The 144,179-nt window shown below is 40.5% G+C and overlaps 1 protein-coding gene across 3 annotated transcripts; it reads right to left on the bottom strand.

Moving 5' to 3' along the window:
• Positions 1–67,596: 67,596 nt before the first annotated feature.
• On the bottom strand, positions 67,597–141,185 carry SIM1 (SIM bHLH transcription factor 1). 3 transcript variants are annotated; one of them, XM_036317918.1, is made up of 12 exons: positions 140,934–141,185; positions 139,670–140,301; positions 130,397–130,479; positions 126,794–126,883; positions 125,957–126,065; positions 125,749–125,834; positions 124,851–125,050; positions 124,536–124,642; positions 123,680–123,827; positions 99,856–100,024; positions 75,569–75,971; positions 67,597–73,305 (listed from the first exon to the last, which is right to left on the bottom strand). In XM_036317918.1, the coding sequence occupies exons 2-12, from the start codon at positions 139,842–139,844 to the stop codon at positions 72,575–72,577; spliced, it is 2,301 nt and encodes a 766-aa protein (XP_036173811.1). In that variant the 5' UTR covers positions 139,845–140,301; positions 140,934–141,185; the 3' UTR covers positions 67,597–72,574. The 3 variants fall into 3 exon arrangements, with proteins under 3 accessions (XP_036173811.1, XP_036173812.1, XP_036173813.1); XM_036317919.1 differs by lacking the exon at positions 140,934–141,185 and adding an exon at positions 140,657–140,853; XM_036317920.1 differs by lacking the exon at positions 140,934–141,185 and adding an exon at positions 140,724–140,853.
• Between the last annotated feature and the right edge of the window lie 2,994 nt (positions 141,186–144,179).

The following is a 144,179-nucleotide window of genomic DNA, read 5'->3' as shown; positions in this document are numbered from 1 at the left end:
TAAGTAATCAAAACTGCCAATCTTTCCTTTTATGATTTCTGGGTCTTATTTCTTGCTGAGAAAGATCCTCCCCACTCTAAAATTTTAAATATTCTACTCTGATTTTTTTGGTAATAGTGTCAAAGGGTATTTTTTAACCTTTTGATCTTAATGGGCTTGCTAAGAATTTTACTAGGTGTCTGAATATGTGATCTCATTAATTGTGCATAATATGAAGCTTATTGTTGTAAATAAATATATTTTTGCAAAAAATCTCACCAGCTCCATATCACATAGTAGTTAAAGCAAATGAGTAATGAGAGTAAAAATTTATAAATGGTCAAACACACACACACAGGATTCCCACATCATGCTGAATCCAATTCTTTAGACATTTATATTACCAAAGTGTAACTACTCTTTAGGCAGCGGTAGTAGAAAACCAGTTCTGATGTACTATTTTATTGAGAAGTCTGTTGGCACCAACTTAATGGAATAATTCTCACATAAAGAATGATATTTACACTCAATTTCCTTTGTTTTTGCAATAATATTGTAACACAAAATGCTTAAAGCAAGGCCAGTGGATGAATCCTGTAGTATTTATTGTTTTTTCATTAAATAAACATGTGTATATGCCTCACATATGTAAAGCTTTGGCATAAGTACTCAAGGCACACAGAGATGAAGACAGCCCAACTCTTTTCTTCAAAGGCACTTACTCTCTAGTGAGGCAAACATACATGCATAATGCCTCAGGAAAGAGGTGATATTTTATGTGCATAGTTGTATGAAGAATAAAGTAGCCAGCTCAGGTTCCAAAATGTAACTGTGTGAAGATGTGATCTTCTTTAAATCTCATATCAATGTCAGAGAGCTAAATGGGAAGCTTCCCAGGGGGCTAGGAACTATAGTTGTGGTTGGTTTTTCATGCCTGGTGTTTTTGAGAAATTCGATTTAGCTACCAACGTTCTAAAATTCAGAGATTTTACACTAAAATATATTACAAATTTAGGCTTTCCAGATAAAATGAGATGATCTGCCATTATAACTTGGCCATAGACAAGATGGTGCTGACTGTTGGCTTTCCCTTCTAGACTGGCACGTACCCTCCAGTTTACCACAGTCTGCACCACTCCCTATTGTTTTACCTGCTCCTCACATTTTTGTTAGCTGCCAGCTCTCTGGGGTCATGTCTGGGGACTTCCAGCAACTGTGACCCCGTCCATGGCAAAGTCAGAGTGAATTCCTTGCTCTGAAGGAAAGCCATATTCATGAAGGATACACCACACATCCTCTCAATTTAAAGACAGATTGTATTCTGATCACCTATTAACCAGAAATGAAGAGGCCGGTGAACTAATAGACTATTAGGAGTGATTGTACGTGGCTTCATGTTTCAAATATCTGAATGAGTTCTTTGTAATTTACTCCTCTAACAAAAGAAGAAACATTAAAATAAACGGGACCCAAATAATACATTTGCTGTTACCATATTCTAAATCTACATGGAGAAACACCTTCATGGAAATAAGATTGGATCTTTGAGTAATGCAAAAGCCAGATGGCGGAGGAGTTGGAGGGCATGGGCAGGTGTCTTCATAGCTGTACAGCTAAAATCTGTAAGTTCCGTGTTGTCTGACAGAGGCAGAAACATACTACATCTTGGGCCAAATTCTTCATGGAGCTTTAACCTTGTTTTTCAGATTTGTGACTGTGTAGGTGGAAGGAAACATATTCTCATGTTCTTGTCCTTGGTGCATCACCCAAATTATAAAATATTTTATTTTCTTGTTTTTTCTCCTTCTTTCCCCACCTCTCCCAAGACCCGTGCTGTTCGAATGTGAATATCTTGATTGGCATGAAAAAATGGAAACCACTTGAGGAATGTTCTTTCTCCCATCTCAGATAAATAAACAACTTTTCTCAGGTTTTATGTGTCATCATTCTTTAAAATTGTCAAAACGTCTTAGAATTCACATCTGCATCCCAAGTGAATAGCTATCAGCATTCATAATAAAGCTTGCCCTTTAATGGAAATATTTTCTTCATGAAACAAAATCTATTTATCTTAGCAATTTCAATGTAAGGCTTAATATTATCTTTTGTAATCTGCTTAGTCACTCCATATATTCCTAGACATTTCACATTTTAAGGAGGAATTTGTGAATACAATGAATGTTAAATAGTTTTCAAGCTCTCTTATCTACTTTATAAATACAAGAAAACATTGTTTTGTGTTCTTATCATATTCTAATACCATTGTTGTTATATTTCAAGACTAAATAATTTTATTTTATTTGATAGTTTTTCTTTCTCTACTTCCTTCCTCTCTCTCTCTCTCTCTCTCCTCCTCTCCCTCTCCCCCTCCCTCTCCCTCTCTCCATCCCTCCCTCACACACACATATCAGATACACTCCATTCTACCTCTATAACAATCCACTGTTATTTTTACTTTAATTCTTTACTCTCTTGAACTAACTTTGAATCCTCAAAACTATTCTCATTAAGTAGCTTTTCATCTCTGGAGAGCCACTATTTCTTCTGAACTCCATAACCAGACCGAACACCCAGGATCTCACACTTTTCCTGGTGAGATCATTACCAACACTGTTTCCAAACTAGAAGAATCAGCTAGCGCTGGTGACGAATCACCAACACTGCAGTGTGGTAAAAGCAAGGGACTTCCATTGTGTTTTGGCATTTGGTCACCGGAGTGTGAAATGTGTGATTTGCGACAGGGGAGTCACAGTTCTCTTCCACGCAGGTGTCCCCTGAGTGTTTTCCAGCTTCTCCTTCTTGAATTTCAAGTAGCCAGTCCCAGGAAGAGGACCCGTGTCCTTTTTCTTGATTTCTAGATTTCTTTTAGTGCACATCAAGTTCCTCTCTTTCTCTGGGAATGACTCTTTCAGTTAAGCTCCAGATTTATAGGTTTTCAAAAGTCTCTGAATCATTAAAACAGGAGCAGAGCAAGATTTCCCCCACCTTTCTGGGGTCACTGATATATAGAAATAATTTATAAAAATTAATTTATATATCTTTTTCTTAAAAATAAAACATTCAGCTTCTCTGCTTTTTAAATTAAGGACAGGGAAACTAAAGATTTATTCAACAAATAAAACAAACATTTTAAAAAGATCTTCCAGACTCATTTTATGTCCAGTTTGGGGCAAAGAGTGAAGAGAGATGTGATAGTAAAGAAAAAGGCTTAAGGCGAAAGAAGCTGCATAAAGAGAAATGTGAAATGCAGGTGGAGTAAGAAAGACAAAGGGAAAAGAAGGGACAAAAAGCAAAAAAGTCTCTAGGAGAGAGAGAAGGTAGAAGGTAGAAGGTAGAAGGTCTCAGTAGGTTGTGAAGTATAAATTACAAGCTGCAATTCACTAGGCCCAAGATTCCAGAATGTTATCATCAAGCATTCAGTCATCAGCCACTGAACACATACCATGTACTAGGTAGGCTCTCTTCCCGACATATGGTATACTGTATTGAACAAAATTAAATATCTCTCTTTTGAAACTTACAGATAATAATCAAGGTAATATCTGTTAGATATTCATCTGAGATAAAAACAAAATGTTTAGTGACTGAACAAGCCATTTTAGATTGTGTGATCAGGAAAGTCTCTGAGGAGATGAAATTTAAGCTAAGATCTAAATGGCAAAAGGGATCAACTAAGTCAGGGGTCCTCAAACTTTTTAAACAGGGGGCCAGTTCACTGTCCCTCAGACCGTTGGAGGGCCGGACTATAGTTTTATAAAAAACTATGAACAAATTCCTATGCACACTGCACATATCTTATTTTGAAGTAAAAAGACAAAATGGGAACAAATACAATATTTGTATTTGCATGTGGCCCGCGGGCAGTAGTTTGAGGACCCCTGAACTAAGTGTTGATAGGACAATCATTTTGGGCCCAAGAAACAGTGGTACAAGTCTTTAAGGCAAGAAGGAACTTGAAGAACAACCAAGGTGAGTGTGGCAGGGGCATAAGGAACACATAAAAGGTAAGGAGGAGCACTGACTGATTTGGCTCAGTGAAAAGAGTGTTGGCCTGCAGACTGAAGGGTCCCAGGTTCAATTCTAGTCAAGGGCATGTACCTTGGTTGCGGGCACATCCCCAGTGGGGGGTGTGCAGGAGGCAGCTGATTGATGTTTCTCCCTTATCGATGTTTCTGTCTATCCCTCTCCCCTCCTCTCTGTAAAAAATCAATAAAATATGTTTTAAAAAAAAATAAGGAGGAGTCACAGGATGTGAGGTCAGCGGGGTAGGCAAAAGCTGAGTCACGAAATAGTGCAGAAAAGAGTCAACTTACGAATGGATATGAATGATGCGAGAAAGAGAGAAATCAGAGGTATTTACTGGGGTTTGGGATTGAGTATTAAGTGGTTGAAGATGTCAATTATTAAACTGAGGAAGCATAGAGAGAAGTATAAGTTTTCAGTTTTTAACGAATGTCAAAATGTCTGTTGCTTGTGGCATTGCGTGGGTGGAGAATCGAAGGCCTCTTTTGGACATGTTAAGTCTGCAATGCCAAGTAGACATCCAAGGAGTGGTGTTGTGTGCTTAAATAGACATAAAACTCTAGCATTGTTATCAAAATTCTTCTTACTCGAATTGTTTTTTCTGCCGATTTTCTACTACTCAGATACTTAAACCTGAGGAAAATAAACAGGAAAATTGGTGGAACAGATTCTCTGCAATATCATATCGGTAATCAAAATAATACTAGCCATGAGATCTGAATGAAATCAAATTTTCATTTAAACCAATCACTGAATTCCGAGGTCCTTGTCCCAGCAGAGAGAAAACACATTTTCCACTTGGAAAGTTGAGACATTGGGACCCTGGTAATGCCCCTGACATCTTGTTTGTAAATACAAAGATAGCCAAGTAAAGAAAAAGTAGGGACAAGGTTTACCTTAATTTGAATAAATTAATTTGGTGGGGAAAAAACTTCTCAGGGGTAAGTATTTTCTGTGTAGCCTCAGGATTTGGGACATTGTAAGTACAAAATGTGTAGATGTCATGCACATTTGTCATTTTGCTTATGTTGATATATATATATATAAACCTAGTGTATGTTTCTGGTGAACTCTTTATTAATATAAAATATTAAAATTGTGTGTGTGTGGGGGGGGGATTCAAAGCCACAACATTTCATTGTGAAAAGTTACCAATATCTCATTTGTAGATTATTTCACATCAGTAGCATCTGACTTCTTCAAGGTCAAATATCTGTGTGATTCATAAATAATAGCTAGTGCCCAATGTTCAGTGTCCAACTTAAGATAGAATATTCTTTTATTAGTCATGTTGTCATGGCAATTAAAATAAAATACAGTAAACAAATATTAACATGGTGGCAGCGGGTAAAACAGGTTTCTTATTTCTATCGTGGAAACATGGCTCCATGAGATTCTTTTTAAAATATTTTTTTGATACTTTTAAATAAATTTAAAAAATTTCTTCCTAACACTCTACTTCATTGAGAAGCTCCACAATTAGAAATTGAATCTCTGGCAACCTCAGTGTATTGTTTTAAATCCAAATGAAAAGAAAACAGGCAATTTTTGGCAACCTACATGTATATAGTAAAAAATAATGCAGGGGAAATCGGTTTCAAAGATACTTGAAATGAGGTTAACTTTTTTAATTGCGTTTCAAATAACTAAGTCCAGACATTTATTTTATTGCATATGTCTCTTCCATTGGAGAGTCCTGAGTTGCATTCTTTATAATAAACCAGTAAATGTAAGTAAAGTCTTTTTCTGTGTCCTGTGAGTTGTTCTAGGGAACTATCTAAAGAGGGGGTTGTGGAACCCCCCTACATTTGTAGTCAGCTGGGCAGTAAAGAGTAACTTGGGCAGCCCCATTTGTCACTGGTGCCTGTCATATGGGACAGTCATATGGACTGAGACCTTGACCTGGAGTCTGGGGTAACTTCAGAATTGAACTGAATTGCTGGACACTCAGTTGGTGTCAGAGAATTGGTTGTTGTTTGCAGAAAAAACAGCGTTCATTTTGTGTCAGAAAATATCACACACCATTCCTCCTCTAGCTTTCTAATGCTGCTGCATATTCTTTCATTTAATTATACATTCATTCAGATTCTATTTCATAATTTTTATGTGTACTATCATTTATATGGACTCAGTGTAGATAGAGAAGATTATAGTATGTGTTCTTAACACAACTTAAATCCACGATTGGTTTTTCCTCAAATACTTGGATTTAATTTTAATTCTTTTTTAAAAAATATATTTGTAAATGAATGATTGAACAAATCAATGTATTTCAACACTTTTTATTGCAGCATTGGTTTGTAAAGCCAAATTGGAAATCAACCATACATATATTACCAAAATAAATAAATGTCGTTCCTAACATCTGCAATTAGAATCTAAAGGTAAAAGCAGAAATTTGCCTTTGCCTTCATCCAGCCCCCATTCTCCTCTCTTCAGATAACTACTATTATATTACTATGATATCTGTCATTCCAGACTTTTCCCCTAAATGCTTACATGCTTTTGATCGACTTACTGATCAATTAGATAGATGGTTAAATAAAGATAGAATCTAGAACCATAGAGCATTGTTTTGTGTAAATGTGAATGAGTTCATACTGTGTAGATTATTGCACAACTATCTTTAACAATATGTCTTGAGCATACCATTTTAACTGCTCAGCAGTCTTCATAATACTGTTATGCCATATTTGTCCAGCTGCTTCCCATGAATGGAAATTTAGATTATGACCAAATAGTTCAGTGTAATGCACAATTAACATTTAAGCATCCTTTGAAAGATACTTAAAATATCTCTTTGGATACATGTCTAAGTAATTTTACAATCTAAAAATCTGGAGATAAAATAAAATTGTTAGGTTGAAATATATATTTATTTTTAATTCACATAGATAAATTATAAAAATGTTTTCTAAAACTAACTGACCCCAGTTTACATACCCAACAAAGTTTATGAAAAGTACTGAGTATTATGTCTTAAAATTTTTGCCAAATTGCAATTCCCTAGTTACTCATGATTCAGCATATTTTATTCGTTCATTAGTAATTTTCATTTTTCTTCTATGAATTGCTTATTCCTAACTTTTGCCCATTTTCCTACTCAGTTATTTGTCTTTTTTGTGTAGAAATTCTTCATATATTCTGGAAATTAAATTTTTGTTTTATTCATGTCTATATTTTCTTTCTAACTTGTTTTGCTTTTTAATTTTGGCATCTTTACTTCTTATATCAAAGTGTTTTTTAATTTTGATATTAAAATTTTTTTAAGAAAAGGATTTTATTACTTCACTACTATTCCAAGAATGCCTTCAGTGTATTAAATCAGCAGTCAATAAAATACTGACATAAATTTGCTCATGCTTTAAGAGAACTAAACCATATATATTCTGAAAGTTATAAAGACATTTAAATTTTTTAAATTTCAATAATAACAATAGTTGAATTTATATGTTACTTCAAAATTGTTTCAAGATAAAGAGGCACCATAAATCAGTTGGAAAACAGGGACAGTTACACATCATTTGGAAAAAATTCTAATTAAATTCTCACCTCACACCATATATAAACATAAATTCAGACAAATTAACAACTTAAAAGTTTAAAAAAAGTATCAAACCATAAAATTACGAGACAAATGAATATCTGATCTTAGAATAGGGTAGGATTTTTTAGGATTAAAAATAATGGAATAAATTACAAAAAATAAAAGACTGATAAATTTGTTTAATGAATATTCTTCAAATGTTAAACTAAAAATTTAAATAAATACAATAGGCCAAAGCCTAACATTTTGGATGACAAGCAAATCCATGTAAACTGATAAGAAAATATAAAGGCATTCAAGGATAATTAGATAATGAACTTACACTGTTCACAAAGGAAGAAACACAAAAAGATATTAATCTAAAATATTCAATTGAACTGCACAGTCCCAATTTTTTCTGGATTTAGTTTAAAATGAGCTATCCCCGGTTGGAGTGAGAATTGTAGTTCAGGTTAAGATTAGAAAACACAATCCTTCACAGATTATATAATTGGTACAACCTTTCAGAAAAGTCAATTGGCAGGTGTTAAGAATGTAAAAATGTTCAAGCCCTTTGACTAGGAATTTTAATTTTAATAATTGATTCCAATGTAGATAAAATTTTTAGCAAAAAGATTTTTCCAACTATGGGGAGAAATGCATAGATAGCAGACCCACTTCGAAAGAAAACAACAGGGTTAAGAATAATTGCCCCTAAGACAGGGTGGTGGGAGTTTTTTTTCTTTTTTTCCAAATTGTATTTTGTTCTTTTCAAATTATCTGTGGAGAGAGAACCTATTATTTTAATAAGCCAGAAATGCTTAAAACTAGAGATAACAAATTATATGTCCATTGAGTATTGCATTCAGCAAAGAAAAAAAAAGAAAAGAAAATCAGCTTAAAGCTACTTATCTCAGCATTCCTTCAAGTAGACTACATTTTTCACTACCTTGTCCTGGTATAGCAGAGGTCCTCAAACTTTTTAAACAGGGGACCAGTTCACTGTCCCTCAGACCGTTGGAGGGCTGGACTATAGTTTAAAAAAAAAACTATGAACAAATTCCTATGCACACTGCACATATCTTATTTTGAAGTAAAACACCAAAACGGGAACAAATACAATATTTGTATTTGCATGTGGCCCGTGGGCCGTAGTTTGAGGACCCCTGTGGTGGAGCATTAGACCCCTGTGGTAGAGCATTTTACTATTTCTAATGCACGCCTTTTTATTTTGTTGTCTTATTGATATATTTTACTAACGTCAGACTCACAGAGGTTCTGGAACAAGATATTTAAGCAGATTTGACACTACTGTGTCCCATCTCACTCCCACCCATTCTTCCCCCACCAGCTAGATGTAATATGCTGAAATACAAGCGAATTTGAGTGCCAGCTTTGCTCAGATGATGGAAGATCTTGACAGCAACTCCATCTACTTGTAAAAACTCTCAGTCAGCATGAAACCTACTTAGTATAATAAACACCACAGCATGAACTATTTTTGCAGGTGAGTTGTCCTGCGAGCAGCCCACCCATAAATTAAGAGGACAGGCTAGAACAAGAAAAGTGGCTCCAACAAGAAGAGGGGGAAATGGAGTTTGGCCCCAAACCCCCTACCGACTGAAGGTCACAGGCCTATTGAGACTGACAATTCATTATAATTTATTAGTGAGAGCATTTTTCCTTAAACCAGCAGGAGAATTAGAACCTGACATATTATTTTTAAAAACTCAATAGAAACTAAAAAGGTTTTCAAAGGACATGAAATATTTGGAGAACCAGAAAGGCAGAACAGGTTTATGGCCTGTCAACCAAACTTGGATTTTCTCAAAAGCAAAAAGGATTTTCAAAGTGGCATTAGTGGATGCTATCAGAGTGAAATTATAAGCCACCAGGAGCCTTCCTCTAACTTATGGTTGACAGAGTTTCTAGCATTATTTATAAAATATTTAGCAAAGATTAATAGCTTATGTCATTATTCATGTGAATGGCTTCTAATCCTATTTTCAACTCCTAATTTGAATTAACTTCACTATAATTTGATTTTAATCTTGCAATTATCCAACAAGTCTTCAAAAGAGCATTTCAAAAAGGTATCCAGTGTAATACTAATAATATCCGACTAGCATTCTGTGGGGGAAATAAAAGGTTTCTCCGGACAAAAAAAGTTTGGGGAACCACTGAGCAGTCTACCTCCTCCCTACCCTTCTCTCCCACATTCTGAACCCACATTGGCATCTGAAAGAGTTTGAGAAATCTGGAAGCAAAGAAAACTGTTTTTCTGTTTAAACCAGGACTAACTTCTGGATGTTTTTGTACAAGGTATCTTTTAACTCTAATGCCCCAGAGACATTTGAAAAAAGCTTCCTTAGAACACTTTGCCTGTCTATCAGAATCACAGTGGAGAACCCTGGCCAGGTGGCACAGTGAGTTAGAATGGCATTCCCATGTGCTAAGGTTTCGGTTTTGATCCCAGTCAGGGCACATACAGGAAGCAACCAATGACTACAATGAATGCAAAAATAAGCGGAACAATAAATCAATGTTTCTTACTCTCTCTCTCTCTCTTTCTCTCTCTCTCTCTCAATCAATACAATTTTTAAAAAAAGGATTACAGTGAATAAAATTTTTTTTCCAAGCTATGAATAGTCCAAATATTAGGTGCTCATAAAAAATCTGAGCGTACCTGCATTATTATTTGGTGGTACTTATTTCCCTTCCAGATTCTAACGTCTTATTTGTTCTAAGCATGATTGGGATCTCAATATAAGATGAAGAATTGAGTGGCTCATCCAGCAGCCCTCATCTCCCCCCTCTTTCTCGCGCTTCTTCCTGTCTTTAATAAGTCACATGATGTAAATGGGCACACAGCGGATGCCATGATACTCAGTGTTTCCTTGACTAGGGTATACCTGGCATATAATCAATGAAGCTGGCAACCAAGTCATTACTTTGTTTCTGAATTCCAGAGTTCCTACAAAATGCAAAGCCCAATGAGAACGTAGTAAAATATTAAATATTTTTGTTCCACTGGCTGATTTCAACTTGATTTGGCCCACATGACATTTGAATTTTTACCAGGATTGCCTAATGCTTCTTTGTTCTTTCTGAATTGAAATGGAAATGCAGTTACAATGATACAAAGCAGAAGCAGTGATTTAATCCAAGAACCAGCATCATCCATATATGAGAATAGTCAGCTCGTGAGTCAAGTCAGATGTACTTTTCCTAGTTCCACCCTAAATGATTTAGATGAAATGTTCATAATATGTGGATCTAGCACGCTGCCTATTAGTTTACAGTAAACAGAATGAAAGAAAAATACATGAAAGTATTCAAATGTACTGTTATTATTCCAATTGCTAAAGCTGCTTAGAATAATCGTTAGTTTTCTAGAATTCACTGTTTATTGTTCTTTCTCAGTTTAACATGTCATCACAATTCCTAAAATGTTTCCCTTCTTAAAGCTCAAAATAGACCCCAGGGCTTCCTCTCACTTAAAGTGGGTGTGCTAAACCATATGTAATAGATTAGGGAAAATTATATCTACAACTTGTTTTAAATGTAATATACTTTCCCTGATGACAACGGAAGAAGAAAATTATTTTCTGAATAGCAAAGCATTTGACAAAGACTCATTCAGTGAGGGGGATTAAGAATAGAGGGCTCCACATCAGCCCCAGATTGAAGGGTCATGGCTTCAATTCTGTTAAGGGCAAATAGCTTGGTTGCAGGTTCAATCCCTGCCCTGTCAGGGAGTGAGCAGGAGGCAACCAATTGATGTGGCTCTCTTCTCTCTCTCTCTCTCTCTCCCTCTCTCTCTCTCTCTCTCTCTCTCTCTCTCTCTCTCTCTCTTCCTCCCTCCCTTCCACTCTCTAAAAACCAATGGAAAATATATCCTCACTCCTCAAGTGAGGATTAAAAATATTAAAAACATTAAAAAAATGGAGGGCTCAAGGGCAGCTGACTAATGGCCAATGCTTGGCTCTCTCCTTCTCAACACTGTTCATCCACAACCTGACTGAGTGTGTCATCAATGTGACCAGACTCCAGGAGGAGGACCTCAAGCCAGACAAATAACAGTGACCATGGATGATGGAGAAGAGCTGGGAAAAAGTGACGAAGATCCTGTTATGTGTTAATCACTGGCAGAGGGGGATATTTAGACCCAAAGGGTGGTGGTGGGAGAAAATAAGAGATAAGGTAAGAGAAGTGGTTAACAGCATGGGCTCTGATGGCCTGAGTTCAAATCCATCCTCTTACTAGATGTGAGCCCTGGCAAGTTACCTAATCATTTGAAGATTGAATTAATGAATTAATAGAATTATCTAACAAGATCATAGTGATTAGATGTGGCTATTCATGTAAGCAAAAAATAGAACCTGGCATGTGGTTGGATTTTATTTGCTATTCCTTATTATTATTATTTTTTAATATATATCTTTATTGATTTCAGAAAGGAAGAAAGAGGGAGAGAGAAACATCAATGATGAGAATTATTGATCGGCTGCCTCCTGCATGCCCCCTACTGGGGATTGAGCCCCAACCCAGGCATGTGCCCTGACTGGTAATCAAACAGTGACCTTCTGGTTCTTAGGTCGAAACTCAACCATGAAGCCATGCTAGCCAGCTGGGCAATATTCCTTATTATTAAAAGAACACTTTCTTCACGTATTCTGTGAAAGCGGGGAGCCAGGGAGGAGATGTAATAGATTGTGCTATGTTGCTAAAAAGGACAAAGCTAATAAAGAGGGTTACAAAGAGACATAGATAAATTCAATAGAAGAAAGAAATCAATAAAATATGAAAGTAAAATTGTGACTGAAGAGTAGGATGTGTCTCTTCTGTTTCCAGCTTTAACTGATGATGTCTACCTCTGGAATGCAGTGTCTCCCCAACAGTGCCTCCCCCTCTGTGAGTGTCTCCCCAGCAGAAGATGGCACTTACATTAATAATTATAAAAGAATTTTCTCCATTAATTAGTAGATCAGGTCTGTGTTCTGCTTCAAAATTTTATGACCAAGCAACATCTCTGCATAACTATTCCACACACACACACAACTTCTAAAAATCAATACATATGATTCTTCATAAGGGAAAGAAAGCACAAAAGTCTATGAACCTGAATGTTTTATGTGACTTCCTTAACAAAGGTAACACACACACACACACACACTCGAACCTAAACAAGATAGAGATGTTTCACATATCAGTGCAAGTGTGAGCACCTAGGGCTGCTTTGCTTGCTCCTTGTCTCCTGTTGCTCCAACATCCACAAACATAGATTGTCACGAGCGCTCCTGCACAGCTTTGAACAAAACTTGTAGGAAGGTAGAGTAAAGCATCTTTTAATAATGTGAAAACATGGTGCATTCTGCAGAGACATCCCCCTAAAAGAGCATCCTGTACCTTTTCACTATATTGACATTTTTATTCATTTTTTGAGGATTGAGAGGTAGAGGCAGAATGACCAAGACTGATAATTAAAGGAAAAAATGAAGTTCAGAAGAGGATGAATAATTAGTCCACAAAACACAGTGCTTGTGGTCAGGATTGGAATCTGAAGCTTCAGAACGGCTCTGCGGTCAAAGGGGTCCTTTCAAAGCCCAAAGCTGCTTGGGCTCTCTCATCAGTGTTATTGTGGAGACACCTACCACCCATGATCTACGTTTCAAGAAGCATCAGCCTTAACCAAAGGACTCTAATGGATGAAACTGTCTCCAGGCAGCTGTAACCAGCTGCTTACTAGACATAAAATAAGACATGTGGCAGCTGGGAAGACTAAGTAGCCAAAATAATGCATTTGACTTTCATTGCAAGAGGTACCTCTCCATCAAGAGGGATTATGCAATAGGGGCCCACATTGTACCCAGAGCCAAGGCAAAGCCTAATATGGAAGGCCTATTGGTCTATAAACTTCTGTGTAGGTTTCCCAGGTTCTTCTCAGAACACCCAGGGTGTCATGCAAATGCGATTCTTCAGTAATCTGTATTGACTGTCCTTGAAATCCCAGCTTGAAATGTTACACACATTCTGGCAAAGGATGCAAAGGAAAGCAGGTGTGTTCTTAGCTCAAAAGCAGGCCAGTGGCTGGGATGGCTATAACCCTGGATTAAGCTTAACTACATTACCTCTTTTTATTCCGATACACTTAAATATTTACTATCTTGTATTGATTCAACCAGACTATACTGCTATCTCCAACCCATATTTCTAAATGCCCAAGAAAATAACAAAGACACTCTCAAATTGCTTGAAATCCATTCCTGAAATTGAATCATTAATTCCATATGAGATTCTCTAGATCTTCCTAGGAGCGGATTTTAGATGTGATGCCAATATGTCACTTCATTTTACACAGATATGTAATGAAAGACCAACGCCAATACATAATTAGAATAATTTCATTTCAATTTAATCCAAGAGACACCAGTGTTCATTGGTCAATACAACTTGAATTTTCTTTTATTCTGTAAGCAAACAACAGAAATAAATACCAGGTAATTTATTGTCAATTACTGAAAAATTACATGGGAAAAAAATTAAGCCATGTTTTTTTCAGTTTTCCATTGAGACTATGATTGACATCTCTAAAAAGTTGCCCTAATATCTCATAGGGAAAAGGGTTGAGAATTTCTTAATAACTAGGCATTTCAGGAAGAATACATAAAATTCCAGATAATTTTTACGAGCACATTTTTTCTTTATGTAAGGAGAGATTTTTAATGTATAAAATGAGACCCCTTGAAATTGGATTTGCAAAAATATTTAAAGTCGCTAATACCAGCCTAAAAGTAAAATCTTTTAAACAGTTGGAACAGAGGCTGCTGCTCATCAGCAACATCGATGACTTTTATTGACGTCTAACATTTCCAAACGATGTTTCTCATGGTGTTGCCTCTAGTCAGTCTCTTTACCCTACATTGTTACAAAGCATTTTCTTTTAGCCAAGAGAAATAGATCAAGTTAGCTACCTAGGGACTGGAAACACTCACAATTTGAAGAATGTCGTTTGAAATACAAAATGAGCATGCAACTTTAAAAATACTTGAAATACTAAGTCAGTGCTTTGCAAGATGTCACACAGTTGTACTTTGGGACTGAGTTTGCAAGTCAATTCCCAAATAAAAAGTGTTCTGGCCCTAACCGGTTTGGCTCAGTGGATAGACTAAAGCGTCGGCCTGCGGACTGAAGGGTCCCAGGTTCGATTCCGGTCAAGGGCATGTACCTTGGTTGCGGGCACATCCCCAGTAGGAGGTGTGCAGGAGGCAGCTGATCGATGTTTCTCTCTCATCAATGTTTCTAATTCTCTATCTCTCTCCCTTCCTCTCTGTAAAAAAATAATAAAATATATATTTTTTAAAAGTGTTCTGATTTGTACAGTTGCCATATTCAGGAAGATCTCTTGCAATGTCCTCTAAGTTTCAAGATGGGAAGTGGGAACTATGGCGTTGTTTCTACATAAACATAGCAATGCAGTGGGATGAAGGTAAGTGCATGAAACTTATTCTCTTAGAATTATTAAAAGTTAAATGTGGAAGGCAAGTTTTTCAAACTTTTAGGAAAAAAACAAAGGAGAATACATTTATGAGCTGGCAAAAGCAAAGATTTCTTAAGACTCAAAATGAAATGTGCAAATTATAAAGGAAGACTGATGGATTTGGTAGAGTAAAAATTAACAACTTCTTTGCATCAAAAGACTGCACAAATAGAGTGAAAAAAACATAACAAACTGGGAGATGATTTTGTAACACATACAGTCAAGCAGAAGAGAGAAATATATATCCCAAAGTTAAAAGAACACCAATACAAATTAGTAAGAAATAGATAACTTAATAGAAAATAACCACATGTCATGAACAGATATTTCACAGGTAAGAAAACATACATGACTAATAAATATATTTAAAAATATAAATATATTACAACTTCACTAGAATTAAAGTCAGTAGGAGAATTTTTCTCACTCTAGTCTGCTGAGTCAGAGTCTTACACAGCTAAACATATTTATAGCATTGCCATCCCATCTTCTTTGCCATTGGTTAGAGGCAAATAAGTGCCCTCCACATTCAGTGGGAGGGAACCATATAAGGGCATCACTCACTGGAGATCCCCTTACACAGTGTCTGCTATAATTACCTCATTCCACCTGAGGCCCAAATTTCCAAGATGAATATACAAACTCCTCTGATGAAGAAATGTTCTCATGGCTATTGATAATTACTCATTATAGTGACTTTAAATTCCAGTCCTTAAATGCTCAAGTTGTTATCAGAATCTTCAGCTAATTCTAGCATATCTTTACATCTTCTGAAATAAGAAAACATCTAGGAAAGGGGAGAAATTATAAAAACAATTTGGTAAATTGACTAGGAGCAGCTATCATGACAGATGGATAATGTCAATCTTTAACAAAGTAATGAGGATTACAGCCTGCTATAGTCTAGAAGTAATTTACCTTTAATAATTTTTTTTAATTTTCAGATTATTCCTAACCTCTGTTTTAAAATTTCTTGGGTTATGATTCCTATCTATAAAGCTTCTTCTACAACTATTTTCTCTGAAGTCAAATAAAGGGAAAGCCAATTATCATCTTCTCTTTCCATGGAATTTATCCAAATAAAAAAAAAGATGTTATTTTGCTTCCATGAAATAAAGAGAGGTTAGTCAGTGGACTCGGAATGTAGGAAACAAACAAGCAGTCAAAAATCCCACTCCATTACTAGACCACTACCACCAGCTTCTTTAATTTACTTTATCTCTTTCTAATGCCAAAAAAGCTTTTACAAATGTCTCATTGTTTAGATATTATTTTGACATAATCTTGCCCCATTATGTTGTCCATTCTTCCCTTTGGGCACTGGACAGGGAGGGTGAGAGAAGGCATATCAGATATAACAAAAAATAGGAAAGGGAGACTAGTTCATCCAACATCTTGGACTTGCTTCCAGCTCTTTTAAACTTGTTGAAATATAGAATATTGTTTTCATATACTCTTCTCTTAATTTAGAATCAAGATCTATCTTCTTGGAAATGAATTCCATATGTTTCTATTCACTTATTAAATACACTTTAAAGATTATTTAAGGTCAAGTGTTATTTGAGTCCTTTTATATCTGTTCAACTTTTAGGCCATGGGTTAAAAAAAGAAGTGGCACCCGGCCAGTGTGGCTCAGTGGTTGAGCATCAATCCATGAACCAGGAGGTCACAGTTCAATTCCCGGCCAGGGCACATGCCCAGGTTGTCAGTTTGATCCCCAGTAGGGGGCATGCAGGAGGCAGCCTATTGATGATTTTCATCATTGATGTTTTTATCTCTCTCTCCCCCTCCCTTCCTCTCTGAAATCAATTAAAAAATATGTATTTTTTAAAAGTGGAAAATAGCTCTTCCTTGACTGTGACCACTGCTATCCATCTACTCTGAACAAAAATGATTTAGTCTTCACAACACTAAACAAGTTTGTTTGCCAGCCAGAATAATCATCAAAACAAAAAGTATTTCAATAAAACTGATTGATTTAATTCAATGTGACAATTTTTAAAGTATAGGTTAGAATTAGGTATACTTTTTGTGTGTCTTCTCAATAAAGCCAGAGTAAGAAGCACATTGTTTCAATATGGTGTTTCCATGAAAGAGCTTCATGCTTAGCCAGAATCTTCAAAGAGCACACTTTCCCTGCTCTCACTCCTCTTTTACCTCACAGTTCTGAAGCAGATTGAGAGAAATCTGGTGATTTATCAGGCTCATGCTTGATTCTGATAATGCATGCCTGGGACTTCCACTCCTAAAGAAGCACATTGGTATCTGATCACCCTACAGTGGGGGGAACTTTGGTCTGTATGTCCATGAGACACTCCTTCTTTGCCTCCATTTTAAATGAGTGATCTGGAAATGTGGCCGACAGGAGGAACCATACGGGAGAGAGGAGATGGCAAGCCAGCTACTGTTGTTACCCACACCTTTTTGGAGAACTCTTTTCCTAGGTTCCTGAAGGTTTGACTGTCATCCAAGACTTCAGAATGGGATAGATCTGTGCCAATCTCAGCAAGATAAATCTCCCAGAAGCAAACATTCTGAAAGCAAAAGGAAGGCGATCACTATAGAGGATAATCTACCATAAATGAGCTCAGCTCTGCTCCTGGTAATTAGTACTATATAGCTTTATAATTTCTCAAGCCGAAATATGCTCCATGTCGAAAGAGATCCTATGGAACATTTGAACCCCACATTTTTTTCAGGTATCTACCATGGGTTTAATAAAGATAACTGTAGGAAACAAGGTATCCTTTCCGATTTTAAGTTTAATTTCAGATCGTGGGAACTATCACTTCTTATTGCTTATTTACTTATATACCCCTCTTGGGCTTGAAAAGTATTTGAGGTAAGTTTACAAAAGTACAGGATAAAATATCAAATAAATTCAGCAAATTTGACTTTTCATCTTTATAAAAATCTAGTAAAAAAGGCAGACACGATTAGTTATAAGATGCATAATAGTTATCCTTAAGTAAAATAAAACTACTGTGATTGTCAATAGGAATACAGATCTTCAAGACTTCAGCACACTCAGCTGTAAAGGTGGCTTTTCACAAACAAATTTAAAGGGGGAGAGTTCAGCAAATTTTATTCTAGATTTTAGTCAGAGAGATATTTAAGGCTTAATTTGGTTTATTCATTCATTCAACAAATATTTTTGTGCCAGTTTTTGCCTTGCATTGTGCTAGACACTGACAAATCAACGGTGGGCGGCATGGTTTCATTCTCTGTCCTCACGGAGCTTGTAATTGGCCAGGGAGACAAAAAGTAAGTAAATATTAGTGGGAAATTAATTAACAAGACTTGTTGCATGAAAACAAAGTACTGCGGGCTACATATGAAAGAGGCACTAACCTGTTTGTTAGGTCAAAGAAGGCTTACCTAAGCAAGTGACATTCATCCTGAGTCATTAAGATAAATATACAGCAACCAACTTGTAGAGGAAGGAAGAAGAGGGTACAAGAAGACCTCAGGGGTCTTTAAAACTATTTTAAGGACACACACACAATAAGTTGTCCCTATAGGGGAACATTCCAGAAAGAAAAGATACTATTGCTATGAACATCTTTTATTTTTTGCTTTGCCCAGCATCATCTTTTGGTAACAGGTCCTACTTTTCCTTCAAGGTTGAGTCCATGTATTTTGGATGGGCTAACTGTACTATAGCCTCTTTCCCTGGGCCCATATCTGGCCCATCAGAGTGCTCCTCCCTCTGGAAGTGTTCAGAGATAGGCTAGTGGCTCAAACAGGTGAATCCTAAAGTCACCCAAGAAATTGCCAGGGTTGCAGAGCTCTCTTGTTGGGTTAGTCTGGAGGTTCTAGGGACCACCTTTTCACCTTCTGAACAGAGCCTGTCTTTTAAAAAGTCATACAAAGACAAGAAGGGGGATGGAGAGAGACCAAGTCATCTGAACCACTAAATCTAGATACACCAAACTTTAGTTAAGTGAATCAATAAATTATTCTTTCCCTCACATTTTTCTTCTTTAAGTCAATTTTAATTATCACTGGCAACTAAAATAATTATTATATTGAAACTATACAAAGAAAGCAGTTAATTTTCTGTTACAGGATTCCACATGTAAAAGAACCATTGGTGTATCCACCACTGCTCTTTTCCCTTCCTAGTTTGGTATTATTTGTTCTAAGATGTCTATATTCAGTATAACTTTTCTCATCTCCATTAAGTCCCAGAATAATAAAAATTTACTTGGCTCTGACAATTAACAATCAATCCCTGCTTTATATGGACACTTAAGGCTCCTGTTCTCCGGGTGGGGTGGCCATCGCAATGAGAAGAGCTCAAGGAGGCCATGTGATGCACGCCCTTGGACACGAAGTGGGACACTGCCTGAAACCGGCAAGGCACCTCTATGAAGGGTCTTGTAGAAGAAAAGCACCACTAACGGGTTCCCGATACTTTTGAACTGTTTTCTCTAATCACTTCCTTCTCTCTTTAGCCCATCCTCTGCTGCCTAGTGCATGGGTCCTAGTATTGAGGGATCAGACTGGGAATAAGTCCTTCTTACCATAGAATACTTTATCTTCCATTTGGCCCCCTTCAAAAGATGAGAAAATTTGGATACCCTTCCTGTACACACCTTATTTGAAGCCACATGACTTAGTCACTTGAAACAATTCACAAATCCCTCCTCACAAAATTAGTCATTAGGGAGTAGTACCAACTATCCATAGCATTTCCAAGTTTTAAAAATGTGGTTAAAGACACGCTAAAAAATAAATAAGTGAAAGAGGAAGATACATTTAGTGAAGAATAAGAGAAGAAATTCAAACTTGCTAGATGCTTCCTAATAATTTTAATTTAGCCATACCACTTTAAACAATGACTAAGTCCCTGATAGGTTTACTATAAAAGTGTTTTTATGAATATAGATTGTGTAAGTGAAGTTTATAAATAGAAGGTTATTTGCCAAATTAGATATACTAGTATTCATATATATTATAATTTTACCTCAAAATACTATCTATAAGGATAATAACTAAAATGTTAAGTACAATGTAAGGGCTAAAATAATGTAGTGCTAAGCTAAAAACCATCTGTGAAGACAGATGCCTAGTTATGTGAGGAAAGTGGGTGGAGTTTCCACAGTCAGAAGGTGAATAGAGCTATGAGGAGGGTGGGGAGGGAACAACTTTTTAGAGAAGGTTTTGGATTTTGTCCCTAAGTAATTTGTCCCTTATGTGTTAAGAAAGAAAATGTTAGAACTTTAACTAGGATTTTGGACATTTCATTCATATGCATTATACAAGTGTGCTCCAAAAGTGTGACAAAGATGTTCTGGTAGCACAAGAAGAAATGATCAGACCTGGAATCTAGAAGAGTGAGAATGAACACATAAGCAATCCTTTGTCTATCCTCGTAGCTAAAGTTCAGATTTCTTTTCTTGAGAAGAGAGATACCAAGAGATAAAGATAAATTCTGAGAGTTTAAGTGAAATAGCTTTCCACCAAACCACAGAGTTTAAATTCTAGCCAAGCAGCCAAATGAGAAATGGATCTCTTCACTTGGAAAATGGATGAATAGATCATGTCCAGATTGTCCAATTGGGGCATATAATTGTTTTTGTTTTATTTTATTTTCACACAAGAAATCATAGATCAATTGGTTTGTAATCAAGCCAATTGCCACTGTAGAGATATGAGATTCCACTTGTAACACAGCTGGCTGGACTGAGGAAAGACAGATATAGGGCAATATAAAACCGGCAGGAGAGATACAGCTATTATTCTGTGATCCCGTGGTATCTGCCTGGAATAAACAACCTTTTTCAGGATTGCAGGCCCCATCATTCTGTGTTGCTTTATACTCTCAGTGACAAGGCTGAACTGTTCAGTTTGGCAAACTTCCTGGCAAGTTCAATTGTCAAATACCGAGCCCTGTACAGCACAGTGCCTTCACCATTGCTCCAGGCTGGGAAGTCACTTTATGTGTGGAATAGAGCACATTTGGGAGTCCTGTATTCATACTAGTGAAGTTGTTCACGTCTCCTCTTGTCCAGCTTCTCTCTCCTCTGGCAGCATCAGCAGCTGCTGGATGGGATGCTTTCACAACATCGAAATGTGTCATGGAGATCCCAACTGAGCAACTGATCCCAACTGATCCCAAAACATCAAATTAGAGAGTGAAATGTGACATGAATTTTTATTTGCAGTCCTTTCCTCCTTGCCATCTGCTCCAGCTCAGCCCTGACCACTTATCAGACGGAGCATATGCAATAACCATCGCATCTTTAACACCTTCGTCTTAATTCCAAGCACTCCTTATTCCAAAGCCTTCTCTCTGCCAAAAAACAAAAAGAAAGAAAAGGATAAAAGACTGCTCACAATTTTTCTCAGCAGAGATCACACGCTGCTGTACTGAGCTTCCAGGGTCTGTATCCCATCTGCTACCTGGCAGGGAAAAACCTTCAAAATGTGTGACATCATCTGGGGCGGAGGCCCACTATTATCCTGGACAAATTTAATGCAATTGTGGATATATGTTTAACTTCCAGTCTTCCCAGTTCTGTTAATGTTCAGGTCCATTCACCTTCATCTCCACTTTATTTCTCCTGTACAAACTTGTCTTATTCCTTATCATTAACCACAACATATTAGCCTTAGAACTCCCTGTTTTCTCATACACTTGCTTTAGACCATACTGAAATCTTCAGTTCCTTGCACCCCCATTTCATTTCAGTCTACCTTTCTATTCCAGCCTTTGTGTCCTTTGATATTCAACTTTGTTTACCCTTGTCCTTTGGCCATACTACCAATAAAACTCTAGCCATGGATCACTCAAAACATCTACTTTCCCCCTCCTAAACTCTAGGTTTGATGAGCAAAAATCACACACACACACACATGCACACACACACACACACACACACACATGTGCACACACAAATATAGAATGGTTCTATTATAAATTCATAATTTAGTTTCTTAGCAAGCACTGTAGCGGTATTAAGTAATGTTGAAGATACACACGCCTTAAACCCTGGAAATCCTACCAATACCCTTGAAGAACTCTTGAACATGTGGACAAAGAGACATGTAGAATTCAGTAGAGCCTTGTTTGTAATGGCAGAAAAGTAGAAGCAACTAATTATAATTCAGCTGCATGGATCAATACTCTCTGGTTCGTACAATGTAATACTATACAGCAGCTAAAATAAATAATCTAGATGCATCAACATGATATGATAGATCTAAAAAAATAAAATATTGTGTTTAAAAGTTGTGACATGATACATGAATTATAATATTTAGGAGAAATTCAAACACAATAACAACAGTATATGGTGTTTAAAAATAGACATATTATAATAAAAGTTTTAAATCTAATATGGCAAAGATGTACAAAATTTTTAGGAAAATGGAGAGGAAAGGACAGGAGGAGGATTGTGGGAGCAGAAGATGGTTAATATTTCAGTAAAATTTTATCTCTTAGAAAAAGAAATCTTAGACAAATATGAAAAAATGTTAACAACTTATATCTACTTTAGAGGCCTGATGCATGAAATTTGTGCAAGGAGCTCGGCCTCTCAGCAGCCCCAGCTACCTCACAGCCCCGCCCACTGGTTGTTCCAGAAGGTCATCCTGGAAGGTGGTCCCAGAAGGTCGTTCCAGAAGGTCGTTCCGCCATCTGGTCTAATTAGCATAGTAGCTCTTTATTATATAGGATGGTCCATATTTGGGCTTCTAGAAGTGTGTGTCATATTTATATATTTCCATATATTTTCAAAATATTATGATTAAAAATAAAAATTAAATTAAGTGAATTCATGGTTTCAACCCTAAATATCTCTTAAGATATCAGGTGGTCCTAATTGCCAGGGTCAGCCCCTTCTAATTCTAACATCCTCTATCAGTCTCACTTCCTTTTTTTCAAAGAAAATAAAATAATAACTCCCTCAATGTCCTGCCCCTATTCATACACTTACAAACTATGTGCACCTTTAACCCACATCATTTACATTTTCCTGCCTCAGTTGAAGGGTCTCCTCCTTCAGTTCTCTGCATTTTTCCCTCTCAAACTCCCTGATATCCCCTTTCTCAACCTTATCCTTGTCAGCACCATTTGAGTATTTCATTCAACAGATAAACCCTGAGTATGTCACAGCCCTCTTGTCGGTGCTAAGGACTCAGCTGAGCACAAGCACTATCTCTTGTTCTCTGATGGCACTTTCCTTTCAACCTATAAAAATACTCAAGTCTTTCCCTTTCTCTCTGCTTTTTCCTTATAACCAAACTTCTCAAAATATGTCTGCATTCAGTGTTTTCACTTGCTCCCTTCTTTAAACTACTGTCCTCTGGCTTCTAAAATCTCTCTTGCCAAAATAATACATAGATTTCCCATTTAATCCATTGGACATATTTTATTTCCTATTTTGACTTTTCTGGAATGGCTGACAATTCACACTTTCTTGAAACTCCTTCTTTATTGTCGGTGACATTATAGTTTACTGTATTTCCTCCAATGTTGATTGGCCATTCCTCTTGCCCTACTCACCCTCAAAACGTGGTATTTGGCAAGATTACCTCTAGAGGGTTTTGTGGCTTAGTTGCATATTCCATATTTTCCTTGGGATATTCATTCACTTCCATAATCTCTAGGAACCCCTATATTATGTAAACTCCTACTCTATGGCTCCAATATAAATCTCAGTCCCGAATAACTTCCTTATACATCATACTGCCTACTGGACATCCACCTAGGCAGATGCCTCAAACTAACATATCCAGGATAGGACATTAACTCTCCCAATGATAATAATTATAACAACTAATGAAATACCAAAAATACCATTGCTATAAAATATATAAAAGCAACAAAGGCAGCCAGAATTTAAGGTGACAAGATCCTGAAGAGCTGGGAAGCACATTGGGATGAACCCTATGTTCACAGCAGCTTCCCCCCTCAAATCACGGGGAGAGATAAAAAAAACCAAGCAGAATCATCAGTCTACAGGGAATTCAATGCCACAAAAACAGCCAGAACCTGAGGCATCAAGATCCTAGAGGAAGAAAAGTACAGAGAAGCACCACCAATAATCTGCACAAAATCAGAATGTGCATGCAGAGGTGAATCTCTGAGAAACCAAGCAGAAAGCATTTAATAAGAGGCTTAAAAGTGTGACAGAGATTGGTGGCCTCTTATGGTGTTAGAAAGACAAAAATTGGCGTTCAGGGCTCACCAAAGAAGAAGAGTTCTGGTCTTTTTTGAGAGCTCCAAAAGGACTACACCATAGAAATAAAGGAAAACTGGAAATAGTTCTGTCTCAACTAGATTAAAGTGGTCTTCTCTTACTGCCAGAAGAAATCTAAATCTTCCATGAAGGAAGATAACATCAGTCAAAGCCTCTACAGTTTATCATACACAATGCACATTATTCAATACAACTTTCCAAGTATGAAATAAAACAGAACACAATGAGTGGAAACCAAGAAAAAAAAGCAAGCAATAAAAATGCATTGAGAAGCACTGAAAATATTGGAGTTATATAAAACAGACATTAAAATTATTATGATTAGCATTTTATTTAAAAATATCAAGAGATGGCCAAGGCCGGTTTGGCTCAGTGGATGGAGCGTCGGCCTGTGGACTGGAGGGTCCCGGGTTCGATTTCAGTCAAGGGCATGTGCCTGGGTTGCGGGCATGTCCCCAGTGGGGGATGTGCAGGAGGCAGCTGATCGATGTTTCTCTCTCATCGATGTTTCTAATTCTCTATCTCTCTCCCTTCCTCTCTGTGAAAAATCGGTGGAGTATATTTAAGAAAAAAAAAAATATCAAGAGATGAACTGTTTCATCAGAGTACTGGAATCTATATGGAAAGAATCAACTGGAACTTGTAGAACTGAAAAATACCTTTTAAAAATATAAGAATTCAGTCAATGATTCTGTAAGCTAGTAGGTACAGCAAAAGAGAAAAGTAGTACAAGATCAAGATTGCTACTCAGAAAGAAAAAAAGAATAAAAATACAGGAAAAAAATATATATGACACCAATAACATATATGTAATTGGAGTCCCAAAAGGAGAAGGAATTCAGAAGGGTGCAAAAGTACTACTAGTAGAAATAATTGAGTAAAAATTTACCCACAGATTCAAGAAACTCCATGAACCCATGCAGGATAAATGCAAACAGTACCACATTTAGGCAACCAGAGACAAAGAGAAAAATCTTAAAAGTGACCAAAGAAAAAAGACATGCTTTCCAAGAAGCCACCAATCAGACTCAAAGCTGGGTTTTTAACAGAATCAATGGAAGCCAATGCTGAAAGGAAGATGACTGCCAAACTAGAATTCTATGACTGATGAAAATAAGCTCCTAAAGGGAAGACAAAAGAAATATTTTTTTCAGACAAGCAAAACTCAAGATAATTCATAGTCAGCAATTCTGAACTAAAAGGAATACCAAAGTAAGTTCTTCAAGAATAAAAATGATATCAGGTGGAAGTATGGCAATGCAAGAAGGGATGAGGGCCACTGGAGAGCGGTGTGCATGCGGCTAATTCTAAATGGATGTTGATTGTTTAAAGCAGTACTACTGATGTATTGTGAGGTTTATAACATGTATAGAGGTAAAATATATGACAACAATATCACAATAGACAGGAGTGTGGTAAGTAAAATGAAAGTATCTAAGGTCCTCACATTTAGAGCCTAGTTAGAACTTAATTTAAGGAAGACTCTCAGAAGATAGGAATGCATGTTATAGTAGGCTAGAGTAACTACTAAGCAATGTATTATAGTCTAAAACAGAGAGAACATGAAGTGGTAATATTAATTAATAATCTAAATAAATGCAGAAAGAAAAAAGAGAAAGGAGCAGAGGAGACAAATGGAAAATGTATATAAAATAGAAGATTTAAACCAAAATATGCTTAGCAATTACATTAGATGTAAATCAAATAACCCAATTAAAAGAGGGTCAAATATATGATGACAGAAGATAATTTAACTTTGGGTGGTGGAAAAACGATGCAATATACAACTTCTATGTATCATAGAAATGAACACTTGAAAATTTCAGCTATTGGTGGGAGTATGGAGAACCTGGATCTATTGATCAGTATTGATAGGACTGTAAACTGATACAACCACTTTGGAAACTATTTTATATATCTACTAATGCTGCATATGCTTACAACCCATGGGCTAGCATTTCATATATATATATATATGTATAATTTCCCCAAAAAAGTACACAAATATTTATGCACCTTTGATTAAATTAACACAAAAATAAAGACAACCTAAAGGTCAATCAATAATAGTCTAAATAGTGAAATATTCCCACAAGGGAATACAATTATTGCACTGAATAAAGAACAACTTACTGCTACATGTAATTATATAATTATTGAGTAAAAGACACCAGATTGAAAAATTGTATGATTTCATATAAAATTCAAAATTAACCTATAGTAACAGAAATCAGAATAGTCATTACCTTTGGGAGACACCTAACTGATCATTTAGTCATCTCCTAAGTAGCTTTTAAACCTATACCCTCTTCTCCATTTCCATTTTGGTTGCTATAATTCAAGTTCTAATTATATTTCACCTGGATTATTACAATCATGTAACCATCTTCTAACTCCAGTTTTGCCTTACTGCATTAAAACTTTCATTGTGTGACTAAAGCAATCTTTCTAAAACACAAATATAATTATGTTTTCTCCCCTGCTTAGAATCTTTAAATGATTTTCCATGACCTTCAAGATAAAAGTTTAGGTTCCTGGAATAGTATATACAAGGCAGTTTATCTTCTTGCCTTGTATCTACTCTGACTATTTCTCCACTTGCATTTCCTATACTTTTTATCCCATGCTTTAGCCATGAAGTTTCCAAATCACATCCTGCTATTCACCTCTGTATTCTTCAATGCTGTGTTCCTCCTGCCTGGAAAGCCCTCCACTCCACCTCCTCTCCTCCTGGGAAACTTGTACACATCCTTCGAAATGTGCGCAGCTCAAGGTTCACCCCCTCCAGAAAGCCTTCTAAGGGAGGTAGGCGATCCTTTTCTGTGAACCTAGATTTGCCTCTGATCTAATCCTGCTCCTACTGCATCTAATTATCTATTTACTCAAAGGATTCCCCAACCAAACTGTAAGGTATTGAGAGCAGAAGTTATGCCTTTATTTCTGGATATCAGTAAGTCACACAAAGGCAGCAATAAACAAAAAAATAACATTTGCTCAGTCATGCCCATTTAGTTACCTGCAACTTCTTTCTTGAATATAAAGTGACCACATACTTTATTTTTCTGTAAATTTAAAGCCTAACTATAGATAGAAAAATGCTTAACTAAAATCATTTTTTAGAATTTATATTATTTCGCTCATAAAATTGTTACTACATAAAATGGAAACTCAAACTCTCAAACAGATTTGAATCCTATATCTATGGAAGCTAAGGCCTGGGCTCCGGTGCAGATGGCTGGGTTCCAAACTGCAGCACCATCGTTAGCTAATTGTGAAACAGTGCCAAGTTACGTAACTTCCTGCACTGCCATTCCTTCATCTGTAAAATGAGATGTGTCACTGTCTCATATAGTTGCTGTAAGGATTCAATGTGATAATACAGATAATGCATTAAGCATAGTGCTTGGGAAAATTTAACTGTTTGATATTATCTACTAGTAATAATAATAGTAATAGCAGTAGTTATAATTTAGACAAATATCTGTTTACATAATGGAAATATTCCTAAAATTTTTATGACAAATTTGTGGCTATAGGCAAGGGGAAAAAATCATTTTGTTGATGCATTACTGCCTGAAAATCTCTAACCAGTCAATGCTTTATTTTAAAGTATAACTTAGAAAAATATTTGTGTAAGAAGTGTTGAATCACTATTTAATAATTATGCAAAGCAAACTACTGTCTCAAAAATACTAACTTATACTTAAAAATATGAAGGTAAGTTTTTGATGATCATGTTTTCGAACACTTAAGTGAGTAAGTTTCTTTCTCAATAGTATAATATCAAAGTCTTGAAATATATAAAACCCATTATTGATTTAAAATTGAGGCAACACTGAAATACTGCTTCAAGATTTTGACTCTTTTTTAGAAATAAAAACCGTTATTATACTTTAAAAATTAATTCACATAGTGCTTGATTAAAATTATCTATAAATAAAATAATATTCTAAATCCTTAATCATTCACCCTGCCCCTGCACTTAATACTAACCTTGGTGTTTCTGTGTCTAATAAAATTTTTCAGAAACCGATCATTGTATTACATTCTCAGCAATTGAAGAACTAGACTTCATTTAGGATTATGAATGCATAATAGTAAAAAAATATCTTGGTGATATAGTGTCTTCTTAATGGTAAATGGCCATTTTTTGCATTTGGGGATAAGATTTTTGAATAGCTGTTATAATACTATCTGTTGGATGTATAAAGAACACAGTGACATATGGTTCTGAAGGAAGCAGAAAGACTTCATATAATTTTCAACAAAAACACATAGCCAAAAGAACCTGAACTTAAATTTGAGCTGCTTATTATTTCCCACATGGCTTTTTATGACAACACAAAAAGCTGAGTGTAAGATACATATTTAATCTTGGAAGTCTGCAGGATGTCTATAAATATAAAAACAAAACTTCTGGCTTAAAATCCACATTACAACTTTATCATACCCTCATCGGCTATATTGTGTGAAATTCTTCCACCAAATATTTTCTGCATTTTAATTGAAACAGAAATAAACTTAATAATTATTTATTTATTTACTACATTTAATTTAGAAGCATGCCTTATTATTCATTTGTTTTATTATTGCTTCGATGTGATACCAAAACACTCCTTAAAAATTAAAATATTCAACTGGCCAATGTTTTGCCTAAAAATTTTCTGACAGTTGTTTCAAATGATTTTGTTAATAAGCATGTTGCTCTGGCACCTTTTAGACACAAGCTAGAACTACATAATTCTGTCCTCTTTTGCCAGAGCAGAATATATCTTGGAAGTAACTGAGTTACTATCTCACATGTATATAGTTCTGGTTATAGGAGTTGATGAGTATTACCTTTGTAAGTTGACACTGCTTTTAATTTTTTTTTTAAATCCCATTTCAATGTTTGGTGAAATTAAACAATATTCCTTCCAGATGCTAAAAGTGAAACTGTCAAATGGAGAAAACAAAAAATAGTAATAAACATTATTTAATAACATGCAAATAGACTCAGAACGGAAAAACAATTGCCTTCTGCAGACCTATCATATTGCATGCAAAGTCAGACCAGAATGCTCTTCCAACCGAACATAAAATTCCAAATGAAACAAGGATGAGAGAGGAAACCCTATCTTGTTAAAGAATGCCGATGCAGGCAACTCCTACAGACTCGTACGTGGCACTTTCGTCCTGCAGTGAGCCCGGGGCGTGGCAGCTCGGCAGTGTCACAGAAAGATATCAGTATACATTCTTTCCTACAGAAAGTCAACAGAAAAGCAACCAACTCTAAGTCGAGCAAAGCTTTGATCATCAAAATAAGTAGCAAAAAAGAAAACGCAAAATTAATTTAAATGATATTTTTGACAGTGTTTCATACTCTTCAGCCTGTTCCTAAAGCCAAGGAACAAGGCTGCTTACTTTCAAGCTTTATAAAAATGTGTTTAAGTCTTTTATTTTAAAAAGATAAAATTTTAACACAGAATGTAAAGAAAAAAGAAATAGCACATAATTCCATTTAGCACATTTATTTTAATCATTGCATTTTAAAAATAGGAGGAGAATACGCATAGTTAGAAAATTCTAATGGTTCAAAGTGCATAAATGATAAGTAAAAACTTTCTCTTCCACATACCCCCACCTACCCCAGTATCAATCTATAAGTGTTTAAAACTTTTAAACACATCCACCCACAAATGCATGTTTATATTTGTATCCACATTTATATGTACTCACCTACCATTGTACAAACATTTTTTATCATGTTCTTCCATTTCCAAACACAAAGGGAAAAACTCACTCCAACCATTAGAATATTAATGGATAGTATGAGAATGCTTTATGATTACACTACTAGATTGTAAGAAGCATAATTTTGAAAAAAAATTCATCAGTTGTGTGTGGTTTGTTTCATGTTGCCTCAAGTCTCTGCAACTAATTCTAATGACTCATAATATGTAACACACCCAAATCTCCACTTAAAATGATAAAAAATAATTATTAACACAATTCTGCATAGGCCCAAGGGAAAATGGAACAAAACAAAAATCTTCAAATAAAATTTTTATTATTTTTTATTTGTTGACAATATTGCAGATTCCCCCCATTTCACCTCCTTTGCCCTCCTCCATCCAACCTCACCCTGGTTTTCCCCACACTATTGTCTGTGTCCATGGGTTATGCACATATGCTTATATATTCTTTGGTTAATCTCTTCCCATCAGCCCTGCCCTCCCACCGTAAAAGAGAAACAGGTCAAAAAGAAAACCTAATCTGATTGTATGATTTAAAAGTTCTTTTATAAACTACTATGTAAAACAATTATAACAAAAAAAACAAAAAACAAAACTAACTTCATCTACCACTGCAGTTCTCAACCTGTGGGTTGCGAACAATGAAAATACATCCTGCATACCAGATATTTACATTACGATTCATAACAGTAGCAAAATTAAAGTTATGAAGTAGCAACAAAAATAATTTTATGGTTGGAGGTCACCACAACATGAGGAACTGTATTAAAGGGTCGCGGCATTAGGAAAGTTGATTAGATGAAAGATGTAAATATTTAAAAATTTATATTCTAACATTCACATCTATTTATATCATAAATAAATTTTTAAAAAAGTAACTTTCTTTCCAAATGGTTTTATTTAAGTTTTTTAAAAGCAACTGCAATTAGAAAAATGTCTCAGTATTATAACTTGTTTTGCAATTTCATCGAATTGAAACTTTAACATCTTCCCACTATATCTGAACATATTTTGAATATTTTACTTAAAATAATTCAATCTGTTACTTGGTTTTAAGTCCTTAAAAAAATCCCAATTCTGTTCATTTATGTGAATACAAAACTATTCCTTTACTTCCACATATTCTTACCTGAAATAACATTTTTATCTATCAAGCAATTCATTTTTAATTAGAGATGTAAATAATAAAATATCCATTTTTAATTCTTCTTTAACACAATTTATCTCACATGAGACAAAATGCTCTCCAAGTAAATCTGTAATTTTTTAAAATTCAGAATTATTGATCAAGGTATCTCATAAGCCTTTCACAAATCTTGTCAATATCAGTAACACGGCTCACCGTAGAGCGAAAAATCAAACCTCTCCATGGGCACTCATGTTAAGAAACCTTTGGGGAGGAAGTTATCATTCAAATTGATCACGGAATGTATGAGCCTTCTGCCAGAGGAGGATTCAACTCTTCAGCTGGACGAGATCCTCTGAAATTGATAATAAACAGACAATTAAAAATAAAAGCACTGCATGGCGGAGTATTCTTAGAAAGCAGATTATGTGCATTTGGTCTGCGTAGTTCGGGGAGAGATTTTGAAATCTCTTTCATGGTTAGTGGCTTGCCTTCTGTCAAAATGCCCTTGTTGTTTGAACACAGTGCGTTCGAAAGCAGAACCCTTGCTTCTAAAAGTGCTAACTTTTTCTCTCCCTGCTCTGTCTCTGGTAGCCAGATCCGCAGCCCCCTCCCCTCGCTCCAACTGCAGCCTGGGGGCCCACGATGAGGGAGGGAACTACAACTGGCAAATTATTCCACCAACTTGCCCACTCTAGGCATACTCACCATTATGAGCCCTGACAACCCCTTATGATCAATATTGTCATTTGTAGTCAGAAACCGATTCTTTTGCCACCTTCAAAGCTCCACAGAAAAGACCCAGGGATGTAGGGGCAATGGAGGTGATTTGTCTTTTATGATTAACAGAAATGAAAAAAATTTAGCAGGAGAAAGGCAATATTTTACAGTAAGTTAGGGGGCTTCTGTCCTAGGACAAATTGAATCGCAGGGTTTACAAGTCCACACTAATTGTGCCTCATTACATGACAAAAATGTTTCCCATTTTGACCGGATCTCATACAGAGTCCCCGCTGCACCTTACCTGGTCACATTCCTGAGCAACTTAGAGACTATTTGCTCAGTATTTGCCATGAACTATATGTTGTAGGTAATTTGTCATCATAGTTTAGAGCCTCAATGTCCTTGGCATCTCTCCAGTAGAATTGTGAGCTGAGAGAAAATCTCTAACACCGTAAACCAACATTGTTTACTGATAATCCGAACCTCTTTGTCAATTAAAATAATAACAGTAAAGCACAGTGAGGAAAAAGAACACCTTTTCCCGCTTTCACATTTACTTCCCCCCTCACCTGTTTCTTCTTTGGGACATAAAGATCTCTCAGGTTTAAAGTTGTTCTCAAAAATCAGCCTTTAGCTTCTTTCCTTTGCCTTTTCTCCTTTTTTTCTCCTGAGTGAAAAATTCCTCTGCAAAATGACATTTTCTGTCTGAATTGATAGCCCAACCTTTTAATTCTAACATTTCAGTACGTGGACTGAGGGAGGTTATATATGTGTCTTGTGTTTCATGGACTTAGGCCTGTGATAATTTAGGTCTAGCTTGCTGATAATATCGGGGCATATACAATATATAGTCTGACAGTGGCCATAAAACGGGCATTTGTTACTGCACTATGCTTCATGTTGCTTAATGGTGTCCACAAATATTTGCAAAACATAAAAAATACTGATATTTTAATGATGCAGTAGGATTACATCAAATAAAAAGCACTTTAGCCATAGCTGTGTGACAATAAAATTTACTGCACAAAAATGGCAGCAGAATTTAAATGAAAAGTTCTATGGAAAAAAAAATCGCCTGCTTTTTCAAGGTTTATACGTGTATGTGTGTTTTATTGGTGTACTAAATTGATTCTATACAGTAAATGGCATCATTGCCTTTACATAGCATTTTGATAATTTCCAGATGGTCTGTGTTTTCATTTTATGAAATTATGAACATAGAATCATCTTCCAAAGTTTTCAAATGTGACATGGTTGCAAATATCAAACCTAGGTAAATGCCCTGTGTGAAAACACTCTTTCCATATAAATGCAACATTAGCAGATATATTCTATATTAACTGTACAAAAGCACGTTGTGCCTAAAACTAATAATATTGCTGGTGATGACCAGACTGAAGACAGTCATTGGTAGGCAAACTATTTCATACCCCATCAGTTGGCTAATATTCCTTTAGTCAAAGCTAAAACTTAAAAAAGAAAATAATTTATTATTCTCTTCCCCTTCCTCACAGCAGGACTCTTGGCCTGAAAGGATTTTGCCATTGCATCTGACTTCCCAGAAGTCCACCTCAACAGCTTATCACTTGATATTAAATCGCAGTGTTTCTTCTGCCCACCCTGCTCATGGCGATCCGTTTCAGCTCAGTGCACAGCCTGCATTGCCGTCCATTCTCCACACGGGTCCTCCCCAAAGATGTTGTGCTGCGGACAGCCTGGTCACACACAGGGGAGGCAGCCTGGCCGAGGTCCAGGAGCACGTGCTGGGAGATCCTCCCTGGCATTTCATGTTGAGCACGGCTGATGGATGATGCTGAGGGAAGGGCTCAGGAAGCCATATGTGGCATCTAGCGAGGGTGGACACTGCCCTCGTGCCAGAGAATTTCCATTTGGCACGGAGCTGGACGCTGTGTTGGTTTCTCGCAGCCCTCCATTTCACAAAGCACTGGAGGCTGGCACTCTTGATGTGATTCTCTTTGCTGAGGAAACGGAATTAATCCAGGTAGTAAAATTCAGACCATCTCTAATATGCTAAGTAGTATCATTTGTCCCATTTTAAGTCACAAAAAGCATATGCTTCCAACAAACCAACACACTCATTCAACTAATATTTACGGAACTCCTGCTTTCTGTGGGGACCTGTGCTAGGCATGAGAAGTAGAGTAGAGAATAAGATGGCCTGCAGAGCTTACCACATCTCACTGGACTGTGTCTGTATTTGTTTCCTTCTTCAATGAATTGTTTTGGCATTATAGACCTGATTCCAGAACAGTCTTCAATTTTGTTCTCAGTAGAAATGTCACAGACTTGGTATATACAAGTATCCTATCTAATAATAGACAAACATGGTAATTGACCATACCTTTGCTAGGCCTCCCATTGGCTAATCAGCACGATATGCAAATTAACTGCCAATAAAGATGGTGGCTAATTTGCATACTGCAGGCAGGGTGGGACAGTGCAAGCCGCCAGCGTGTTGCCATCCAGGGCAGGCCTGCCCCTAGGAGCCACCCCCACCTTGCCGCCGGGAACTGATCGGTGGGTCCCGGTGGGCAAGGCAGCCCTGCCGCAGAAGCCCCAGAAGCCACCTGATATGGTAGTAACTCTATCAGTAAGCACTCTGAAAGTCAGTGGCATAAATGCACCAATTAAAAGACAAATTATGAGAGTGAATCAAAAACAAAACCCACTTTAAATATAAAGACACATATAGATTAAAAGTAAATGAATTAAGCTGCAGCCTGTTTTGCTCAGTGGATAGAGCATTAGCCCATGGACTGAAGGGTCCCAGGTTCGATTCCAGTCAAGGGCATGTACCTCAGTTGCTGGCTTGATCCCCAGTCCCTATCAGAGCATGTGCAGGAGGCAACCAATCAATGTGTCTCTCCCTTTTCCTTCACTCTCTCTAAAATTCAATAGAAAAATATCCTTGGATGAAGATTAACAAAAACAAAGTAAATGGATTAAGTAACATTAAAGAGATTATAAGAAAAATATATTCTAAATTTTGTTAGTTGTATAATGGTTATGTTTAAATTATTAACACCTAAGAAATTGGGTGAAGGGTACACATAATATGCTGTAGTATTTTATAGGTTTTTTTTTACATGTAGGAGATTATTTCAAATTAAAATATTAAAGATTAAAAATTAATAAAATATTAATTTGAAATGTATCTGCATTACATGAAAAATCTCCTAATTGCTTCTAGCATAATTTATTAAATTGTGCTAAAATTTACAAGGGTTCAATTAAAAAATATCGTAATTCTAAATGATATAATAGAAAATATATAATAGTGCAGTTATAAGCACTTATCTGAAAATAAAAAATTAAAGAAGTGAATTTAAAGAAGGGATTAGCCAAAGAAAATACATGCACAACCCATGGACACAGACAACAGTCTGGTGATGGCCAGAGAGAAGTGGGGGGCATGAGCTGGGTAGAGGGGGCAAGAGGGAGGAAATAGGGACATCCTATATAACAATAATAAAAGGCTAATATGCACATTGACTGAACGGCAGAATGGCCAGTTGCTATGATGCGCTCTGGCCACCAGGGGGCAGACGCTCAATGCAGGAGCTGCACCCTGGTGGTCAGTGCACTTCCATATGGGGAGTGCCACTCAGCCAGAAGCTGGCTCATGGCTGGCCAGCTCAGTGGTGATGGCAGGAGCCTCTCCCACCTCTGTGGCAGCACTAAGAATGTCCAACTAATGGTTTAGACCTGATCCTTTGGGGGCCTAAGCCTTTAGTCGGACATCCCCCAAGGGCTCCCTGGCTTCCAGAAGGATGTCTGACTGCAAGCTTAGGCCTGATCCCCCGGGGAGTTGGCCTAAGTCGACAGGTGGGCATCCCCCAACGGGTCCTGGACTGTGAATGGGCGCAGGCCAGGCTGAGGGACACCCCCATCCCAACCACCCCGCCAAGTGCACAAATTTTTGTGCACTGGGCCTCTAGTCATATTATAATCTTGAGTTGGCTGAAGATACATCTAATTAAATTTTTTTCTTGTTTGGGAGTAATTGTCATGTAGTTAAGTATAGTTTTGTAAAATATTCAAACAAAAAGAATCATACAGAACAAAACATGTTAATTTCTAGTTCACTGCCTCTCATGCCACCTGAAAAATGAACACACATTCATACACACATGCACAACCCCACATACTCACCTATTCCCCTCCCAGAAGTAACTTCTGTCGATAGTTTGTTATGCATGTCATGCATTTACATATATATCTGTTCATGTCGCAATTACACTTTGTCTTTTTTGTGTGAATGGGACTATACAATATTATTGTTCCATGCATTTTTTCACTTAAAAATACATCTTAGAGATCTTGCCAAGTCAATATGTATAAGTCTACCTCTTTCTTTTCAACAGCTGAATAATATCCTTTACTAAGGATGGACCATCTTGGATTTCACCCAGGTCCCTCTTGATGCATCATGGCGCCATTTCTCAGCTTGAAGGAATACCACTTTATTGCCAATTTTTTTTTCTGAAGAAAAGCTACACCATACATATGATCTCCATTTTCAATATGCTATTCCTTTTCATATGTAGTGTTTGAAATGTATCAAAGCTCCATAAGAGGATTCTGGGTCTAATTCTGGAGTCTTCTCTGAAGTACTCATTGCTTGGAGGCATAAGTTTCAAGTTATATATTTGGTGGAAACAGTAACTTCACAATTACTTCACACTTTGCATATTTTAAAGAATCTTAATTAGTTTATAGTATCACCAGCCCAGCATTAAAAAATTTGGGGCAAAAAAGGTAACGTGACCTTGAAAGTCTTTATTTAGATGACTTGGAAAAGGACATATCTCAAAAAACTGAGAATAATATTACAATACTTTATTCATTTGAATTTTGAAAATGTGGTCTCAATAGGAACAGAAGATAAATCAGGATAAATCTGTGTGCTTTGATTGTAACCATCACATAGACCAAGACATATTGTCCCCTCAGATTCCTTTTTAGTAAAGATATAGGCAAATGTCAATGAAAAAAAATATAATGGTGTGTACTGATAATGATGCGGTTCCAAATAATTACCAGCAGCAATTTCATCCACACTGGATGTTACTGGTTGATCTTTGTTGCCAGCAGAGGTGGTAAGTTGCTCAAATCAGTATTCTTTGAGAATCTCTTTCAGGTTGTGAACTTTCTGATATCACATTAAGACAAAAACCACAATATACACATTAGCATTGATGACATTTCAGAGAATGGGAGGATTACTGGTTTTGTGAGAACTTCTAAACTGAATGTTGTCATTTTTATCATCTTTTGTTTATCTTTAAAAGATTACATGATCTCCAGGTCCATTCATGCAGTTGCAAAAGGTAAGATTTCCTTCTTTTTTATGGCCAAGTGGTATTCCATTGTATAAATGTACCACAGCTTTTTTACCCATGCATCTATTGATGGGCACTTTGGCTGTTTCTAGATCTTGGCTATTGTAAATAACGCTGCAATGAACATAGGTGTGCATGTATTCTTTTGAATTAGTGTTTGGGGTTTCTTCAGGTATATTCGCAGAAGTGTAATCGCTGGGTCAAAAGGCTAAGTGAAGTAAGCCAGTCAGAGAAAGACAAATACCATGTGATCTCACTTATATGTGGCATCTAATGAACAAAATAAGCTGATGAACAAAATAGAAACAGAGGCCTGGACACATGGAACAGACTGACAGCTGTCAGAGGGGAAGGGATGGTGGGGGGTGTTGAATGAAAGAAGGTGAAGGGATTAAGCAAAAACCATATGTATAACCCATAATCACAAACAACAGTGTGGTGATAGTCAGAGGGAAAGGGGGGTGGAGGTGGGCAAAGGGTGTGTGTGAAAATGGGAGATGGGTGCATGATACAGTGTGTAGATTATTTGTTGAGTTTTACACTTGAAATTTGTATGATTTTATGAACCAATGTCATCCCCAAAAATTCAATAAAAAGAATCACCTGATTAAAATTATGTCCACCTCATGTCTCCACACATTTTACCAAGTCTTGCAAAGAGCAATAAATTTAATTTCTATGGGGAATAAACCCCTGACCATCTATGAAGCACGTTGGAGACTGACACCTTTGGGCATGATTGTTGCTGACTCAGGAGTGTCATCTTTCCCCCTCTCTCCCCTTAATTCTGGCTCAGGTTAGCCAATAGACTGGAGTTGTCCTTTCTACTTCCACAGACCTAATCCAAATGTTATCCCAGTACACCAAAGCCTGAGTAGAAATTGAAAGGGAGATCATTGTCTGACAATGGCAAATATTCAATTCCATCCCCTTTGTTCCTGGGCTTAGGAGGTGAACGCGTGAATCAACCTGAGATGCCACATTTTACATTTATTACCGCAACCTCTATCAGCACGATGAGAAAAGCAAGCATTCAGCCTCAGAGCACTTTCTCAGGAAGGCACGCCTGCTTCCACAAGCTAACTGCAGGCACCCTGCCTCTCTCAAGCCCTCAAGCAGTTCACAATGCTGATGCTGTCTCCATGGCCCCATCCCATGATGTCTGGGGACCTGTTTATTTCAAGCAAGTCAAAATATCCATACTTTGTGAAGTCATCTTATGTGATAAAGTCTATATAATGTATTTTTTAACCTCTGCAAAAGGTTTCTTATCAACTTCTTTAATTTCTCTTATTTTCATTACAATAATAGAAATTAAATTTCTACTATTCATTTATTCCGTTTATCCTTATTTTTATATAATAATAGAAATTACATTTTATGACCAGATTTTTACCCCAAAACTCTATGTAATAATCACATTGAAATTAAATGACCAACTATAATGAGATACCAATTCACATCTACCAGAATCATTAAAATGAAAAGACTGACCATACCAAGTCTTGACAAAGATATGGAGCAGTTAGAATTCCCATCCTTGGCTAGTGGGAATATAAATTGATAAAACCACTTTGGAAATAGCTTAGTAGTTTCCTACAGAATTAATATATGCTTTTCACTTGACTCAACAATCCCATTTCTAGATATTTACTCAAGAGAAGTGAAAACATATGCCGTATGCAAATGTTTAGACCAGCTTCATTACACCATCCCAAGACTAGACAACCCACATGTTCAAAAGCAGGCAAGTCAATTAATAAGCAAATTGTGGTATATTCATACAATGGAATCCTATTCAGTGAAAAAAAAGAACTAAACTACGATACACACAAACCACATGGGTAAATGTCAAAAGTATTATGCTGAACAAAATAAGGCAGACACACAAAAAAGGACAGACTGTCTGACTCCATTTATCTGAAATTCTAGTAAAACTAATTTACTGAAAGCAGATCAGTGGTTGCAGGGAGGCAGGATGGGGACAGATGACTGCTAAGGACTACATTTTTTTTCAGCTACTAAGAGCAGATTTCAGAAGTAGCAACTGGAAGACGGGTTACTTATTTCGTATCCTTTACTTCTTTATCACTTCAGAATTTCCAAAACAAGTTTATGAGTATGGCCTCATTAAATTCTTGAAATAACGCTGCAATATACACATTATAATTTTCCCTTTAAGTCAGGAAAACCAAGGTCATGTAGCTGACCACATCTCTTGCCCATGAGGAGAGTGTTATTAACAAATATAAGTCAGTTCCTTCTACTTAAAAACCACATTTACCGTCTACCCAGAAAGATGTGAGAAAAAGACTCAAACTCGAGTCTTTATTATAATTATAATTATAACTGCCCTGCCTTTAAGTAATAAAGTACCTCACGTAGAAGTCCAGGATGTGCAACCAAAGAATTTGTATGCATGCATATTAGCATAACCAATGGACACAGACACTGGGGCGGTGGGGGCTTGCCTGGTGTGGGAATGGCTGGGGGGGAGGGTCAATCGGGGAAAAAGGAGACATACGTAAAAACTTTAGATAAAAAAAAGTCCAGGATGTTACGTTAGCTATGTCAGTTGTGTTATCAAGAACTCAGCTTCTTTCACCCATCGGCTTTTCTGTCCACACTGACAGCTTCCATCTAAAATTGGTTTTCCTTTGTGGTCAAAAGATGGCTGCCAGTAATAGCCACTTCAGATTTTTATTTAAAACCCATTACATTTTATTTATGGTTTATAATTATACTAAATGATGCTCAGTGTACTGAGTCCACAGAGTGCCTGAGGCAGGCAAAGATCTGAGCCAGACGCTTGGTTCAAGTAGACCCTGCAAGTGTGGCTTGATATCCAGTGGCTTTCAGGGTCTTTCTTTTCCAGCACGACCCACTCTCATAAACTGTGTTAGGAAGAAAACATCAGCTCTGATTTTGTGAAACATGTTTCATGGGGGAGAAAGAAAAAAAATATATATATATATATATAACAAATAAAGAGGGAATAGACTCATCCTTGTGGCTAAAAGTATATGATACCTGTGCATGTTTCTCTTCTGTTCCAACTGGTTGCTTGTGCATTTGGAGTGTGTAAGTAATGAATCAGGAAGCAAGGGTTCTTTCCTTAAAGATAGAATAACATCACTCCTTGTTGGTGCCATTTTCCAACAGGTTATGAATACGTAAATGTTGTTGCCACATAGTATTCGGTCTGACCTTGTGACAGCCGCCAGAGCCTGCTCCCTCTCCCCCACCCACACTCACACCTCTGTGTAGTGAGATGCTAAGTGCTATTCGTAGCAAACACAGTCTCTGTTTAAAAGATGATAACTCAGTTAATACAAGATAGGAAGCGCTCCCTTACCATCACCACCTGCACAGAAGTGCCAGGGGTATTTAAAACAAGTGGTCTGGAATTTATTTCCAAATACCAACAGTATTACTACTGCAGCTAGATAAATATCACATGATGTGAGGGATAACAAACATTCTGCTATGGCCTTCGACAGATCTGACTTTGCAGAGATTAAGGCAGACAACACTGAAAACCTCAGGCAAGCAAAGAACCTAAAGATGAGACTTCCTCCCAACAGTGGGAAAAGCAGTGGGAAACTAAAACAAAATGAAACAACTACAAATGTCAAAAGCTTTGTAAAAATAACTTTAGAAAATACTAATATGGCTATCAGTAATGAAACATCTTCTGGAAGTGGATTTTGACTCAGACAATGAGACCAGTCTTTACAAGGATATGAAACTGGCAGTAACAGGTATGGGGCGGGTGAGATTTCAGAGACATTTCTGGCTAAAAGGGCCTCCCTTATTTGCTAAGTGGAATCCTCATCACAGCTTTATTTCTGTGGCTTACAGTTTGTCTCTTATCAAAAGGCCTATGTCCCTGAGGAAGGCATTAGTTACGCTTTGGTGAAAATTGTATTGTTATTTCTTCAGGATAACTTTCAATTGGAATATAGGGGGACAGTGAACACAGAAGACCTTGACAGCTATTGTTTAAGCAAATATATGTCTATTTTTATATTGGAATTCCCAAAATAACCATCAAAGGATAATTATGGAAACCCATTTTCACGAAAGTTTCCATTCTTCCTGGATGGACATTGACAATTTATGTGGCTACCAAGTATGTATTCTTTTTAATAGCGTGTAAATACATAGTGAAATGGGGGAAAGGGACGAATACATTTGCCAGAGCTTTAAGGTGGTCAGAGTGTGGCACCGTAAGTTAAGAGGGAAAAATCCAAGGTTGGGAGTCAGGGCCCCTGGGCTCCAGTTCCAGCTTTGCCTCACTTGACTGTGAGACCACAGGCAAGTTTTTTGACATCTCTGAGGCAGAACCCTCTCCTCTGTGTGTGTGTGTGTGTGTGTGTGTGTGTGTGTGTGTGTGTGAGAGAGAGAGAGAGAGAGAGAGAGAGAGAGAGAGAGAGAGAACTATGTCATATCTGCTCTACCTTCCTCACAGTATTACTGTGAGAATAAATTAATAAAGAGTCTTAAACTTTGAAAAGTTAAAAATACTATCCACATACAAAATGATTTTTGCTAAAGTCCAAAAAGCATGACTTACGGTTCCCCCCTGCACACACTATTCCAGAGGGTGTTTCCATTTTCACTTTCTCTTTGGCCCAATCACAAAGATGACAGAGCTGTATGTCTATGAATTTTCATCTCCTCTCATTTTAACAAACTGAGACCGACCAACATTTTCAGGACATTTAGAAATGGTTCTGTTTTGACTCTGTATGACCAAGAACTCTAAAATATGAATTCGACTCAAAGTCTTGCAATGCTTGAATTTACATCTAAAATCCACACAGAGCATGGCTTTCATTCTTTCAACAGTGTTTTCTGCACGCCTACCACGTGTCAGGCTTCATGCTGGCACTGGAAGCTCAAAGATGGTAGAGCTGGCATTCATTAAGTGTTTGTTACCAATTATTGGAATGAAATGGGGGTAAAGAGATATTGTGAGTCAGTAAAAGTTTTCATTGCAAATACTTAGGGAATAAAGTTATTATTTTCAAATAGGATAGTAACTCAGACTGAGCTAACAAAATTAACTGTCAGGAAAACTAAATTGTGCATAATTAGGAACTCTATTTTATATTTATGTAAATGATTCTAAAACATTCAAAAACGTTTTTTTTCTCAACCACTCTACTTTTCCACCATTTTGTTCACACCCCTATTAACTTTTACTGTCTTATAATTGAGTAAAGAAAATTTTTAACTGTTTCTATCTAAATAATCGAAATTTCTAGCCCTGGCTAGGTGGCTCAGTTGGTTAGAGCATAGCAAGGGGCAGCAGAAGGTGCTTCTGTGTGGATGCTACCCAAACAGAAACCACAAATGCATTTTTTTGTTACTAGAGGAAGTAGAGTGAATACCATGTTAGGATTTACCTTCGCATAGAGCCCAAAGAAAGAGAAAAGATTTCTATTGCCTTCCCAGTTTGAAAGCAAGTGAGACAAGCTTTTCACTTCCCAAAGCATTCTTCCTGTTTAGAACACTATGCAATTCAAATGCACTTCCCAGGATATAAAATCAAATTATTTAAGAGGAAGGGGGAAACAATGTGAGGGATAGACTGAAGGAAGCCATGTGTCATTAATTCAGTTATAAATTATTAGCCGAGAGCAGCCTCTTCAGCATTTGTATTTGATGAACAAAAATTGATTGCTTCAAGGGCATTTTAGTCCTTTTGATGTTCCCATCTTTTAGCCTCCCACAAATCTGAATCCTTAACAGAATGATTATAACATTATAGTAATCCTGGGAGCCAATACTAAAGGATTTGCAAGGGAAACGGAGATCAATAGTTTGAAAAAAGAGTGTCTTTTTGAATTGACGGCGCTGTCTCGCCTGATCGTGAACCTGAACAAAATAAGTGGAGCTTAACTACACAAGCAATCTCGCAGGCAATCCGAGGGGTTGCGAGGAGTCGAGGCTCGGGCACTTGAATAGGCCTAAGCGCCGAATATTTCTAACGGATTAAACCTCAACTAATGGCAACCCAAAGATATTTTGCAAACAATCGGCCTCTACTCAAAATAGATAAGATAATACATTAAGGGTTCTGGTTTGGTATTTAAAAGACTGGGTTCAGCTACAGGTTCCACATTTGCCTTTGCATAGAGTTTGAGATTCTGGGAAATTGGATTAGAGGTAATGTTGTTTTAATGGCTATCTCCTTTAGACCACTTTGAAATGGAGAATCCCCAGCAGTATTTCAGGATGGACTGGAGAGAACCATGCCCTTAACACATAACACAGTAGAAAATGAAATGGGCCAGATTGTTTAAAGACACAATTGCCCGCATCTATGGAACATCCAAGTTGTAACATAATTTGATACCTCAAAAGACAGAGAAAGGCAGCTGCCTGTTATAGGCTCTTTGAACAATTCGAGGATTAGCATAAAATTATACAGAAAGAAGGGTAAGTACAGCCTTGGCACTTGCTCACCACAGTAGGGGCATTGTTAAGAAACGCAAATGGACTCCGTGAAAGTGTGAAGGCATCTTAACATTGTCTGAGGACCTGCATGTTTTAACATTGATGTATATATTTTCTGGTTCTTTGTGTCCTCAACAAGAGGCTAGCTTAGTCCACTGGAGAGAGGCATCAGGAGACTTCAGATGGCACACATCTGGAGAACATCCCATGGAAATTGTGAATGGCTAAGTAATCTCCTTCAGTACCAAGACAAGGAGTGGTAATTTATGGCTTAACAGACTACAAAACCTGCCATCAATTCTAACATCGCCAACATTAAACCAAATGATTTGGAAGAGTAAAATATGCAACAGGAATTAACAGAGGGAAAGCAGCTACCCCGAAAGACACTATTTTCACACTTTCTTTCAAAGATGAAAAAAAACTTTTCCTCTGACAGAGCGTGTGTTTTCAGCCACTACATCGAATCGCCTTGCTGGCCTTACACAGCTTCGATGCTGTCGATCCTCACATCTCTGGCATGTTAAAGAATGGCTCAAATTAAAAGCATGTCAAAGTCACAGTCCCTGAGACTTGTGCTGGGGCAGATTAAGCATTTTATTTGGAGGCTATGCATGATAACATGTGAGCCTTAAAGTTAACCTTTTTCTCGAGCTGTTTAAAATGTTTTGTAGCTGTTCTTGTCTAAACGAATCAAAAGAAGGTTAAGCAGGAACTGGCATAAATAATAGCTGCCTTAAAAGGGGGCAGCAAAATTGATAGCTCTACAAATGGCAGCCACCTGCACCAAGAAAACTCAAAGAAAGAGAATAAGTATTTGAAGAGAAAGAATAATTGGAGATGTGACAGCAAAGAATAGAAATCACTCCCCAGAAGGTGTTTAAAAAGCTCTTCTATCTCCTACTTAATCACTGTTCCTTTAAGCCCATAAATTAAAATGAAATGTGCATGTTATATGCATTATAAGTATGAATACTCATGTAATCTAAAGCATCTTAACTGCCCAGCTTGTTTTCATACTGCCAGAGTCAATTCCATTACTGCTGTAAGAACAACAAAGTCTTACAGTAAACTGTTCTTTATCACATTCTCTTATAATTTTATTAAATTATCATATTAATGGTCTATTACTTAAAGCCCTCTTTTAGTCCCTAAACAAAAGCTTGATTTCTTTATCTAATACGGATGTATTGTTCTTTCCTTTAGCAAATGTACAACAGGTATTTCATTCAATTTGAAGGAAACTTAAAAGAGTTATGCTTTCTGCTTGTAGAATTAAAATGATGCCACTCAATGTAGCCAGTTCAGTTATAGCTTTGTGACATAAAAAACAAAGTTTTGAAGGGATTCATTGTTGGGGAAAAAAAGGAAATGTACAGTTGCCTAATTATTTAAAGCATAAACATACTTAATTCTAACTTTTCAGCAAATTCAACTGATATGATTGGCATCCATGGGCCTTACCTTAGAGATCTGAAGATGAATGAGAAACTTCAAGGATTTGTGACCTAGTAGGGGTAATTTATGTGCTCCCAAATGTGCCATTGTAAATACAAAAGTTGTACTGTTTCATTATTGCCAATGTCACTTAAAAGCTTATCTGATAAAAAAAAATACTTATAATTCCAAAGAGATTTTAGCATCATTCATAAATGAAAGCCATAGGTGAGCAATACGAGAGCAGGGCAAGCCAAGCGACACCAGGCAATACCAACCTTCCCCAAGTACTTCCCTTAGGACAATGCACTATGTTCCATGGAACACTTGTCTCTAATGATCTTCTCACAGAAAAAGGATTCCATGGTCACTTGTTTAGGAATCACTATAGCTATACACCATTTGGAGAATCACAATGTGTGTCATTGTATAAAGTCTTTTAAAAACCTTTCAATAAAGAAAAGAGTTGACTGTTTAAATTCAGTATTTCACAGCAAAGGTGAACATGAAGCCCCTTTATTCATTACATCCATTAACATCCCTGAAAATAAAGGACATTCTGGGAAATTCTGTTTTGGGCCACTCTCGGGGACTGGGTTCTGAACTGGATCAAAGTGAGGTTTCTTCTGCTCTGAGATTCGACTTCCCCTGATACCAGAAACATCACCGTTTCTTTTTAAAATATGGGTTAACACTATTACAAATATTCTTTGGGGTATTTGAGATGCCTTTCAAAAACTGAGTTAGAACTAAATGAATTTAATTAATCATCATTTCTTAAACTTTCAACACAATTATAAAATTAAACTATCTCAAACTTATATTAGCTAAACCAAACATTCTTGTTCTGAGAGTTAAACAAAATTAACTGTTTGGAAAACACATAGCTATCAAATTCCACTGCACACAAAAAACAACTAGCAATGGAATGACAGAGGTCATGGGTAAATGGTGGGGGCCTGTGGGTGGATGGAAATGAACTTGTGAACTTGATTTGAAATCATCACTGATCAGAACCAAGAATCTTTAAGGTATTTGTTTGCTACTCAGCTACCTTAATTAAAAACAGAACTAATTATATAGACAGAGAAAGTGTCATGAAACTGAAGGGCAAAAATTCAGCTGGAACTGCTGAGCCACCAGGAATCCTGTAGGTCAATTCTCTTCAAATCCTTCTGCAATGCATCTTGGCTTCTCTCATGCCTCCATTGTTTTCTCACTGCAGACAGGTTTTCTCTACTTCTCTGCACCAATGGCCCAAAATAGAAGGCCTGTGGCTCCCAGGTTTGCATGTTACAGTACCAGCCACATGCAGTAACTGGAGGTCTCAGTTCCAAAGCCAAATGATTAGGGAAAAGAGTGTGATTCACCCATGTTAGGTCAGGGGTTCTGACAGTCTTGACTGAAGAGACAGGGAACAGCATGCAAATATGACTGCCAAGGGCCCACCTTGGCAGTGAAGCAGAGAGGTGTTCCCCAAAAGCTATAGATAGCACAAGGGTTAAGGCAACTCTCAAAATTTCCACTGCTAGCGTGTGACTGTGGTTTAGCTGCTTTTGTCTGGAGAAAGCAGCAGGCTTTCCGGATCCACAGGTGAAGGAACACTGCTAAATGCTATTGCTAACGCTGACAATGGAGACACCCGAGGAGCGAATGAACAGTCAGAGCGGAATTTCAGCAGATTGTAGATATAATCTCACTTAGGAGAAGGAGATTCAATGAGACTTTTCCATTCTCATCTGACCACATTAGCTTTCTTTAAATAAGGAAAATGCTTTTAAGAGTATCTTTTAGATGTGGTCCCACTTAATAATTGCTAACATTTTCTGAGACACTGTTCTAGTTTTTTTTAGGTGCATAAACTCAATTAGTAATCTTGACAACCCTCCCATTACACACTAGTTTCATCCCCAGTTTATAAACTATGAAACTGAAGCTTGGAAAAGTTAAGTAAATTTTCAAAGGTCTCACAGCTAGTAAACAGCAGAGCCAGGTTTTCAACCAAAGGAGTCATAGTGGAGCCCTCAGAGTAATCAGTCTCTCCAGGAGGGGAGGTGACTGTCCAGGAGGGAGGTGACTGTCCAGAAGGGAGGTGACTGTCAGGAGAGAGGTGACTGTTCAGGAGAGAGGTGATTGTCCAGGAGGGAGGTGACTGTCCAGGAGGGAGGTGACTGTCAGGAGAGAGGTCACTGTCCAGGAGGGAGGTGATTGTCAGGAGAGAGGTGACTGTCCAGAAGGGAGGTGACTGCCCAGGAGAGAGGTCACTGTCAGGAGAGAGGTCACTGCCCAGGAGAGAGGTGACTGCCCAGGAGAGATGTGACTGTCAAGGAGGGAGGTGACTGCCCAGGAGAGAGGTCACTGTCAGGAGAGAGGTCACTGTCAGGAGAGACGTTACTGTCAGGAGAGAGGTGACTGTCCAGGAGAGAGGTTACTGTCAGGAGAGAGGTCACTGTCCAGGAGAGAGGTGACTGCCCAGGAGAGAGGTCACTGTCAGGAGAGAGGTTACTGTCAGGAGGGAGGTGACTGCCCAGGATGGAAGTGACTGCCCAGGAGAGAGGTGACTGTCCAGGAGAGAGGTGACTGCCCAGGAGAGAGGTGACTGCCCAGGATGGAGGTGACTGCCCAGGAGGGAGGTGACTGTCCAGGAGAGAGGTGACTGCCCAGGAGAGAGGTGACTGTCCAGGAGAGAGGTGACTGCCCAGGAGAGAGGTGACTGCCCAGGATGGAGGTGACTGCCCAGGAGGGAGGTGACTGCCCAGGAGAGAAGTCACTGTCAGGAGAGAGGTGACTGTCAGGAGAGAGGTGACTTCCCAGGAGAGAGGTGCACAAGGCTGCACAGTCACATGAGGCTGAGAGCCTCCTCAACGTAGTTTAGATATCACCCACCTTCTGCACGAGATAAAATAAATATATTCAAACTTAAAAATGCAGTCTAGATTAGCAACACTATCAAAGGCCAGGAAACATATAAAATTCACTAGCAACACAAGACAAAAAATTATTGCCCCAGAAGGCAGTCAGACGCGCATATCCTGGACACCATATGTAGAGACACACTCAGTCCACAGATCCTGAGAATTAAGTTTTTTTCTCGGTGCATAAGAATTAAGGGAAAATTAAAAGACTTTGTGTTGGGGTAAAAAGCTTTCTAACCAGGTTTGTTGACTGAAGTTAAAGGACAGTTCATTTTAAAGTATGTGCACTTAAGAACAGCGTTTGATCTGCCAACAAGTAAACCAAAATTTTTCAATAAAATGGAAAAAAGTTTTAAAGTCTGGAAGTGATATAAAATTGTCATGAAAAATAAAATGTTTCAGTTGTGTGATAGCAGCTTGGTGCCAGGTCTGAGAGACACTGCAGGTCCCAGAGACTTCCCAAACCAGGGGCATATGGTAGAGAATTGCTATGTATACCAGTCAGGGCTGGTACTGTACCAGACTTTTGTATTCTGCAGCTGGTAGATACCTGAGCATCAGTTTTCATCTAGCTTTAGTTGGAAGCAGAGAAGTTCAAGCAGTCCCAGAGTGGGCACGGTGAAGCTGTCCTGTTTCTCATAGTCATTGTTGCAACCCCAGCAACTCCAGGTGTGTTCTTCCATGGACGGCCCCACGTGGCTCTCAAACAGCACTTCACTGTCAGTTCATATGATTTCCAAAGAGGTGAGCCTGCTCTTAGCTATTCAGTTCTGTGTATGAAACTGCAAGGGCAACAAAAGTTTCAACAGCTGGCTTGGAAAAACAAAAGTTGAAAGGTCGGGAGAAACTAGAGCTGGAAGCAAATTCAAGAAGAGTTCTGGAGGGCTGCATAGAAGCCTGGGGGGAGAGTGCACACCTGAACCTGGTCATCGCAGGCTTCCTCAGCGAAGACCTGCCTGGGACTCAGGGGGAGAAGAAACTACAGTGGGAAACCCCGAGAGGTACTTGCCCTCTCTGGTCCTCAGACAATGAGCTTCCACATCAACCCCAGAGACCACAGCGAAGGATCCTGAAAAACTCCACTTCAAGACGGGAAGGAATATGAGTTAGAGGCACTAGGAGTTCATTGAGTATAAACTATTCACAGCTTTATTAAAAATGAAATATCCTGGTTAATAAAATACTCCGGTTGTCAAATATGCTACATGTGGATTATCAGTTGTCGAAGGTACGCGCCCACAACATTACACTCGTGGCATTCAAGGGGAGAGACTTACGTTTCCCTTAATGGGTGGGAGGCCCTTGAGGTTCTTCTGCTTTGGGCACAGCATCATTTAACACCATTTATCATTCAGCCGAGGATGTGTGAAATTGCTAGTTAACACAATTCCTTTGGCGGTCTGTCAGATGAAGAACCAGATTCCACTGTTTGCAATATGTGTTCCATATATAAATTAATATATTAAAACTGGAGTCAAAACCACAGCTACTATGGACATGGCCATCTTCTTGGGCGAAGGCCCATTACCCGCTCAGGAACTCCATGTTTCAGCTTCACACACGACATTCACGTTAATCAGCTCCACATTTCCCTCCCCCTCCTACTCCTCTCTCTCCCTTCCTCTTCCGTGACCCTCCCAGCCCTTCCCTATTTTCCCCTTTTTTAGCTAGGCCTGCTTTCCCTCGTCTGCCTTTCTTACGTCCCTGCGGACTGTGACATAGACTCTCCAAATTTGAATGTAAAATACAGTCCAGAAAGAGCCGTCTGATAGAATTTGATAGAACTACTACTGGAAAGACCTGGGGGGTGGGGACGGGAATGATTTAATGCTTTGCAGAAAAATCACCCTTCTCTACAAGCAGAAAGCATAACCCATTAGCATTCCAAACAGGCTGTTCAAAGCTTTCAAATGGTGAGGCTGAGCTGGTCTCGCCCTCTCCCCGTGCACACGCTTCCCAGGGGTGCCTCCGACCTGGGGCCTCCACATACGCGGCTGACACAGCATCTGGGATTTTATCACCACTGCAGAGAGTGAGTCTGGATGGACCCACTGCTGGTTACTCCAAATTTTTTTTTCGTGACTGAATGGCTTGATATGCATTAGCTCGCATGGTATTCTTTAGAGTTGATCTTTGCAGATATTTGCTCTTTCGACACATTTGTATTACAAAGAAGAACATATGGCTCCCAACAAACTATTTCTATATGCATAGGTTCCAGAGTTTTCCTATCTTTTTGTTTCTAATTTAGCTTTTTTAAAAAAGAAAAAAGTTTTGTTTTTACACTTTAAAGGTGGTTTTTCTACCAGGACCACATACAGTCATACTTAAAATTCCTTAAGGTCAGTGGAGTTTGAGTGTGTACATTTTACTTAAGAGATAAATAATTGCCGAAACCGGTTTGGCTCAGTGGATAGAGCGTCGGCCTGCGGACTGAAGGGTCCCAGGTTCGATTCAAGTCAAGGGCATGTACCTGGGTTGCGGGCATATCCCCAGTAGGAGATGTGCAGGAGGCAGCTGATCGATGTTTCTCTCTCATCGATGTTTCTGGCTCTCTATCTCTCTCCCTTCCTCTCTGTAAAAAATCAATAAAATATATTTTTTTTTAAAAAGAGAGATAAATAATTATCTTCAGGAGGTTTAACAAACAAGAAAAATGAAGGATGGATTCCCACAGAACAAAAATGTAGGGGGTTACAGAGACCCATCCTGCCCCTTATCAGGCATCTCTCCTAGCCCCCACCCACTTAAACACTCACAGAACCTCCGGCATCACAACTAGGAGTTTGGTCATTAGGATTCAAAGGCCATACTCCCTTGACAGCTGGAGTACAGGGAATAATGTGGAAGATGTAGCACTAATGGGAATCAAAAGTAATCCTGCCAAATGAAAAACAAAGAGGAGTGGGCGGACTTGTGTTTTGTCTCAGTTGAGGTTTCCTGGCCCAGCTGGGAAAGAGAACTGTAAAGATGATGCATATCTATTTACATTGTTATAAGGACTGGAATAAGTACCCAGTGACCTAAGAACTGAGATTTTCAACTGTGAAAATTAGTTGCTTACAGCTACTTATCAAAAGGTGTTTTGGTTTTTTTTATAACGATTAGGGCAAAAACTTAGTTGAAGCTCACTTTATCCCATGATTTACTTCTATAAAGCAAGAATAATTATAATAAATTCTTAGACAAATAATCAAACAAAATGGTTAAGTACATGAGCTTCTAGGTCATTCTGTTCAGATTTCAATCCTGGTGCCAATCACTCATTACCTTGTAACCTTGGTCTAGTTACAGTGATGGCGAACCTTTTGAGCTCGGCGTGTCAGCATTTTTGAAAAGCCCTAACTTAACTCTGGTGCCGTGTCACATATAGAAATTTTTTGATATTTGAAACCATAGTAAAACAAAGACTTATATTTTTGATATTTATTTTATGTATTTAAATGCCACTTAACAAAGAAAAATCAACCAAAAAAATGAGTTCGCGTGTCACCTCTGACACTCGTGTCATAGGTTCGCCATCACTGGTCTAGTAGCTTCTTTTCTCTAAGCTCCAGTCCTTGAATTTAATTAATATTCAATAAATGTTAGCTACTCTTGTTATTTTGAGTCATTTCTATATTAGTAAAGAAGCATTAATACTAACTCTTTTAACCAGGGTAAGCAATGTTAGCTGGTCTAACAAACAATTCCAAAATTTCAGTGATCTCAGCACAACGGAAGTGTTTTTCATTCATGTCACAGAACAAGGTGTAGAGATAGTCCTGTTCACCAGTGTGGGGTCCAGACTCCTCCTATATAGTAGCTTCTCCACATTTTATAGCCATGGAGCCCATCACTGGACCCTCTCCATCGAGCTTGCAGAGAAAGAGAGTTCAGAAGGCTGCAGAAAATTTAAGAGCCAGGCTTAGAAGGAGTCTGTATCGAGTCCACCACTTTTTATTGACCAGCATTTGATTATATGGCCTCACCTATAGGCAAAGAGGCTAGAAGATGTAGTCTAGCAGCATGCTTGGAGGAGAGGAGAACATGGTTCCCTAGCAACCAAATATCCTCATTCTTACTAGTTATCCTTGGAACAAAGGGCATTTATAGGAATGTTACTTGAAATGTGAAGATGAAAAGAGAAAGCATGTCTTTACAGTTTTTCCAAGTAATGGTATATGTATGATGTAACATTTTGCGAGCTCTAAATGAAAGAGTATATATAAATGGCTTGGCCCACAGTAGGTGCTCAATAATTCTTAGCCATTTCATTAATTATTGCATATGAATTTGCAGACTAAGCACATTATACACTAAATACCCTTTGTGAGACTGTAGAATATGCTTTCCACAGACCTTTCAAGACCTGTGTATATATTTCGCTCTCTTCCTTTGCATGGCTGAAAGAGAAACAGACCATCCTTTGCAGTAAGAAGATAAAAACCAAAGCCCCAAAGCAAAATTAAGTTTTATATTTGCTTATAATCCTGCTACTTATTTCTTCTAGACCTCATCTCAGCATCTCTTAGTTATTATTCTGAGAATCCTGGTAATGGAAAAGAATAATAGTGTAAGAATATTTTACGTAACCTGATAACAAAATTGTATTATCAATCAAGAACATGATCTTCCTCACATCTTTTTTCCATCGACCTCATAGCTCCTGAGAACCAATTAAATTTTAGAGTCATAAGCTTTATATCGACTAACCTTCACAAAACATAGACTTATTAAATAGGAAGAAAATATTATGTACTTTTTAAATCTAAAGGTGATTTGTATCTGTTAAGCCATTGAAATACACTAGCAAATTATTACTTCTATGGTAATACCCTATAATACTTAACTCAGAATTGTGTCAGGAATTATGTTTATTTTATAGTTATTAATGGGGGGAAATTCCTTCCAACAAAACGCACAAATTGGGAAGAATAAACTATCCATGGAATGTTGACAAAAAGGAATCACAAAACAAAATTGAATTATGCTTCTTAATAGCTATGATTTTTAAAAAATACCAACTAAAACATTCTAAGTATTTACTACATACCAGATGGTGTTCTAGATTCCCATTTTACAGACGGGAAAATAGAGACCCAGAGAAGTTACTTAACTTGACTAAAAACATGTTGCTAGTGTGGGGCAAAGCTGGAATTTGAATAGGGAACCTTGGTCCAGGGTCAAGTTCTTAACCACTACCAGTCCCTAACAACTAGGGGGTGACAAACTCTCTGAAACTGATACCCAATGCGGTATGTTAAATATTTCTCATGCCATTTCTGTTGTAGAAAAATACCTACTTGGTATTCCAACCCAATAGTTGGTCCCTAGCTCTGAACATAGGAAAAAAGGGTGATGAAACTAAGGAAACTATTTACCACTTATCTCCTGTCTCCTCTCCTCATCAGACTAACCCTGAATGGTATGGAAAGTTGATGAGAGCGAAGAGAAACCAACAACCCAATGGTGTAATCTCCCAAATGGGAATTGGGCAGGATAGGATGACAGTGCTGCAGGCTCTTTAGAAGTTCATGTTCATGTGCATCTTGAAAATAGCATCTCCTCTCCCAGGTCACTGGGCTGAATTCCAGTGGGGGGAGTTGGCTTGGATGTGAAGTTGCAGAGCAAACACCCAGGAGCAGGAGCCCCCACAGAGAATTCTGTCCCTTCTCCCCCCTCCCAAATGTCAGCAAAGCTCAAACCTACAGACAAGCCACAGAAAGGATGCACATACATTCTCCTGCAGCATGGGATAAACGGATAAGGATAAGGAACAGATTGCAAAAGAGGATATTCAAATATTCTTGGCCCTTTTCTCTTTTCAGTTGGTATTTACCATGCAAAGAGTGAAAGCTTCTTCTTCTTTTTTGCTTCTTACATTGAAGGGTATTATCGTTTTATGGAGAGGGGATGGATTGGTTTTTTTGAAGTGCTTGCTTTGCTATTATTGCTCAAAGAAAGAAATCAGTTCCACATTAAGCTAAGACTCTCACACTAGCCTGGGAGGCCAGAGGGACATGCTTCCCTTTCTGAAATCACGCACACAGCTAAGAGAAAGTCATAGGATATCTCAGGTCTGCTTAGAGCCGCTTACAAATTAGTAGCTATAATTGGATCAAAACTACCCAGCTGTTGTTTGTCACTAAATGGGTGCAGCCCGGAGAAGCCCCTCTTGTCCCCAGTGGGGAAAATGCCTGTCAGAATGCAGATCAGACAAGAGTGAGGCCATCTCTCAGGCCTTAGAGAGTCGGCGGCTTTTGCTCAAAGTTTCAAAATCGTTGTGTAATGAGAAAACTTGGAAAACCACTTCAAAAATGCACCCAGCCACTCAGAGTAAATGAGGCAAGTGTCGTCTGCCATTGGTCTTCTCACCATCGTACCTACAAGCCAAGTGCTTTTCTTGCTTCAGCTGTGCAGATTAAGTTCTATGATGAGACACAAGCTCTTCCTGGTCTCTCCCGCCTGGTTCTTTCCCTCCTACCCAATCCACACTCCCAGCATTGATAGCCTCATCGGGGCAGTTTCACCGCTAACACTTGCTCCTGGGCTCACAGCTGCTTGGCCGTCTAGTTTTCCCAGTGCATTCAAGGGGCAGAGGCCCACCACTCTGAGATGTGCCCACAGCTTAATCAAATTACAGTATTTCATCTTTATTACAAAACTAGAGGCCCAGTGCATGAAATTCATGCACAGGTAGGGTCCCTAGGCCTGGCCGGCAATCAGGGCTGATCTGGGCCTTCTGGCTGCCAGCCGGGGCCTCCCTTCCCTGGCTGCTGGCCAGGGCCAGGGCCTTTCTTCATTCTGCGCTGCCCCTGGTGGTCAGCACACATCATAGCGAGCAATCGGTCTCCCGATCAAACTCCTATGGGGGATAATTTGCATATTAGGCTTTTATATATATAGATTAGGCCTCACTCATGACCCAAGCAACTTAAAGTAAGTCATTTAAAAATCTTTGAGGTACCTCAAGTACCTCATCTGTCAAATGAGGACATTGATAATAAGGTTTGGGGGAAGAGCAAACATGAAAATCTATGATAAGGTTCTAGGCTGGTTATAGACCCTCTTCCCTTTGTCTATCATCATGGTGAGTAACTTCAGGCTCTGAGCACAGTGATGTTCTTTGTATATGCTGATAAAGTTATCCGCCCAGAAATGAAGGACACACCACCAAACCCCACATACTTATATAAACTTAAATGTTCAATTGCTGCTACACATATTAAGGCTTATAATTTCAGAAATAGAAGAACAAAAAACATGAAGATGGAAAATGGGTTGAAGACATAACTAACCTCAAACTTTGCCCCCTCAAAAGGTTTTATTAGTTGATGACACCTTGACCAAAGAACAATACTTTCTTTACAGCACTAAAGAGAGAAGAGGAGGAAACTGATAAGCAATCCCCAATTTTTCTTCATTTCCCCCACTTTTCCTTCAGGATGGCTCCCTGTCCATCACTGATAGGAGGCTACCTCTAGGAGCCCAAGCCAAATCATATCAGTGAAGTTAGAAAACAGCAAATTTCTGTTTTCACTCTGGGCATCAGTATAGCATATTTTATAGTGGTCTACAGATGCTAAATTATTTGGATCTTCCTTCAGATGTTCCTAATTTACATTGTCTGTGGCAAATAAAAAGATAAGTACAATCCATATTGCAAATGCATCTTACTATAATAAATCTGTAGCCTTTTTTCCCCTGGTCTTCTCTACCTCATGGAATTTATATTGCAGTCATAATAATGCCAGATCCACACTATGAATATCTCCCTGCTAATTATGCCTAGTTTTTAAAAGTGTCCATTTATGAAGACAGTATTATGGTATTCTTGATTATACCCTAAATAATTCTGTAAACATAAAACATGCTGAATAATATTGGAATTCCACTAAAGAACTGCAATAAAAATAAAACTATCACATACATTCCAACATATTCTTTTCTTTTTACAAAGAATGCCTTTGATGAGATGCTATGCCCTTTAAAACCCCCTGAACTAGAAAATAAATCCATAAATATTAATCCTGAATTCAGTTTAATCCTAGAAACAGAAATTACAGAATTTAGCTCAAGGAACAATACCAAAGTAATGATAATCCTATCTAATAATAGACAAACATGGTAATTGCCCATACCTTCACTACGCCTCCCATTGGCTAATCAGCACGATATGCAAATTAACTGCCAACAAAGATGGAAGCTAATTTGCATACTGCAGGCAGGACAGGATACTGGGAGCCACCATCCAGGCCCCCGTGTGTGACCCCAGGAGCCGCCGGAAAGCCAGGCTGCAGGCAAGGCAGCCCCTCAGGACCCAGGAGCCACCTTGCCTATGGCCCGTGATCATGATCATGATCGGAAAGCTGGGCTGCAGGCAAGGCAGCCCCCTGGAACCCAGGAGCCCCTCGGCCAGGTCTGCAGGCGAAGCAGTGATCAAGCTATGAGGGGGAGGGGAGGGGCAGAAGGAGCTATAGGAGCAGCTCTGGCTGGAGACTGAAGACTCCCACTGGAGTGAGGAGCAAAGACTGAAGGCTCCAGCTGCAGCAAAGACTGTGTCCAGACCAAAGATGGAAGGCGGTGGCCAGAGTGAAGGTCTAGGTCCCGGGTGCTAGAGAAAAACTGGTGCTGGCAGCCAGGGGAAAGAAGGCCTATTGCACGAATCTTAAAAATATTAAAAAATTAAAAATTAATAAAATATTCATTGAACTATATCTGCATTACATGAAAAATCTCCTAATTGCTTCTAGCATAATTTATTAAATTGTGCTAAAATTTGCAAGGGTTCAATTAAAAAAATACCTTAATTCTAAATGATATAATAGAAAATATATAATAGTGCAGTTATAAGCACTTATCTGAAAATAAAAATTTAAAGAAGTGAATTTAAAGAAGGGATTAGCCAAAGAAAATATATGCACAACCCATGGACACAGACAACAGTATGGTGATGGCCAGAGAGAAGTGAGGGGCAAGAGCTGGGTAGAGGGAGCAAGAGGGGGGAAATAGGGACATCCTATATAATAATAAAAGGCTAATATGCACATTGACTGAACGGCAGAATGACCGGTTGCTATGATGCGCACTGGCCACCAGGGGGCAGATGCTCAATGCTTCCATATGGGGAGTGCCACTCAGCCAGAAGCTGGCTCTGGCTGGCCAGCGCAGAGGTGGTGGCAGGAGCCTCTCCCACTTCCGTGGCAGCACTAAGAATGTCCAACTAATGGTTTAGACCTGATCCCTTGGGGGCCTAAGCCTTTAGTCAGACATCCTCCGAGGGCTCCCTGGCTGCCAGAAGGATGTGTGAATGCAAGCTTAGGCCTGATTCCTCAGGGAGTGGGCCTAAGTCGACAGGTGGACATCCCCCAAGGGGTCCTGGACTGTGACTGGGCGCAGGCTGGGCTGAGGGACCCTCCCTGAGTGCACAGATTTTTGTGCACCGGGCCTCTAGTAATGACTATAATAATCATATTACTAATCATAACAATATTTATTGAGTACTGATTATTTTTTTTTTGAGTACTGATTATTGAGTATTAATTATGTCCTAGGTACTATGCTTCCATGCTTTGGAGACATACTTTTTTAATACTTATGTCAATTCTTTGAAGTAGAAACTTTCATTTCCCCCATTTTATGGTTGAGAACACTGACACTAGGTCAAGTACTTTGTTGAAGGTGACATTGCTAGTGTGATAGAGTGTAGATTAGCTAGACTTTCGATTTGAGGTCACATTTAAACTGCCTGGTTTTATGCATTCTCAGATTAAAAAACAAACAAAAACATAAAACAGAAGCAGAAATTTTCTCTAGTTAGGCTCCCAGCCTGTCTCAACTCTTCCTTTATTTTTTATTTTTTTAGCATGCATGTACAAGACCTAGAAGGCAAACTTACATTGGTGATCCTTGTGGTCAGAATCTCGGTAGCAACAGTACATAATCACAGGATGTAAATGCCCAAGAATCAGACTCTGGTTCAAGGTCAAATGTGTCAGTACACAGGACTCAGCTGGATGAAACAGTCTCTGCTGATGGTTTTCCTCGTGTGCCCCTGACAATCCAGCCCTGTCCTCACACCCTGTCTCTGCGATCACAGCTTCCCACTGGAGGCGCTGCTCAGAACAGTGGCAGCACCTTGTAAACAGGGTTTTACAAACCAAGGCAACTGATGGGCCGTATGGCATTCCACTGTTCTTCTGACATTTGAAAACCGTGATTCTGTTTCCAAAGCTTAAGATACATCCAACTTGGTGAAGTTTATGGTTCTGAAGAGCATGTCCAGACTTGCAGTGTGTGACAGAGTCTGGAAGTGGCGGTGGAGATTGTTAATCCTGCATCTGTACCTGTGACATGCTAATGAATCTGGGACAAGCCCACCGTTGTTGGGAAAGGGAAGAGCTGGGTTTAAAGGACATGAACTAAAAGCATTCCATTTCGTTCAAATGAACAATCTTAAACAAGGGGACAAAATTAATGATTCAGGTATACACGTGCTAGGGGCACATAAATGTGAATTTACTCACTTTGCCATACAAAAAGACAATTCAAATTTCCCTCTAATTTAAATTTTAAAATTGAATGCTATAAAAAACTGAAAGGCTAATAGCTTCATTAAAAACTACATTTCTGCCCACAAAATCATCTCAAATCTTAGTATAATTAAGTAACCTGGCAACTTCTATATAAAGCAGCTTGAAATTGCATGAATAGCCTCTGTGCTACCCCTCGCCCCATGACATCAACACACACAAAATCTTACACTTAACAGAAAATGACTCCATGTGCCTTGGAGAGAATGGGAGACATTAGCAGAAATCTGTGCAAATGAATTTTTTCTGATCAATTATAACTTATTAAATAGGACTTGTTCTGAAATCAATATTGCAAGGTTTGCCATACACTATTTTTTTAACATTTAAAAGGTTTATATTCTTCACAGCCTTCACAGATTCTTTTCTCCAGGGAATAAATAAAAAAGGAAATCCAACTCAATTTGTTCCCTTCAATATAGCACAGTAGGACTTATACATTTAAACCGTAGACAATGTCCCCTCTAGTCTCCTCCTCCCCTGAGCCTGTGTGGAGGGAGACTCTCAATGTATGCTCAGCCAGCAGCTACCACAAGTCACTTAAGTAAACACAGAGGCACCTTGGTGAAAGCAATTGCATGGTCTGAATACCATCAACTGACACTTCTATGCAGTGACCCTCTCAGGTCTCAGAAATGGTCTTTTCAGATTCCGGGTCTTGAGGTATTGATTTCAATCAGCAGCTTTTCCTAAGAGCATCATTTCAAAAATAGCCCTGTCACAATTTCTACGATCTCATCTTAGTTTCATCTGGGCTTTGTATTCTTGTTTGAAACCATCCAGCGAGATGACACCAGAGGTTTTTACTGAGACATTGATTCAACTTCATACATAGGCAATAAAATGTATTCTCCTGTCTATGAAAAAGCATTAATATTTAAGTTTGATAGAGGGAAGGTTCGGGTTTAAACAGTCCAGTTACTTTTCTTTGTCTTCCTGTAGAAATATAAAGCCCCAATTAGAGCACTCCTATGATAAAATTCTCAAGCTTACTGCTGACCTGAACTGGGAACCTAACACATCAGCATCAATTCTACCCTTTCAGGACAAAATAGGGCTAGGTTAAAAAAAAAGAAAGAAAGAAAAAGTTGAAAAGATGTGTGTGTATTGTCAAAGTAAAAAAGACAAATAAGCAAAAAAAATCATGTGTGCCTCTAACAATCTATATGATGTCAAGTTTTTCTCAAGTTGTAATTATACAATGTCTAACAAATATTTATTTAATGACAGTGATCAAAAAGGGTGAGATCCATCATTTCACTTTACAGTAAGAATGTAGAGGTTCTGAGTCACCCATAATCTTGTGTATTAAAAAAAAAAAATTCTTGGATTGCCTGATACCCTCCCATAACAGATAAATCCAGGTTATTTTTCTATTTCAAAGGAAATAGCAAGGAAGCTAACCTTAATTACTTTCTGTGCTCTAAACACTGTAATAAATATTTACATATGTTCTTTCCTTTAATCTTTACATAAGACCTTTGAGAAAGGAATATCATATTACACAAATAAACAACTAAGATCAAGTGACCCGCCCACATCACTGGGATCGGGATTTCAATCCAGGTCTTCAGAGCACAAACACAGGCATAGTTTTATCATCTACTATGTACCAGGTGTTATGTGAGGTAAAGGGCATTTACAGCAGAAGAATATATGGGTCTTATGCTCAAAGAGCCCATATTCAAATAGGGACCAACAGGACAAAAAGATTACAAATGAAAATATAGAGGAAAAGGCCTGAAGTTAAACACTAGTACACTGAATACAGAGTATATTAAAAAAAAATATGTTTGAGTGAGCAGGTCTTGGCCAGGAATGTAAGGATGCTTCAACATTAAGAGAGAATGTTTCACCTTAGAAAATTAGGAAAGAAATGTATTATCACCTTAAATATCAAAAGGCATTTGATGAAAATGAATATCTGTTATTGATATTTAAAAACTTACTAATATAGAAATCAAAAAAGAAATTGTAAATATTGGGAAGTAAATATTATTGCCTACCCAGAAAATGCAAAGGAATCAACTAAAAACTATTAGAAATAACAAGAGTTAAATAAAAGATAAGTAGTATTAGATAAATATACAAAAATTAAGCACTTTCCTATACACTATCAATTCCAAGTTAGGAAAAAGTTTTTAAAAAAGATCCACATGTGGTAGTTCACAAAAATTATTGAGTACCTAGGAATAAAATCAAGAAATATGCCCAGCTGGTGTGGTTCAGCAGTTGAGTGTTGACCCAGGAACCAAGAGGTTGCCAGTTTGATTCCCAGTCAGGGCACATGCCTGGGTTGTGGACTCAATCCACAGTAGGGACTGTGCAGAAGGCAGCTAATGGATGATGTTCCTCTCTCATTGATGAAGTTTCCATCTCTCTATCCCTCTCCCTTCCTCTCTCTCTAAAAATCAATAAAAATACATATTTTTAAGTAAAAGAAATACACAAGACCTATATGAAACAAGACATGAAACTTTATCAAAGGACAAGAATACAGTCTTGTGTACTGTTGAGGGAGAGTCCACTTTTACAATGTTTTTGAAGGGCAATTTAGTAATATTTATTAAAATTGAAAATACCCTTTGACCCAGCAGTATTACTTCCAGGAAACTGTTCTACTGAAATTCAGTCACAGATTCAAAAGGATCTGCTTGCAACAATGTTTGTTATATATTTAAAACATATATCTATATGTATAGAATATACAATAATAAAAATTGGAAAGAAGTAGATGGTTATCAAAAAGGAAATAGATCAGTAAGCCAGAGCACAGCCTATATAATAAAGAGGTAATATGCAAATTGACCATCACTCCAACACACAAGATGGCCACCCCCATGTGGTCAAAGATGGCCACCTCCATGTGGACACAAGATGGCCACCACAAGATGACCAGCAGGGGAGGGCAGTTGTGGGCAATCAGGCCAGCAGGGGGGGTGGGGGGTAGTTGTGGGTGACTGGGCTGGCAGGGAAAGGCAGTTGGGAGTGACCATGCCTGCAGGGGAAGGCAGTTGGGGGGACCAGGCCTGTAGGGGAGGACAGCTATAGGCAATCAGGCCTGCAGGGAAGGGCAGTTAGGGGTGACCAGACTGGCAGGGGAGCTGTTAGGTGCAATCAGGCCAGCAGGGGAGCAGTTAGGCGTAGATCAGGCTGGCAGGGGAGTGGTTGGGGGTGATCAGACTGGCAGGAAAGCAGGCAAGCAATTGGGAGCCAGCAGTCCTGGATTGTGAGAGGGATGTCCGACTGTCCATTTAGGCCCGATCCCACGGGCAGTCAGAGGGGTCCCAGATTGGAGAGGGTGCAGGCTGGGCTGAGGGACACACACCCCCTGCACGAGTTTTGTGCACCAGGCCTCTAGTTTACACTATAAAATATCACATATCCATTAAAAAGAATAAAAGAGATCTGTAGAAACTAAAGTAGAAGGATGCCCATCATACATTGTTCAATGAAAAAAAAAAAGAGAATTTGAAAAATTATATGTATTCTCTTTATTGCTGTACACATTCTACATTGATTGTATCAGTGCTTTAACTAGCCTGTTGTTTTTATAATTTAGTAAAGATCTTACAACTCATAGTACACTCCATAAAATTTTATAACAAAGGCGAACCAAGTACTGTGAGAGCCCAGAAAGGAAGTGTAAAACTTTCCCAAATGGAATCAGACGGCAGGCGTCACATGAGAACTCTGTGCCTTGAGGGCAGAGAGGACTTTTCCCAGTAAAGAATGGCTGTGGAGCCTTCCAAAGAGAGAAGAGCCATGCCAGGCCCCGGACAGTGGAAGGAGGGCACCTTCCAGGAAGACTGGAAATCCCAGGGCAGCAGAAACTTGGTGTGTCTGGGAGGACAGATGGAGGAGAGAGCCAGGACGTGGTTTGGAGCTCAGTTGGGAAGCACCTGGTGTGACAAGTAAAGGGATTTCAATTTCACCCCGCCTCACTAGGGACACAGAGGGCTTTTTAAGTGGATGAATGGCATAAAGGCTTCTGGGAAAATACCCTTGTATATCGTGTGGGAGATGCATAGTATAGAACAGGAGGATGGAAATTTGAGGAGAAGAGAGGGATTTTGAAAAGAAAGTAAAGACGTTGAGTGTGTGGTAGCATCTCACACAGTGACAGGGTAAGAATTGGGGAAAGCATTTTTTAATGGATCTGTGTCATGCAACACAACTTAGAAAATAGAATATGCATCAAAAATGCAAAAGGAGCATTGGGGCAAATGAGAGGAAAAGGCAGATTTGAGAGGGGAGGAGAGACAGGGCACAGGGGTGCTCATACTCACCAGAAGCCAGGAACCAAGGTGTCACATACGTATCATCCCCGTCAGTGCACAAGTCACCGGGAAGAATCGTTAACATGAATGGACCGCTGAGGTCTCAGAATCAGAAGGTGGTAAGCAAGTGGCACCCTCCTCGCCAGAAAAGAAAACATGAAGCAAATATGGCGATGTTTATTGATTCCAGGTTATTCTTTCGGGTAACACAAGCCCCAGGAAGTTCTATGACATTGACTCTGGACCAAGATGAAATAGCCTGCAATACATCATGGTTTAGGAGGCGGCCTTTCTTCAGTCATCGGACACATGTTTGCCCTGTTTCTCTCCTGTGTCAAGACTGTGCTGGGGGCTGGAGCTGGAGGCCACAGAAGGATGGAGAACAGTCCCCTCATTGAGGGTCTTTGCCGCTAATGAGACAGCCCAGACAAACACCTGGAGGACCTGAGAGGACGGCTAGGAGCATCCACATGGGGAGTTGAGAGAAATGTGAGTGCCCAGGCAGAGGGGGAGGGTGTGTCCAGGAAAGGCCCTCCCTCCCCCAGGCAGCTTTCAGAGGCGGGCAGCACCCAGGAAAGTGGCAGAGGAGTGGAAGGGCCCCTGGTTCTCCCTCATCAACAGCCCCCAACTGTGAACCTGAGTCAGGGGCTCCACTTGTCTACTGGGGGCCAGTGGCCAGCGGCATGTCCGTCCACGGAGGCGCACGACTGGATGATGGATGAGCGGGGAGAGCACCAGGCATGACCCTGTGCTCCCAGGCTCAGCAACACTCAACGCCACGACGTACGGAGTGTGACGCTGTGCGCCGGAGGCTGCTGGGCCTTGCTCCATCGCATGCCCACGCCAGCTTTCTGAGCTGTGAGGCCTCAGCATCCTCATGCCACAGAGGAAGCCACCGGCTCCTGAGCTAAGCAGGCAGGAAACGAGGACAAAGACACTGGTGTATGCTGAGGTGTTGGGAGGAGAGAGCGAGGGCTCGAGCACTCAGGCATTCACTACTCAGAGTAGCATTCACTACACGTTGCTCTCGGGATTTAAAACAGTAGCCACGAGGGCTGAGTCCAGAGCCGCTGAGTCCCGCTGAGCAGGGAGTGTGTGTGTGTGTGTGTGTGTGTGTGTGTGTGTGTGTGTGTGTGTGCCGCCCGCGTGTGTATGCATGCACCTGAGTATGTGTCAAAGGAACGCTGGTCTCTGTAAAACTCCAAGAGGAGCGGACACAAGTCAAAACAGAGAGGAAGAGATGAGGGTGAGCGGATGAAGAGCAGGTAAAAGGGTGTAAGGCTGGGGTGTCCAAAGAGAGGCATCGCTGAGACATAAGGACACACTTTTATGCCTGATCTCAACATCTTCCTTTTATAAGGTGCCATAGATTCGATGACAAGAAGATGTTATTTTCTGTAACTGTGAGGGTAGCCCAATGGTGATATATGCCTCTTTTTTCATCCTCATTTAGAGATGGTCACTGAAGTAAAATGTCATGTCTGCCGGATGGAGTGAGCTTGAGAAAAAAAGGAAAAATTTGGAGTAATACGGCACATCACCAAAATCTCTAATAAGGAGATCTGGAGACCTGGCCATAAGCCAGCCAAGGGGATATGAAAGAGTGGTAGAATTCTTTCATATTTCCTTCTGTGGACAGTGAGTGGGGCTGCAGCAGTGTTCATGAAAGTAAAACGAGTTGCAAGAACAAAAACATTCTAGCCCTGGCTGGTGTGGATCAGTGATTGAATGTCATCGAATGCACCAGAGAGTTTCGGGTTCTTCAGGTCATGGTGCATGCCTGGGTTGTGGGTTCAGTCCCCAGTTGGGGTGTGTGCTGGAGGCAACTGATGTTTCTCACATCAATGTCTCTCTCTCTCTCTCTCTCTCTCTCTCTCTCTCTCTCTCTCTCCCCCTTTTATTTCCTCTCTCTAAAAACAAATCAATAAAAACATATTTTTATTAAAGAATAAAACAATCTAAGTCTTATATTAAAGATACCTTCTACATATGTTAATTTTATGCAGGAAAAGCATCCAGGCCAATTAAATAGCAGGCGTAGGTGTCTAAGCAAGAACACAGGTGCTTGCAAGATGTATTTAAGTCCTGGAGCAAAGATATGCTGGTCTTCCCACCTCTTCTCCTCTCCATCAAAATTTTTTCTTAGCTATTGATGGCCTTTAATTATGTAACAGAATTGCAAATGTTGATTTAAAACTGTGTCTCTGACTTTTTAAATTAAAAAAAAAAAGTTTAGCATGGCACCATAGACAAGCCCTGTCTGGCCTGACTAATGGGCATGTGACTAATAGAAGGGCTGAAATCAGAAATTAGAAATGTAGAAATGCATTGAATAATGAACCTCAATTATAGTCTGGATGGCTCTTCTCACATTAGCTCCTAATTACCCATTCTCAAGTGAACTCTTCGGGTTCAGTTTTTAAAAAATATATATATTTATACCAAGCAAAGCTCACAAAATCCTCCCCAGAAACGGAGAATGATTTCCTTATGGCTCGGGAGATACTGCCAAGATTCTCTTAGATGGCACTCAAGTAAGATTCCCATATGGAATTACTCCCCACACAGGAGCCTGACCTGGGGGAGCTGAACAAAGCAGAGATTATTTACAAACTCCCAAAGCAGGGGCTGTTTCACATGTCTCCCACCCTGGATCTCATTCCATTAGTAAATGCAGCACATACTCAGTCATAAAGCATCATGTGAAAAGGCCAAGCAGTGCTCCAGCGGATCGGCCCCCCTGACACTGTGAGGCAGAGGCCGGGCCGGGATGGCTGGCAGGCTGCCTGAGCTGCTGGCACCTGGCAGTTCCCACCACCACTGAGGCAGCCGTCTCATAGGAATCATCTGTGTTCTCGAGGGGCAGCCTTCCTGTCAGATAGCTCTCAGTTTTCCTGTAAATGATAACGCAGTAGTTGCAACAGCCCCATAAGCTCAACTAACCAAGCATCCTCAAAACTGAGGCCTTAAATAACTCAGGCAATACAGACATGCCAGTTCTTGGTGGAGTGGGCTTTGGTTGGTTTTTATCCAAAGAGGAAGAAAAGATTTCCATGAAACAGAACAAAGTGTTTAAGGACTGTCATGAAAAGGTAATGCTTTTGTGTTGACTATCCGAAAAATGTTGGGGGGGGGAAAAAATTGTGTCCTTTTAAAAGACCAATTAAGCCACTTGTGTTTTGTTCATTGAGAAAGCCTCAAAATATTCTTTCAAATATCATGGGGATCCTATTAGGATAATTTGCCTATAGCTTATCGTGCCCTAGAGTTTTCTTGGTATCATGGTCATATAATAGAAACATAAGAAGGCTTGTTCAGTAGGAAGGCAAAATACAGTGTAAGAGCAGCAGCCTTGACTGGCCATCAAGTGCAGTGTAATGCGGAGGAATAGCAACGTACCTGGGGCTACTGGAGCCACTGTCCACTGGGCTGAGGGATCTCTTTCATGCAACCACCATTTAAACACTGTTTTCTTTCACTTATTTTTTATTATTATTATAGAAAGAATACAGAATGAAGTAAAGTAAAACTTTGGAGTAAACCTGCTTGGGTTGAAATTTCATCTCCACCACTTGCCAGCTGTGCCACTGAGTTCCTTAACCACTCTGTCTCACTCTCCGCATTATTGAAATTGGGCATATTGGTATGTCCCTCTGTGATGGTCTCGACTCAGGTTTCAGTGGTAATCTGAGCTTGGTTCAGTGCCTGGCACATAAGGATTAAATAAATACTTGTCATATTTATGATTATGTAAAGACTTTACACTTTCAAAGCACATAAAGAAAACCAAAGACCTTCTGTATGTACTTTCCCATAACATCCTACAATGAGAAAGATTCTCACTCTCTATCCCATTTGGGGCAAATAATAGGTAGTCTATAAATATTGTGGATTAAACTGGATGTACAGTTATTTTGGAGTATAAAGTGGGTGAAAATTATATTTTCAGAAGCAAAAACATCATGTTAGAAAAATCTGGTAAGTGCTATACTATTAATAGCAATGATATTTTATGCAGCTTTGTCAAAAAAATTATGAAATACAAACAATATGTCTGTTGAATTAAAAATATATTGTGTTGGTTGGTTGAATTGGCTAAATTGACAATTTCTGGAATACATCAAGGTAAATCAGAAATTTCTGGAGAAATAAAAGCTTGGGTGTTATAAAACTGTTTAGAGAAAACCACTGAAAATCTATTTTTGTTTGATCTTCATTCCTCATTTTAAATGTAAAAAATACTTTGAATTCTGAAATAAAAATTATTCGAGATGTGTTTTTAATTTGTTGTTGAATGACAACAAACTAAATAACCTCAATCTTATAGGTTTTTGTTTCCCTTGGGCATTAAAAATGTAATCTGTACTTTCAAATGCCTTGCTTTATTTTAGAAAAGTGGAGACCAAAGATGTGCTGCTTAAGATGCTGTAATGGAAAATTGAGAAAACAGCCTCCAGTGTCTAAAAATTAGACCCATCACTTAAATGTTACTGGGCATATATGTAAGCTCCTGTTGCTAAGTCTCTTAAAGGTGTGTGTGTGTGTGTGTGTGTGTGTGTGTGTGTGTGTGTATTAACCATTCCAACAGAATCTAAAACCAAAACAGTCCTTATTTCTTTACAGGTCTAATCTGCTGGGTGTCAGTCTGTTTTGTCCTATAAAGATTTCTGTCAATGAATAATTCAGACACAAACTGCATATTGGTAACTATATTTAAAACCAAAAATTCGTCACATAATAAATACATTTTATGCACATGTTAACTTCGAATTTACTTCAGAAAGCTATTTACAATATAAATAATTATAAATGGGAGCATTTTGCAAGATATCATTGACATAGCTAATATTTTCTACTTTACATTCCAAAGTAAAAGTTCAAATTACAGATTTAATACTACGATGTCACTAAAAACTTTACATTGCAAGATGGTATTTGAAATATTGGCAATCAGTATCTTCTTTCACAAATATAATCCTTTTTATAGCATGTCAGTCAAAAAAACAAACACAAAATATTTTCTCTTTTTTGAAGTGCCTACTCATATGTTTCCTTTTTTGAAATATACCCCCTTTGGAAAAAGAAAACGGAAAAAGTTACAGTACTTCTAAAAACTTTTCACGCCATTTCATTTCTTTTGAAATGTAAACACTCCAGGGTTGTTGGGTGTAAATTCAATTGTGATTAAATGTGTTCCAGATCAGCAAATTAGGACAAATTTTCCACTATATAGGTTTATGAAAGCAAAGCCCCATGCAGCAAAATTACAATAATTAAAACTATACATGTTTGGTTTAAAATAATTAATTAGGATTTCTTATGTGAACCATCAGTTTTTAAGGAGCACAGCAGAATACAATCTTGTTTCTTGCTTTACAATTTCATGTGTGTGCATACATATATGTATATGTAAATGTGCATGTACATAAATATATGAATACACACATACAGCCTTTCTGCATACAATCTTAGAGAAGGAACTCTGAACAAACCCCTATTTGGATATGAGCACAATCTCACTGTTTGAGTTAAGCACTACCCATACAATTCTTTTGCACAAGAAATGAGCACCACACGGAAATTGCCCCCAAGAACATTTTCTATGTAAGATATCCTTTCCATATGTTCATAGCTGTTCTGTCATTCATTTGAAGTTTAGAATGATAATGAATGTTTTATCCACAGTGCATTTCCCAGTAAAAACTAACCAACAGATTTTGCTGTCTTAGTCAAATTCCTATTTGAGAAAACTGACATGTACATAAAATTTGAATCACTTAGAGAACAATAGGATTTTCACTTAGAAAATAGAATGTATGTCTATTCCCTGTGATTTGAGTGAACTGGAGAGTCAGATCTTGGCATTCAAACTTTTTAAATTAAAGAGAGCATATTAAAGTGTAAGCTACCCAATGGGCCAGGTAAGTGACCCCCAAATGGCCAAATCCTCAGTTTTCCAAATATCAGCATTCATTCTGTCACTTCCAAATTCTAGCACCAATAGAATTTACTGGACACCTTAGTAATGTCCTGCTCTTGAGAAAGCGAGCTACAAAATATCATCCCTGTATTCAGAATGCCTCTTTAGCTATAGTGTCTTCTATCAGACTTAGTTGGTCTTTTTATTTTAAAATATCTATGCATATTTTCCAAATGATCTTTTAATGAATCAATCTTCATTCCTAATTTAAAAAGAAAATGGAGCATATTATCTTTTTCCAGAAGATCCTATTAAAGCTTATTTTAAGTGGATTCTCTGCCCAGAGGCATCATGTGGCAGCAGGGTATAGAGAAAATTAAGAATACTACCCAATGAAAATAGTCGAATCCCATAAAATAACATCAGGAAAGAATGAGTGGATTTACCAAAGGCAAACCATTTATTGCATCCTACCTCATTTTGAATGTCACATCAGCACTGTGTCAAATTATCCTGTATCAGGCAATTACAGTTTAGAAAAGCTGGTCCATTATATTCCATATAGCATGTCAAAATATGGAGCTGGAGCACACCTACATGACTGTGACAATAATACTATGCACCCAAAATTAATATGTCAAATTTGTATATTCTCAATAATAGTTTTAACAAAATTTTCCAAAGAAAGATGGGGGAAATATTCATTTTTTCCTTTGGTCATCCAAATTTATAAATTAGGTAGGGCAGGCAGGTAAAATGGGCAATAAAGATATTCTTACTATTATAGAAAGCACGAGCTTGCTTTGTTTCATCTAATGAATTGCTACATATTGTAAGAGTACTTGGATAAAACACATCTGTATGAATCCCCAAGGTGATATAAAAAATCATACTTCTCTGTCTATTTCAGTCAAGTTTCATGATTCTCAGCATTTAACCAAGTTATAGAAATCAAGGATTAAAACTAAAGCCAATTTAAGTTTAATTTTAACTGATGAAGTTATTGGGAACATACATATTTTACATCCCATATTTTAAAAACACAGATGACATCTTCAGTTTGAGGCAATATGTTCCTGCACAGAACAAAATAATGTAGATTATAAATAGATATTAACATGTCTATGTGTACAATATATTGAAAGGTTGCCTTGCCATAAACTATCTCAACTTATCTTGAGTCATTCTGCTCTAGAATGTAAGCTCTAGAATACTGTAGGTCTGTGTGGACTTACATGTAATGTAATAAATATGATACTCTAAAATTTTTGACATATAAAGTAAATAAAAGGTTTATATTTAAAAATGAGTCAATCTATCAAAAATTTTAATTAAGATATAATTTAGTTAATTCTATCCTCACTTAAAAATATTGGTCATACTATTTTAAAGAGCATTAGTCCTTCTGATTATCTCATTTATAGAACTTATAATTTACTTCTTTCCTCAATTAACTTTCTTCCATATACGTAAATATCCCACTGAAATTTCTTTAGTGACAGTCTTTTCTTTCATATTAGTTCATTTTCCTTGATTCTTAAGATTCTATTTCCTTTACAGCATCTTCCTGTGACCTTTTTGGTAGAATGTATATCCATCAATAAAACCCATCTGTATAGATTCCCTTTCCAAAACACACCATATTCTTCAGATATTTGTCTTTGAACATTTATCCATCTACAGAAGTCTGCAAAACCTTTAGCATTCCTAAAACCTGACTTCATGTTGCAGAATGATCAAAAATTCATCTTAAGTATTCCAGGGGCTTCTTATAAATGTTTTTTTTTCTCCAAAATACTGAATACTTTTGCTTATATAGTTCAAAATGTAGTTTTCATTGTTTGAACTTTTTAGAAAGTATATATAACCACTAACTTTCTCACTTACTTGTACTTTTTCCATTTACAGCACAATGTTGTTCCATCATACCTAAGACATATTTATTTAATTTTATGTAGCCACTTTTCTCGTGTACAAACAACCCAGTAATTCATTTCTCAGATTATCAGCATTCAGATTGTCACCTACCTATGGATTGCCAAATAACTGTGTTATATGAAAATACAGTACTAAATCCCTGAGTGTTCAATGTCATGATGTCTTCAAAATTATAAGTCAATGTCCTCCAATACATTCCTTCTCAATATGGCAAGCGTTTCAGGCATGGGGCTCCTAGAAAATATTAGCTATGAAACGTCTCTAATAACATGTCACTTCACTTTGATTCCTAGAGGATAGTGCATTAAATAAATCTTACTCATTTTTCTTCTCCCTCATCAGTTTTACCATCTGAATTAGAAAGTTGTCTGTAACATGCCTAAAAGAGTCCATGCACCTACTTAAGCCATGAAGCATCTAGACCTCTATATGAGTACAGAAAGGCCAGAATGATCAGTCTTGACAACTCACAGCGGAGAGTTAACTGATTAACAAGTTCAGTTCCACTGCACCACTGAACCACAGAACCATGGAACATTAGAACTGCCATCAGATGAAGATACTAGGGCCCTGGTGTGGTGAGTGATATATCTATGTCCCCAAAATAAGTTATAGGCATGGTTAGAACCAGAATCCAAAGATCTTGGCATCTTAGTCTGCTAGTCTTTCTACAGTTTCACTTAAGACCAATTTTATTGTTTTTGCTGTTTAAAAACAATAAGAAAAATGGATACTTCACCTGTTGTTCAAAGTGCTACTCTTACCTATTTAATCCCTTGTCTATCAGCCTAAGCTTTTATCTTAGACTCTCGCTGGAGGCTTTCCACATGTTGTCACATTTGCACACCTGTACTTTGAAATGTTGTCAAAAACTTAACTGCTATCATGTAGCACTTCACTGTTTTTTCCTTAGTTTTTGCACATATTAGCCTTTTTTTCTTGGTGAATTAATTTGAATTTGGGGAAGGTTGGTTTTATAAGCCCCAAATATGTTGACTACATATTCTAAACTTTAAATTGTTCGTTTTGCCTCTGGCCTTCCTAGCTTCACTAACTATTTCCAATTGGCACTCCAGGTTTTTGATGTGTGTCCCAATGTCTCAGTACTTTCACTTAGAAAAACCCTCACTGATGTGTCAATGTGATCCTGGTCCTTGTCTAACTCAAAAGTAAGGTAAAAATCACCACTTCCTGATTGCTTATAATGGGTACCAGGTGAAAACTCATTCTTATACCATATCCATAACCATTTCCCTAATTTATACCTGAACCAAATGAGTTGGCTGGTTAGAAACACGAAGAAGAAAACACTTTACAAGATGTATCTCTCTCTTAGTTAAGCTTGAGAATAAACATTTCTTTAATAATCTTAATGTTCTAAGGTTAAGGAAAGTTGCCCATTTGGGGTGAATTGATGGTACATAGTCTATATTTCTGCACGTAAGTGTACATTGCAGTTTGTAGATAGTGCTCTGTGTGCATGAGGGTCACTGGATCATCCCAGCATGATGTTGTCCTCCATCAGTCCTTTCATGTGGTACACATGCTCACTTACACAAGTGTTTTTCAATTCAAAGTGTATCTATTCTGTTCCCATATAATAAGAGGGGAAATTTGTGTACTCACTTTACCTCCATTATCTGTGCTTAACCTTGAATGCTAGTGCTTGTTTTCTTTGATTTCAAAGGAACACATGTCAAACACCCAGTAACTTAAATTATCCTCTCTAATGATGTGTAGCATAGTAAATACTGGTCATGGGGCATTAAACTATAAATATGTTTCAGAGATCCTTAAAGAACAAAATATTTTAGAAAAACATCAGCTTCCATTGGTTATTATAACAGATGTTCCCTTATGTCCTTGTGCTGGGTCTGGCTGCATCCTTAGATGGGAAGTTACATCAAAGTGTGAGCCATTACAGCCCAAGGAATAGTTTCTAATGGTTTCGCTGTCATATAAGTGCTCCAAGGCATATCCAGTTAACGTGTAAGCATGCTTATCAAAATACTGCCGGTGCGAGCCAAAGCAGTTTGGAGAGAGGGCAGGGTGGTCTCCTGCTGTCTGGGGAGGAGACATATCCGAGTGGAGATAGTCTTTAGCTAGGATCAAACTGGATTTTGAAATGCGATCTGAATTGGGACTGCTTATCCGAGACAGTGCAGTGGGGCTGTTGTCATAGTCATTTTCGTGGGGGCTCAGCATCTTTCCCTCCCTCTGCTGGATGTGGTCGCATGGCGAAGTGTTGGCGAGAGTGGAGCCATGGCAGACTTCGCCTGTCGGTGGGGGCTGCTGGTAGTTTGCAAAACAGAGGGAGTGTTTTTTCCCAGCTCCATTAATGGAAGCCAGTTGGTCTGGGGGGGCTTTCCTTAGCTGCAATCTGTTCTCTTCTTCTTTAATCATTTGCTGGGTAGCTCTTATCAGAGTTTCAATTTTGCTAGGTTCGTGTGGGCTACTTTGGTACTGCTCAGTGCGATATCGGTCACCTGATTCGCTGGCAGACCCGGGGTCTGGAGAACTGACCACACTGTCTTCATCCCAATGACCTCGCCCTAGAAATAAGAAAAAGCAAAAGGTAAGTGGTCTCGAAATTCACCCCCTTCCTCCCGCAAAATGTAAGTGTATTCCTTTTTCAAAAAAAAACAAACAATCTTATATCTTTCTTTTTTAACATGTGCACCAATATTTGAAACAGACAGGCTCACACAACAGACAGAGTCTCAACATATTGTACTGGAATTCATAGCTCTGTGGCTTTTAAGTGCAGTATGAAGTTTATAACAAGTATAACAAGTTTTTTAGAATGTAAACCTTGTTTGTAGGTTGTGAATGCCAATTAGCAAAACAGTGAAGCATGTTTCTACTTCATGTGTGCACATCATCAGACCTGCCCAGCTGTAAATAACAAAAGAAACATGCATAGCATTTGGTTTACGTTATTTTCTAGAAAAATGGCATGTTAAATTGATGCTTAGAAAATGCTTTCAGTTGGATTTGAGGAAGATGCTATAGGCTGGGCTATTTTCTCAATTCCAAATAAATCACTTTAAGTGTCAATATTGCTAAATGTATCTTAAGTAGAGTTACAATAAAGCTCTAATGTACTTTTTAAACTGTTTAAGAGCTAATAACACATATACATTCATATACATGTATATGTGTAGATGTGTGCATGAATATGTATATATCTTGTCTCAATAAAAAATATAAATATTGTCTTCTCAAATGCAGTGGTAAAAATCTCAGTTTTATACATAATCATATTTAATTCCTATCTTAGATTGTTTCTGAAATAAGGTGAAGAATAAATAGAACATTTAAATGTTAATAACTCATCTAAACCAAGGGAAGAGATCTAATATGCAGGAATAGTACATACAAAATATATTCCATGAATTCAGTAATTCTCAAAGCAGTGTGAAGTCAGTATGAAGAGAGAAGAGGAACAGGAAGGGACACATAAAAGCTGTAAACTGCCTACTGTGGCAGAGAAGCCCTGAATCACACTACCCATTGCTTTCCTTTTCTCTCCTCTTCTTACTTTATTTCTAATATTTTCTTCCAGACAATGTAGGTTAAGCCAGGATTTTCACTTCACCCCATTCTTTAGCCCTGGGTTTTCATTACCAGTCTCCCAAACTAGAGAAACTCAGATTAAAAGGAGACAAATAAAAAGCAAAAACAGAAATATTAAAATCATAGAAGGTGCCCGGCCAGCATGGCTCAGTGGTTGAGCATCAACCTATGAACTAGGATGTCAAGTTTTGATTCCGCTCAGGGCACATGCCCAGGTTGCAGGCTCATTCCCCAGTGTGGGGCATTCAGGAGGCAGCTGATCAGTGATTCTTTCTCAGCATTGATGTCTCTCTCCCTCTCTCCCTCTCTCTTCCTCTCTGAAATCAATAAAAATATATATTTTTTAAAATCATAGAAGGCAGTCAGCGCCTGGGGGTATCTGACAGAAGACTTTATGGTGAGTAAACATTGTCTAGCCCATTTCTCACCCTAAAGACTCGGAAAGAAGGGTCATATCAGGGACATTGGATCAATCTTAATGTCATTGACTTTTAATGAAGTAGGGAAGGTTTCAAAGACCAGCCTGGACCCGAGTTTGAAACGGAAAGAATGAGCTCCTTGGCCAGTTTACTTCCGAATGAACAAAGAAGAGTATTGGCAGCACCGTGGGCTTTCCAGCAGTGCCCATTTCTGTGTGTTTGTACAGCCATGAAACAATCTCATGGTGCAAATCTCCTGGGTTCCACATCTCTCTCCAGCCTTTACTCACAGAGGACATTGTGGGTTGTCATATGAGGACAGAAGGTGGCAGTGACTGGCATTTGATGCCAGAGGGCCAGAGAGGTTCAACATCCTGTGACCTGAGTGATGGGCCATAATACAAAGACTGCCCCCCACCAAAATGCCAACAGTACCCTCAGAGAGAACAGGTAGATGAGCCCCAAACCTCTGATGTCCACATTTGAAGCATAACAATACAGAAGGAAAAAATACACAAAAAATGTACAGACATACATACTACAAGTTCAATAGATAATTCACTTTATGTCTATACTTAATGTCTATACTTCTTCGATGTTTAAAATGGGAATCAATTTTACTCGCCTGTCCAAAATGAATGTATTTGGCAAAACTATTAGCAAAGTCAATACTCTGAAAGGGAGTGGAATTGGTGTTTTCAAGCCCATTGGCGTGAGTTTGAGACAATCACTGGGTCAGTCCCTGCAGTGTCCAGCCTGGAATGTTATAGCTGCCCAGGGGCCCCCTGCAGCGGGCTCGGGGTCATTCAGCTGCCCTTACCGTGGATCCTGTGGACCGAAGCGATGTGCGGCATGCTGTTTTCATAGGCTTCTCGGCTTTCTGGGGAGGCCTTGGTCAGGGGCAGGGCTGCGCGGGAGCCCCACCAGGGCTCCCTCCCGGCCTGCGGCGTCCCCAGGAAGTACCTGCCGGCCTCGCAGCGGCCCCCCTCGCAGGCCTGGGTGTGGAAGTGCCTCTCCTCCACCATCCTGGAGTGGTCCAGCGCGAATCCGTAGCAGAGCGCACTGCGGTCCGAGAACTGCCTGTAGGCGCAGGACGCGTCGTGCTGCGAGCCTGGTCTGTCCGTGGGGTCCAGGAGCTGCGGGGAGGCCGTGTCTGTCAGGGGACTTCCGCCCCACTGGCTGTCGTGATCAGATTCTGATCTCTCCGTGTGAAATCCCGAATACTGAAACCGAGAGGGTAGAAAACGTACATCTTTAAAAAATAGCCTTTTTACTCTGTAAGCACCAAGCACCCCTAATAATGTATTGGGCTTAAGGCACCAAATCAAGACTCACTCTAGCACCAGCAGGGCACCCCTGACTTGCAATCAGTAAGCAGTCATGCAAAACAAAATCCTTCTGGCTGCGGAAAGGAGGAAATACAGATAATAATAATAACCAACCTGGGTGAAATTAATACCAGGCACTCATGAAAGTGCTTGGTGTGAATTACACTCTCCATGGAGTTCTTATATGAACCCTTTAATGGAAATATTAGTAACCCATTGTATGGACAGGGAAGGGAAGGGAAGGCCCAAAGAGGGAAAAGATTTGCCCAAGGCCATGGGGTTAGCAGGTGGCAGAGCCAAGATTCAAACCAAAATTCTCCATCACTACCTAAATGATATTGCCAAGGGAATGTCCAAGAAAGCTTCATATTTTATTCTATTTGCTTTTCAAATCTTTTTTCTGAACTAAAAAATGCAGACAAAAAAAATAAGGATGAAGGAAGGCATCTACATGCTGCACCCTAACTCTTTACATGGGACTGTTAACTCTCTGAGGGCTGTGCTGGCTACATGGTAGGAGAGTTCATAAATGCTTACCTAAGTTAATTGCAATATAACTTTTAAAAAGTCTTGCCCATCTAAGCTGTCCCTATTCACTGTGTGTGTTTCTTGCTTTCTAAAGTAAACTTCAAGTATGTGTAGGATCATCAGGAAAACACAGCTGCAGGCCATGCTGTGCCTTGTTGGAATCACGCTGTTTACTTGTTGCCAGAGTATTTGGTCTGTTGTTGAAAGAAACGTAAAAGGCTCAGCAGACCTCCCTAGGAGATATGCTCAGTTTGAAGGTCCTCAAGAGTCACTAAAATTAGTAATTTAATTTCTATCTATTTTCAGTTCCCTAATGCCAAACAAAAGTCTAGTACTATAATGGAGATTTCCTGCTATGATAGTAATAAATGCCATTTATTGAGAACTTACTATGTGCCGTCAATGTGCTAATCATTGTATATCCTATCTAATAATAGACAAACATGGTAATTGACCGTACCTTCGCTACACCTCCCATTGGCTAATCAGCATGATAAGCAAATTAACCACCAACAAAGATGGCAACTAATTGGCATACTGCAGGCAGGGCAGGACAGCGCAGCCGCCAGCGTGAGCCACCATCCTGGACCACAGGCCGGCCCCAGAAGCCACCCAGAAGCCGGTGATCGGGGGAAGATGGGGGTCTCCTGCCCAGGCCTGACACCTCTGGCGGAGGCGTCAAGTCTGGGCAAGGGGCCGATCCTGTGACCAGAGGGTGATGGGGGTCGACGCCTCTGGCTGAGGCATCAGGCCTGAGTGAGGGTGGAGCCAGTGATGGGAGGGAGATGGGGGTCCCCTGCCCAGGCCTGAAGCCTGGGCCAGAGGCATCAGGCCTGGGGCTGGGGGCGGGGGGGGGGGGTGGCAAGCCAGTGATTGGTGTCAACTACAGAGGAAACACCTTTTCTGATCGCTCATTGGTTAAGCTCTCTGTATGCCACTGGTAATATTCTTAGTAACTTGGGTAATAAGAATCCAAAAAGGTGATCTAGGGTTTTTCACCACACTCCTGGCGAAAAAAAATGAAGGTCTGCTGCTGGAGGGCTAAGAAATGTCATATCCTGCCCTAGCCAGTTTCGCTCAGTGGTTAATGCCTTGGCCTGCCAATGGCAGGGTCTGAGTTCAATTCTGACCAAGGGCATGTACCTATATTGCAGGCTCCTCCCTGGCCGGGGCCCAGGTCAGGGCTCATGCAGGATGTAACCAATCAAAGTGTTCCTCTCACTTTGATGTTTCTCTCTTTCTTTCCCTTTCTCTTCCACATTCTCTAAAAATCAATGGAAACATATCCTCAGGTGAGGATAAAAAAATAATAAAGAAATTATTATTATATGAAAGACACCTCTTGAAAATGCCTAAAGAAAGTTGTCATTTTTTCATGGTGAAGGGACTGGAGTCCGTGTTGATGAAAAAACCTTGGTGGCTGCGGTGACTGGCAGTGGCTGCAGCAGCCGGGTGATGGGGCTGGTGCCTTAACCTGATCAGCCTGGTCACCTCCCACAATGGGAGGCCAGACTGCGGCTTAGGCCTTATCCCCAAGGGGAGCAGGGAGCCGGCCTAAGCTGTCAATAGGACATCTCCTGAGGGCTCCCAATATGTGAGAGGGGGCAGGCTGGGCTGAGGGACACCCCCCCACCACAGTGCATGAATTTCATGCACCAGGCCCCTAGTGTGTGTGTGTGTGTATGTGTGTGTGTGTGTGTATATATATATATATATATATATATATATATATATATATAGTCATTAAATCCTTATCACACCTATACAGTAATACGTCTCCATTTTACAAATGAGGAACTGCATCACTGAGAGTTTTAATAAGATAGTACAATCACCCTGCAGCCTATCTGGTCTCAAAGCCTGCACTTCAAACCATGATTTTACACTTGAGAGAAAACACTGGGGAGAAAAACAGGATCAAATGTTAGAGAGATTTCTAGAAAAGTGGCAGCAACTGTTTTATACTCTCTAGAACCAAAATATAAATCCATTTTGCACTTTAATTCTTAGCCCAGAAAAAAAGAGGAGTGGGTGTCTGTGATGGGGGGGGGGGGGGGTGTTGGGAGGGCGGATAAATTCCTTGGCTCCACTGTTCTTTACTTGTCATGTGCTAGTTGAGCAAATTTTACCCATGATGCGATCGTCACAGGACAAGGTAAACTCTCATTCACACTGGCCCACCCTGAGCAGAAGGAAGAATCCTGACTTCCCAACTCAGTGCAAACAGGCAGCTCACCTAGGCGCTCTCAGAATCAGAGCAATGAGGTACAGAAGCTCCTCTGGGAAAGCCCCAAGTATGCTAATAAATACAGCATGCTTAGGACAGAGTTCTGCGAAAGTTCCAGATTCAAAATTTTTCCGTTACCATTTCTAATTATTATTTCAACTAGAGGACCGATGCACAAAATTCGTGCAAGGGCCTTGGCCGTGGCCGGGGACTTCTGTTGCCTCTGCCTCAGCCCCCCACCCGCTGTGGCTTTGTCCGGAAGGAAGGACATCTGGAAGGATGTCCAGTCTAATTAGCATATTATGCTTTTATTATTATAAATGATTTTTCCAAATGTACATATGGACTATCACCATAGTCCATCAAGAAAAAAAATAATAGTAAATCCAGCTTCTTTCCCTGCAGGACTGCAAGTTGGGCACTCAGGGCATCCTGCACTCCATTTCCCTAATCACACCTCCACATGGCATCGGCCTTTTCTCCCCAAGAGCACCAGCCTCTTTTCACAAGATGCCACCTTCACTTTCACCAAGCAAGTGTTGGCACCCCATCTCCTTACTGAGTGAGGATTGGAGCACCGCGCATTTGCCCTTTGGTAACACCATCCGCGTGCTTGCCTAGGAAGAATTCAGATCACCGTGCCATCCCAAGCGAGAAATTCCCAGACTCTGCTTGTTTGGATAAAAGTACAAACCAGGCCTATTTCTGAAGCACTCCAGTCAAGACTGTTGAGCCCTGTTGAGAGGGGCAAACGCTTCCCCTGAGTGTATATGGGAAAGTGTTGTTGGCGCAGCAGAGAACATTCTGTCCTTTGCTCACAAAGAAAATTCAACACAAGGTAACCGTGGCATCCATGAGGTACACATTTCAAGAGCACCCAAAGAAGAATTTGAGGGTGAAGCCTCCCATCAATAGTCAGGAAACTACAACAGCAAGTACACTGCCCTTCACACAGGCAGAAATTGGGTGACTGCGTTGGACCGAGACCTCACACTGCTTTAGAGGCACAGAGGAAAAGCCTGGCCGTAAACCTTTGTTTTTCAAGTCCAGCAAACGTGCACCTGTGTGCACCTTCAAGACTCAGCCACATCCATCCCTTTAAAAGGAGCTGCACTAGAAGTGAACTCTGTTGAGAACAGTACAACCCCATAATTTGATCTGAACTATTTCAGGTGTCCGTTAAGTATCAGAGGAAAAAGAGAAAGCAGAGAGGGAAGGTGGCAGCCAGCCAATACACGCATGTGCGGCACAGTGAATGGACGCTGCTTACCAAGGCTCCTGCTCTCCCCCACACCCGCTTTTGCTGCTTACTACCTGTGTCATTTGGGGCAAGTGATTTATTTTGTCCCAACAAGAAAAGGGTCATGATGATACTTAACCTACTAAAGGCTGATCCAGAAAAGGGGCCATTTAATGAAAGAGGCAGTAGGAACAGGAAGTCAAGAGAGCTTCGTTCCAGGTCAATCCTTGCTTGTAACTCTCAGGGCAACCTTGGACAATTACTTTCTTTCTTAGCCTCATCTATAGGATGGCATATTGGTTAGATTAGACTCTCCCTAATTTTTCTTTCAGCTCTAAAACCCTCTATGATACCATCAGTATTTTGGTATCCTTTCTAGTGTTAAGACATGATTCCTATGCCTGTCCCTATATTTCACTAATTTAAAGAAGATACATTATTTAGAACTGCAATCCATGTCAATAATTCTTATTGTCATGGTTATGAGAAGAAAGTTATATGCTATAATTTTACTATAATGTTGATTTCCCCACACACACACACAAGTATCCCATTATAGCACATGTTTTAGAGGGATTACATGATGCCTTTTAGTCAATAAATTACTACATTCTATCTAGAGGCTTCTGAGTATGAAGAATAATATCAGCCATTTAAATCTGTTTCTCTCTATACATTCTTCCCCCAGAACCTATACAATCATCGAAAGCACAAATTAAATCACACGTGACCCAGTCTATCGGCATTACTAGGAGGCAGAAAATATGCCAAACTTCAAACTTCAAGTTATTTATAATTTTTTTTAAATCCCACAGCAGCCCTAGCTGGTTTGGCTCAGTGAATAAAGCGTCGGCCTGCAGACTGAGGGGTCCCAGATTTGATTCCAGCCAAGGGCATATGCCCAGGATGTGGGCTTGACCCCCAGTGTGGGGTGTGCAGGAGGCAGCTGATCAATGATTCTCTCTCATCATTGATGTTTCTATCTCTCTCTCCCTCTCCCTTCCTCTCTGAAATCAATAAATATATATATATATATATTTTAAATCCAACAGCAGCTGCTATGAGCCTATGGGTTCAGAGAGAAAGATAAGGGGAGATTTAAGAGAGTCCATGAAAGAAAGGGGGGGTGGAAAGTAAAGGACATTGGCAAAATGGACAAAATTATCATAAGTAAGTGCCAAAATATGAGCACGCCGTGACCCACAGCACTGGCCACAGTGAAAGGGTCCAAAATCAAGCAACATCGAAAGTGGCAACTTCAGACAAGTGTCGTTTCCGTAAGAGAAGAAAGTAAATTGAGAGTGGATCATGTCCCTCACAGACGGCAGTGAAAGGAAAGAAGGAAGAGGGGGATTTAAAGATCCAGCAAACAGGAAAGAAAAAGAAGACAGGCAAATCCTCTTTCCTCCTTCCCCTCTCTACCACCATCATCATCCATTTACAAACTGTATTTCACAAAACTGACAGGAAAGAGTGCTCTTGAAATAGTAATGCAGCTCATGAAATGCCAAGGAACAGGGGAAAAATTAAACTCCCTATAAAACTCCTGTAGGAAAAAAACAAACAAACATGAAAACGGAAACATAAACATCCCAGCTGCATAAAAATTCTCATCAAGTAACCAACCACAAAACAAAGGAAAAGTATAAGACAACAGACATTCCAAACTGTGATAAGCCTCAACAAGCATTTGGAGATGCACCCCCCCCCCCACACACACACACACATACACACACACAATATATATACACAGGTGGGCGCACAGCAGCTGGAATCAGAAATTTAAAACTAAGAAATTTACAAAGAAAAAAAACAACTAACAACAACCACAAGACAGGGGGGAAATTCAGTAAGTCAAAGACATTGAATAAATCTTCATTTAAATTACAAATTGTGAAACTATAAATTACAAATTGTAAAAAAGAGAATAGATTTAAATAAAAATTTTAAAAGAGAATTGAAGAAAGTCTGGAAAGCATGTAAGGAAACATTTGATAGAGAAAATAAAAGGATCCGAAAAAGTAGTTAAAAGAAGATAGAAAGTTTTCAATATATGAATAACATTTATATAGAAGGCAAAGGAACTGGAATTGTTAAAACAACTTTTAAAAGAATAATAAAGTAAGAGAATATGTCCACCTAACTTCAAAACTTACCATATGACTACAGCAAGCATAACTGTGTGGTATTATTGGTAGAGAAACGGATGCACAGATCAATAGAACAAAACAGAGAACCCAGAAATAGACCCACACAAATATGCCCAACTGATTTTTGACACAGTGCAAAAGCAATTCAATAAAGGAAAAGTAGACTTAACAAATGATGCTGGAGTAACTGGACATCTATAGGCAAAAATAGAATGAACCTCAAATTAAGTCTCATACCTTACATACAAATTAAATGTAAAAAGTAAGATTGTAACGCTTTTAGAAAATAACAGGAAAGAAAAGCGTCAAGATCTGGGGCTAGATAAAGAGTTCTTCAACTCAATACCTAAAGTACAATCGTCAAAGAAAACTGATCAATTAGACTTGATAAAAATTAAAAACTTTTGCTCTGCCAATGACCCTATTAAGGAGATAAAAAGATAAGATACAGACAGGGAGAAAATATTTGCAAACCACATACAAAACAAAGGACCAGTTTCTAGAATCTATAAAAAAAACTCCCAAACCCCAATAATAATAATTTTAAAAATGGGCAAAAGACATGAAGAGACATTTCACTGAATATATATAAATAACAAATAATCACATGAAAAGATGGTCAGCATCATTATCAATTAGGGAGATGCAAATTAAAATCGCAATAAAATATTACTACATACCTAGTAGACTGGCTAAAATAAAAAATGGTGACACCAAATGCTGATCAAGATGCAGGAAAACTGGATCACTCATACATTGCTGGTGGGAATGTAAAAAGGTACAGCCTCTCTAGAAACCAGTTTGGCAGATTTTACAAAAACTAAATGTGCTACTACCATATGCAATCCTGAACATTTTTTTCAAAATCAGGGAAAATTATATTTATACAAAAACCTATATGTGAGTGTCTATAGCAGCATTGTTTCCCATCTCCTGGTTCTCTTTAATTGTTCCCTTCCTTTCTAAAAATTTATTTTTAATTTTGGTAATATTATACATAATATAAACTTTCAAACTTACCCATTTTAAATGTACAATTCAGTGGCAGTGAGTACAGTGACATTTCTGTGCAACCACTACCAACATCCATCTCCAGAACTCTTTATCTTGCAAAATGGAAACTCTATACCCATCTATCTATACTAATAATAGAGGAATATGCAAATTGTCTGGGACGCCATCACAGCAACAGTAACGACTGAACAGCAGGCTGTGTGGGCAACAAGGCTGGCAGGGGTGCAGTTCAGGGTAACCAGGCGGCGGGGGGGAGGGGGGGAGCAGTTGGGGGAAACTAGGCTGACAGGGGGAGGCAGTTGGGGGCGACCAGGATGGCAGGGGGGCAGTTAGGAGCCAGTGATCCCAGATTGTGAGAGAGCTGTCCGACTGCCAGTTTAGGACCAATCCCCGGGATCAGCCCTAAACTGGCAGTCAGACATCCCCCAAGGGTCCCGGATTGGAGAGGGTGTAGGCTGGGCTGAGGGGACCGCCCCCCCCCTCCCATGCACGAATTTCATGCACCGGGCCTCTCTAATATATATATATATATATATGGCTAATATGCAAAGTGTCCACTCAGGAGTTCAACCGGGAGACTGGGAATTCAATTGCTCGCTGTGATGTGCACTGACCACCTTGGGGTGGTGCGGAACGAAGGAAGGCCCTGATCAGCCCTGATCAGCCCTGATCTCTGACCAGGCCTAGGGACCCTACCCATGCATGAATTTCATGCACTGGGTTTCTAGTTCAATAATAATTCCCATAACTCTCCAAACCCTGAAAATCACCATTCTTTCTGTCTTTCTGACAGAGGAAAAACTATGAACCCCACAAACCCCCAAAATGGCCTAGAAATTGAGGGTTCCCAGAACATGGCCATCTCAGAGATCTTTCTGAAACTCTTATCTAACCATGTTGCTCCCTGTTCCTTAAAAAAAAATTTTGCCTTTCTGTCTACTCATCAGATAAACAGTAATACCACCTATATAAAGAAGAAACTATGGGAGATACAAGGCAAAACAGACAAACACCCAAATAATAGGAGGCTAAGACACCAATCTCAGTATAGGACATGTAAGACAAAAATAATAATAAAAAGAAAAACTACAGACTTAAAAGACAAAACCAATCCATTAAATGTTATGACTATATATCAAACTTTACACACTGATAGTAAAGAATTATTCTCTCTTTTTTTAAAAAATATATTTTATTGATGTTTTACAGAGAGGAAGGGAGAGGGATAGAGAGTTAGAAACATCAATGAGAGAGAAACATCGATCAGCTGCCTCCTGCACACCCCACACTGGGGATGTGCCCGCAACCAAGGTACATGCCCTTGATTGGAATCGAACCTGGGACCCTTCAGTCCGCAGACCGACGCTCTATTCACTGAGCCAAACCAGTCAGGGCAAGAATTAATCTCTCTTAGTATACATAACTAATCATCAAATTGATTAAAATGTATTAGGCCACAAGAAAACCTCAGTAAATTTCATTAAATAAAAAAATTATAAACACCACTTTCTGATCACAATGATTTTTAAAATTTTTTTAAATTTTAAAAACCCTTCTACCTGGGAAAAATAAGCTGTTAAATCACTTTGGGAGAGATAGGCAAACACAAACATAAAGAATTTCTGAGGAAGAGCTAATAAAACTACTACATATCCGGGTTTATGGGATACACAGCTTAGACACCTAAATCAATATAAATGAAAGAGTAAAAATAAATTCAGTTCTCAATTCAAAAGCTAGAAAAATAACAAAAGAAGCCAAAAGAAAGCACAATAAAAAAAAAATGGTCAATAGACAAACTGACTATTCACAAAAAAACATTGAAATAGCCCTTAAACAAATGAAAAGATGTTTAACTTTTCAATAAGATAAATGCAAATTAAAACAACACTAAGAACCACTTCTCAATGGTCAGATTAGAAAAAATTCAAAAGCTTGACAACACCTTGCTTGTGGGGAACTGTCCTCCACATGTCGCTGGTGGAAACAAACTATTACATCCTCTGTAGAGTGGAATTTGGCAACACCTCACACAAACTACAGCGTCCTACTTCTAATTCTAAGGAATTACAAATTAGAACAAGCAACACACACTGAAATATTGTTGTAGGTAAAGAGGCATCGTATATAGAATCCACTCTAAAATGGTTCAGAAAAAAATAAATAATGAGGGAAGGTGGAGGAGAAGAGAGAGAGAGAAAATGACAAATCAAATATGGCAAAATGTTAAGCATGGGTGAACCTAGGTTTAGTATACAGGAATACTTTACTCTTCTTGCAACTTTTCTTTATGTATGAAATCACTTCAAAATAAGTGTTTTAAAATTTAAAAATCCTATAAAGTGATGTCTTATTTTTATAGAATGATTAGAGACAAAGCCATTAATTAAAAACAATTTTTCTGAAGAAATGGAAAGTTTATCTATAACTAAATTATGTAAATATCTTTGTTTTTATTACTGATTGTTAATATTTTGTGCATAAAATGCAATTTAAAGTTACTGACTAGGGATTCTAATAAAAACCTTATTAGACCTGATCTACTGTCATCCAATATGACTTATACAAAAGATCACTGTCCTTGGGCCTTGATTTTTCTCACCTGCAGAATAGAAACTGACTACATTATAGAATTGCTGTGAAGATCAATTAAATAATATGCACCAAAGTATTCTCAAAAATGCAAACATGTCACAGATATGTATGTTGCATGTACAGGTCCTTGATTAATGACTTTTACATGTGTAAACAGGCATGATTATCAAATCACGATCCTGTAAAAATGGTATTTTCCCTAGACTGTATTTTCCAGAGTCTGTGTTTTCAGACCCATCTTACAGGCATGTAAAAGATAAAACATATATATTAAAAGATAAGATATCAATATCCCAACTGCAAAAAGAAATCAATCCACTAGACAATTACCTAAACACTAGGTCTTTCTTCCAAATACTCTGGTTTTCAAAGCTGAAATGCACCTTGGTACCAACAATTGTTACCAGCTAAACTTTGATTGAAAGCCCAAAGATCTGTTTTAAAGGGTAGAGAAATGATGAGAATCATGATTAATTAGAATATATGCAAGACCAGCAGATGGTCCTCCTAGTGCTTGGCAGTATTTATACTATCTTCAAGTAAACAAAATCATGTTTTACAAGCTGTAGAATATATGTTCTTCTTCCTTTGAAATGTAACAACACTTTCTCCTATATTTAAGACTATAAAATGGAATAATTTAATTTCCTATTTTAATTAGGTACATCAATCAAGTAAAGAAAGTTTACTAAAAATTAGTTTTTGATTGATTTTGCTAAAACCTCTGTTTTTTCTTTCTTAGAAAATTTGTTGTCATTCAGAGTATTATGCACTTTAATTTACCCATATTTCTTATTTAAAATTTACTTTTCAAAGCAGACATTCATTTTGGCAAATTTAAAAAAAAAAAATGAGTCAGTTAAGGATGCCCTGGTTCTCATAACATGAAACCAAATACCACCCTCCAAAGCTGACAGGCAAGAGCTTGGATGACTGCTAGAAATGGATGTCAGCTGACATCCATCTCCCCCAGCTGAATCATTCCTTCTAGAAACTAGTATCTCATCCAGTAAAAGGTCTGAGCCATCATTTGGGGCTTTGTAAGCATCCAATGGGAACTATTTACAATCATTACTTCTGCAATTCATTATAATATTTGAGTCTCTACTTTTTGCAAGGCAAAGTGCCAGATGATATGAAAAATAAAGCTCCACCTTCCAGGTGTTCACATTAGGAAGAGTATAAATAACTTTATAAATAAAGTTATGTTCACAAAACATAGCTTTAATAGAAGTTAGAATATGACAAGGACCCAAATAGAGAGAAAAAAATATAGTTTAGGAGTTCACAAAAGGGAGCCATTACTCTCTCTTTTAACACTGTGATTGCTTAGGAAGAGAAAATGAACTGACTGATTAAAAGGCAATTTACTATCTGATTTGCATATGCTAACTAATACCCATAACAACAACAATAATAACTACTTGCTATGTGTTAGTCACTACGCTGAGATCCCATAGACATTACCTTATTAAATGCTAACAACACCTTAAAGGTATTACTAATCTCTTTACAGATGAAACAAATGAAGCTCAAAAACATTGCCCAAGATCCTACAATTATGAAGTTTAGGAGGAGTCCTTACTCTTTCCAGTACCTCCAGCTCATGTAGGCTTAGGTACTTAGATAACCATGATGGCAGTGTCCTACCCTCTAAGCAGTAAAGGAACCCAAGTATGTTTTCAGAAAGGGGGCTGTCTCCAACCTCTACACCCAGGAAACCATCTGCTCACATCCTTGGGTGATGTCCTCTCACCACGGAAGCACTATTTACCACAGTTACATCCACAGACATTCACCACAATTACGCCCAAAGATATTGCTCTTTTGATAAGAGTTGTGAGATTCATTCCTGCCTCACCAGCATGTTCCGGACAGGTGCTCGGCATTCATCTGGATGTGGCAGCAACCACCCAACTCAGGAAAAATGCCAGATGTTCCAACAATAGATGTTACAGTTATCTATTTTTATTCTGGCAGCTCATTGAGGTTTTTATCATTTTTAGCTGTAAAATAAAGAGAGAGACCCTCTTATGGTAAAGTCCTGTTTTCCATGAAAAACTTTCCCTCTCAAGCATGAGCAGCTTTCCTCTTGATTTGTGTCTGAACCATGAGAAAAAACATCACAGATGCAGACTGCATTGTACTAAGAACATATGCATGCTTTTAAATCACTTTTATCTTACTTTTTACTAATGTAACCCTGAAACATAAAATATGTTCTTTTCTTTTTTTTTTTTTCATTCACTGTTATGGGAAGAACAGATGGTAGAAGGGTTAGATTAAAGTAATACAGCATGTCCATTAAAATAACCCCCACTGCTGGGCTGCTCCCTCAAACAGGAGTTGTGTTTACTATAAAGAATGGCTTTGGCTTCCACACACTGGAAATTACTGGGGGCTTTCTCAAGGGTAAACATCAGGGTAAGAGAGAAACTAATGTCACAATCAAATGCATTTTAAAATGACAATTATGCAAGATATTTTGCTAATCTGAGAGGCTGACTGAAAACATGTGCCTGTGATAATGTAACTGAACAGCAGTGAAATAATGGAGTCCATCTCTAACCGGAGTAAACTGTAACATCTAGAAATCAGAGCTAAGTGAAACTGCAAAGAGGATATCAAATAGACATTATTTTCTACATTCCTGCTCTCCTAAAAGTGGTAGGTAGAAAGTTTTTGCTGCCATTTCATGTCTAATTCGTTGTCTTAGTAATCAACAGCAAGAATAATTCTATGCAGAATATACATTAAGAATGGCTACGTATAACATGATTTCTACACAAGTCTCACAAATATGTATCTTTGAGGGGGAAAAACTCATGAAATTTTAATGAAATTCAGTTTAATGGTATAGAACTCCAAAAGAGGTAATCTTTAAAAAAGACTTCCTCAAGAAAAATTAGAGAATGCATTTGAAAGGAAAAAAAAACAGCAATCTTGAGTAACATTCCAGAATTGAGGATGGTTTCACTAGAGGAATTGAGCAATAAATATTTCCATTTATACTCAAATTCCATTATTAGAAACTTTAATTTGAGCAAATACTCAAATTCCATTATTAGAAACTTTAATTATGTTGGTCATGTCTTTCTTCATTTTAGGAAATCGTGTCAATTGTCAGCTCCTCAAAATCAATTGTTAGGAACGTGTTCACAAGACTTTTCACTCATTTTTCATGTGCTCCACTTACAGTTCAACCTATTATTTATTGCGACATTGTTTTTAACTTTAATCCACAGTTTAGTTATTTTTAGCTCAAAGAATATTCTGGTGAGAAATCTTTTATACCTGTAAAATCTCTGACATATTTTATGAAGTAGAAACATGGGAAGTTTTTTAACATGCTTTAAATGTGGTTTGAAATGTCATAAGCCTTCTCTTAATCCACCCCCCACAGTTACAAAAATGTTCCTGGGATTTGGTTCACTCATTTTTCTCACAGAAAAGTAACCATAGTCGACATCTCATTAGCTGTCAGGGTGATGTACAGCTGGAAGGGAACCAGCACTCCGGACCAGAGGCAGGGTTTCCTTCATTGTAATTCTATAAGGAGTCTCCTATAGAGGTCCATATGGAGAGAGCTGTTCCCAAACCATGAAATCCACAATCCACATCCTTTTGTAAATTCAAAGGTACAGTACTAAAGGCTTGCTGGAATTTTCGTTGCACTGAAGATTTTACACAGGTAGTAAACATAGAATAAATATTTAAATAAGCTTTTTAATGTCCTGGCGTACACAGCTATAAATGATCAAGAATATCCCCACTTGCAAAGGTAATACAGAAATAGCTCTAGCCCACTGGGTAAATCCTGGGTTTCCAGGACGTGTAGCTAGTTTTTATGATAATCTTCTATTAGGGGCTTTCAGCATAAGCCAGATCTGTTTCCATCCTTTCACCAATACTCTCTCTCTCTGGTTTTTCACATATAAGTGGCAGATTAGATGAGCTTGAATTAGATGGATACAGGTGGTGCCACCTGCTCACACCTTACTGCAGCATTGTTTGGTCATCCACTGTTTTATTCTGGGTCTGGACAAAGGATGAGCTGCCCAAGCTGCTCTTGGCAGTGTCCTAGAATGCAGCCAACAGCTTGGCAGGCGTACTGCTGGCCTTCTGCACACTGAAAGAGATCTATCAGATTTGTAATTTTGTGAAAATAAATTGAAGCTCAAAGGCCCTCTACTGAGTTAATCAATTTCAAACTGTTGTGTGTAAACAGAAGTATGGACCTACTATATTCTTCTAAGCCAAGCTCAGTAAAATAATGAGGAAAACTATTAAAACTGTTATAACTACCTATTAAACAATATACATCAGAACTCTGACCTTCACACACAGCAATTCAATGCACTATAATATGCTAAGGGGGTTTCCTTAAAATCTGTGAAAGACAGGAAAGTTAAAGAAATCTAGCTTTCCTAAAGATATCCAAATCCAATGTTCTTAACTTTAGAAGGTTCTCATTATTAGAGTCTCAAAACCCACCGAGAACTTTCAAATAAGGCACCACTCTCTTTAATTTCACTGTTTATTTTTAACTAAATTTGATTTTATAGATTTTTCTATAATAAATTTTTCTGGATACATCTTGGAAATGGTGGGCTCAGCAGAATCACACATTCCAGCTATCACTTCCATTAAGCCAGAAGCAGAGGCTTTCCGTTTGATTCAGCCCAGCTGTTTTACCCGCTGCCCAATTTCTTTTTTGACATTATATCTCCCACAGATCCAAATCATCCTAGGTTATAAAACAGAGACGTGTTTAACATGAATTATGCCTCACAGCCAGGGATCTGTGGGGACAAGAGGTGATGCTGCAGCAGTGGTGTAGGGGTGCATAGGATTTAAGATCAAAAGGAAAAGTGTCTTCATGGAGAGGACACAGCAGACTCCAATTAGAGAGCAGAGCTGATGTAGGGGTAGCTGAAGGAGTAGGCAGTACAACCTGGGTCAGATTGTAGAGACTGGACCTCATTGTGTAATCAATAAGGAGCTTCTGTAGCTTTTTAAATAAGGATGGATGAGTTGGGTACATGGCAAAACTGATATTTCGAAAAGATTACCCTGGCAGGAAGGATCAGAGACAGAAAGAACAACAAGGAGAATGATAAAGCAGTCTAAATGTGATGGAGTGTTCTGGAGAATCTGGAACCAGATAGAGACCGTGGGGATGGGGCAGAAGAGGAGCCAAGGGCCAAGAAACATGAAGGGGCATGGCCTCATAATCGTTATGTCCAGAAGATCAAAAACCAAACCATAAAACAATCAAATCTATCCCTTACACAGCATACTAAGACTAATGGTGTAGGACCAAGATGTGTGGAGCTATTGGAAGAAGAATGAGACACTGATGTAGAAAGCATCTACTAATCATGGGAACTGAGCCCAGGAGCCAGGGATGTGCCCATAAACAAGGACTTGTTCCTGAGATGGAAGACAGAGCCAAACAGCATTTCCTGCACAGACACTCGCATTATTTTGTATTTAAAACACAAACAGAGAAAGCAAATATCAACTGTCATATCTTTCCATTGTTTCACTGGAGATGACAAAAGGAACATGATCAGAAAACCCACTTCAGGATGGATATGGATGGTCCTTTGCCTCTGCATGTTCATAGTTTCACTCTTGAGAGAGTCTGTAGCTTCCACCACATCTAATTCCTCCTAAGCACCTAGGTGTTTGATTTGCACTGAAGGATTTGGCATTTGTAAAATCATCTCTAAGTTGTTTGCAAGCATATCTTCTAGGTTATAAATTCCTTAGTAGCAGAGTATTTTCCCTCCTATTGTTTTTATACCTCTACAAACAATTAACAAAGTATTCCCATTCTTTTAAATATATTTTTTATTAAATCATTCCATTAACATTTAGTAAGTAAATATGTGGAAGACAGTATACTAGGTGCTGGGACAGGTGAGGGGTGGAAATCAAATAGACATGGTTACTACTTTCAAAGAAATTATGGGCCAACAGAGGACATATGGCATATCCAAAAGGTGGTAGAACATACACTATTCTAAATAGAGGTCAAAAGTAGAGATGTAACTATTATATATCATGAAAGAAATTGCACTCAATCTGGGCCTTAAAAAAATAGGCAGAATTTTGAAAAATGCATGAGCTCAAGCATGGAGGTAGGTAAGGACAATGCATTCAGCAAATAATGTGCAGAGGGGTCTGTCTGGATCACAGGGTTCAGGTAATTTAGGATTCAATTATAAGTGACCTTAAGTGACAGCTAGGGTGGTGGATGGTCTGTAAGCACTGACATGATCAGTGGTCTTTTAAGGTCAATCTGGGAGGCAGGGCAGAGTAGAGAGGAAAATTTCCCAAACTGGGGAAAAAATTAAGATGTATTACAATACTCCATTGAGGGAGTTCTTAGGACACCAGTGATGGGAAATGAAAAGTAAATGACCAGTCAATGAAGGAAAAATACCACACAATCTCACTCATTCATGGATAATAGAGACCATTATAAACTTTTGAACAATAATAGATACAGAGGCAGAGTTGCCTCAAACAGATTGTCAAACTGCAGTGGGAAGGCAGGGGAGGGTTGGGGGGCCGGAGGGAGGGGGGTAAGAGATCAACCGAAGGACTTGTATGCATGCATATAAGCATAACCAATGGACATAAGACACTGGGGGGTAGGGAAGGCCAGGGGATTGTAAAAAAACAAAACAAAACAAAAACAAGTGAATCTAAGAATCAAGTGAATAAATAATCTGATGAACAAAAAAAAAAAAAAGAAAGAAAGAAAAGTAAATGAGTGAAGAGAGAGAAAACCACACCTGGGAGATAGAATATGAGTCTGGTCCTTGAGTGGGGCATCCAAGGGGTACAGGGATTTAGTAGCTGTCATCCCATAACCCCACTGCAAACAAGAATAAATTTGACCCACTGATAACCCCCCATGGTATGCTGGTCTCTAGACCTAGATGTCATTCACTGTCAGCCCCCAACTCCCACCTTCAGACCACTGCTGAAAGAACAGGCCTACCCATAACACACACCACCTCAACTACCACCACTGCCTCCACCACATGACTCTATTACATACATCCCACCCTGTTTATATTCTCCGTTTACATTTTACTGAATCTGTAAGCCCTCAGGGGCAAGGACTGTATCCCCAGAGGCAAGGACTATATCCCCAGAATATCTCATCACTCCCCTGTTTCTTTCTGCACCTATCCTATCACCTTTGTGGACTCATCCATTGATTCATTCATACACTCATTCAGTAACTACTAAGGACTTTCAGGTGCCCAAGGCAATCAGGTGCCTGGTTATCAAGAACAACATCTCCTGTCCTAATGAACCTTAAGAGTCTCCATTAACTTCCTCCAAAATTTTCTTCTTCTCACTTTGGCTAAATTTCATTCCACCTCCCTCATTGAAGCTGCTGTTTCCATTTTTTCTTCTCATTGATCTTTTCCTAGTCAATAATGTCTTGCTTCCTTGCTTATAAATCCAATGTAACTAAATATAGCCATCTATTTAAATTTTTGTGAGATTTGTTGTCATTGCATTCTCACTCTTGGGAATGCATTGTATGTGACATATATATATGTTGTGATACTGTCATAAAAATCAATGAACGAGTTAAGATATCTGCCCACTTGAGTAAACCAACAAAAAAGCATATGGTCCTATTTCTAATCCACATACCTAGTTTATCTACCTAGTTTATCTATAAATATGGACCTTTCTTTAATCGATATCTTATACTATCATGCCCCAAAGCAAGGTCAGAGACAAAGAAATTTCTGATAGTGGCTTAGGGAGACTGTACCAGAACCCACCACTTCGCCTCTCCCCACTGTTGTTCCCTTCCATCTCATCACCCATTCTATCCATCATACTTCCTACAATGTCACGTTTCTCTGCAGGCACCCTTAATAAGATTGCTCCTTTATCCTGCACATCCCCTCAGCAAGTACATGTGTCCTTTGTAGCAGACTTCACTAGCCTATTTCAAATAAGGCACCTGAGTTCCTCCTGAAACCCGTGTGCTCAGTGAGGATAGAGAAGCAGGGTTTGTGACGGGTACATTTGGGAGTCAAAGAAAGCTAATAAATGGGGAACTGTGTCATTAGGGAATGACCCCATAAAGTGATCATGGAGAAAACCTGTTAGTAATCAGGGAAGGATGGGCACCAGCCAACAGCCTTGGATGCCTGTCTGCCCATCCACATAATATTCAACTAAATGCAAGTGTTAATAAAAACCAAAGCACAAATCTGTAACACAGAGGTCAAAATGTTTTAATTTATGTAGATGATCTAGAAAGACTATAAAGGTTCACTCTAATAATCTGATATTTCTAGAAAAAAAGGAGACTGATCTCAAATTCATACATGGTCAGAAAATATAAACAAGTCTATATTTTTGAGAATAGTGTATATTCTGTATAGTTTAAAAATTATACTATACAGTGTAAAAAATTTCTGAAAAGATAACCTCATTTTTTGCAGTATGTATTAAAATCTTTTTGTTAAGGATTTCATATTCTCATGTTGCATACAAAACATGAAATGAAGGGATGTCTATCCTGGTAGTGGTAAAAGTAGTATGTATAAGGAAAAACTACACTGGAGAAATCTTGGTCCTTCTTTTCTCTGTAATTTAAAAAGGCAGCATTGCAGTCCCTGGTGTATTTTTGAGGCCAGATGAACCTTTGCAGAAAGAGTTTTTACCTTTACCAAAAGGAAGCCAGGTTGCTAGCAACGAAAACTGAAAGGATTCTGTGGGATTATTGAAAGCAACAGATGTGGAGTAAAACTTGCAAGTGTTACAGTGTACCTCTAGGAAGTGATTAAATACTTTCAGATTTCAGAAGCATAACCTGCCGCATGCATGCCCTGTTGTTATGGAATCATATAGTGGATTGGTTATTAGGGACCAGGGAAAAACCTAAAGGAGGGCAGGATGATTCAGTAACGCAGAAGGGTACATACTGGCCGTAATTATTTTCATGAATATAAACCCAATAACAATGAAATACAACTGTCATAAAGATAAGATGGCTGCTATATAGCAGCATAGTAGCTATCTTCAGAGTATTTAGAAATTAACTATAATATTTCTTACAACAATTTTCTTGAAACCATTCAAAACAATTCTATTTTGACCTATCTTGTCCCAAGTAATACATAGAGGGTAACGGTGATTGAGTCATTCATTAAGTGACTCTAATATAATCAAGTCTAAAATCATTCCCAAGGGCATTGCATACCAGAAGGGGACCTGAAAGTTCATCACTGCTGCAGACTGGTGGTGGCAGTGAATTACAATTTGTGCATGTCTTGCATGTTCCAATAAGTGTGCTTAAATAATTCCAAAAAGCAATGTTGCTGTTTACCACTCTTCAAATCTTTGTGAGAAATGTCTAGATATGTTTTTAATGAACATAATAGAACAAAGAACCTAATAAATAATATAGACAGAATTATTGAAACACCATTTTTATAACTAATAAAAGGCAAAGCCTGTTACCCTATGAGGTCAGTTTTGCTCTGGAAACTGCCTCTTTAAAATGCTGATGAAAATTGCATGCCACAAATATGTAAACATGAAAACAACAACAACAAAAAGATTTTTCTCTTTTTTTGAGAAAAGAGGAAGTATTTAAAATTAAACACAAGTAAAAGCTTAATTATTCAGTAACTAAAAATGCATTTATTATGTGTCTATCAATAATATCTAAGTGGAAATTCAGTACAAGTGTATCATAAGCTACAGAAAGTAAACTTTATCTTTTACTAAGTCTAGTTGATATACCGTATTATATTAGTTTTAGGTACATGCCAGAATGATTCAACATTTCTATTCCTTATGATATGATCATGACAATGTTGGTCTAATAAACATATGTCACCATACAAAGTTATTGTAATAATATTGACTATTTTTCCTATGCTGTATATTATATCCCCATGACTTTTTTTATATAACTGGAAGTTTGTACCTCTTATTCCCCTTCACCTTTCCCCCAATTCTCCCACTATCTTCCTCTGTAGCACTATCAGTTTGTTCTCTGCATATATGCATCTGTTTCTGTTTTTATTTTGTTTTTTAGACTCCACAAGTATGTGAATTCATACAGTACTTGTCTTTCTCTATCTGACTTACTTCTGACTTAGTACCCTCTAAGTTCATCCGTTTTGTTGCAAATGACAAGATTTTCTTCTTTTTATGGCTGAGTAATGTTTCACTGCATATAGATATCACATCTTTTTTTTTTTTAAATATATTTTATTGATTTTTGACAGAGAGGAAGGGAGAGAGATAGAGAGTCAGAAACATCGATGAGAGAGAAACATCGATCAGCTGCCTCCAGCACATCTCCTACTGGGGATGTGCCCGCAACCCAGGTACATGCCCTTGACCAGAATCGAACCTGGGACCTTTCAGTCCGCAGGCCGACGCTCTATCCACTGAGCCAAACCGGTTTCGGCTAGATATCACATCTTTATCCATTCATTTATCAATGGACACCTAGGTTACTTTCATATCTTGCTATTGTGAATAATGCTGCAATGAACATAGTGGGTGCATGTATCTTTCAAAAAGGCAACCTACTGAATGGGAGGAGATATTTGCAAATGATACATCTGATAAGGAGTTAATATCCAAATATACATAAAGAATTTATATAACTCAACATCAAAATAAAAAAAACAATCCAATTGGGCAGAGGACCTGAACAGACATTTTCTTCAAAAAAGGCATACAGATGGCCAACAGACATATTAAAAAAAATATTCAACATCACTAATCATCTGGGAAATGCAAATAAAAACTACAATGAGATATCACTCCACACCTGCTAGAATGGCTGTTATCAAAAAGACAACAAATAACAAGTGTTAGTAGGGATGTGGAGAAAAGGTAACCATCTTGCACTGTTGGTGAGATTATATATTGGTGCAGCCACTATGGAAAATAGTATGAAGGTTCCTAAATATATTTTTAAATAGAACTACCATGCAACCCAGAAATTCCACTTCTGGATGGATATTTATCTGAAGAAAAATTAAGCTTTAAAATGTAATTTCAAAATAAATCTATAATGATCAAAATATATCTATAACAAGAAGAGGCACAAGCAGCCAAAGACCGAAACGTGCCCATTCTTCCTATGCAACACCTTTCACTTCAGTAAAGAACTTGAGTTCAGACCTTCATGCACTCACACCAGGACTGTCAATAGGAGTCTCCTAAGTCGTTTGTTTTGCTTCAGCCACATGAATGCTCTCATTTTCTATTCAAAACCTCTGCGGGTTCTCCACAAAGCAAACTCTAAACTCCTTGACCAAGGAGACAGTTAGTACCATTTAATGTTTCCAAACATATCACCCCTAGTCCATATTCACAGGAGCCTACCCTCCCACACTTCACCTCCAAGCCCAGTCACATGAACAATGCATTCCTGAATTTCTTCGTGATTTTGGTCCTCCTGAAGTATCCTCTCCTTTCCCTTATGCCCACATCCCTGAATTCTACCCTCAAAACCAGATCACCTGAAGCAACTTCCCCAACCATCCAGGCTAGAGTGCCTGTAGCTGACAACACTTGTAAAGCCCTTTGGATATGCCATCTCCTATATGCTGTGTATTCAAATATATAACTTATTCCAACTGTACCACAACATTTAAGAACACCTCATATACCACTTCTTTATATTATAGTACCTTTTACCCAACCTCTGCCCTCCTTAACCACAATGGCCAGCATAGCATCTTTCTGATGCAGGTGCTCAGCTAGCATCTACTGACTCAAATATGTATTACATGAAAATTAAAAACTAAGAAGGATAAATATGAACCAAATAAGACTTTTGAGAAGCTGGATATCTTTTTCTGTAAAACTCTTGAGGATTTGGAATTCAAGATGATGGTATAGTAGTAAGTTTGCCCGAGATGCCATGCTTTTCCAATGTGTCCCCAGAGAATCCTCTGCTTACCCATGTCAATTCACTACAAATGCACGTCATCTTGTCTATCAGCCACCCATGATTATCTAAAGTAAACACAATTAAAGAATAACCTTTACCAGATGCATAAATGTTAAATAAACTTAATTCATGACTGCACAATTTCAAGTTAGACATACTGCTAAAATTCTAAGGACTGCATTTATATATGTATTAACCACAAAAATGAACACACAAACATCAAGAGACATCCTAGGTGGACATATGTGTGTGCATGTGCATGATTTATACCTCATAGAACATTTCTAGAATAAAGCACAAATTCAGAGAGGGAAAATGAGGGAATAAAAGGGGATATTTTACTTTCCACTACTCTGTATTACTTTTTTTTAAAACCACGGAATATGTATAATTTTCAAATTAACTCATACCCCCACACATAAGAAGCAGCCTAATGGCAGTTAAAACCTTTTTTTAATTAGCAGTTACTTTTAAAGTAAACAAATAAAAATTTTAGACATTAAGAGCTGAGCATGAAAGAAAACATAACTTAGACAGTGAGGTTTTGGAAGTTCAATGGGGATATTTTGTTCTGTATAATAGACAAACTCCTTCTTAACTTAGCACTTCCTAATTTAAATTATTTCATCTATGTGCCAACACTCCTATGTATTTAAGGATAGAATTACCAAAAGATATAACCCACCCTTTCCAATAGTAAAAGAGAAAGTAAACTTTTCCCAAGGTACAAGATACTAATAAGAAAAGCTTCTCAGATATTTGATAAAATTCCTCTTCCATGGTGACTTTAAATCAAATGCACTATATAAGTACAGTGCTCAGTCCTCGTAACAGAAGGTGTCTGCTGAAAAATGTCTAGGCATCACACATCTACTTTCCTCCCTTTCATCAGAGCAAAGACATCTGGTCTTTTGTGGGAGATTTTAAACCATGTGATATAAGTCTCCTGAAGCCATGATCTTCTCATCTTCATATACTAAACCACTACAATAATCTATCAAATAGTAGCTTCTTAGGGACCATTAGGTCAGTCAATGACATTTCCTCCAACACTATTTACTTGTAAAAATCCACAGAATAATATGCTCTGATAAGTAAGGAAATATTCACTTCTGTACATAATAGATTGCCATTTTTTACATTAAAAATATATTAAAAACATAAATGATTAAGGCCTCTTTGATGAAATAACTTCAAATCCAGTTTGGTTTTATATTTGCCGAGGGATCACCTCCTAAGTCATTCTAGTACATTGCAGGAAGTTCAATATGACACCCTTAAAGACAGGATAGAAGTGAGGTGGTCATAGTATATTGGGAGTGAAGAAGCCCCAGTTCTGTCCTACTCTCGTCAGGCCAGGCGAGAGTATACACACCTTGACACAGTCTAGTTTCTATATCTCAGTGACTGATCAGAAAAAGGTTTTCCTTCCAAGAATCAGGACTCCTCTTTGTACCTTAAAGTGTTCCTGAATGCCTCCTCTGGGTCTCATCAGCTCACCACCTTGCAGAGATGAGAAGAGTTGCTTTTCCTACCACTCCTGCCATCTGGAAGACCCTCCCTGTTTCATTCCTCTCCATAAATAGTCCATCTGTGCTCAAATCTGATGAAATGCATCCTTGATCCTTTGCCTCCACTTCTTAATTTCCTTTGACTTCCGTTCCTGTCAATTCTTCTACACCAAGTTCTTGTTTTCCATATTTTGCTATGCTGGCTACACCTTTCTGCTTAATCGTTGTGGGGGTAGAGGGAGGGTGTTGGATTAATGTCCTTGAAATAACAAAGTTATAGCTCTGACTGCAAACTGAGACGCTCACAACCTTTATAAAAAAGCAGTAAACCACAAGATCTTTTTAAATTTTTACTAGTTGGTTTTTTAAAGAGAAAAAAAAAGAGAAAGAAAATAGTTTTAGAAAGCTTTCCAGATTTATAAAGGTTTTAAATTTATTAAAACCAGGTAATTCATTCCAAACAGTTTTTATACTTCTTCCACGACGAGACCAAACCAAGTCACACAAAAAAAGGAATTTGCAAAACGGCAACTCACATACCTGAGGGTATGGGGAAGTCCTGGACTTTGACTTTGAACTGGAGAGTCTGGACTTGGCCCCCTTCCTGTTGTCAGGCATGGTAGGAGTGGAGCTGCTGGCGTAGGAGAAGGTCGGTTTGGAGGCTGAGATCTGATCCAGGGAGAGTTGCAGCCCTTTGTACTCTGTGTCCCTGCAGGGTGGGAGGACATAGCCCTTAATCAACCACCACAGGCAATGGAATTCATACATTCTCTCACCAGGAATGACAGTAATCCGTATTCAAAAAGGAAGCAAGCAGTAGTTGGCCATACAACTGGTATCCACAAACCCCTCAATTGTTTTAGAAATGCCTAACATTTAACTAATGTTTGTGAATGTAGCTGCCACCTATATACTACAGTCAAATTATATTACATGCTCATGAAAATGTCTTGATTAAAATGTTTTTTCATTATTTTTATAAGTAGGGGGGAAAAAACCTAATTCAACATCTCTGTGAGTCTGTCTCCTAATTGGTGAGATATGGATTATAAAACCTACTCTAAAGATTTCCTGTATGGGGTGACCTCAACAGACAACTGGCCATCTGATGCTATCTGATTATTGACCAGAAGAATGTCTTCTATCAGCTGTTCCAAGATCAATAATCCTGATAAACATTGCAAATATTCTTACAGCTAGCAAACTAATGTAACCGGATTTATAAATAAGTGAAAAATCCCTAATTAATTCAGTTACCTTAGGATACATCTTATCACCAGTTCTTTGCAGTCCTTCCTTCCTTCAATAAATTTGTATTAAGCTCCTAATGTATATGGATTTTGTGCTCTGTAGTGACGAGAGGATAGTAAGATATGTAAAGCCCTCCCCTTGTGCAGATTACAGTCTATTTGAGAGAAGAGACATTGAACAAATAAACAAGCATAACTGCAGACTGATATGAAGAGGATACAAAGTGTATCTCAGGGAGTTCATTGCAAAGCTACTCCATGAGGTACTTAGGGGCTGAAGATGACAGTCGTGGCCCCGCCCACAGCTCCCACCTCAGTCCATTCTAGGCAGCAGGGCATCTCCTCTGACTCCTCGGTTTTCATAGAGGATATCAACCCTTTCCACTGGCAGCCAAAATAAAATGTTTCAGAGTCTTCTTCATAAGGACTCACGAGAAAATTCTCTTTTAGGTTCCAGAACTAGCTGGGCTGCTCCAGAATATTCGATATCTTTTTATTTCATGAATACTGTGAACCATATAACTCACCATGTTTTGCTCTCTGAACTAGAATTCAAAAAGCCCCAAGTCCAATCTGTAACCACCTCTAGCAAGAGTACAAGTGTCATTGCAGGTATTTGTGCAACAAACTCCACTGGCTTCCATTAGTTTTCTTATCTTTTTTTCCTTTTATCAAATGGGTTCACCTTTTAACATTTTAATATGCATTTTTATACTCTTTAGATTAGGATGGGTTTATGAAATATAATAAGTTAATAACATTATATATGTAAAAGTGACTAGCACACTTCCATGGATCAGAAAATATTCATTTACCTTTTATTCTTTTCCCCCTGTTTATTCTTCTATAGAGAGATCAGGCAAAAGTAAAAGTATAATCCAAGCCAGGAATCCCTCAAGTGACTAGGAATAGAAACCAGCTAAAACAGTTTCAATGATATCTCTGCCACAAACTACAGCCTAGTGATTATGTCAGCAAATTACAATGGCTTCATTTCAAATAATCCATCTATTCAGTGCAAGTAAAAACCAAATTCTCCTATATGAGCAACAATAATTTAGAAGGTGAGCATGCAATTTGTCTTCTGGGCTGGGGAAGTCAGATCACATCCCTGGTCTGTTTTACTGCTCTAACCAACTCCTTTAAGGACAACACACAACACAAACTGAGCACTCCTTGGCCAGAAATCCAATGTGCTCCAAAATGTGGAACTGTGACCCCCACCTATTTTTTTTACAATATCCCAAATTGTTCCTTCATCAGCCCCTCACTTCATCCAAAATAGTTCTCCCCAAACAGACCTTATACTTTCCTGACTCCCCACCCCCCAATACATACCTATAAAACTCCTTTTACAAAGAACTACCTTAAATGCCATTTGCCTCTATGAAGGCCTTCCTCAATTCCTTCCATACTAGTACATGTGTACTGAGTGTCTCTGTGTGGGCTCTGTTCCAGAGGCTGCGGAGACATCAATGAGCAGAAGGACTAAGTTGCTACCCTCATGAAAAAGGCACTAGGGAGAAATAGGAAGGGGACCAGGAATTATCTTTTTCCTCCTCTAACCTTACTTTTCAAGTGATTATGTGTTATCTTTCCCAGTGAATTCTACGTTCTTAGAGGCCAAGAATCAAGAGATATTCTGTTGTGCTCCAATGCCATTTGCACAATATTTCACAGTTGCAACTAAGAAAGAATTGTTTCCCCCAATGACTGCGAATAACTTGCAACCCAACAGCCTTTCTCTGTGGAAAGAGACCCTCATGGCTGTAGGTCCCCTCACCCACTTGCCCTGAGAGCACATGTGTGACAATGAGCCAAGCAAGATGGGCTCTGAGAGAAGGTCTCATCAACATGTGGGCATCTTCTGTGTCAAATGTTATCTTGTCTACTGGGCAGCAGAGTATTCATCACCCAGTCCTTGCCTGACAAGCTCTAGGCTAACAGCAAAAATCATGCACCCCTGAAAATATGGCTAAATGATTCTGTACACTTGTTCTTAATACAACATTAGCACAGGGACTTCATGGCTACGGTCAGAGAGTAAACAAGACTGTTTTTCTCTTGCACAATCTCAGATTCCACAAGTATGCATCTCAACTAATTGAAAAAGTTTTTCCAAAATTTTTGCATAGCTTCCAATGACAGAAATATTCCAAATTAAATAGGCTTAAATAACATTTTAAAACCAATTAATGACTTGAAATTCTAAATACTCACATGAAAACTCTAGTAAATGTAAGATTTATACAAATGCTCTTGATAAATTAATAACAATGCTTTATGTTTTGATGCATCTCAAAAAATACAAAAATGAATCCCCTGGATCAGGGCTTGAGCCACTTCTTATGTAACAACACATCTAGACCTCAATTTCCTAGTTATACCTCATAGGGATGTGGGAGGGGGGGGTAGATGAAATATTATATGAAGAACTCATAACACAGTACCTAGAACACAGTAAATGCTCAATAAATAGTATTATTTCTTAACTCCCACATTCCATAGCAGTTACTCACTACCAAATTCCCCAGAACAATAGTTTCACTTTGGTAGCAATTTTGTAATCCATTTCATTACAAACACCTCCCTATGCTATATTTCTTTCCACCTCAAACTCATTTTAATCTTCTCTATTAATTTTTAGCCTCTAAACGCTATGGTCGAAATACTTATTAAGGAAAGTTCTTTATTGCTAAGTCAGCAAATGGGAATCTTAGAGCAACACAGGCCCAATACTCTGAGAAAAGCTCAGCCTGTACAAAACTCTAACAGCTCAAAAAATGTGTTCGGATGAAAAGCACAATAAAAAAAAGCCCACTTAAAGACATTTCAAGTACGGTTGATGTGCTGCCAAGAGGAGTCTGAATGGCAGATTCACTAAGAACAAAGCATTTGTTTTATTTTTAGAATTCTATTAAATTGAGTATTTCATTTGTATAGATTAAAGGGCTAGCTGCTGATGGGAATCACATTACGAGTTCCATTTCCCCCCTCCAGACTCAGACACAAAGAAGAGTCTGGCCTTACCTCTCTCCCTTCCATACAGTAAAGCATGTGCTGGTATCACACACACTCTCAGAGTTAGATGTATGCATAAACACTGCTTTCCTTTGGAGTGGGACAAAATAAAATTATTGGGCACACAGAACTTAGATTCTAAAATGAGTAGAGGGAGAACTTGACTCAGCTGACTTTCATAAAGGAAGGACACAGCCTGCTTCACTTCTGCAGCTTTCTTAAAAGTGCCACACTGACCCTGTGTGGGACTGCATGGGTGACTGTCTTAAGGGCAGCTCCTGCAGTTCTCCCAAACATGACTGGCATATCAAAAGAGGAACTGTAAGCAGACACGTTTTGGCATATTTTTCAAAATACCTGTGATACCAATTTACATTCGTTTTCTTTTTCTCCCTTGAAAGACTTCTACCACAGCTGCAGACATCCTAGGTATCTCAGCTCTGGAAGCAGTGTAAAATGGGTAATTTGCAATAGGACACACAGCTTGTCAATTTCACCCATATTTGCACAGACCAAAGCAATCCTCTTATTCCATTATGGACAGTCCGAAATCATTCAATTTTCAGAATTAACCATCTGAGTCTACTCTAAACTTTGTAATAGTCATGTACACATTTGGAATTTCTCAAATTCCAATGAAATAAAAGGAGCCATTTTCACATCGTGGGCCTTCTAGCATTCCCTTAAGCAATATGCTGTACCCTCCCACAAGGTAAATGCCACCTTGCTATATGGGAAGTTCAGTGTGACTCCCTTGCAAAGCAAATAGGAAGCATCTTCACCACTAAAAGGTACTATCAGCTTCAGAGAAATGCATTTCTATCATTTTAACTGGGAGACACGCCTCCATGATGCCAACAGTAGCACAAACATATTTACAGCCCTCAAGTGAAATGGAATGGATGCAGAGAGAAAAAGGTAACAATATTTTATCAGCTCATGTTGAATAAAGATTCTTTGCAAGAATTTTCCTCTTCAACTCACCGCACCCTATTCTACTTGCATTTTAGACAACTGGATTTTTCTTCTTATCACTTCAGTTTCGGAGCTGGCCATTCTGGAGCTTCTTTGTTTACTTTATGTTACTTGGCAATTCTTAAAAGATGTTGCCAGATTTCCCAATTGAGCTATTTTTTTAAAACAGCTGAAGGTGGTCAAATTACCGAGGAAAACGTGGAAACAAAGACATACAATTGATTTGGCTCCAAAGGCGCCGACTGAAATAAGCAGAGGATTGTATTAAACCGTGATCGGATTAAGTGGGAATGACTGCGCCTTATACTAAACTTTTTAATTGGATTCTAGAGTCACTGTTACACGAAGTGCCTGACCTTCTTTATATTCTGGCAGAGTTCCTGCCTGGCCACTGGGTAAACCTCTGCAGCAGAGGGCCCTACTTTATGCCTCATTTTCAGGCTCCCAGGGAGCCCAGCAGAGAAAGCTGATAAGGAGGATCCCACACTGTGAGGGGCTCACAGACTAGGACCGTCTGCTGGGAAATTAGGCTAAGGCACCCTTGGAAATGTAACAGTGTCATACTAATAAGTGGATTTGTGTTTACTTCTTGCGGTTTTCTCCATTTGATTTGGCGGTTTTAGTGGTTCTCAAAAAGTCTTTGGTGTTACATAAACATCGCCTCTGCCTAGAAGCACCTTTCTCCTCCATTTTGTAGGTTTCACCCAACATGCTATGGTGTGGATGACGCCGCAAAGGTAAGAGATGGCTTAGGCACAAAGTCTACTATCACGTGATTTCAAGAAGGAAAGATGTGGGGATGCAAACAATAACAACCAAAAAGTAAGTCAAAAAGTCTAATGTGTCAGTAAAATGTGGTAAAGCCAACCATCCTCCCAAAAGGGGTTGTGTAATACCATGACACAAGTTGAAATAGAGCTAAATCCAGACCTGCCACCACACTGCATCTGAATTTGTTTCCTTGCCTCCATGGGCCACAGTGATTTCTTCCTGCTCCTTCCTCTGAGCTCCTACACTGTCAACCGCCTCTCCCACTCACGTGGCACTTCTAGTTCTGTCTCACAGGGTGATGAACGGTATACCTGGACACCCTCCTAAATTCCAACCCTTATAACAATCTCTACTTGTAGTTGCACTATATCTTAACCAAGGACAAATACTTACTTGCAAGTGATTAACAAAATAATTCTCATTGCATAAACTCATTCATCTCAAATCCAAATGATTGAAAACTCAAAAAAAAACAAAACAAAAACAAAAAAAAAAAAACTGCCGAAACCGGTTTGGCTCGGTGGATAGAGCGTCCGCCTGCGGACTGAAAGGTCCCGGGTTCAATTCCGGTCAGGGGCATGTACCTGGGTTGCGGGCACTTCCCCATTGGGGGATGTGCAGGAGGCAGCTGATCGATGTTTCTCTCTCATCGATGTTTCTAACTATCTCTCTCTCTTCCTCTCTGTAAAAAATCAATAAAATATATTTAAAAAAAAAAAAAAAAAAAAAAAAACCCTGGCAAATCTTTCTACATAAATGAGAGATACCTGCTAAGTACGCAAATTTATGGGAGGAGTTTTGTTTTTTTTAATTCCCAGTATATAATTAACAATGATCATTCTGAAATTCTGTGAGATCCTATATCAAATAAACTAATTATGTTATTGTTTCTTGTTGGAAACAATGCTCTTAATTTTTATAACATCATAATTCAGGCATAACATATGTTATATGTAGGAAAACTAAAATACTAAATTAATTTCATCCTCAACCATATATTTGGAACTATTATAACTGTATTGAAGGAGTGAGAATGAATAATACTTTAATCCCCAGAGAAATAACCTTTACAAATTGATAATAAATGCAATATCTCTTCAATAGAAAGATAAGAAAAGGTTATATAGTATATACGCATGTATAGTATATATATGCACACACATATATAACATGTACTGTATATGTACGCAGGTACATATAGTGAAAGGCAAAAAACTCAAATGTCAATAGCAGATATCTAGAAAATAGATTAAAGATGTTCCATAGCTTTTCTTTATACCTCTCTGCATTATCTTAATTTGTTCTATAATGAACATGTATTACTTTTATAATCAGAAAAATATTTTCTTAAAAAAGAAAACTTTGAGGCAAATTTCAGGTATTCTCACTTCATATTGAAATGGTTCCCAAATTTCTTTTCTTTATATTTCTAGAGTTTATTTTTGGAATAATATTAAATGGCAAAAGATAAAGCATGATTTGACTTCTTTCCCTAAGGCTCAACTTCTCAGGCAAACCATCTATCGTTTTTAAATGTCCTAATGACCATAAGCTCTGTCAGTGCCTGTGCATTTCACTGATTTTCTGATTTATTTGCCACCCCTCCCACCTTATGGAATTATCTGTCTCTGAAGGCTTTCATGTGAACCGTATAACTTTATATTTCCTTCTTTGGAGATTATAACTTATATTATTACTTACAATTGAGAGAAAAGAAACTCTAGTTTCACGTGAGCTAGAGGTGGTATATTTGTCACTGTTTAGATGAAGTAAACCCAACTTTGGGGCCACATTTCTTATTCTGAGGAACTTTACTTATTATGTTTGGGAATTCATTTCATATTTAGCTACTAAAGTTTTAGGCATATTTGTGAATTATGGCTTTTGTTTGAAGTCTAAGTTTCAAATTCTATTGTTGTTATAGCTTTCTTGTTTCTTATTTTCTTAAGGAGGGTGGAGGAATGGAAGCTGTTGTTTAAAGGTTAGATCTGAACAAATTAAGTGCAAAATGTGCTACCTCTTTCATCAAGGGCATAAATTAAAAACTGTCTGTCTCTTGTCCCACAGTCAGAACCCTTAATTTGAGCCCATTTCTGGGGGGAGGGGAAAAGCAAATAAAAAGAAAGAAAAAGTCATACTAATATCAACCAAAGTTTTTCTTACTTTAAAATGTTTTCAACAAATAGGAAATAAAAAGCACACACTATTCTGGCCCCTTCTTTTCCATCTCCTTCTATTCTTTCCCACCTCCCACCCCTGGTGTCCACCTCTCTCTCCTTCCTTGTCATTTACTAAGCTGATGTTTTTCAAATGCCTGTTCCCTTTAAAACTCTTCCAATGCCTAAGCTAGATAAGCTATGGGGGAACCCACCACCTACCACCTTGTATGAGGCTGAGGTGTTATTCTCACAGGAACAGCTTTCTTTCCCAGTTCCTAAAACCCTTACAAAACTGATTCCTAAACCCTGAAAATGTCCTCTGGCAGGGAGGGTGAAAGAACCCACAGTTCCAATTTTTAACTCCACATAAACTCTAGAAACAGAAAAGGTACCCACAGGGTCCCCAAATTCCCCCCAGGGTTTTGCATGTGGAGGTTCTACAAGACCAAAACTCAAGGCACTGTGGGAAGCTCAGCTCTTTTCTGCACAATACAAAGGTACTGGCATTTCTGCGGACGATAGAGAAGTAGACCCTCAGACTTTGAACTGCCTGGGAGAAGATGCAGCAAAAATGATGGCATGATGCTATGTTTTCAAATGTACAAATCTTCATTTGTTTAACTTAAATATTTTATAATAGGTCCCATATCATTAATTCTTGATTAAGCCTCTTTTAGGTAGTTAATCATTAATGGTTTCTTTACAGTTGCTATGCAAACACTTCATTCATACCTATGACATATCAAATCTCACAGATATTCTTTAATTGGATTCATTTATTTCTAATCTCCTTAAGCCCTTACTATTATAATGCTTGTCTAAAGATACATTAAACTCTATTATTTAAACAGCTAAAATATATTTGAGTTGTATTTTATGAACAAAAATTCACCATTCAACAAATGTTCTACCATTATTATTATGTACTTCAGTATTCAGAAACTATTTAAAATTGCCTGGTAGATATGCTGTGCTTAACCAAAATAATTTCTGAATCATTGCTAGAGAATTTGGATTGCCCACTAAAATGCCAAAATGTTCATTGTCTATATTTGAAATCAGAGAGCTTGTATAATTCTATAGAAAATACATAGTTACCAATAGGACCCATTACCACAGACAGAATAGGCAGCTGCCTACTTTTATGATTTGTGGAACTTAAGAAAGTTTCCTGGAACACTCATGAAGATGTCTCAATAATGGTCTACTGGCTGATGCTTAAAATTTGCTATTAGATATTTATATCTTTGACTTTAGACAGATGCCTCAGAAAGGAATCCTATATAATAAAAGTCTAGGTGGCATCACATGACATTGTCACAAGATGACCACCACAAGATGGCTGCCACAAGGTGGTCACCACAAGAAGGCCGACAGGGGAGGGCAGTTATGTGCGATCAGGCCAGCAGGGGAGGGCAGTTGGGGGCGAGATCAGGCCTGCAGGGGAGGGCAGTTGGGGGTGACCAGGCCTGCAGGGGAGGGCAGTTGGGGGCAAGATCAGGCCATCAGGGGAGGACAGTTAGGTGTCAATCAGGCTGGCAGGGGAGCTGTTAGGGGGTGATCAGGCTGGCAGGCAGAAGCAGTTAGGGGCAATCAGGCAGGCAGGTAGGCGAGCAGTTAGGAGCCAGCAGTCCTGATTGTCAGAGGTGTGTCTGGCAGTCGGACATCCCCCAACGGGTCCCAGATTGGAGAGGGTGCAGGCCAGGCTGAGGGACACCCCCCTCCCATGCATGAATTTTGTGCACTGGGCCTCTAGTAATATAATAAACTTCATCTGTTATCTTTCATTGATTCATTTCAACAGCTCTTTTTCCTAGAGCAGTGATTCTCAAACTTCAGCCTACATCAGAAGCACCTGAAAAGTTTACTAAAACACAGCTTACTGGGCTCCACCCCTTAGAGTTTCTCAATTGTAGGTCTAGGGCAGGGGTGGGCAAACTTTTTGACTCGAGGGCCACAATGGGTTCTTAAAATGGACCGGAGGGCCGGAACAAAAGCATGGATGGAGTGTTTGTGTGAATTAATATAAATTCAAAGTAAACATTATTACATAAAAGGGTACGGTCTTTTTGTTTTTTTAGTTTTATTCATTCCAAACAGGCCGGATCCGGCCCACGGGCTATAGATTGCCCACTGCTGGTCTAGGGTGAAATCCGCAATTTCCATTTTTAACAACCCATCCACGCTGGCTGATGCTGATGCTGCCAATCAGGAGCCCATTCTTTGAGAACTAGAGCAGTTGTTATCTGATATGAAAAAAGCTAAAGGAATCTGGTAAAAGGACACCACAGAAGAGATGGGAAACCACTGAAAAGGGAGGAAACTCTCCAAAGACAAAAGTCACACTTTTTCTACCACCTGACCTCACTGCATATCTTTCATTAAACTACTCCCATTCCTACCAAACCGCTTGCTTCCTCTCAGCCTTCTTTGGGGCACCTTCTGTTCTATAAACCCTATAACACTGGAGAGCCACAGGGCTTGGTCTTCAGGCTGCTTCTCTATTAACACCCATGCTCTAATGGTTTCATCCATTCAACTGACTTTAAATTCCATAAGTTGAGGACCCCCAGTCTCCAGCCCAGACCTTCCTTCTCCACAGACACCCAAATCCAGCCATCTACCTGAAACATCCACTCTGATAAAAGACAGGCATCTCAAACTAAACATTCCTAATTTCTGTCCCTACCTACAAATCTGTTCCTTTCCACCAATCATCTAAGTTGCTCAGGCTAGAAACCTAGGTGCTATTCTTAACTCCTCTTTTTTCACAATTCATATCTAATCCATCTGCACACTGCAACTGTCTATCTTCAAACTATATCCTCAATCTGACCTTTCATTACCTCCCTCTTTCAAGCCATTATCTTCTCTCACCTAGGCAATTACAATCATTTCCCAACGGGTCTCCCTGCCTCTACCCTCCACCATCCTCCAAGCCTATCCTTCATACCAGCCAGATAATCTCTTCATAGCTTAAATTAGCTCATGCCATGCCTTTACTCATAACTCTCCAATGGCTTCCCAAAGCCTTAAGACCCAACATGATGACAAAAATGGAACTGCCATTTGACCCAGTGATTCCATTTCTAGGACTATATCCCAAGAAACTAGAAACACCAATCAGAAAGGATATATGCACCCCTATGTTCATAGCAGCACAATTTATCATAGCTAAGATTTGGAAACAGCCTAAGTGCGCATCAGCAGATGAGTGGATGAAAAAACTGTGGTACATCTACACAATGGAATACTATGCTGTGGAAAAGAAGAAGAAGAAGAAGAAGAAGAAGAAGAAGAAGAAGAAGAAGAAGAAGAAGAAGAAGAAGAAGAAGAAGAAGAAGAAGAAGAAGAGGAGGAGGAGGAGGAGGAGGAGGAGGAGGAGGAGGAGGAGGAGGAGGAGGAGGAGGAGGAGGAAGAAGAAGAAGGAATTCTTACCATTTGCAACAGCATGGATGGAACTGGAGAGTATTATGCTAAATGAAATAAGCCAGTCAGAGAAAGATAAATATCACATGATTTCACTCATTTATGGAATATAATGAACAACATAAACTGATGAACAAAAACAGATTCAGAGACAGAGAAGCATCGATCAGACCATCAAACCTCACAGGGAAGGTAAGGGAGGGTGGGGATAAGGGGGAGAGATCAACCAAAGGACTTATATGCATGCATATAAGCCTAACCAATGGACACAGACAACAGGGGGGTGAGGGCATGAGTGGGGGGGGGGGTGCAATGGGGCAATAAGGACACATATGTAATACCTTAATCAATAAAGAAAAAAATTTAAAAAAAAGACTCAACATGGTCTGACTCGCCTTTTCTACCATCATCACCTTTCATTCTTCCCCTGCCTTTCTCTGCTTCAACTGCAGTGACCTTCTCTGTACATCAACTTGCCAAGTTGTTTTCTATCTCAGGGCCTTTGCACATGCTTCCCACTGGCAGGAATGTTCTCCCTGCAGGACTCAACATAGCTGCCTTCCTCCTTTCATTCAGAAATCTTCAAGAAGTCCTTCCCTAAACACTCTCATCTCTTTGTCCTGCTTTTTTCCCCTTTCATTCCCTAACATTATGTGATATATTTGTTTATAAGTACTGTCTATTTCTTCCCACTAAAATTTATGCTCCATGAGGGAAGGGATCGTGTCTGTCTTGGCCACACCATAGCCCTGGCATAGAGAAGGCACTGGAGAAATACTTGCTGAGCAAATGAAAGAGCCATCACGTTTGCCATAGAGATAAATACACTCTGCAACATTTCTTACCATCCTCTTAATTATAGCAACAGAAATTAAGCTGATCCTAATGGTAGAAATTTGTTTATAATGAAGGTCCCATTGAGTTGACAGAGAAGAGGCACAAACAGAAAAGATATTATATTGTAAAATGCCATGTAGTGGCTCTAAATATTTTCCTCTGGTTTTCAATTAGCCCTCACAATAAAATGGCACCCTGCACTTTGTTATTCCTTTCACTGCTTTGATTGGAGGAATAAAATTGACACCCACTCTGCCCTCCTTCTCCTGGGCGTCAGCCTTCCAGCATTCCTGAGCTGTAACCCTGTGGGGGTCTATTACCCAAAGCCAGCACAACAAATACTTCACTTTGTCAGGGCTGTAGTAAGAGTTCAACAGCTAATGGAAATGCTGTGACTTCCAACACTATTAGTCTCTTAACAGCGTATAAAAATTAAAATGAAAAGCCTTGTGTTGCATTTGGTTAGTTCTGAAAAAAAAAAAAAAAAAAAAAAAAAAAAAAGCTGCTCTTTTCCTGTCATATATTTGGACACCAATAGCAATTAATGGGAGTGTTGGAAGAAGTAAACCTCATGGGTTCTCACCTTCAGCAGCCAGAACACATTACAGCCATCCCAAGTACAAAGAGTGAAATGAATGGCTGAATAGCAACAACAAGCTACAAGCCCCTGAAAATGCTTGCAACCAAGGATGCTACTATTTTTGTAATGCTTTTCAGTAGGAGGCGAGAAACAGCACATTCTCAGATTGCATTAGCAGAGAATGTTACTATTCTCTGAGAGATGTAAAAAGTGGCAAGGGACTTGGGTTTAAAAGTACAAACACAGAGAGAATCCCACCTTAATGGATACCATTATGATCTCCAGTTCAATATAATGAGGCTATTTTCACAGTCTGGCCAGCCGCCTATATTAGCACAGCTTTACTGATGTGGATACAACAAATTCTGTTTGAACAAGAAATCCCCAAGAAAAAAAAAAGATCCTTTCACGGGCTCTATCCAGTTAGCAATCAATCAAAGGGAAAAAATCCTTCTAGTAAAGACAGCAGCTCCCATTTGAATCCTGGTGAAATATTAGATGTTCTGAGTAAAATGTTCTATTTGTGGTGCTTACCAATAGCTGTTTTGTGAAAATGTCATAACTTGATGACTAAACGGGGGAAGGGGAGATAGGGTCAGGCCTGGGGTGAGTATATCACATGCCCACTGACTAGGTTTCGAGTGTGCTCAAACTGTGACGCAACCGAGTCATCTTGGGGAGACCCCATATTGGACAAGAGAGTAAACTATCTACAGACTTTTGCAAAATCTCTGCAAAATGTCACATTACTTCCTAAATATTTGGTGGAACTACATGAAATTGCCAATATTGGGCTGTGGACATGGAAATCCGGGCTCTGGGTTGGTATGTCCACTCATTAGCTGTGCTGTATAGGCTAAGTCTCTTGGACTAGCTGAGCCTCTGGCACAAATTAGCAACCCTTCAAATGTGAGTCCCTCTTACTCCCCAACCTAAGTAAGGCAATGAGCAGAGCACCTTCCCACCCCTCCTTCAGCTTGGAGCTGACAATCATCTTGCAGTATCTCCAGGGCACAGCAGCCATGCTTGGGAAATACCCCTTATTTAAAAAAATAAAGTAAAATAAAAACCTTAAAATAATTAGCAACATTTAAAAATATAATAAATCCACAAAAACTTCTGAATCTAGATTAATTCTTCAACTTAAAAAATTTGCTGAGATTCATAATACTGTTAGAAGTCAACCCCAAAAATATGTAAAATTCCCATTCAACACAGAAAAAAAATCACTCAAGCATAACACTCTCTCTCTGGCTGAAGTAAAGAGATACACAGGACCTGGCCCAGACACTGTTGTCCTTGTGAGCATTAAAGTTAGACTCTTCCTGCAGCCAGGTACTGTGCTGCCAATCATGATCTCCCTAACACACACACACACACACACACACACACACACACACACACACAGGCAGACACACCCAGGGGTTTAGCTCCTCCCACTGACTCCACCCCCTCTCCACCATCTATGGAGGGAAGTGTGAGCACACCTGGAAGCTTATTCCCCAGGGGTGACCCAGGCAGTGCCAAGCCACTTCACACCCTTTTCTTTCTAATTGTGGATGGAAACTTTTATTTCCAGGAAGGGATCCTAGTCCCAAGCAAGCCTATAGGGAAATCAAACAAGGACTCACCTTACACTTGTGCCTATTTCTTTTTCCTGAAGATACTATCTTATTCATTTTGATGGCCCCAGAATTTGGCACATGGCATGACCCATGACAGGTGCTCAGTAAATCATTTATGAATGCTGAAAGACCTACCAGTCCTAGTCAACTGAAGAAGTATCTAACAGTCATTTCCAATGTAGCAGAATCATTGCTGATTTCTCATTCATGGGCAACCCTCTGCCTTTCTAAGGCTCATAGATTCCCACCTTCAGTCCAAAGACACAGACATTGATTTTTGTGTTTATTGGCAAACTAAAAATTATTTTATTTCATTTCACTGAAATAACCACCCCAATAATTTACATTTACTTGATGTTACTTTGTGTTAGGCACAGTGCCAAGAACCTCACACATTATATTTAATGTTCCCAAAGTCTCTATGCAGTAGATGTTATCATTACCTGCATTTCAGGAATTAAAAAGAAAACAAAATGAGAACAGAGACAGCAAAGGTAAGCAATTTGCCCAGTCACAGAGCCAGTGAGTGGCAGCAATAGGATTTGAACAGGCAATGGACCCAAAGCCTAAGCTTTTAACTAATATGCTATGTTGCTTAATAAAATGTAGTGAGATCTCATTTCATAACACATTTTTCAAATACCTTGTAAAACCGCCCTGTGTTAATCAGGGTTTCAAACATCTCACTAACAAGCCTAGGCTGCATCATATTCTAATAACAGTAGGATTATGATGTCAAACACAGCACTAAGGAGACCTTCTGGTCCTACAAATCTGGAACCAGCTGCATATATGCTTTGCTCCTCCCTCTCCTTCAATCTGGTCCTAATGTGTACCTCACATTTGCTTTCTACAAATAATTTTTAAAATACAACCATTATACATGTGGTACCACTGTATATTCATATCAATAGATTTTTACATTTAATTCAGATGTATGGGGATGCAGCTATGACCAGTCCATGCAGAGGAACCGGGAATACACACAAGGTTCCATTGAACACCATCAAAAATAGCAGCATTGCATATTCTACTCACTTTATATTATAATTACTGACATTTACAAAACACTGATTCCAACAAAATTAACCTTAGAAATTTGACAGATGCTTAGTTTCTTAGAACCTTCTTTTCCCAGTAAAGCATCAGGCCTTTGGTGAAGGCTAGCTTACCTCCCTCCCAACAGAAATCTCAGCTCCCTTTAGAGTACACAATGACAGCTGTGAAACACGGAGTGAGCTTAACCCAACTGTGGAAACCACCACACACAAAAACCACAATGCTTATAGGTGTGTGTGCTGAGAGACTGACAAGGGGGAAGAAAATAAACATTTAAATTTGTGGATTTGAGGATATGGAAATTCAAGTAAAAGAGGGAATTATTCATTCTCTTCCAAAATATTTCAGTTGGCAACACGTAATTGGCAAGTGCTAATAGTTAAGATATTTTGAGCACTTACTTACTGGCAGGTATTATGATATATTTCTCATCTCATCTAATTCCCCTCTGCCAAACCTTAAAAATTAGGCACAAATGTCCCCATTTCACAGATGGGAAAAAAGAGGGTCAAAGGATTGGGGCTGGGTTCAACATCTCACAGCTATTGCACAGCAAAGCATATTCAAACCCGGATCTGTCTGACACCAAAGCCTATGCCTTTTCCTTGCAGGTTTATTTGCATGATACTGTGGGGTTTTCTAAAAACAGAATCTTGATCCTACTGCAATATAACTTCCAGAGTAAAAGTCACAGATGGTAAACAGATGGTCCAGACTCAGCCAGACATTCCTCCTCATCTCCCTCAGCCCTGCCATCACCACGGACCACCTCTCTCCCCTACCACCTCCCTGGACCTCGGAACGCCTGAGGCAGGGGAAAGGCAGTAGTGAGAATTTACTCCTTCAGACCAGGCAGAATGTTGAATTCCTCCATTGATAGGCACTCAGGTATTTCTAGGTTTCATCTAAACTCCACCAATCCTTTCTGCAACCAATATTTTCAGCTTAAGCACAGCCACCAGCACTTCAACCCAAATGAATTCTCTTTCACCACCTGCTTATCTGGAAAGATGTCACAAACCAATGAGAACAGTAAACAGAGAGGAGGAAAGCACTGAAGAAGGAGCAGCCTTTTACTCAATTATCAAGATAGGCATAATCCACCACACACACACACACACACACACACACACACACACACACACCTGTACTAAACATAAAAGGGTGTTTATGTTTAGTACATGAATAGACCAAGTCAAAAACACTCTTTTCTGGAGTTCAAGGAAAGCCACATTGGAATTTGTCCATCCAGGCACAATAACATGTATGGACCCTGCCTTCAAACTAAGGTGATGATCCATGATTTTCCATGATGCGACTCAAAGATCAGAAGCCTTTCTCTTCCAACAGCTGGGCTAAGAGAAAGCCAGAGATGAGTGATCAGGCTGGTCATTTAGCACACACCAAGTGGCCTCCACCCAGAACTAAAGGAGAGGTCCTGTGAGTCAGCGCCCTCTGGATCACAACAACAACAAAGGAAGAAGTGGAAGCCCCAGAGGCCTGGGGAGGGGAAAGCTGCAGAGTAGCAACCTTGCCAAAGGGCCAGAGGATGACACACCTACCCAGAGCATGTGGAATGTAGGGAAGCTCTCTATCCCCAGGCCCTGAACAGAGTCCCCAGGGGACTCTGCCGTTCTCCATCAAAAGCAGAAAGGGGCCAATTCTGCATCCCCAACCACACATACCGACATACTTCATCTGGGAAGTGATCCACTGTCACAGGAGGTAATTTGTGCCTAATCTGACCAAAAAAAAAATAATAGTAATAGCATGGTTTGCCAATGTACTGACATTTGTTTAAAAAGAACATAAAGTATTAAATCTGGTTGCAAAAATAAAATTATTAGCAATAATGTATCTGTGTAATCTAAAGGCAAACAATTCAGTAAAAAACCTAAAATTTTTGCAAGTCACATTTTTTTCTTACAAAATGAAAATGTCTGTAGTGATACATAAAGGAAAAAATATTAATTCTTACTTGACTATCATTGAGAAAATAGCTTAGCTAAATATAAACCACTAAATTGTCAATATCTGCATATACTTGTGAAGCAGCAACACAGAGGCAGCTTTTTAATCTTCCATTATAAGATTAAATGAAAGCTTACCCAGAAGTTGGGTGGACTGAACTCTATAGACCTTAATCACTTAAATTCATCCCTCTCTCCATACATTTTCTCCCCTACATTTACCCCTGACTTCCACTCCCAGACAGAGAATCTCCCAATTCAATAGCAATTAACACCTTAGGCTTTAATCCTAGTTTCACGAATTACTAGGCACATCTGACTTCGGTTTCCTCACCTAGAAAAATGGGAGATATGATCCCTGACCTAACCACCCTACAGAACTGTCAAAGGAGCAAATTAGGTAACAAATGTGACAGTACTTTGAAAGAAATATATATATGGCATTTGTAAAAAAGAAAAAGTACAAAGTTTGAGCATAAAAACTAGATCATTTTGATTAAAAAAAATTTAAGTAAAAGTGTATGGGGATAAGATTATTTGAGTGAGTACTAGTATTATGTACTGTAAGACAGACTAAACCTCCCAGCTCTTTCTTTTAACAAAGTGTTTGGTAGTTATAAAATTACTATTAATTGCTATTAATGGTTTTGGTTGTTATAAATTACTATTAATACAAATGTGTCTTCAATTTGTTTCTATAATGATTCAGCTACATCTGAAAAGGACAACTGCAGCTTTAATGTTCAATATTTCCATAATAAAGATCAAAAAAAATTAAGGATTAAATCTAATTTATGGGTATACATTCGTTCGTGATTATTATGTTTAATGATCAAAAAATTAAATCTATGCAACATGAGCTCCATAGATTCAAGGCATGAAAGTAAATTATGTTATATTTTGCTGTAACTTGCTAAGTCAAAAGGCGCTTTACTTGATATTATTTATAATATAAAAGAGTGAGCCCTAACCGGTTTGGCTCAGCGGTTAGAGCATTGGCCTGCGGACTCAAGGGTCCCAGGTTCAATTCCGGTCAAGGGCATGGACCTTGGTTGCGGGCACATCCCCAGCAGGGGGCGTGCAGGAGGCAGCTGAATCGATGTTTCTCTCTCATTGATGTTTCTAACTCTCTATCCCTCTCCCCTCCTCTCTGTAAAAAATCAATAAAATATATTTTTTTAAAAATAAACAAAATAAAAAATAAATAAATAAAAGAGTGGTTTTGCTAACCAGGAAAATAAAATATATTTCTGCAACTATACATATTTTTGGCCAAAATTTTTTAAAGATTTTCTAAAATGTCTTAGTAGTAATAATAATAATAATATCACTGGGCATTTAAATTAATTAAAATATTTTTAAATGCCAAATGAACGCAGCACTATTATATTGCAAGAACAAACTAATATGAGTATAGCTTAATGTTTGTTGCTTTATGGTAAGAATATGTAAGGTTTATATTCACAGAATTTGTTAATACTTAACACCCTTTTAATTGTGAAAACAACAATGGTTTTTTGCAAAGAAGAACAAAAATTATGAGATCTGAAATAATTACAATGTAGAGGCTTTTGTTTTTTCTTTTACATGAAAGAACTATGTCTCCTTTAGCATTTGCCCTAACTTTTCAAATTCAAAGGGTTATTTAGTAGAAAGCAAATGTCATATAGACCACTAATGTAAATTGCCTCTATTCTGTTCTTTGCAACACTGCAATAGAACTTTTAACTCAGAAAATTCCTTCTCTGTGATCAGTGAATCACTCTAAAACAGTATGAGATTACAATTGTGTTCCATTCTAAACTCAGAAAATAAACAAGCAGAGAATGTTTATTTTTACCAACCAGAAAATGATTGAAGATATTAAATCTGTCTGATTCCAAAATTAACAAATCACTCTTGAAATCGTCTCTCTCTCTTTTACTTTTCAGGCAGAATATCAGAATTGTATTAGCTTATAATTCTCCTTAGGAGAATTCACTAATGTTTACTCTATCCTACCACTACAGAAGACCTCTCGCAAAATATCGTTTATCAATCAGCCTAATTAAGGTCATATATCAGTGAGTACTTAATTAATTACAGTGGCAGATTGTTTTTAATGGCATCAATAAATGCTCTCATGTTTATTTTTTCAAACTTCTACATACAAGTGTCCTCATAAACAGTACAGGACTATAGGAAAATATATCCTAAGAAATCCAAAGCACCAATCAGAAAGACTGTATGCACTGCTGTTTATAGCAGCACAATTTACAATAGCTAAGATATGGAAACAGCCCAAGTGCCCATCAGTAGATGAGTGGATAAAAAAGCTGTGGTACATTTATACCATGGAAAGCCATGCAGCAGTTTTTAAAAAAAAAAAAGAATCTCTTACCCTTTGAGACAGCATGGAGGGACCTGGAGAATATCATGCTAAGTGAAATAAGTTAGTCAGAGAAAGACAAGTATCACATGATCGCACTCACATGTGGAATCTAAGTAACAAAATAAACTGATGAATGGAGGGAATCCAGAGATATGGAAGCATGGAACAGACTGTGGAATCTCAGAGGGAAGTTGGAGGAGGTCAGGTGGGGGGGAGATAATCATCTATGCATAACCCATGGACACAGACAATGGGGTGCTGAAGGCCTGAGGGGTGGGGGGAGCAAGGGCAGGCTGGAGGGAGTCAATGGGCGGCGGGGAGGACATACGTAATACTTTCAACAGTAAAGAATTATAAAAATAAATAAATAAATGAGATGAATTTTTCACAAGGAATTGATGTGTTTAAAATAGAAAAAAAAAGAAATGTGGCTAGCATGGGTCAGTGGTTGAGCATTGACCTATGAACCAGGAGGTCATGGTTCAATTCCTGATCAGGGCATATGCCAGGTCGTGGGCTCAATCCCAAGTGTGGGGTGTGCAGGAGGAAGCATATCAATGATTCTCTCTCATCATTGATGTTTCTATCACTCTCTCCCTCTCCCTTCCTCTCTGAAATCAATAAAAATGTATCTTTAAAATAAAATTTAAAAGAATAAAGTATCATGATATTTGTGGCTTACTTTGAAATGATTCTATGGAGAAAAAATCACATACAAATAGACACATATAAGTAGAGAAAAATTTGATATATAAAACAAATATGGTTTATATTATAGATAATGTATGTATAAATATTCATTATACTATTCTTTCAACTTTTTGTATGTTTGAAAAATATTTTTTAATATTTTAAAAATTTTTATACCTCATTGGTTTATACTTAAAAGTATATTTTAAAGTGTTATTTTTAAAACATATAAAGTTTAAAAACACAAAGAGAATCAAGGCTTTCCACTTTTCTAGAAATTCCTTGTCATTGTTTATTGTGTATTTCACAGTTTCAATTTCCTTCACACTAAGTAATAATGCTTTCTATTTGAGTTGGAACTAATACTTACTATTAATTAAACAAACCAAAGAAAATATGAATGCAAGAAACTTACTTAGGTTTTACACAGTATGTTTTCCTGTCCATATTATTCTAGACATTCCCCAACATTCATTGTTACTAGACACAACTCCATTAACCTATCTTCTTGAAAATAATTAGGGAGCAGGGCCTATCATACTTCACACTTACTTCTCAAAGCCTATGAGCACCAAAATTTGTAAGATATTTTTTTAATGTGGCACACAAAGCTAATAGGCATGTTTGTCTTATAGAAAATTATGAACTGGCCAGTTTCTTTTTTTGGTTTGGAATTTTTAATGGGTTTCGGGGGGGGGGGGGAGTAGTTGGTTTGGTGGGATGGGGGTTATGTTTTAATGAAGGCTATAGAAGCCTCAGGGAACCTCAAGGACCCAGAGAAAATCTATGAGAATTTTAAAAATTCAATCAGAATGTCCTACTGCTCTCTTCCCCAGAATTTAAGAACACCAAGATTCTGTATGGTGGTCACACAAAAGCCAGTAAGACATCAGGGCATACACCACCTACCTCTAAAATTCCTATATTTGCTGTTGCAGCTGCTGATTAAAACAAGTTTACTAAATATTTTTATTCATTATTCCTTTTGTTAGATAATGATGATTAATTTTTCTAGGTATATCTAATGTATATGTGCACAGCCTGGGGACACAGACCATAGTGTGGTGAAGGCCTGGGTGGGACAGGGACTGGTGGAGGGGGGCAAAGAGGGGGAAAGTCAGGACATCTGTAATATTGTCAAGAATTTTAAAAAAACACAATAAATTTAGCATCAGGAATTTAAAATATGGGCTTCTTATGAATGTAGCTTCCACCACAATGTCACACTTTCATTTGACAAATGCTTATTTAAAATTCTCTCTACTTTCATGACATGAAAAATCCCTTCAAAATGTATGCTATTAAAATGTCTAAATTTGGAAAACATCTGGTCTGTAAAATTATTTGGGGGTGGAGGGTGGTTCTTTAAGTACATTGTTTGAGGTAGTGTATTTGGAAAGAATTTACTTATCATTCTCAGGCCTGAGAACTAGCCCTGAAAACAAATGTATGCAGTAGTTTGCTGCTACCATAGAGAATCAATAGTCATTTATTTAATTTGCTAAGACAATGGAAATTAGTAACTTCCAGCCAGATGTGTGATATACACATCAAACAAACTGCAACCTGTTCATTATGGAAATCCTGTCAACACACACACAGAGCCACTTGATGACATTGTATCTAAGGCAGTTTCCATATTTGCAGCTATAAATATTGTCCTAAGAATTTTTATACAAAGATTTGGAGCTGAGACTCATAAAAGGGTAATCAATTTCAGCTTTTCATCTTGTGTGCCTCTGTGTTTATTTCTATTTTCATTTAGAGGCATAAAACATTCAGAAAAACGTGCGCCTGGCTATTTTTTCCTTCTGTAAATCATTTATCCTCATTACATCTTTTTAATCTGATGTAAAGTTGGTAGCCTAATCCTGCAGCTCTGGAGAAGTGTGTAAAGTGGAGAATGACAGAGTCAACAGCAGACAGAAAATGCACTTACGCACTGGAAAACAAAACAGAATATTCCAAAATGACTCCAAACATAAATTAAGTTTACCCATTGGGAGGTCTAACTTGCATTCTGATCATTTATATGGGTCTGTGTGACTATGTACCCTGCTGTTTGATAAAAAATGATTACTAACCACAGGCACCTACCAAGAACAGAATGTATGTATAATGCTTGTGATGTCTCAGACATACAAAGCACCTTCTTAAAGAATGTCCATTTCCTCTCCATGGTAAGCAGACATAATTTTTCACTCTTTAATACTTATGCTTCACAGAGTGGCTTATTTTATGAATTATGATTTGCCATTTTCTCTTATGCTTATCTTAATAATATGAAAAGCTGCATTCATAAAATGGATGATTTGTTTCATGATACCCAAATAGTTACTGTTTTATGCTCTGTATTAAAATACACAGCCTTTGTGCTATTACAAAAACCTAATAGTATTTATGTTAGCACTATTCACTAACATAAAAAAATACAATCCTTAGTAACCACATTATTCTTAAGTACTGAATTTTCATCTAAACTGAATTCATTTTCCAAGTCTATTAATTAAATTTTCTTACTAAGCAGGCACAAATTAAATCGCCTTATTGCCAAGCATAATATTTCCAACTACTACATTTTTGATCGGCAATTTAAAAGAACGTGGAGTGAATCAAGTTCTCATCATCTGTAGTCTGATTCCAAAAAGCACCCCTTAACCAACTTCCTAATGTCAAACTAGCATTTTTACTAAGCACCTGGTGTGTCAACCGGTCCAAAGCAAATAACTCCTCCTGAGGTACCCTAAAATCACAACCTCCACCAAAAAAAAAAAAAGAGAGAGAGAAAGAAAAGGAAGGGCAACTGCGTACACAAAAGGTTTCTTCATAAAAGCTTCAACCTTTTGACTTTCATGAACATTATACAGAACGTGCTTTCTTCACCCGCCGCACACCGGACCATGTGATCCGCCTGCAGGGCCACACGAGATTATTGTTTCTGGAAAGAATAATGCTCAAATACGGCTGCCCTGGCCAGCCCGCCAGCCGCACCCGCAGGTCGCGCTGCGAGGCGGCCTCCTCACCGGCGATGCCGGCCCGCAGCGCGCGAGCGAGCGGGGCCTGGGCACCCGCCAAGACTTGCAGCATTAGCTGGCCCCTTGGCTTTATGGAGGTTAAAGTCAGACCCTCCGGTCACTTAAACCCTTTTTGTGGTTCAGGAGGAAAATCACTCTCTCTGAACTCTTAACTTTGATTGGAGATTCTGGTTAAAATTAAGAACTTCAAACCCAGATTTGAAAAAGTGAAACAGATGTCCAGTTCATTATCCATAAATGGCTCCGTACGTCCGACCCTTTCCTCTCTCTCTCTCTTTTTCTTTCTGCCGCATTAAGTTTTATTTAATGCAGAATTTCCTTGAGAGAGAGAGAGAGAGAGAGAGAGAGAGAGAGAGAGAGAGCGCAAATATGGACTGTGGGTGGAAAACTCCTAAATCATATAACGAAAGGAAGCCTCCTCATAAAGATGAACGTGCTCAAGCTGCCGCCTCCCAAAGCAGGCGGCACTCAGTCAAAACCGGTGTCCCCAAGGGACCCCAGTCTCAAATATCCCGGGGGTGCCCGCCACCTGCACCCTCGTGGAGACCACGGCCGCCTGAAGTGGGAGAAGGAGTCCCCGATTTGCACTCACGTAAGAACATAGTTGACGCTGACGATACAGTGTGGCCTGGACGAGCGGCTGTTGTGCACGATGGTCGCATAGCTCTGCACCCAGACCCAGCCGCCCTGCTTCGCCAGGAACCTGTAGTACTTGGTGGTCACCTGCCCCTTCACCAGCACTGATGGAGAGACAGAAGGCAGCGGTGGTGAACGCGCCCGCCCCAGATCGGCCCCAACGCAGCCCCCGGCAGTGAGAGCAGGGTGCCGGGTGGGTACGAATCAGAGTGCGCCCGCCCGAGGCGGGGCGGGGAGGGGGGGACAACAGGCACCTTCCCAAATTCATGGGTTGTCCTGTTAGTTTGCACGATTAGCAAAGAGGGAAACGCTTAAAGTTGGAGGATTCCACCCCTCCCCCCATTCGATTTTCGAACTACGTCAAATGGTCCGGGCAGCTCACTTCCTGGCTCACACTCGTAGTCCCGGGAGATGAGGCTCAAAGCTAAGCAGGACCGCAAGCCAAGCGCGTACTACGGGTCAGTGCACACGAGCCACGTGGGCTAGCCTCCGTTTTTCCTCCCACTTTTGTGAGGCTGGGGGCGAGGTGGGGAGGGGGCATTCTATCGATAGGAGAATAAAACGCCTCCCAGGGAGAATTTCGCCAAGAAACTCAGAAATTCCCCCTCGGCCCTGTGAGCGCCCTCAGATGCTAGAGAAACAGGATGGGTCAGTGTTAGAGCAGCCGCTGGCAGGACCTCAGCTACCACGCCCACTGGCTACCAGAGCTACCACTTGTCCCCGGGCTGGGGGCTTAAATCACGCCCTCTCCCCTCCCCCACTCCTCCTTCGGGGCCTCGCCGGGGCAGGGAGGCCGCAGGGTGGCGCCTTACGCAGGTGGTGGGCGCAGCGCAGGTGGAAGGTGTCGCAGCCGTGCACGTGGTGGTACAGGGTCTTCTCAATCAGGTCCTGAGGTTCATACCCCGTCAGCTCCGCCACTCTGCGGAGAGCAATTCCGCGGGATGAGCGTGAGGTGCGGGGATGTGCCCCACCCCAGACAGCCACCTGAGACTTGGGTGCCCACCCTCACCTCGCAGAGCTCCATCAGTCACCTCATCTGCAAAAGGGGCTCCTAAGATGCACGAGGAGCTCTCCCCACTGAACAGGGTAACTCTTTGCCTCCTCCCCCCTCCTCCCCGGCCACGCACCTGGAATCCAGGAAGATGAGCTTCATGTCCAGGCTGGCGCGGAACATGAACATGTTGCTATGCAGCTTGATCTCCGTGACGGCGCTGGGCGGCAGCGAGTGGCCCACGGCCACCAGGCCCACGTTCTGGTAACAGCCATCGAAGGGGGACATGTCCAAGCTGTACTGGCGGATCTTCAGGTAGCCACTGCAATGAATGACCTGCGGCGGCAAGTGACAGGGCAAGACTCAGCCACGCAGCCAGGAAACCACCCAAAAAGGAGGGGAAGGGATTAATACCTTGAGACCCAGCTAGACCATAAATGAATGCCCTGTGGGCCACGCCCCCGCGTTCAAGTGTCCAGTTACTAGGGCTCCAAGGTGTTTCAAAGAAATGACTGCACAGCCTCACTGAGCTTACCTGGGGACTTGTAACAATGCAGTGGCCTGGGCCCTGCCAACCCTAACGCACCTGCAGCGCGAAGCGGTGCCCCGGAACCTGCATGTTTCATCTCATTAACCAGGAGAACCACAAGTTTGAACTAAAGCTCTGTTTCCTAACCTCTCTGGCGGGTCAGAATCTGACGCCCTGAGTAAACTCTAGGCAGGAACCCACTGGAGCGATGGACCATGTCTGACGGTAGACACATCCCCAAGGCCCTTTATAGGGCCCTGATTTTAGAGCCCCAGCAGCCTGGGAGTGAGACTGTCTTCAAACGTGGTTCCAAGGGTTCACAAAGGTCAAGGACCTTGGTGATGCGCCCCCTCCCAGAACTGTTCGCCATTCACCCAGGCGGGAAACGCCCTCCTGGGCGGTCCGGACCACGGGGAAGCCCCTCCCCTGCCGCACAGTTCCCTGGTCCTGCCCCCTTCCCCTACACCTGGCTACGTGGCAGGGATCCTCCCTCTCAGCCACGCACCTTGTAGCCACCGCAGGTGAGGCCCGCGTTCCTCTTGGCCAAGACACACTTCATCCTCAGGAAGAAGGAGCGCTCGATCTCGTACTCTGGGAGGGAGGAGCGGAGGGAAGCGCAGGAGGTGAGACAGGCAGCACCGCGCCAGGGGCCCTGCCAGGGCTAACTGGGGCAACGCCACCAGCGGACTGCTATTGGCACACTCCTGCCTTACCCTGGACAAAGTGAGAGTGGTAGGGCTGGTGGGCCGTGAGAACCGCTGTCATCTCGTCGTGGTCTGCCGGGTGGATGTATTCGTAAATGCTATTCCCGGTCAGTTCTACCTGTAAAGAGGAGGGTATCACCATCCCAGAGTGGTGATGCCACATGGAGGGACTGGAAGATTGGGCTAGGAGGGCCACAGGATTGTGAGGACAGGAGCAAGAACTCTAGCGTCTGCCCTACGTTCTAATGCTCTGCTGTTGCAGCCTAGCTAAGCCTCGGTTTCCTTATCCATGAAAGGAAATAATAATAGTAGTAGTAGTAGCTCCCTGGCAATATTCTGGTGAAGACATTATGACACCAATATGTAACCCATCTCCCATGTTATTTGGCCTCTGCTAGGGACTCAAAAAGGTAGCCATTGTTTGGGCTCGGAGTAGAACAGCGGTTCTCAACCTGTGGGTTGCGACCCCTTTGGGGGTCAAATGACCCTTTCACAGGGGTCGCCTAAGACCGTCGGAAAACACATATATAATTACATATTGTTTTGTGATTAACCACTATGCTTTACTTATGTTCAATTTGTAACAATGAAATTGGGGGTCACCACAACATGAGAAACTGTATTAAAGGGTTGTGGCATTAGGAAGGTTGAGAACCACTGGAGTAGAAGCTAAAGGATAAGGGAAGGGGAGAAAGGGAGAGGTCCAGCCCTCCTGTCAGCTGAGCTGTTTCCAGTCCCAGAAATGCGCATATGAAACCTTTGGGACAGCCAGCCCTCCACCCCTCATCTCCTGCCCCAGCTCTGGCTGTAAACACTGGAGGCTAGAGTCCTAGACCACTCACCTACCTGAGAAAGACCCAGGTGGACCGAGGCTGTCTCTGAGATGTACATGATCTTCCCATCTGGGGCCACCACAAAGATAAAACCATCCAGGGTCTGGGAAGACAGAAACAGAGTTGAATGGAGAGCCCTCTGGGACATTGGTACAAATTGGGGCCCAGGAGGGACAGAAGTTAGAGATGCCCAATCAGAAGTGCAAAGAGACAAAGTAGAGAGGGGGGTGGCAGGAAACAGTGCATAGAAAACCAACCCCAAGAGTCCCTCTTTTGTTTTTTCCCAATTTGAAAGCACCTGGAAAATGCAGCACACTGGAAGAGATCCAGAGAGAGAGATGGAGGAGGCTACTGTTCTCCAAGATTCAGGATCCACCAAAATAGACAGAGCAAACCTGTCTGTACACACACACATATTGAGGAGGGGGACACAGTCTGCGATAAGAGGTGAGTTAGGCTCTTGCAGTGATGATCACTGAAAGAACCAGAGGTTTCCTCTGTCAGTCTTGGAGGACTCCATAGTGACAGCGTCTTTTAATAAAAAGAATACCTGGGGTTTGGGAAATAGCAGGCATTGGGTGATGTGGAAGGGCTGGCAGTCTGAAAAGTTGTAGACAGAAGGCAGATGGCCAGTAGCTCTGAAAAGAGTCTGGGAGAGGGGGATTTAGGAGATGAGAGGCTTTCCAGGCAGCAAGTCCATAAAGTAGTGCAATAGTGTGATGTGTGCGTGTTTACATTGATACATCAAGCTGACAGGCTCTCCATGAAGGCAAGTCTCAGACTTTCACTGTCCTTTTATTTATGTGAATGGGGCTTCAATCCAGGCAGTGGACACACGGATGAGTCAAACTTTGCTCTCGAGGAGCTGGAAGCCCAGTAGAAGCATAAAGACTGGCCTAAAGATAGCTATAATGACTACACAGATGAACAGACAGTGCTGTTGGGGCCCAGAGGCTGAGGGGCCAGAGGCCTGGGAAAGAATCAGAGGCCTTAGAGGTACTGTTTGAGCAAAGCCTTGAAGAGGAAGCTTGAACTGTAGTAGAGAGGAAGGGCATCCTAGACAGAAGGATTGATGTGCCAAAGGCAGGGACTGAGGGGAGGATGGATCTGATCATTTTTGTGCACCAGAGATAGGGCTGAGGGAGTACACCAGTGCTGGATTTTTGGAGAGTTTGAAATGTCAATCTGAGGAATCTAGAGATACTCCTGTAGGCATCAGGGTTCTAACAGAAGTTTCTAAACAGGGGAATAGCATGCTTAGACATGTTTCGTTTTCTTTTTTTCAGGCAGAATGTGGACAGTCACCTATAGGAGGAAAGAGTGGGGATGAGGCAATCAGAAAGCGGAGTCCAAGTCAAAGATGGGTCTGGCCATGGAATTTATGGTGGCAGAAAGAGTCTGACTTCAATGTCATTGAGTAGAGGGTAACACCATTAACCAAGACTGGGAATTTTGAGAAGCATGTTGAGTTTTTGTATGGGTGGGTGGAAATCTGGAATAGGAAAATAATGGATTCTTGTCTTGGAGATGTTGAACTTCAGGTGTATCCAGATTTCCATTTGGATGTGTCCAGTTGGCAGTAGGAAATAAAGACCTGGAGCTTAGGAGGGGTGTCTAGACTGGAAAAACCAGCTGGAGTCATGCAAATGGGAAAAGGAGTTGAGATGATAATGTTGGCTGAGATCACCCAGTAGGCCTTGAAGCTGTGAGATGGGAAACAGAGTTGGAACCTTTAGGAAATGTCAGCATTTACAACCAGACGGTGATGGGAAAACCAGAGGAGCAAACAGGGAGGGAAAGGAATCCAGAAAAGTGCGGTACTTTAGCAACTGAAGGAGAGGGAGCATGTCACCTCCATCAAGTCCAAATGTCACCTTGTCAATGAGGTCCTCTGCCACTCAAACACAGCCCTACTCCTTCCCCTTCTTGTTTTTCTTTTTTAAATCCTCACCTGAGGATATGTTTTTATTTGTTTTCAAAGGGAAAGGAAGGGAGAACTGCCATTCCCAGTGTGAGAGAGAAACATCAATTGGTTACCTCCCTTATGCACCCGGACTGGGATTGAACCTGAAACCTGGGCCCTGACCAGGAACTGAACTTGCCACCTTTGGGTATATGGGATGACACTCCAACCAACTGAACCACCCGGCCAGGGATCCCCTCTCTTATTGTTCTCCACTGCACCTACACCACCTGTTACAATGTGCAGAGCACCTGGGTTTGCAAGACTGCTCTCCTTAGAACGTAAACCCATGAAGGCAGGGCTTTCTGTCTGGCACATAGTTGGCCCTCCTATATTTGTGGAATGAATGAGGTCAGGCAGGATAAGAAATGAGCATCTTCTTCTGCATATCAAAATGTGGTGGCGCCTGTGCAGAGCACAATGGCTGGGAGGGGTGCCTGCCTGCAGGGGTTTGGGAGTGAGTGGGGCAGGGTGAGTGATGGAAGTTGAAAGTGTGATAAGTCCTGTGAGAAGTTTGGGATGAAGAGAGGAGAAGATTGGGCAAGAGCCAGAAGGGGTGAGGGATTGTTAGGTTTTTGTTCCCTTTGATGAGGGAAATTAATTGGTAATATGGCAAGACTGGGTAGGGATCATTTGTTGAGAGACAACTGATGGCAGCTGTCCCAGTGAAAGGGAGGGACAGTGCTGGTTAAAGTCAGAGGTGTACGGGCCAGGCCTGTGAGGGAATACAATGCCTTTCTTTACTCTGTGAAACTGAAATCTCTGGCCTCTGATACTAATGGGGTATCTGTGGGTCAGGAAAGGGAGTGGCACTCCTGCTAGGAGATGCTCAAGCCTGGCCCACCTGGGCTCAGATTCCTCCCTGGTGCCTGCATAGGTTTGAGACACCTACCTCAGTTGCAATGGACTTGAGTAATAAGGGGTGCAGGTTGGGAGACAAGTATCAAGCCTAAAAATGCTACCAGAAGTTTTACTATTTTAAATATTTGCTAGTGGGCAATTGGCAATTTAAAACGGTATACTCTGAAAACAATGCTGCAATGGGAGCTTCCACATTGGATAAAGTCATTGCCTGGGGAGGTGTACGCATGTGCACAGGGCTCTGTCTGTACATGGCCTGGGCTGGCCTATGGTAAGGGCTGTGGAGAGAGAGGAGAGAGCGCGTAACTACCAGGAGGAGATGAAAAGAGTTGCAGGCGCAGCTGGATCCAGAATGTGTGGGCTTAAAGCATTGACTGGCATTTCTACCAGATTCCCCTTATTTCCTGTATAAATCCTTCATTTCGGATGGTTTTGCAGCCTAGCCTGGGCAGCTTGGCTTGGAGGCACTCTGGTTCCCTCAGCCCAATGGTGTCAAATGGCACCCCTCCCGGGGTTCAGCCCATCTGATTGTCAGAGCTCCCTTTCAAATCCAATGTGCTGATCGTCACCGTGCCTCCCTCTTGGCCTCTTGAGGCGCCACTCGCACCAAGGCACCAAGCAAGGTTAAGAGCTAAACCTTTTAAGTTTGGAGAAACTGTAGGGGCTGCAGGAGGGACACGTCAGGGCAGGATCCCATTTTCCTAGGAAACAAGAAGCCAAGCGTGGGGCCAGGCCCTCAGACGCTGAAGCTTATGCGCGACTGAACGACTGACCGGGAAGCCACGCCAGTACCTGCAGCAGATGAGAGCCCAGCTCACGGCCAACGTTGTCCAGGGGGCTGGTCCGACTGGAGTGGCCCCACGCCTCCCCGAGACCTGTGGAGGCACAGAGACACTCTTGAGCAATGGGACTCCAACCCTGCTGGCAGTTTGAGGCTAGTCTCACAGCTATGTCACACATTCAAGCTCACACACGTAACCAGATACCATTGGGCTCCTCTTGCTCTCTGACCTGGACAGCAAAGAATGGGAGCAGGTAAATGTAGGCCCTGCCCTCCCAGTCTGAACAGAGGTCAGAATCCCTCTCCCAGATGGACCTGGGCTTCTCAGGGAAGGCAGGGCCTGGCTGAGCATCCCCTGGGCAGGACCCCAAGTGGCTAAGTTTGGGGACAGTCTTGCCCTGAAAGAGCCCCTTACACTGCACCCCAGCGATAGCTATTGCATAGGTTCACTAGTGTTCTTAGAGGGGTGAGGGACACTATTTGTCACCCAAAGTTTCATCATCATTCTTACCAAAAGGCGAATGTCACTGATGGCCCAGAGGGACATGAATCCCTGGGCCAGGGCCAGCTTGTCCCTGGTGAGCTTTCTGATTGGCAGCAGGGCTCTCCAGCCATTCCCCTCCCCTGGGCCTCTGACTTTAATCCCCTTCCGAAAAATCCATTTGCCTGTGCAGATGACTCCCAGCAGCAACATACCCTTGCAATCCTTCTTTTCGTTTTCCTTCCTAGCCCCTCCCCACCTTCCTACACATCCTAATCTCACCTGCCATCCCACCCCCCAAAAACACCACACAGGTTTTTTTGAGGTCAGATACTTGCAGGTTCTAACACTGTTTTAGCAATATTTTCATGAACTTCTGAATATAGAGAATTAATCACTTTCTCTACTTTCCAGGTATCATCTTAAGAAATATAGCCCCTTTCTCTCCACATTAAGATCTTCCCAAGTGTTGCCACAAATAGTTTTTCTGGTGATGCCTAAAAAAAATAAAATTCTCAGGATGCTGTGGCTGGTGTTTTTTCTATTAACATGGAGAAAGAAAATGAAAAATCAGGTAGAAGAAACTTGCCCAGACCGAGGTTAAACTTCTTATGGGTAACATCTTGTAACAGTGTTGCTGCTGAAATTAATTTAACTAGGTAAAGTCTTTTATGCTTACACCATTACGCAAGGTTTAACATGACCAAAAAAAAAAGAGGGCGATTTACTGGGGAATGGGGCAAGTCACTATGAAGTACACAATGACGATCACACCCCCATGGTAATATGGGGTTGTGGGTGGATCTTTCAGAATAAAACATGGAGTTGGGCTCTAAAGTGTGTTGGCCAGGAGCTGCTTCCTAAGCCAATGATCAAAACCCTGGTAACGAATAACCGCGAGCACCCCTTAAGCTCAAATCGGGTCTCTCTGGGTGTTTGCACATCTAAATAAATCTAACGATTTCCCCACCGCTCTGCAAACACTGAGGCTCCCCGCCTTTGCGGGTCTCCTCTCCCTCCTTCCTCACCCCCTCCTGCCTCCTTAGCCCGCCCCAGTGTCCTTCCCCAGAGCGACTCCACTACCCTAACCCCTGGGTGCCCTCCTGGACAGTTCCAGGGGGCCACCGACACTACAGCCTGTACACACACCCCTTGCTCTGTCACCTTCTCTTTGTTCCTCCCGTCTCAGCCAAACTATCCTCCTTGGTTTCTGGCACAGCGTGTTCATGTTTTCATTCCCGCTCAGATACCCACCCAGAAGGAGTGACAGGCAGGTGGCCTAGGGAGGCCGCCCTGGGGAAGGGGGAAAGGATCCTGCTTGGGGGGGGGGGGGGGGCGCTGGCCCTTGCATGCCTGGGGCCCAGCTGAGGCCTGACAGCCCAAAGCTTCCCCCGGGTCCAGGGGCAGGGACTCGGGTGCAAAGAGCTGACCGAGGCCGCGTTGCTTCTGGAGTCGGGGCTTCCTCAGCTCCCCAAAGGGCACAAAGAGTGCGCTTGGGACCGACAAGTGTTTTTATTCTAAAATTATCAGGTCCCGCAAAGCGGCTGGGACACACCTGGGACCAGCCTCCCAACCCGAATCCTCTGAAAATCCTCCAAGCTGTGCTGAGGTTAAGGACCGGTTCCGAACTCGTGGCGCCCGCCTGGGCTGTCTGCGGTCTCGGGTTGCGGTCTCCTTAGTGGGAGCCTCCAGGGGGAAACGAGGCTACCCCGCAGGTTAATGAACAGCCGGCCGAGCAGGTTAGCGGCCCTCCCTGCCCTCTTCTTCCCCACCCCCACCTTTTAAGGAACCTTTTGCTTTCACGGAGCATTGCCTTTGCTTTCTGTTCCCGGTCGAAATCTCCGTCACACGGCTATGTCTGGGTTAATGTTTTATAAGGGACTGGCTGCCTTCGTCGACCTGCGGGCTTTCCCACTCTGACGCTAGGGCTGAGCTCGCCCTTCAGCCTGCCCGCGACACCTTCGGAAGCCCGGTCACGGGTTCCACCTCCGAAAGTCGGGGCGTGGGCCAGGGCCCCCTCTCCCTGACCCTTCCCTTCCCGCTGCGGTGACGCGCTCCCGCACCCAGTTTCACTTGGCGAGGGGGGTAAGCTGAGATTTCGTTTCTGCACTTGACCTACCGCAGAAAATTCGCAAATCCTTTGATTGTCTGTTTAAAATGAGGAGGAAACCAAGCTCCCTTTGCGGCAGGATTTCAGTGGGAACAAGATCTAAAGATTCTCTTGTAATTCGGTGAGGCCGAGGGAACGGGGTTTTGCAAAGGAAAAAAAAGCAGCCCTGTGAGGGAGGCGATAACTAAATCGGGTTTTAGACAAAAGGATTTGCCCCAGCTAAAGTGGCCCAAGACAAAGGAAAACATAATCTATTTGGGAAGATTTCCAAGATATGCTACATTAACTTCAGCAGATAAATTTTGCTTCTCCCCGCCCACTTCTTCCCTCAAAGTCTGGCTTATCATATTTACATAAGTAGTATTACAAGGGATGTATCTATTATGGATCTAAAGGACTAGCTCACATTTCATGTGAAAACTCCGACAAGTTTCACTGTTGCTTTACCCTCAGTGCGAGGAGGAGCCATTTCCATTTAAATACCCCCTGACCCAAGGATTACCTCAATGGACTGACTGCGCGGGTTTTGTAATTTCCTGAAAATGAGATTTCGATTTATAAAACAAGAAACCAATTAGTAACCAAATGAGGCGAAGTAGATCCACTAAAATTGACCTAATCCCACAGGCACAATTTAGGCCCGTTCTTGGCGAATGAATGATGAGCCCCAGTCTAGCATGAGCTCAAAGCATCGTCCAGCTGTGTTATTGCAAGCAGCAAAAATAAATTGATCGAGCTTTCCTTCGGAATGAATTTCGTACCCTTGACAAAATATGGTTGACAGACAGGCATCCTCACCTCCTTCACTCAGACAGGAAGGGGAGGATGAGAAGAGCTTCTCCTACCGTTTTTTTTTTTTTTTTTTCCTTTTAATAAACAAACACTGTATCTCAATAGAATGTGTCCTTCTTGTTGTCTCTCTGGGAAAACCATCTCTGAAATCATCGCTATGCCTTTTAAGCAACATTGTGGGTGCTGGAGGAGCTCCCTAGGACCAGATCACAGCCTGGTGACTGGTGCCAGAAAAGCCCTCCGAGACCCAGACCGCGCTCCCGACTTTGGGTCTCAGAGGGACTTGTCCCAGCACCTGGGTTTCTCCCAGGACCGGCATCCTCGCCGAGCGCACTGTCCAAGCCTTTCCCTGGGCCCAGCAATGAACAGCCTTAGGGCTCCGGGAGCCTCAGTGGCTGGATGCTTGGGGAAGAGAGGAACTGAGACCCAAATCCAGGAGTCACCGGGTAGGAGACTGCTTCACGCACTCGGCACCCCCACGACCCCCTCCGGCGCCGCGGCCCGCCCCACTCTGGCCACCTGGCGGGTGTGGCCGACCTTCCGAGGGCTTTGGTGGCCGCGCGGGGCCAGGCTTTGTCCTGCGCAGCAGCCTGAACCCCACCCACCGTGTTTGCTCTCCACCAGGCAGTGTGCGCTCTGGCTTCTCCTTGTCTGCCTCAGGCATCCCCACCCGCGCCTGGGGACGCACTCAAGTTAGTGTAAATCTGGGGCGGAAGCTCTGCGCTCTCGTCGCGCTCTGGCCCCGAGCGAGGGCTTCCCAGTCCGGATGGAGCGCGCGGGCCACGCTGGCTGCGGGCTCCCGAGCCCGCGGGAGAGAACGGAACTGCGGGCCCCAGGCACAGGTGGGGTCTAGCCAGGTCCTCACTAAACCATGGTGCACAAGTGCCCGCAGGGTTGACAACAGTGCTGAGTGGCTGCTGAAAAGAGTCAAGCGGTGTGGCCGGGACTCCGGGCGATGCCAGGATCCCCAAGGCGAGGCCGACGGGGCTGCCCCGCGGCGCTGGCGGCACTGGCGGTTCCCACGGAGGTTCTAGTTGGCGAACGGGACTCTGACGGCCGCACAGGCTCGCTCAGGCGGGATTTCGCTTTAGATGATGGCAGGTCCTTGGGGCAGTAGCCCGGGCAGCAGGAGGGCAGCGGGCGCACTGGGCAATCGGGCGGAGGCGTCCTCAAACCCACGGCAGGCAGACTCGGTCCATTGCGGCGGCCTCCCGCTCGCGTTACCAGGCTGCCGCCACCCCAGGGAGGCGGCGGGGTCTCAGGGGAGGAACGGACGGACCGCAGAGCAAGGCCCTGGCTGGCCGGCCGCCACTATAGGCTTCTCCTAGCTGCTTTGGTCCTTGCTGGAGGCGAGGCTGAGGTTTAGACAAGGTCGCTGTCCCTGGTTTTGTCTGAGCCCCCGAGGCGGAGGACTCCGTGCAGGAGCCGCCTGCCCGATGGAGCTACCTGCAGAATAATGTTTGCCATGCAGTTCTCAGGCTCTGTTTTGGTACTTTCTGATTAGCATGTCCATTGCTAAATAATTGAAGGTTCTCACCTCCACAAAAAATTTAAATTTCATGGATCAGAAACTGACAATGAGTGGTCTGTGAAAACCATAACATACTAGCTGTGCCTAAACATTCTCTTGAGAAAAACCTGGGCCGACAGATAAAGACCTGCAGCAGAAATCCACGGACTTGGTTGTATCTACATTTGTGTCTGCAGAACCTCAAAGCTGCCAAGATTCCCTAAAATTGAAAAGTTACTCCCTAGAAATCGTGTTTGTCCTCAGGAAAGTTGGCCTGATTTTGGCTTCAGGTGGGTGATTATGCCCTGCTTGTAAGCATCCCACCATAGCTTACGATGCCCTGTTTATGTTGGGGGTTTTGTTATTGTTTTTATTTGTGATCCTTCGTTTAAAGAGAAAAAAAAAGGTATTTTTTTCATTGATCTGACCTACAATTTCTAGCACATAAATCTGCCTTGCAAATGCTCCGCACGGAAGTTAGTTCTGCATCTACATTTTAAGTCAACATCAAAACGGGAATCAAATAGAGAAAACCAGCATGGAGGCGTAAACTGTGCTTAAAGGCTTTTAAATGAGAAAAACTTATGTAAGAAAATAAACATGGAAACCTAATGCTCAATCATTTCCCCAAGCAGCAAGGAAAACAGCCTTAAATCACCATCCACGTGGGAAATGGGGGCCTCTTTTTCTCTCCTAGTTCTCCGCTTCAAAAATATGTAAGGCGATAAAGGGTTTCCGTCTTGAGGTGAATAGTATAGGAAAGGTCTGTGGAGGTTTGTTTAATCATCCTTGTCCTTCTAGCCCTTCTGGAGATTCACTTTCCTGCACAGTTTCTAATTTCAATTCTGTAATTATTTTTATTTTCCCAGGACATCTTGAGAATGAAATAGTAGTGTGATGTTGCCAAGATTTTGAATGACTGTAGATTTGAAAACATGTCTGATCCTTTTGAAGGTTATTCTATAAGCCGCTTCACCCCCAGCCAAAACTGTACTACAGCTGAATAACAAATACATATTTCTTCAGTTGAATTTGTCCTATTTTGCACACAAATAAAGTCACATCATCTCTCTTTTTTTTAATCCTGCTTTTCTATCTTTGATCACATCATACATTTCTAGATGCCCTAATTTTCCCTTTGCAGGGCTATTTTAGAATAGGATATGTTGCCAATTGGGAGTTATGCAGTTTTAATGATTTCACAGTAATTTTCCTTAAGTTTTTTTTTACTGTGAAATCTCCAATCTAATGATTTATTCTGTTATTCCAGACATCCATATCCCGTTTCTTTATTCTCTCTCTTTCTCTCTCTCATTTCCTCCTCCCTCAACAGCTCAATTTTACCTATTCAGATAAATAAAAGCTGAGTTTTGGGGGGGGGGGGTGATATTCAGCAACTGGAGGGGCTAACAATATTTTAGGAATTAAAATATTTTTCAAATGCAAGTACGGAAGGATTTTTGTTTGTGGATTTAAGACTTTTGGCATTACAGACTAGTACAGATGAAATGTATATGAGCGAAAACAATGAAGTATTATAGTCATTGTTATGCTTATAAGATGTCACCAGATTTATTCATTATTTTAGATTATATATCTTGCACAATCCAAGTTACATGTGATGGAATGCTTATCATTATGAAACAACTATCTCCCATCCTTAAAATAAAATTTTATTGAAGACCTACTATGTGTTAGGATGGTGTCAAATGTAAAAATGAACCATATTGTCAAACAAATTGTTTTCATTTTTCATCACTAAAAAATGAGATTATTCCCCCATATAAAGTATCCGTTTCCCGCACTGCTATGGAGCCAACCTTTTCTATCCCCTGCCTTCAGTCAACAGCTAAACCCAAATTTGGCACCCTCTGCAGGTTGTGCCTGGTTCTTCCTCTTGTGATTATTTTACTCCTTTAAAACTACTGGGTGTTTTTGTTTGTTTGTTTGTTTATTCCTATTGCTGTTTAATATTTTTAAAGGCTATGTTTGGATTTTGAATTTTTGAAGCTAATCTACGCTCAAAATTAAAACCTCATCCCTAGCAGCAGCTGTTCAGATGACCCTGTCTAACTCACCGTGTGGAGGCTATGGGGTGAGTTATGAGCTCAACAGTAGCTGGAGAAATAAATGATGTGCCCAGAGTTCACACATCGTCCATCCCCTCCTCCCCATAAACTTACACTCACCCGCTGAAGGGAGAGGAGGGGCCCAGGGCTTGTGAGGAAGGTGAGGGGGCTGCAGAAAACACAGTGGCCCTTAAGGTAGCCACCCGGGACCAGCCTAGCCAACAACTAGACTCCAGCCAGAGTCTTCGCCAGTGCTCTCTTTAAAAATAACAAGTTGGCTAAAACAGTTTACTTTTTGTTCCTCCTTTTTATGTATCCTGAGATTTACACTTTGTGGAGTTAGCACTTAAATAAGAAAGCTTGCTCTCTTAAAAAACAAAACAAAACGACAGAAACCAGTCCTATCCCCTCTGGGCCTGGCCAGCATGCCTGCCCAGGGTCTGCAGGACACAGATGAGGGCCCTGGCCTGGCAGCTCCCGGGCTCTGGGGTCCCTCTCTGTGCCTACCCAGGAAGTCGGACCTACTATTCTCTTCATCCTGAGGTTACTCGCAGCCCCACAAGCAGCACCATATGCTTCTTCTGATCAAACAGCCAGCGACATTGGCACTGATAATTGATGAGACCCGCTAGAAATCACGCAGAAAGGGAGCCCACTGAGACCGCAGGGGCTGACAAATCACTGCTAATAATCCTGTTAGGAACGGAGGGAACAGCGGAGTTCGCAATAGCTTTATTTTTATAAAGTAGGCGCTGACAGTATAAAAGACAACAAGGTCTCTTTTTTAAACATAAGGCAGTGTAGCATTGTAATAATGTTCCCACTAGCAATTCTCAGCAGAGTTTAATGGGAAATGTGGTTTTTAATATATGTTTCCTCCTTTTTCTTTTTTTCTTTTTGGTCTTTACTTTTTAGGTACTTTAGGTTCTTATTTCTTTCCTCCTGTAATTTCCAGGGTCAGAAGAGACTATTCAAGGAACTGCTTTAAGACAAAACAAGTATAACACTACCTGTAGTTTTATGGTAAAATTGAACTATAATTTGAAATTTCTCCTTTGGTATCCCTGACTATTTGGGTGCATGTTTTGCAAGATTTTGATTCAGATAATAACTTTTAGTCAAGATCAAGCAAATTGAAAACTCCAAATCAAATAATGACTATTTCCTTTCCAATATTCTCTCAAAAGAAAACAAACCCCATAGTCAAAATCAACAGTAACATAAACCTCTCTGGGTCAAATACTGTAAGAAGTTCTGCTTTGTAAACAAACAGGGTGCTTTCTCTGGGGTTTTTGTTTACTGGGCATTCTCTCCTTTACATTTCAAATCCCCTCCCTCAGGAAAGGCATATCTAAAATGCACATATTTTAAATCTGTTGATGTTATTTGAATGGGGGTAAAGAAAAGATGGGGAAGTAGGAGAGAGAAGTGTCCTTTTCCCAACGAGTATAAGTGGTTTTATACAGGAGAATGTTTTTCGAAGGCTGCTCTGTTCTCACTCAGCGAATCTTCGTAATCCAAATACACATTTTTAAACCATGTCAACAACTCAGCTCAGCGATTCTAACTTCTAGGCCTTAAAAGATAACTTTTCTAGGACCCCTTTGCCAACCTACCTACCACCTGGCAGATATTTTCTAAGTGGGCTAGCCATCTTAATTCAATCTTATGTATTTCGGGACTAGCCTATTATCTCAGCGATAATATCAAACCCAGAGTTGCAAATCACATGCTCCAGAGTTAGCTTCAGAACCTGTGACTGTCTCAAAAACCCAAGATAAATTTGCTATCAGCAGTCAACGAGATTGGGTAAATTCAGGACATATTTGTTCATGAACATGCTTGCTCCTCCACTGCAAAATTATAAACATAGGGAAATTATTATCTAGTTTAGTTAGCTTCACTTACACGGGGTCTATCTATACATAGCAAAAATACAAGAATTTGGCAGTGTTCCTGCCTTCTCCTAGATACAATTCTAATGAGAGGAATGAATGAAAAAAAAAAAAAAGTCATGTTTGGATTAGTAGTACTTTCAATTGAGCCCCGTATCTGAAGTGTTGACAAAAGCAATGCTGGGCTACTTCCCAACCAAACGTATCTGATGGGCTGAACGGAAAGTATTAATGGGGAAGTAGAAAGAGCCACAAAAAGGCAAGAGGATTTCTAAGTTCAGAGAGGTCCTTAGTCAAGCAGCCATGCTAAACTTCCCTTTGCAGAGAGTGTGTGAAAGAAAGTATGAATGTACTTCTCTGCCCGTATGGTGGCTGGCATACCCTCTACCCCTTCTGTCTGAAATTCCATCTGGGCAAAGTCACTTACCTTCTGGGAACACTACTCTCATTTTGAGATAGCTGGTGGTGAGTCTGATTATGGATGCTTTGTCCAGCTGCGAGGTGATAGCCGAGGGCAAAGGCAGTAATTTAGCCAGTTCATAGAATTCACTGTTTTCCTTCTCCCTCCTCGTCCGGGCAGCATTTTTGGACTTCTCTTTCATTGTGTCTCGTTCCCCCTTTCTTCTTACAACATACGCTCCACAGATTCATCCAAAACCAAAATAAACTTTCAATTAGAGATCATTTTTTGGGGGGAGGGGCAAAAAATGTAAAGCAGACATTGAATGAAAAGACGGCAGTCTTTGCTTCGGTGTATTGGTGGTGGTAAAAGACCAACGCAGAGAACAGAAAATATTTTCTTTAAAAATACGGGATGCAAGGATAGGAAAGCTGCCGATCCGATCCGGAGCGATCTGGGCGACCCTGGGAGTTTCTGGATGTCAGATGCCAGCAGGACCCCTGAGGAGCCAGCCTTTCCTCCGGTTCCGCGCTGCGAACCCCGGCCCCTGGAAAAGCGACATAATAATCCCCGACGTTTGCTCTTCGGGCCCTCGGCAGTGGAGACGGCGCCGGGCCCTTTTGGGGAGAACAGGACAGCCGGGCGACTCTCTCAGGCCCCTGCGAAGACAACAGCATCAGAACGTCAGAGATCGGCGGCTCCGCGAGCACTCACGCCCTCCCCCGGGTTCCGGAAAGGGCCTCGGCTTCCCTCGGTATTTCTGTTTGTTTTGCAAAGTACGGGACACCAGCGGAGAGACGGAGCCCCGTGCAAAGGACGCCCGCTCGCGCGCCCTCGCCCAGGCCCAACGCATTCTCCAGCCCCCCGGGAAGTCGCCCAAACCACGAAAAGCCTGTTTTGAAGAGACCCCGCCGCCGGTGCCCGCGCCCGCCCGCGCCGCGTGCAGGCGCCCGTCCCAGGGAGCAGGTCTCTGCGGCTCCGAATTCCGCCTCCAGGCCCCCCATCTCGGCAGACCTGCAGCTTGGCCAGCTCTCCAACTCGGATGGGAAGTCTCGGGGATTCCTCCAAAAGTGGCACTTACACATCAAGTCCCGCGGGACGCCCGAGCCGACCCAGAGCGCTCCCTGCCCAGCAGAGGCGGCGCCGCGCCGGGCCGGCCGCGCCAGGTTAACAGGTGGCACGTTCGCGACTGCCCCTCGCCGGCGCGGGGGCGGGAGGCGGTCCGGCCCGGCCCCGGCCGGAGAGCTGCGGGGCCACCGGGCAGGCGCGGGGTGCGGGCCGCTTCACCTACCTTCAGTCCCCGCCGGCGGCCCAGCGTGCGGAGGCGCCCGCCTCTTAATGACACTCATGTCTACGGTCCAACTGGGCTACGCGCGGGCCCCTCCGCGTCCCCCCGGCCGAGCAGCGGGGAGCGCCCTGGCTCCCTCGCCTCCCCGGGTCAGGCACTGGGGGAGGGTGCGTGGGAGGATGGGGATGCGGGCTTTGGGGCGCGTGAGGCGGTGTGAGAGTCCTCCTCCTCGGGAGTTGCTACGAAGCCAGTATTATTCCTAATTGGAAGCCGAAAACGCACCCCCCCCCCCCCGTAACTTCTTTATACCTTTCGGGGTTTAGCTTCAACTTCACTCCCGGGCTCCCTTTCTCCCGCCCTCCCTTCGTGGCATTCACAGACCTCCCCGCTTCCGATTGGTCGGGCGCGCCTCGGGGCGCGGCGCTCATTGGCCAGACGAGCTGAGTGACGCGAGCTGAGTGACGCTCCGTTCTCCCCGCGTCCCCGCTGCAGGCTGGCAGCCTTGCCACCCGCGCTGCCGCCGCGCTCTTAACCAGCCCCGGGCACCGGTGTCTGTGCTCACCCGCAGCCGCGGCTGCTTCGAGCCTCCCCGGCTTTGCGGGCGGCGTGCAGGACCCGCTCTCCCCGCGATCCCTGGGGTCAGGAGGCTAAGCCTTCGGCCCCGAGCGCGGGCTCCAAAGGGCTGGGGGTGCCCGCAAGCGCCGGGCTGCGTCCCCGAGCCGCAGAGGTCAGGCGGGGGGTGGGGAGAGGCTGGGGCTCCCGGCGGGCTACGTCGGGAGTCGCCCAGACAGCGGGCGAGGTTCGCCTTAGGGCGGACCCGGCGGCCGCGCCCGTCCCGCGAGCTAGTTTTGGGGCCCGAGGGCGCTTTGGGCCGGTGTTGGACTTTCTTTTCTCTTTCACGTTTCTCCGAAACCACGGCGACACCGAATTCGTCGCCAGGGAGATAAATATATGTCTTTCAGTGAATCCCAAATTCGAAATGGGTAGAGCTCAGCGTGGCGTTTCCCTCCGGGGAGTAGAGCGGGACCCTAGAGGAGCAGAGGCTACGTTTCAGGCCCAAATGCAAGTAGATAGCTCACAGATCCGTCGCGTTACCTGTGAACGAAGACTCTTTGTTGGGTTTTGTTTCAGAAAACAAAAGTCCAACCTGAGTATTCCTCACGGAAAGGATACAGTCTCCGTGAGTGTGTTGAAAGCATTCCCAGCTCCCCAGCAGGAGCCTTTTAAACAAGCTCTCTTAAGTACCATTGCGGACAAATTTTACCTTGGAGAGACCTGCCCGTTTGACTCGCCTTCTCTCTGTCATCCGAGGAGAGACAACGGATAGCAACGGGGAACGCTGACTTGTCCCCCAGGACAGTTTTTGCTGCCTACGAACCCTCCCTGCGGGCGCTTCCCGCTTGTCCGGGGGCTGCGGGCGCCCCAGCGTCCGCCCTGACGGTGCGCTGGAGGCCCTTGCTTCCTCGGCCAGAAGAGGGGGAGAGCGCAGCCACGCCGCACGCATCCTCTCCTTTTGGGCTCTAATTGCCGCTGAGAAAACATGCCCTGAAGAGGGCTGTGTGCCGTTCTGCTGAGGTTCGGAACCACTTTAAGCGTGTCTGTTAAAAAATGCAGGCATCTGCCACGTCCTTGCCGCCTTCGACGGCAGTGAGCTCTCAGCACAGGCAGGGCTTTCTGGGGGTATTGGCACATCTGGGAAACACCTGGCAAGCGGAGGTGAACATTCGGGATAGAAAGAAAGAAGAAGGGGGGGGGGGGCGAGAAACTAAACACGGAGATGTTGTAGGTGTTTCAAAACTGGGGCCAAACGAATGGGCTATAATCTAGAGCAGAAGCTGGAGCCCCTTAGAGACCTGGTTCTGGGCGGTTCCGACCACAACGCTTTGTTCTTTTAACAAGAGCTGGGTAGGAATCCAGAGAACTATTATGGCTCCCCTATAGACAAGGTTCTAGAAAGACCAGGTAAGATCAAGTCCCTACTACAGGTAGAGAGGGGGTGTATGTTTGCAGAAGGCGCAAGGACCTTCCGTGACCCTTCTTTCCCCAGCTCCAGCCTGGACGGACCTTAGGGATGAAATGGGACTTCCTGCCAGGGGGTGCAGGGACACTTCAGGGGTAAGGAGTGGTTTTCTATACTCCGTCTGTGTTCTAGAAAGGATTTCGGTTAAGCCTGCGGTTGCTTTAAACCCTCTCTCTACTTCAAACGACGTGCAGGTGTGTTCGTGCTTTCTCTGGAGTCTGAAACCCTTGCCTCGGCAGGAACCCTGAGGATTAGGCGGTGCCCCCCTCCCCCGTACGGGGGGCCTTTCACCTGGAAGAAAGGCAGTGTTTTGCCTTGAGAAGCAAGATGAGCAAAATGAGTCGGGAAGTCCTGGCACCGGAGGCGATGTCCTGGGGGCCCAGGCGGTCTGCACCGCTGTCCCAACGAAGCCCAGTTGTTGATGAACCGAGTGAAAGTCCCTTAGTAAACAAACGGATGCACCGCCCTGTGGTGCCGGCCGCTCTCTAAGTCCTCCGCACACAGCGGTCGGAGCGAGTTTACCCAGCGAGTGCATTAGCATGGCGGCCGAACACCTGTTTTTCTAATCTTTGAACCTAGGCTGCAGCGGGCACCAGGCTCCCCCACTCCCCGCCCGGCACCGGGACCCGCCTCGCACCCCCGCGGCGACCCCGCCCTCTGCCCCGCGCGCGCCCCCAGCCAGCCTGGGGCGTGAACCGGAACCTCAGGTGCCTCCCACGCGTGCTGAGAATTTATGTCGGCCTCTAGCAGGGGACATTTTAAATACGTTTCTTGAGACTAAAAGGCGAATCCCACCCACCTCTTTGTCAATGTAAGGGAGAAAGTCCCGGAAAGAACAAGAGGAGCACAGGCAACCCACCCAGCCAAACAGGGGTCCTCAGGGTCCAGGCCGCCCTTTCCCTGCGCGGCGCCTCCGCGCGCAGCCCTCTGGCCCTCGGGTACCATCTACGAAGCCCCGGAACGCAGTCCTCACGTGGGGAGATGCAGGCACCGATTATACACATCTGGTTCCTCCACCGTCCCCCACCCGAGACACACACACACACACACACACCCCAGGAGGGCAAACAGCCCAGAGCGACCGCGACGTGGTGCCCCTGGGAGTCGTTTCCACCTTAGGGGCGACTTCGGATGGAGCCAGCCTCTGCCGGCCTGGACGCCGCCACCACCACGTGCAGGCGCCTAAGCCTCTAGTCCCGGGAGCCGTGTGTGTCCGACCAAGGGATCCT

This window comes from Myotis myotis, unplaced genomic scaffold (genome assembly GCF_014108235.1).
Source record: "Myotis myotis isolate mMyoMyo1 unplaced genomic scaffold, mMyoMyo1.p scaffold_m19_p_7, whole genome shotgun sequence".
In the NCBI taxonomy this organism is placed as follows: Eukaryota; Metazoa; Chordata; class Mammalia; order Chiroptera; family Vespertilionidae; genus Myotis; species Myotis myotis.
The sequence above is the reverse complement of the archived record's forward strand: the minus strand, read 5'-3'. Positions and strand labels throughout refer to the sequence as shown.

Coding starts and splice junctions, on each gene's coding strand:
- SIM1 (XM_036317918.1), bottom strand. CDS start 139,844: ATGAAAGAGAAGTCCAAAAATGCTGCCCGGACGAGGAGGGAGAAGGAA. Junction 125,051..125,748: donor TCACCTGCGGTGGCTACAAG/GTGCGTGGCTGA, acceptor TTGCCGCCGCAG/GTCATTCATTGCAGTGGCTA. Junction 73,306..75,568: donor TTCGGTCCACAGGATCCACG/GTAAGGGCAGCT, acceptor TCTTATTTCTAG/GGCGAGGTCATTGGGATGAA.